General features: G+C 41.7%; 3 protein-coding genes and 4 pseudogenes across 3 annotated transcripts in view; 4 read left to right on the top strand and 3 right to left on the bottom strand.

Annotated features, from left to right (window-relative positions):
• Nucleotides 1-3,656, top strand: part of LOC107147940 (ras-related protein Rab-12) — a 12,057-nt gene extending 8,401 nt beyond the window's left edge. Inside the window, exons 2-3 of the mRNA XM_015492534.2 lie at nt 2,113-2,324; nt 2,520-3,656. Coding sequence (XP_015348020.1) covers nt 2,113-2,324; nt 2,520-2,967 — 660 coding nt within the window. The 3' untranslated portion in view covers nt 2,968-3,656. The remainder of the gene's footprint in view (nt 1-2,112; nt 2,325-2,519) is intronic.
• A 35,233-nt stretch (nt 3,657-38,889) lies between these two features.
• On the top strand, nt 38,890-40,622 carry LOC107148017 (telomere attrition and p53 response 1 protein-like). Its single transcript, XM_015492593.2, is given in 2 exon segments — nt 38,890-39,186; nt 39,189-40,622. Coding segments are annotated over 2 exon segments (825 nt in total). The 5' UTR covers nt 38,890-39,141; the 3' UTR covers nt 39,969-40,622.
• Nucleotides 40,623-55,437: 14,815 nt separating this feature from the next.
• On the bottom strand, nt 55,438-56,475 carry LOC107147939 (annotated as a pseudogene).
• Nucleotides 56,476-64,912: 8,437 nt separating this feature from the next.
• Nucleotides 64,913-65,875, top strand: LOC107148151 (olfactory receptor 2T29-like). Its single transcript, XM_015492790.2, has one exon. The coding sequence runs from the start codon at nt 64,913-64,915 to the stop codon at nt 65,873-65,875; it is 963 nt and encodes a 320-aa protein (XP_015348276.1).
• Nucleotides 65,876-68,711: 2,836 nt separating this feature from the next.
• LOC107147937 lies at nt 68,712-111,292 on the bottom strand (annotated as a pseudogene).
• Nucleotides 71,132-71,872, top strand: LOC107148015 (annotated as a pseudogene).
• On the bottom strand, nt 85,014-88,460 carry LOC125620329 (annotated as a pseudogene).
• Nucleotides 111,293-144,179: the final 32,887 nt, after the last annotated feature.

Raw genomic sequence — 144,179 nt, 5'->3', positions numbered from 1 at the left:
TCACTAGAAAAAAAATAATCAAACACAAAGGGCATCAATAAAGAAATGAATAAGAATGAAACGAGCTCCAAGACACATAGAAAACAACAACTGACAAGAAGAAGTCCTCCATCACTAACATCATTAAATGTAACTGGATTTGATTTTCCAATCAAAATGCACACATTAGCAAATTGGATTTTTTTTTTTTTTTGGTACCAGGGATTGAACTAAGGGGCACTCAACCATGAGTCACATCCCCAGCCCTATTTTGTATTTGATTTAGAGACAGGGTCTCAATGAGTTTCTTAGTGCCTCATTTTTGCGGAAGCTGGCTTTGGACTCTAGATGCTCCTGCCTCTGTCTCCTGAGCAGCTGAAATTACAGGTGAGTGTCACCGCACCTGGTGAGCAAATTATATTTTAAAAAATCATACAACATTTTTCTGTCTCCTAGAGTATTAACTCAGATTTTAGTACAAATATAGGCTAAAATCAAAAGGATGAAGAAATGCATTCCATATGAACAGCAACTGAAAGAGATGAGCATGCTATAACAATATTAGAATGCAAATTAATTCAAAGTCAAAAGCTTTTAAAAATACAATGGCCATTACATAATGATAAAAGATTATGCATATGTGGGATTAACAATCATTAGCACATTTTCACCAGATATCAGAGCTTCATAATAATTTTAGAAAAATAGCAAAAAAGAAAGGAAGAGACAGCTCTGAACTAGTATTTATATACTACAATACACAACTGTATTTACTATTACTATATACACAACTGTATTTACTACAATACACAACTGTATTTTACTATTTATTTAGTAGCTACAATAGAGAACAGATAAGAAAACAGAAAACTAAAACATCACTACATACCACCTGGACCAATAGACCTACTATATACATCACTCCACCAGTGATAGGAAAGGGATACACTTGAAGTACTCAGTGGGTCGCAACTCATGAAAAATACAGAATAAAAATGGTAAATACACAAACGTGTAAATTAACATTGTCTCATGAGAAAATAGGCAGTTAAGGAAGAAATTGCCATTGGTATCAGAAAATTTATTTATAAAAATGAAAATAAAAGCAGAACACACCAAAACTGAAGGGATGCAGTGAGTCCAGTGGAAAAGGAGAATTGTATTTGAAAATACTGACACTCAAAAAAAGAAAGACTTCACATCAATCATTTAATTTTACACATTGAAGACATAGAACAAGCAAAACAAATTAGAAGCAAAGTTAGCAGTGAATGGAGTAATTAGAGATAAAAGAAAAGGAAAACAAAATAAAAAATATAATAAAAAATCAAAGAAATGTAGATTTGATTCTTCAAAAGTTTAAAAGAATGACACCAAGCTCAGCAAAACAGCAAGACTTTATCTAAAAAAAAAGAAAGAAAATTAAAAACCTGAGGATGGATCTCAGTGATAAACTGCCTGGGTTCAAACCCAGTACCATAAAAAATAATAACTTTTACAAAACCCTTAAAGAATAAAAGATAGAAAATATATCCTAACTCATTTTTTGAGACTAGCGTTACTTCATACCAAAGCCAAAGATAAAAATAGAATATTAAACACAAAAACAGATATCCCTGGTGAGTATTTTTAAAATAATACTCCTTGGTATTGATCCAAAAGAAGTAAAATCAGCATACTACAGTGAAACAGGCTCATCAATGTTTACACTCTGGCCAGTCATGGTCTAGCCCAGAAGCCTGTCAGTAGATGATGGATTAAGAAAATACAGTACAAACACACAATGGGGTTTGACGCAGCCATAAAGAGGAATGAGATCATGGCCCTTTCAGGAAAATGGATGGAACTAGTGAACATCATGCTAAGTGAAGAAGACAGACTCAGAAATCAAGGGTTGAGTGCTTTCCTTCATGTGTGGCAGAGCAAAACTAGGAAAAAGGGAAGAAATCCCAACAACAAAGCAGGGAAATCTGTGGAATAGAGGAAGGGAACTGAGGAAAAGGGAAGAATGATGGGAGAAAAAGGAATGGTGGAATGAATTGATCAAATTCTTCTATCTACATATATGAGTATATCAGTGAATTCTAACTTTATGGGTATCTATGGAGATCAATTTAAAAGATACTTAAATAGGCTCACCTGGNGCGTCGGAGGAAACAGCCCCCCAGGCCGGCGGACTTCAAGCTGCAGGTCATCATCATCGGCTCCCGCGGCGTGGGAAAGACCAGCCTAATGGAGCGTTTCACCGACGACACCTTCTGCGAGGCCTGCAAGTCCACCGTGGGTGTTGACTTTAAAATCAAAACTGTAGAGCTAAGAGGAAAGAAAATTCGATTGCAGATCTGGTTACCCTCAGCTCTGACTGTCTGTCCACCATCTGTGTGTGTTTGCTTTCATCTTCGTTAATCGCTGCTTCATCTGTGGCATCGCCGGTCATCTAACGCTTGAATGTTAGTGCCATGTCTCCATCCTTCATCCATGTCCCTGTCTGGGGCACTGCTGGAGCTGAGCCAGCATTGGTCGCCTTCCGAGTATCTGAGGGACACAGCAGGTCAGGAGAGATTCAACAGCATTACCTCAACTTATTACAGAAGTGCCAAGGGGATCATATTAGTATATGATATCACTAAGAAGGAGACGTTTGATGATTTGCCAAAATGGATGAAGATGATTGATAAGTATGCTTCAGAAGACGCTGAACTTCTCTTAGTTGGAAATAAATTGGACTGTGAATCGGACAGAGAAATCACCAGACAGCAAGGTGAAAAGTTTGCACAGCAGATCACTGGGATGCGGTTCTGTGAAGCAAGTGCCAAGGACAACTTCAATGTGGACGAGATATTTCTGAAACTTGTTGACGATATTCTGAAAAAGATGCCTCTGGATATTTTAAGGAATGAGTTGTCCAATAGCATTCTCTCATTACAACCAGAACCTGAAATCCCACCAGAATGGCCTCCACCAAGACCGCAGGTCAGATGTTGTTGATTTGCTACTTTGAAACAAGGTGGAAATGATTCCTGAAAAGGGGAAAAAACATTCTATTCTGCACTACAATCATTTTGACAATTTCCTTTCGCACTTTGTATTCCAAGTCAGAGCTATACACTAACTTGTAAATGTGCAAATATGCAATCCTGGGTAAGTTTGGGTTATAAATTACATATTTCCCTCCAAATTATATTTCATTCATAGCCCCAGTGTCTAGTGTACATACACTGGGAAACATAGTACTTCTAATATGAAGAATGGGAGAGAAGAAAAGTATAATGTTTCTTAAATAATATAATTGTCCTTGTTAATTATACTATGAGGACAGAAGATATTCTGATAAGAAGAGAGAATGTGGTGCTTTGCTTACTGTTTTAAAGAAAATTTGTAAAACTAAAGACTTTTTGAGGAAAAAAAAAAAGCTACGTTAAGTGCTTTTTTCTTTATTTACAAGAAATTTCCCCAGCTGTAGCATCTTTGGAGTGTTTCTGCCACAAAGCAAAGCTCCACTCATAGCTGTTGTTGAAGGTTATTTATTAATGTTCTGTAATGATAGGATATTCCTAGCTAGAGGGTTGGATTTGACTTGGTCCTGAGGCCACAGAATCTCTCATGGTTTCCTGATAGATGTATCCTATGCTTTTAAGAAAGACAAAAATTCAATAAAGAAGTGTTTTGAAACTATAGAAAAAAAGATTTTAAAACAACGCTGCTGTCCTAAACAAATCCTGTTTAAAGGAATTTTAAAGAGATTCATTTTATTATATCAAAGAACATACATGTATTAGCCTAAACATCCTGTATCTTTGTAATGATAAAACTTTTCCCCTTTATGGTGAAGCCTATTCCTATTAAGCATAGACTGTATTCAATATTTGTTGGTTTTTGTTTGTTTGGTTGGTTTTTTTCAATTTTTTTTTCTTTGTCTGATAATGAATTTGTGAACTCTATCTTTGGTATATCTTTTATTAAACTGCACTGTTGTGTTTAGTCAAGGTAAATAAGTAAGTATGTATTTGAATAACTTGGCGTGTCCTGAGTGTTGTGGTATGAGAAGCATTGTGGTATTTCTACACTAATGAAGTGCAAATAAAATTTTGTATTTATGAAAAAAAGATACTTAAATAGAAGGAGCATCAGAAGAGGAGAGGAAGGGGAACTAGGGAGGGAGGAGAGGAGGGAAAGAGAAGGCACTGGGGACTGGGTTAGAGTAAATTATGTTCCATGCTTGTATGACTGTGTCGTAATAAACCCAAACATATGAATAACTAGATTGTACGAATAAAACATTGAAATGTACTGTCTAACAGAGTTTAACAGCACACTGAAAGTGTTATACAGCATAAATAACTGGTACTTATCCCAAAAAGCAAGAGAGTTTCAATGTACACACACAAACATAATCTATCATGTCAAATACATGCTAGCAGGAATAAGGGAGATAAATCACTGATGATCCTCTCCACTGGTAGAGAAGAGGCACTCTGTAAAACTCAGTATAGTTTCATGATAGGATATTAAACTGGAAATTGAAGGAAATGGGAATCCACTTAGGGAAACATTGGGAACAGGGAAAGAATTTGAATAGAATGAATAGTAAAAAGGAAACTACCTCTAAATAGTCAGAGTCTTACAGTAAATCTCAAGGCAAAGACAATGACCAATGATGAATGTCTGAAAGTTTCTTTCTAAGATCAGAACAAAAAAAAATTCCTGCTTTCACTACTTTTATTTAATGAAGTATTGTATGTCACAGCCAAAATAATGAATTAAATTTAAAAAAAATAAAAGACATCTGACAAGCTCAGTGGTAGAGTGCTTGCCTTGTACATGTGAGGCACTGTACAAGTACAGCACTACATAAAAAAAAAATGAGTAAATAAAATTAAGGTATTGTGTCCACCTACAACTAACAAAAAGTTTTACAAAAGACATCTGACAAAATAACTGACAAAGTAAAATTATCTCAATTTACCAATAGCATGATCTTATCTGTTTAAAAAAAATCATGAAGTTTCCCCAATAAACTGCTGTAATTAATAAATGAGTGCAGCTAAGATGCAGAATACAAAACCATAGAAAAAAGACAAGTGATTTCTATAACATAACCATGAGCAATTGGAAGAGATAAAGAAAAAATTCCATTGGTAGTAGCACCAAAAAGAATAAATATGATTGTCTTTTGCTCTGATTTCCTTCCAATGTGGATTTGAGGTCTCTCCCTTGATAGTGGCCAGAGGCCAAGGTGGGCACTCCCTGGAGGAGCTCTGACTGGGCAACATCAGGTTCAGGTGTGTCAGACAGAGGGAAGAGGAGGAAGCAAAAGCCCAGCGCACTACACAGAAGAAATGTACTGCTCTCCTACACTCACGTCCCAGAGGTGTCAGAGGTGACAACTGAGAGTTGGAGGTGACAGGGAGAAAGAGTTAAGTTTGGGGAGAGAAACCATGGGACTCTGCCTTCATCAAGGTCCATGGGTGTTATCTTTAGGCTTTCTCAGGGAACTGGCTAATGTAAAGAAAACTCAGCAAAGGGGGCACTTATATACCTCACTGTGGTGCTGGCCAGCAGCTGTGGGTGTTGGATTTGTGCTCAGTGAGATGGGAAACCAGCTGCTTCATCTCCACAGTGACATGAGAAAGGCTCGCTTCACTCAGGCCAAAGGCGGTGGGTACAGCTTGGCTTCAAACCACTTAGGTGGGGTCTGTAAATGGACCCTAAGGAAGCAACTCTATTAATAATCAAGAACATGACATTAAAACATTCAGGAATTAACTTGGACAAGGAGGTGACAGACTGGTGTACAGAAATCTACAAAACACTGCAGAAAGAAGTCACAGTAGGCACGGATGAATGGAAAGGTATTCCACACATAGACAGTTGAAGACTTGAGCATTCAGAAACCTGATAGAGATGTTCGAATAACTTAAAGACATTCCTGTAGGTGAGATACACAGAGGAATTATGCAGAGTTCAAATAATAATAAATGTTGGAGAGGAAGTGGGGAAAGAAACACTTTTACACTGTTGGTGGGACTGTAAATTAGTACAACAACTATGGGAGTCAGTATGGAGGTTCCATGAAAGACTGGGCATGGAGCCACCATTTGACCCAGCAATACCACTCCCCAGTATTTATAAAGAATTAAAGTCGTCAGACTACAGGGATACATGCAGACCCATGTTTATAGCAGCACAATTCAAAACAGCTTCCAACTATGAACCAGCTTAGGTGTTCATCGACGGATGAATGGATAAAGAAAATGTGTTGAATGTATACAATGAGGTTTCAGTTAGCCATGAAGAACAATGAAATTGTGTCATTTTCAGGAAAGTGAATGAAACTTGAGATCATTATGTTAAGTAAAATAAGTCAAACTCAGAAGGTCAAGTGTATAAGTGGAAGTAGACAGAGAAAAGAAAGAAAAGATAAGGAGTCTCCTAAAAGTAGAAATGAGATAAGTAAAATTTGAGGGGGAGGGAGGAGGTGAAGAAAAAGGGAAGTGCTGAGGAATGATATTGGACAATTATATTGTTATAGTGTGTGCATGTGTGAATATGTTACAATGAGTCCCACTAGTATGCAAAACTATAATGCACAAAAAAATGCACACACAAAAGAAGAAGAAATAATACATTATAAAGTCAAATACAAACCCAATTTATAAAAGGATATTTAAAATCCTTATGAAGAAAAAGATTACTATGTTATTTCAAAATATAAAATATTCTTTGGTATTATTAAAAAGAAGACATATGTAATAAGGAAATAGGTAAAGAGGACATCAGGGTTTCACAAGCCTAAAATGAATGAACATCAAAAACAATAACAGAATAATGTTACACATGTAGAAATATGTAAAAGGACACATTTTGTATTAACAGAGAGTGAAATGCATGACATCATTTAAAACCTTTTTTCAGGGGCTGAGGATATAGCTCAGTTGGTAGTGTTTGCCTCACATGCACAAGGCCCTGGGTTCAATCCCCACAACAACAACAATAAGTCTTTTGTTAAAATAATTCAGTTATAATACACACAAGTTCTGAGGTATTAGTATGAGCATCAACAGTTGTATATGGATGTTGGAATGACTTTCAGTTTACAGCTAGCAGCTAGCAGCTATGAGCAGCTCCGAGTGCTTGAAGAATCTATACTTGTTCAGGCCTGATAGGAACAGGATGGGATGTTCTGCTCCAGTGAGCCGTTAGTGAAACCACATCCTTAGCACTTGTGGTCAGTGTTGCCAAGCTGCCAGGCCAGGAAACTGATAGCCAGGGAGCTTCAACATGGAACTTCTAACTTAGAAACCCTCTCCCCTAGGGACAAAGACCCTTCCTGATGATAGGAATATTTAGAGCATCCTCATAGTGTGGTTACATTAGGCATAAAAGGATTGGCTTATGGATACTATCTTACTCATGTATGATTGATGGGCATGCCCACTCGAACCCTATAACATTCCAAAAATAACTGAGCTACTGGACGACGACCTAAGGTGGGTCTCCAGACAGTTCTCTCACCAGCTCCCAGAGTCTGTGTGTTGATTCCGCATCTCTACCCCCCACGACTAAGCAACTAGTTGACCAGAACCACAACAATTTGGCACCTCAATGTGTCTTCTCACACCCTTGCACCTCGGGACTGGCCATCCAGTTGATTTCAGGTAAGGTTTCAGGTAGGATTTCAGATAGTAAACCCCATTTGTGTTCTGTGTGTTGTCGGTTCCTTGAAGGTGAGCAAGGAACCCCCTCCTCTACCCCCTTTCCTTGTCCTTGTGGTACTGTTGGTACCCATAGTTGAGGCACACACAGTCATAAGGTTTGGCGTCACCTTATGACCCCTCCTTCCCCCTGGTTCACCCGGAAAATTCACACAAGGGACTGGTCCTCCCAAAATTCGGAACCTCGGTTTTCTCTGTTAAAGGGAACTCCACTCCGGAGACACCGTGTGGGCATACAACCTTGATCTGACAAGTCAAGGAAGTTCCCCACTAAGCACAACACATTGGACCCTAAACACACTCTTATTTGTCCTACTTAGGGACTTCCATGTCTGATCCGTTGCCCCTGCATGTGCACTGGGCCCCTACTTTGGGCATCTTCCTCCTTATTAGTGCTTGGCTTATTGGTGCTTGAGAGACTTCAGGAGGCCTCTGATAGGCCCACCAATCAGTCATGTGCAACCTTCTCCCCGTTCAACGAGTCCCACAATTAGCTGCACTGAAAGCACTGCTTTCTCAGCGTGGACTCAAAGTGAAACCTAAAGACATTGATCAATTCTGGCAGGAAGCTGTCCTTGTAACACCCTGGATTGGCCCTGAAAACATATGGGATCCACAAATTTGGATGAGAGTCTTATACTCTGCAAGAAAAAAGGAGGTCCATGAGGGACACATTCCCCCTGCCTCTTTCATCCCCATCCTTCTTGCCATCACTGCCAGCCTTCATGGCTCTTCTGCAGAAGATGTTGTCAAAAAGCATAATGAGTCTTTGGAGGGCAAAGCAATGACTCTTTAGGCCTCTGCCACAAGTGTCATTGTTTCAGATGAGGACAATAATTTGAATGAGGATGAGCCTGATGCTTCACAGCATCCTGCAGCTCCCTCTGCTCCCTTGTCTGACTCCCCTTCTCCTAAATATCCATGGGCAGACTTACGCCCTTATGCTGAGGAGGCACACCCTGTAAGACCCTCAGGTCCTTACCACCCCTCCACCGAGGAGGCACCACCTGTAAGGCCCTCTGCTCCTTGTCAACCCCCATGTTCTCCTCATAACCCTTTCCTCACCTTTCTAGTGAATTTTGCTTCTGATGCAGAAAGTAGACCCTAGCTGCCTACTCCCTTACCAGATCTGGCATTACTGAGGAAGGCTTCTCAGGAGTCTGGACCTGACTCTCCTTACTTTGAAGAGATATTAAGACAATGGTCCGGCTAATTACAAACCTCCTATGATTGGATGAACCTTCTCAAGACATGCTTAACTTGCCCACAATTTTTCCAATGGAAAGCTTCCTTCAAGGAGAAATCAGAGCAAATGGTGAGGAATAATCTCTCCTATGGCATTGCCATCACTTTAGATATGTTGCTGGGTCATGGTGCCTATGTGAGCCCGCAGGAACAATCAAAGATTGGCAATCTCATTTACTTTGACCGAGTTACAGACATTGCCATGAAGAGTCTTAAAAATATTACACCTCCAAAATATGATGAACTCTTCAGAAACCTGATCCAAAGCCCCCAGGAATGGTTCCCTGACTTTTTGTCCCGAGTTACTGAGGCAGTTGGGAAGTGTATCCAGCCTGGCCCCATCCAAGACTCGATGGTGAAGCAATTGGCATGGGAGGGAGCCAATGCTGAAACTAGGGCTGCAATTGCCCCAGTATGCAGTGAATCCATCTCTAAATGGATCATTGCTACAAAGGTGCTAGCTCCCTCTACAGGACCCATCCAGGCATTGACAGCTGTCATTCATACACCAGCAGTTAACAAAAATAATGGGCCTTCACGGCAAAGGTCTGATCTCATTTGCTTTGGCTGCAATCAACCAGGTCACATCAGAAGATTCTGTCCCGGGAATGATAGTCCTCCAGACCCTCTGCATCCCAAGACTCTTTGTCCTAGATGTAAGAAGGGTTATCACTGGGCAAGAGATTGCAGAGCCAGGTCTTTAAACTCCCATCAGGGCAACCCTCAGCCCCACCAGTAAGAGGGAAGAAACGTCCTCAAATCCATTGGACGCTGCCTATTTTGGACACCAAGCCCAGAATGACTCTTATGCTTGATGATGTCCCTGTTAAGGGCATAGTGGACACAGGGGCTGATGTTTCTATAATAGATTCCAACTCAGCATCCAAGATGATGAAGTGGAAGACAGTACCGGGTCCCCAAATTCAGGGTGTTGGTGAGTTACAACCACCAGGAGAGTCATCTCCCCTGTTATCTGGCAGGACACTGATGGAGAGAAAGGTGCCTTTTATCCTTTGATTGCAGAAGTCCCTAACAGCTTATGGGGAAGGGACATATTGGGGGAAATGGATGCTGTCATAACTACTGATGATAAAGCCCTTTATGATGAAATTATGATACCTGACAAAATAGGACTGTCGGGGAGACCAGTGCCTCCCCAATTCTAGGGGCTACTGTTCCACTGACCACTAAGCCAGATCCCATCCCCCTGGAATTGGACACTACAGATCACATCTGGGTGGAACAGTGGCCTATACTAGAACCCAAATTAACATTTTTTTTAAGGAGAGAGAGAGAGAGAGAGAGAGAGAGAGAGAGAGAGAATCTTTTTTGTAGATGAACACAACACAATGCCTTTATTTTTATGTGGTGCTGAGAATCAAACCCGGGTCCCACATGTGCTAGGTGAGCGCTCTACTGCTGAGCCACAATCCTAGCCCAACAATTCTTAAGTAACTAGTTCAGGAGCAATTAGATCTTGGGCATATTGAACCCTCCACCAGCCCTCACAACACACCTATCTTTGAAATCCCCAAGAAAAATGGGAAATATAGGATACTTCAAGATTTAAGGCCAATAAATAAACATATAAAAAGGATAGGTTCATTTCAATCAGGTATTCCTCATCCAGCCAGCATCCCAAGCAACTCTTTTATTGTTGCCATAGACCTCAAGGATTGCTTCTTTTCCATACCTATAGCACATCAGGACATATCCTTTTTTTGCATTTATGGTGTGGGAACCTAACACCATGATACCTGCCTGGAGATTTCACTGGATAATCCTCCCACAAGGGATGAAAAATAGCCCCCCAATAGTCAGCTCTTTGTTTCTCATATGACCAGGCCTCTTACACAGCATTGCCTGGTCATATATTATATTGATAACATTTTACTTGCTCATGCAGATTCTGATAAATTGCAAGTCTGCCTTAAGAAGTTGATGTCTAACCTTGACACTTTGGGCCTTCACATAACCACTGATAAAGTGCAACATTCTGCCCCACATGAGTTTTGGGCTACAGAATTGCTGCAAGAATACAACCCCTTAGAACTAATCTGACTATTAGACCTCAGTACTCACTTAATGAGTTGCCACAGTTATGTTGTCAAATCAACCGGCTCAAGCCTTTCCTTTGTTTGCCTCCAGATGCACTAATGCCTCTGTTTGACTTGCTTAAAAAAGTGAAGGATCCTTCCTCCAAGATAAGGCTCACTCCTCAAGAAGAGACAACTGTTCAAGTGATCAATGACAGTCTCTCAAGGTTAGAGACCCATAGATATGACCAGTCAAAACCCCTGTTAGGAATAATATGACTATTATGACTTCTGGAGCACCACTTGGCATTATATGGCAAGCCCAGGGACCTCTATACTGGGTGCATCTGGCCTGGAGTGAATGTCATAAAATCACAGGTAGGCTAGAAAGTATAATTCTTGTGGGGCTAAAAGTAAGATATTATTGTAACAAGATTTTTCACACAGAGCCAGACACCTTGGTGTTACCATTAACACACACAGAGGTCTCAACACTCCTACAGAATAATACTCTGTTTCAGACTTTACTGTCTGACTTTCCTGGACAAATTGATAATCACTTCCCTCCTGATAAGCTGCTCCAAACACTGCAAATGCTCGAGATTACAACTCCTATGCATGCATTCCCTGCATCTCAGCCCATACCTTTAGCACCAAGTGTGTTTACCGATGCAAACAAACACACCTTTGGTGTTATCCTGAAAATTCCCAATAAACATGACATCGCCCATATGGAGCACCACTCAGGATCAGTGCAACTGGGAGAACTTAGGGCAATAATACAGGCATTCCTTATGAGTGCAGACATTGCCATCAATATTTTTTCAGATAGTAAGTACTCTGTCCAGATGGCAAAAGCAATTCCCTGTGCAATTTTTAGACCCACAGGTAAGCCTATTGATCAGGCTCTCCAGACCCTTAAGGATATTACAGAAAACGGGAAACATCCATGGTTCATTTCACATGTGAGATCCCATACTGGATTGCCTGGATTCATTGCTACAGGCAACTCTCAAGTGGACAAACTTATCTCCAATGGGTCTAACGATGCTGTACTACAGGAAATGGACACATTTTTTTCCTGCTGTCCTGTGTCTTTGGACTTGCTGGAGCAAGCCCGCATCCTCCACACTAAGTTTCACATGTCTGCAAATAATTTGAAGGCCTTGTTTCCTGAACTTACTATGACACAATGCAAGCATCTAGTCCAGGCTTGCAAGAATTGTGCCCCTCTGGCACCACTTGGACCTCTGCAACCACAGGGAGTAAACCCTCGAGGCCTCTCCCCTAATAACCTTTGGCAATGGATATCACTCACACCCCCTCCTTTGTAAGTTCAAGTATGTCCATGTTATTGTGGACACTTACTCCAAATGTACACATGCTATGGCACAGTCAGGAGAGAAAGCTTCAACTGCCATAAAGGCAATGAAAGCAGCAATGTTAATGCTTGGGGTGCCTTGGTCTCTAAAAACAGACAATGGACCAGCCTATACCTCACAGGAGTTTCAAAATTTCCTGGTGTCCTGGAAGATTACTCACACAACAGGCATTCCTTATAACCCACAAGGGCAAGGTATCGTGGAAAGGACTAATCAGACACTTAAGGAAACATTTCAGAAACAAAAGAATGCTCATACATGTCTAGATCCTCACCTAGCATTGACACATGCTCTCTTTGCCCTCAATTTTCTTAACTTTGACTCAAATGGGATAAGCTTTGCATAAGCACTGGGGCTCCTTTCTTTCCCTGACTCCAGTCCCCCTGGTACGGTGGAAGGATCCACTCACTAATGCATGGAAAGGGCCACACCCTTTGATAACCCAGGGTAGAGGCTTCACCTGTGTTTTTCCAGAGGACACCTCTCACCCCGTATGGGTACCAGCAAGAAATGCCACACCAACCACGGACAGGCAGGCCTCGGAAACTGAGCCAAAAGGAGAAGAAGAGATCATCATGACCTCCCCACCAGAGGAATCACAAGATAACCTAGGGTGATATCAAAGCCCTACCAGATCAAGCTCAGACCATGTCACCTGCTGGATACCAGAGTCCTGGTGCTCTCTTCTTGCTTATGTGTGCAATTATAACCTGCAACTCACAAGTAAGTGCACAACAGGTAAGTATGAGGAAGAAAGGCCTCTGCCTAATGGCCTGAAAACTCAAGGCCCTATGCTGGCTTGTCCAAGCAAAACGGACACACTTCAAATTATGCCCCATGAGGGAAAAATTGCTTTGCAGATAGCTATCACTCATGAACAGCTGTCTGCGAGACAATTCTCCTCTAACAGGGAGCCTCTAGCACCATCTAGTGGCAAAAACCCTTCAGTGAGCAAAATACTCATGCCACTGCAATTAAAAAACCATGAGAGCAATCCACGCTCAATTAATCGTGATCAGAATGTTGTACATACTTCTCTCTCAAATCTTGCAGAATGTATCCCAAGGACAAAACTCAGGAGGACAACAGTAGCCCCCTGGATCAACATCATCATAAGGCTCGCTGTCCTCACAGCCACAACTGCAACTGCCACTCTCGTCACTCTCCTGCACCCGACCAGAAGGACCAAACCCAACCGATTGGAAACAACTTATGCTGTTGCTGGGACTTTAATTGGACTTTCCCTTCTTTTTCATCAAAGCAGAAAAGGACCCCCTTTATGCTTTTGTGCATCATTTTGTCATTCAGCCCGAAAGTACATGCTTGGTGGGTGGGAGCTCCGTCTCCCAGGATTCTTTTACCTGTTGGTTTGGATGATACTGAGAGAACTGGCTGGAGACCTGCCTCAGCCAGTTCTCTCACCAGCTCCTGGAGTCTGTGTGTTGATTCCGCGTCTCTACCCCCCACAACAAGGTAGCCGAGCAATTAGTTGACCAGAACCACAGCATAGGGACAAGCATATTTCCACATGCAGAATAGTATTAGTACTTCCCATCACATCCTATACATATCGACTCAACTGTATTAAAGACTTCAACATAAGGCTGGATAATGTAACACTAGAGCACAGCAAATTCCACTCTCATCACTTCTACCTCCCAGAGTACTGAAGTACCTACTTCACAAGAAAGAGGTATCAGAAAAGAAAAAGAAATAAAAGTTATTCCAATCAAAAAAGAAGACGTAAAATGATCTCTATTTGCAGATAACATAATTTATATGTCGAATACTTCAAAGGTATCACAAAAAATTTAGAAATAATAAATAAATTCAAGAAAGTTCATTATATAAAATCAACATACAATGGTGAAATGAGATGGACATCATTACCCTAGATATTTGCATGAAGACACAAATAGTGTGACTCTACTTTGTTTACAACCAGAGAAATGAAAAATCGTGCTCCATTTGTATACTATGAACTGAAAGGCATTCTGCTGTCATGCATAACAAATTAGAACAAATAATTAATTTTTAAAAACTAGGAAAAAATCAACATACAAAAGTCAGTAGTACTTGTCTGCACAAATAATTACCTAGGTGAAACAGAAATCAGGGGAATGATGGCATTTATGATTGCATAAAAATAACTGTAGAAATCAAATAAGCAAGGAAGTAAGAGATCTGTACACTCAAAACTGAGCATTGGTGAAAATAAATTAAAGAAGCAATTAATAAATAGAAATATACCATATGTTCATAGATGGGAAGAAATTATATGGTTAAGCCATAGCAATCTGGAGTATAACACTGGCACAAACTAGGAACATAAATAAATGGAACAGATAGCTAAGAAATCATTCAAATATATGTGGCCAGGTAGAAAGAATTTCAACAAGGGCACCAAGAAGACACATTGAGGAAAGAGGAGTCTCTTCCAGACATATTGCTGAGAAAAAAGGAATATCCACAAGTGAAATAATGAAACTGGCTCCTTTTCTTACATCACATGTATAATCATCTTGAAATGGATAAGTGACATAAAAGTAAGGCCTGAAACTATCAAACTTCTGGAGAGGAGCTTAAGGGAAAATATTTTCAACACTGGTCTTCATGGTGAGATTTTTGGATTCCAGCCCTGGAAAGTTGCAGACAGTCTGCACTCAGAGCAAGCACTTCTAACCCCCTCTGGGCATAGTTAGAGGGCCACACAGGACAGAGGCACAATAACAAGCAAAACATGGAAATAAGCAATGGCTGGAATAATGAGGGAAAGTTTTGGAATCTGGCAAAGGAAGTTTTTGAAGAATGGTCGTGGGATTCATTAAGCTAAGGAGATGACAGATAACCTCTGGGAGCTCATCTTCAGAGTTCTGCCTCCTGAGCATCCCTCTCACATGAACCCTGGTGCACCTAGTAGGCAACACCCAGAGGTATCTGATATAAGCCTCAGGTGTCTGATACAAGAGGGACCTTTGGGGAAATTAGGTGGCCAAAAGGACTGAGAAAATAACTGCCGCAATGCATTTTGCAACAGCAATATGCCAAGAAAGTAGAGAGAAGAGTGAAGATGATGGGTTAATTGTGTTGCCAGAGGGAGAACTTGGCTTCTGGCATAGAGAGGAAGCACTTCCCATGCTTCTTTAAGAGAATTTTGCTTACCTTAACATTATTTTTTTTCAAATAATGTGAAAATAAAACATTGATAGTTCAATTATTAGAAGGATGAATTTGATTGGCAAATCTTCACTTTGAAAAATTAAACTAGAGAACTGACTTACTAGATAATTCTTGCAAACATTTTAAGAGTTTACGGATCCAAACTTCATCCTGAGAGGCCAATCATTGACCTGAAACAGCAAGGAAGGATATAAAAAGAAAAGAAAACTAAAAAGCAATATCCCCAAGTGTCTAGTAATACAAAAATCCTGAGGGGGCAGATAAAACTACCAAATTGAATTGGATAACACATTAAAAAAATCATGCTACTGAGCAAGTGGGATTTATAAATGGGATGCAAGGATGGTTCAACTTATGTCAATCAATCAATGTAATACATCAAATTAACCAAATGAAGTAAAAAAATCATGATAATTACAATCAATGCAGAAAAAACAATTAACAAAACTGAACAAGATAAAAACACAATAAAGTAGAAACACAAGGTAACTAAGTCAACATAATAAAAGGCAGGTATAAAATGCCCACAGCTAACACCACAGTCAATGGAAAGACTGAAATCAGTGCATCTAAGATCAGGAATAAGGCAAGGTCCCCTCTCTCAGCACTAGTATTCAACAGAACACTAGGATGTTATGTTCTATCCAGAGGACAGAGATATGAAGAAAAAGACACATTAGCACATTTACCACTTCACATAGTTATAATTATTTTTTTTATGTCTGTGGTGAGAAAATTTAGGATCTGCCCTCTGCAACCATCAAGTATACAATGCCCTGGAATGTAGTCTTCATGCTGGGCAGTAGCTGACCAGAACTTATTGACCCCAGCCAAACTCACTCATTTCTGTCCCACATAATTATGTGGGCTCAAAATTTTCAGAGTTCACATTCTAAGAGCCTGATTATCATTTTGTATGTAGTACACAAATACCTCATATGTACCTGAAACATGTATATCTTGCATATGTATATATGACATATACATACTATATATATATATATATATATATATATATATATATCATACACTGTTGTTTCGTTAAACCTCTATGAAATGGAAATAGATACCACTCTGAATATTCTTTTTAATAAAACTTTTTTTCCCTTTTTTTTTCTTCTGCTGATTGAACCCAGGGGTGCCACACTCCTGAACTATGTTAACAACAATTTTAATTATTTTATCTTGAAACAGGGTCTTGCTACATTGCCCAGGATGGTCTAGAACTTGAGATTCTCCTGCCTTGGGTTCCCAAGTGACTGGTATCAGCACCACACCAGGTCTCAACTATACCCTCAAAAAGAGACAAACCATTTTTAACTCCTCACTGTTGCTATGTTCTCTAAAGTCACTGCAAATGCTGAATTAGTAAATACTGTGCCTTTGCTCTCATGAGAAATGCAGTTAGGCCCCAACAATCCTGATCAAAACTGATCACAGCCTTTTCGCCAACCACACAGACCCTGTTCTGGGAACAGAGCTATTGTTCAATGCATCCTGAGGGTTCATTCATCAGCACTGAGATCATCACCATCAATGCTGTGACGCAAGCCACTCAAAGCTCCTCACACACGTGTACTCCTCATAAGATATTTCAGAACCTAAGCATTCTCAGGGACACTGGACAGCACCTAACACCACACCTGGGTGGCATTCTGAACAGCAAAGCACGAAGAGCAGAATAATGACAGCAGTGAGACAGGACCTTGACAGAGAAGAGGACATTAGTGTATAAACTGAGAGCCAAACAAGAAAGCAGAGTCCTTCTCCATCCTTCCTAAACCAGGAGAGTGCATTGGGGGTAACTCAAATAGTGCACTGTTCTTGCATTTTAGGAGTGGTCCTTAAAGGCTGTAAGTACAGAGTCTGGGGTCACATTTGTGGGAAAATCACAATGAGCAAGCTCACAAACACAGAATCTGAGGAGAAGAAAATTCACCTGTATGTGGTCTGATATAAAGAAGTCTGATAAATAAAGTTATGAACCTATGACAAGAAATTGTCTCAAATGAACTAAAAAGATAAATTAGGGAAATTATATACACCACAAGTGTGCCATTAAAATTCATCTTTTTAATTTTAAAATAAATTAAATATACAGATTGAAATTAAAATATCTTTTTATAGAGAACATTATTTTGCATATAAAATACCCTAAAAATTCACCAAAAAAAGTCTGTTAGAACTAACAACTAATTCAAAGAATTTGGTGGATACAAAATAAACTCTTACATTTTAACATTTGCACTAAAAATGACCAATCAGGAAAAAAAAACTAAGAAAGTAGTTCCATTCAATTTTGTATCAAAAAGAATAAAATACGTTTAATGAAAACTTTAAAGATTCTTACATGAAATATAATGAAAGCATTGTCAAAATAAAGAATATGTATAAGTAAGATGAATGATGTTTCATGCCTGTGGATAAGAAGTCTTAATGTTATTAAAATATCTAATTCCTTAAATGCTCTGTAGCTTCAATACAATCATTATCAAAAAATTTTAGTCCTCTTTTCCTTTCAGAAATTAAAAAAAAAAGTATTATAAAATTCATGTAGAATGAAGCTGTCCTGAAAAGCCAAAATAGTCTTGAAAAGAATTGAGCAAAATTAAAGGCCTCACACTCTGGATTCCAAGCATGCAACAAAAGGAGATTAGTTAAGAGAGCACATGGCCATCCATGGTGCAGAGAAGGAGCAGAAGGTGGCGCCCCAGAGTTGCCCTTGTACACTGGGTGTTATGGTTAATCTGAATTGTCAACATGATTGGATTAAGAGATGAAGAGGATTGAGAGGTTAAATAAATCCTCCAGTTATAATTATACTTCCTGTTGATTTTGTTCCTCTAGAGAACTCTGACCAATAAAGAAATTGGTACCAGGAGTGGCTCTGGAGAATCAGAATTGTAAGGATGAATCTCCTTAGTTGGTTTTATGGGTTCTGGAGTTGGCTGAATTGTTTAGACCTAAAGTTACTAGCTCTCCTACTGGTACTATGGAGAGTACTGATAATACATGGTGTAAACTGTTTAAATAGATTTGTAAAGTAAACACATTTGATGCTCCCAATTTGCCTCTTGTAAAAATCAAGGCTATCAGTGACTCTGTATGTGGTATCTTTGAGCAGTTCTGAAAAACTAAGAAACATGATGATGTTTCTTAAGAAACATGATGATGATTGGTTGATTCTGACTTCACTGGACGAACTAAAAAGGAGAATTATCAGCTCAAAAATTCAGTTTCTCAGCTGCTGTTGTGCATAACTGATCTGAAAGCTACTAAGTGTGTTCTGAAGGAGACTTTCTATCCTGCAGTCATAGGGCTGAGGTTGCTGAAAACTAAACACAAACCCTAATCCTGCAATTGGCTGAATTAATACAGAAGTTTAACTCTCAGCCTTGGAAGGTGTCTGCAGTTAAAGTGAGGGCTCTGCTTAGAAAAGAATGGGATCCTGCAAATTGGGATGGTGATGTATGGGAGGAGGCTGAAGGGGCTGGGGTTACTCATCTCCCATATTCTGATGGATTTACTTTATCAGAAGTTGCTGAATCCCCACTTTAGCCATGACTGAGACATCCCTACCCCCACCCTGTGTGGCATTGGTTCTCCACCCTCCCTGGAGGGAACTAATCCTGCTTTGCTTATGGAAACAGTAAAAACCTTCTGTGATTCAGTTGCTCAGCATGAAGATGTTCATACTCCTTAGGACCCACCCTCACCACCCACTTTTGCCTCCTGACCTATAACTAGATCCAAATCTAAGCAGCCCCTAGAGATGAGGTACAGAGTATGAGCCCCAAGGAGGTACCCCACACTCTGAAGGAACTTCTTGAGTTTTCTAATTCATACAAGCAGAGGTCTGGGGAACATGTGTGGGAATGGATTATAAGGGTGTGGGATAATGGTGGGAGGAACATAAACTTAGGTCAGGCTGAATTTATTGATACTGGCCCATTAAGCAGAGATTCTAGATGTAATGTAGTAGCTTACAGTGCTAAAAAGGATACTAATAGTTTGGCTGATTGGCTGAACTATGAATCCAAAGATGGCCTACTATAAAACAACTGAAAATGCCTGACATCCCTTGGTTTACTGTTGATGAGGTAATTCAGAGGCTCAGAGAGATTGGGATGCTGGAGTGGATCTCTCATGTGTGACCTTCTCCTCTATATTTGGGGGGTCCAGAAGATGTGTGTTTCACCAAAATTGTAAGAAAAAAAAATTGTGAGGGAGCACCATCATCCTTGAAGGGCTCTGTCATTGCTCTACTTTGCATGCCAGACCTTACTGTGGGAGCTATGGTCAATCAGTTGGAAGACTTCAATGCGATGGGCATGATTAGATCTCAGGGACAAAGAGGCCAAGTGGCATCTCTCAATCCCCCAAAACAGAGTGGTTGTATTTACCATAATGGACAGCAAAGGGTAAGAAGTGGACATAATGTCCTGACTCGTGTAGATCTCTGGTGTTGGCTAATTAATCATGATGTTTCTAGAAGCCAAATAGATGGGAACTGTTAGGACAGCAGGCTTCTCTTCCCTCTGCCCTTTCATGGTGGCTATAGGCAGGGACTTTCCACCTGGCTGAGGAGACCTGAAGTGGCCAATCAGAAGCTGACATGGAAAAGGACCCCAACCATGATGGTTTCTGCTGACGGAAGCAATCTCCTTGTCAGTTCAATCAGCCCTGACCAACCCAGGACAAACACAATCTCCCTAAATTTGGCTTGGACAACCTGCTGTCGGTAGCTGCAATTTAGATGGCCTGGGCCCTCCTACCTCCAGTTTCCCTTATTAGCATTGTTCTGGCCTTTCCTGCCTGCCACTTCCCCGGCCTGGCCCTCACCCTTTCATGGACTGGTGAACCTCACCCAGGAATTCCCCCCAATAAACCTTTTTATGGTGCCTCATACTTGTTGGTGGTTCCTGACTTCACACGCCTGATTCTGCTTTACATTTGGTGCTGAAACCAAGGAGGGGTTCAAAGCTTCCCTTAGGGGTTGAGGCTGCTCTTCTCCACACCAGAACAAAAGGGGGTCTTTAGGCCACTCGCCCTCATTTGATCAGGCAGATGTGGGGTAAGTCCCTCTTTCTTTGATCTTTCAACTCCCTCCAAGTTGCGGGAACTCTGTCAATAAATCACAGCCTGTCCAGGCCGCAGCAGAGATGTCTCAGTCCCTGGCCAGGCCACACCATTCTCCCCAGAGAGCAGAGTAGGTAATTGGGACTGTCTTTTTCTTTCCTGCTCACCCAGGATGTCAAAACATCATGGGAAATGCAGAGTCAACTCTGAACCCCAAAACTCCCTTGGGGTATTTATACTTGAATTTTTCCAAATTGGGATTCTCTCAGGACTCAACCCTGTAAACAGCTCCTTTTCTATCCCACCATGGCCTGGCCACAGTACACTTTAGATAATGGCTCTAAATGGCCTCCTGAGGGGACTTTTGATTTTAAAATCCTCACTGATTTGGACCATTTCTGCTGATGGATGGAAGAGTGATTAGAAGTTCCTTATGTTCAGGCCTTTTGGGACTTGAACTCCCTCCCCTCTTTCTGCTCTATCTGCTCCACTTTCCAAGTCTTCCTTGCTAAGGAAACTCCTTCTTCCAAGTCCCCCTCTTCTCCTGACCCAAGCCTATGACTTTATTTGGCATGATGTCCATGTCATTCTCACCTCCACCCTTACCACGGATGAACACTCGAGTCTGAGTAGCTGCACAGGACCACGCTGGCCTGGTTCATACCCCCCAAGTCGAGGTACCAGGGAGGGACCAGCCAGGGGACAGTCATTCTTCCAGTGTCCCAGCTGCCTGCACCCCTCACATCCTCGTGGTGTCCGTCTTCCTCAGTTCTGGCACAGGTGTGTACCTGAGGTCCTCAGCAACCTCTGACACCCTCCAGGACATGGTTCTCTCTGCCTTTTACACCATGGTTCCTCCCTTCCTGAATCCTCTCATCTATAGTCTCAGGAACAAGCAGGTAAAGGACGCTATGGGGACAGTAATGCAAAGAGAGTTGTTCTCAGGGAAATGCTAAAGCTGCCTGTCAGCATTAGCCTAATTTCACTGATTGAGCTTTATAATTAGATACAACGTCTTCCTATGGACTTTACAGATTACACTGCCTGTACTAATATCACCTTATTAGAACCTGAGTTATTTTATTAAATTTTTTTATGATTTATCATATCATTTTCTTGGGTCCTTCATAAAATGTGTAATTTTATCAGTGCATTTTTAATGTGTATATATGATCCAATATATTTTCTGAAATCATTTGTGGTTATATATATATTAAAGATACATTAAATACATTGAAATACCAGTATCAAATACTGTCCTAGATAAAAACTTTACTAATCAAATCTGGAAATATCTTACACTCACATAACCTGCTTTTATTCAAAGAAGTGTCAAACAAATTTGAAAACACTGTGATAGATAATTGTGTCAATTTAATTACTTTGAGAATACACAAAAATCAAATCCTAAAGAAGTTATAACCAAAAAACATAAAGAGAATCATAGTATTTGTCACCATCTGGACCATGAAATGAGAAGAAACTCCCTGTCCATCAAGTAAACACAGGGCCATGGTTACCACACGCAGTGTCCCCATAGTCACATCTGTCCACTGGGGAAGAGCACCCTTACTTCCTTGGCCATGTTGGCTACCAGTGTTTTGTTATGACTCAGTGTCAGGGACCAAACCCTGAGGGTGAGTTGCAGGTCAGTTTTCTGATGGTTTTCTTCCCATGCATCTTAGTTCTGTAATATTTAAGAGATCTGTCATGCCTGATAATAATGTAGACCATAATTCCCTGGCCTAAGTGTCTCACCCATCTCAACTGTTAACTTTCTCTGGAGTTCCTGAAGGAAACTTCTATCTGTAGTTGTCCCCTATCACCTGTGGCAGTCTTTCATTCTCTCATACAGGTTATTTCTTTCCAAAAATCTTAGTGTTCTAACTGGCATGTGTTTTGTTAATTATTAATTGCGACTGACATATACTCACTGTTAACTTATCTATGAATTTTAGTATAACAAAATAAGGGGAAAAAAGATTTCATACAAATTATAAGCAATACCTCAAATTACTAAATCTAAAAATAGTTTTGTTTATCAGTTCACTAATAAGAAAACAGTAGACAAAAACATAAATGCATCTAATACCAGGAAAATATGAAATCCTAAATATACATGATTAATGAATAAAGGCATTTCTTAAATTTTGCAGCAAGGGAATGTTTGTAACAGGAATCAGTGAGCACCCAGCCCTGGCTGATGCAGGAAGCCTTGACTTGCTGTCACAGGATCCAACCAGAACAAAAGCCCTATCCACACACAGCGTCCCACGGCTTCTGGATCTCACTGTCCCAGTGTTCCCTGCTGGAGCAGAAGGACCTTCACAGAAACCCAGATGAATTCTACACACTCCACCTTTTCACACATTTCCTTTACAACTATAGGTGCACTAAAACCTAATGAGGGATATTAATTTTTTTTCATGTGATTAGATAGCAAGTAAATTAAGTTTAAATTTAACATATAAAGTTATAAATTAAATTGTGAACACCAGTCCTATTGAATGGTGTCCATCTTGATGAAAGATGTTGGATATTTATCTTGTGTTAATGTTTTAAACTGAAAAAGCTGGTGGCAAAGAAGTTGCAAAAACCTCAATTTTGGTACAAGGACTTTACAGAATCCTACATCTGCTGTCAAATAATGCAGAGTCCTAAAGGTAACTCCCCCAAAGACAAAGAAATTGAGCTTAAGTTAAAAACAGAGTATGGCAGCAACTATTGAGATATTGCTGGCTAGCCATATGGTGTGTGGTGATGCACGCCTGTAATCCCAGTGGCTCTTGAGGCTGAGGCAGGAGGATCATGAGTTCAAAGCTAATCTCAGCAACAATATGGTGCTAATCAGTTCATTAAGACCCTGTTTCTAAATAAAACTAAAGATAGGACTGGAGATGTAGCTCAGTATTTGAGTGCCCCTGAGTTCAATCCTTGGTGTCTCAAAAAAAAAAAAAAAAAAAAAAACGTATTTCTTTCACATATAAATTCTCTGCAGCATTGGACAGTATTACCCTCACACACATGGGTATGGAAGATTTTACTAAGAATATGAATTTGAGGGACATACAGTTAAATGTTTTAAAACATTAATGTCATTGTGATTTGGTGAAATTGATCAGGTGAAGGCTCACTCTGGGTTTTGCAGAGGCACAGGTCTTGAGTTTGTACTCTTGGATGCAAGGGGCAAGTCTCAGTAGCATGGCTTGATGAGCCAGTTCCTAGGATCAGGCTGACAGCAAATGAGCTCAATATGGGCCCCAACTTACTGGATCAAAAGAGTTTCCTGAGCCAATGACCAATGTTTTGGTTCTGCTTTCTGAGTAAGAACTTATAGGACCCCACTCTTTGTTAGTGCAGCTAGTGATGTGAAGCCAGAGTATCGAATAGGCCCAGGGATAGATGCAGCCAATTCAGATACGCACCACCATTTGCTGAATCATCTATGCAGATCAATATTTACATCAAGGTTGATTCAAAGTTTTAGATTTTCTTCTAATTTTTGTGATGTTATGGCTGACAACATAGTTGTTCAACACTTTAAAAAACAAAGACACACACCGACAGCAGAGAAGTAGAATCAGAGTCTGTGGTGCATTTTTACCTGGTCCAGCAGGCAATCATGCTCCAGTCCAAGAAAAAAGTTTTTTTTTCTCTAATGCACCAACAAAAGTAGATTTTCTTATGAGAAAAAATTGCTCCTACTTTGATTTCAAGATACTGGTTCCACCGCAGGACATAACTAGAGGATTCCCAGGAAGACAGCATGTTCTTGCATCCTAGAGTCTGGCATCATGTCCAGAATTAGTTCTGTCAAATGAACATGTGTCCACTAGGGGTTCTCATCAGGGTATAAGTTTTATGGTGCTGGGGGTATCAGTAGCACTTCTCTTTAATTTAAAAAGCCTATTTAAACTTGAAATCATATAGGATCTAGGATATAAAATGGAGTGCAGAACTTCCTTTCAGAAGTTAAACTGGGACTGAACTTTTTCTCCTCCCTAAGTCACATCTCTTATGATGAAAGTGGAAAATGCAAGGCCAGTATCAGACCTGGATGTTTTAAGGCTTGATGTGAATGTAAGAGGCAATCACTGGGAACTACCCCTGCCTGGCCTAGGAGCAGGAAGCAACATTTGCTCAGCAGATGGGACCAAATACCAGTCCCTGTGAGAATGCAAGTAATTTATTTTTGGAAAATACCTCCTTGGAATTGTCTCACAGCACAGTTTGGGCCTCACTTCTCAGAGCTGATGTTTTAGTAGGTGGAGAGACTTTAAATAGAAAGATCAGCAAGCCAAACTAAATATAAGCAGAAATTTTCAACTAATGAGTTTACTGTGAGGTTCCCAGATGTAAAATTTGAATTTTTGTACACTGACATCCACAGTCCTTCCCTAAGCTCCATTTTTGAGAAAATCTGGAGAAGTGGCTAAAGTCTACAAAAGGCCCATGTGTTATTTCAGCAGTCACCCTCCATTCTGGCTTTTACTTACTGGGCCTCATGGAATTGTAGTCACTTCCACTTGGGGTATTTTCATCTTAAACACTGTTTCATGTTTGAATATAGTCAGTTAGGAAAATAAATAAATCTTATTAACAAGTGGATCTTGGTGGCACTCAAAGAGAAATAAGACAAATACAACATTTGCTTTGCAGTTTTAGGCAAATCCTGAGTCAAATCAAACCGCATCTGTCTTTTTCATGGAGAAAGTAGGAACATTAAGAACAAGATGACAAGAGTGACAGGAAAGAAGAGCTCCAATTGGTAAAGACAAACACCATAATGCATCCAAAAGCAAAGAGCTCGGAACATGACAGACCACTCAGCCAAGGAACCGTGATCGGCAACTTCACCCAACTGGACAGGGACCCACCTGGTGTCTCAGGACCCTGGGAAGGCCTCCCTCTGCATGACAGTGAACACTGGCTCTGCAGTGGATCTCGATTGAGTTCTCCTGTTTGGACAGCCTTCAGTCATTGCCAGGATGACTGATTAGATTTAAATCTGAAGTCGGAGTCTACAGGGCACAGTTTTAGGATCCTGCTGACACTCTAACTAACAACAATTGGAGAAGGCCCTTTTCAGATGAACCCAAAGTTCACATGGCTTAGCAGCGTGTCCTGACAGTGTAGTCTCTTACTGGTGTGGAGCATTTGTCATTGTCAAGAAGATTTAAAACCATACATCTGAGCTCCTTACTGTCTAACACCCGTTCACTTGGTTTGTATCTCTTCTCTTTGGTGCTAATTACAAGCAAACAAAAAAAGAATGCATGCCATCTCAAACAGTGGATGCAGAAGTCTCCCTGGGAGGATCGCCTGTTTCATTTTCCATGACACTTCAGTAAAATATAGCCAAGCTCACGGCCACAGCAGGAGAAGCACCATCCACGCTCATGCCTTCATGCACTTGGATGGCAGCCTCATTGGCAGGTAGAAGATTGTCACCAAGCCCACCTTCACTCACACTCTGCACACAACACACCCTGACCTCAGAAACACTGACCTGTCTTGGGTTGGCTCCTGCTGTCCTTGTGTTAGTATCTTCCCATCAGTACCAACTCACAATCATGAGCCCTGACTGAGTGAACAAGTCTCAATGGAACTATGAAAACTGAGTCACAGCTTCCCAGCACATTCCTCACCTGAGCCAGGATGCAAACCTTAACCCCCACTGAATTGTAGGCTGGGTTCTGTGGGAAAGGCCATTGCTGCACTGCCAAAGATGTACATGAACTATTAACTTTTGCCCTGCCATTTGGGAAAGACCTACAGTTTTCTACCAGGGTGCCTCTGCACTATGGAAAATAAAATAAGCAGACTTTTTCAGGCTCTCTGGTATGGGCTCTGAACTCATGCCAATTCAGGAGACCCAAGTGAAATAAGAGACTATGAAAATTAGGTGATCAATTAATGTTTAGTTTACTGCATTCACAGATCTGGAATGAAGCACTGGCTTCACATGCCAGCAACTGGTGGAACTCCTTCCTGGATACTTGGCCTGTGGACAAAGGCTATGTGCTAGGAAATCCAAAATGTACCACTATAAATGCTTCCGCATGCACTCTAGTGAAAAAGGAGCAATGCCACACTCCCTGTCATCTGCAGTGGTCGGTGCCACCACCAAGGGAGTGAAGGACACGGTGTTCATACTCATCACATTCTCACTCAGCACTGCTTTCTGGGGAAGAAATCTGGAGAAATGCCTGTATATTCCCAGAAGCTAAACTGGGTGCAAGATATGAATCAGTGGCATCAATAAATAGCACTTTGCCTGGTGATTGGTGCTCAGCTCTTGACCCTGCAGTTGTTTTTTCCCAGTATAATTTAGTACTGGGAAAAAAGTACTAAATTATACTGGGAAAAAGCAGACTTCTTTCACCTGGTAATACCAAAAACACACCCTCAATGTGCTAACTCAGGTACATATCAACATTTCAGCCTTATATCATGATTTTTAACACAGACTTTGATCACCTGCATCCTTTTCAGGACTTTCAATGGGTCAGTTATGTGATACTGGTTAGACAAACCAAGCAAGAAGCAGGAACTGCTCTTGGCTGGCTGGCAATAATTTGTGTGTCAGAAACTGGGTAAAGCCCAATAAAAGCTCAGGGTCCTAACATATCAGGGAAACATCTGGGATATAGTGGTCTGGGTCGTAAGATTTTCCCTCTAACATGAAGAAAAAGTTGTTCCATCTGATCTCCTCTACAACCAAAAAGAGTCACGCTGGGCAGAGGTCTACTCTGAATTTTGAAGACATCATATTATTTACACGAGTTTGCTACTTCAGCCCATTTATCAGGTGGCCATGAAGCCTCTAGCTCTCAGTAGGGAGGAGAACAAGAGAAGGCTTTATAGCAAGTCCAAGCTGGCATGTAAACCTTGGTCACTTGAGCCCTAGACTCCAGCAGAACCAGATGTGTCTGAAGTAACAGTGGCTTCCAGTGACACTGCTCAGAGTCTTCACTAGGCCACTATAGATGAAGCACAGTACAGACACTTAGGATTTCAGAGCATATTCTTGCCATAGTCTGTGGATATACTTCTTCCTTTTTAATTGGTATATATTAATTAATTTAAAATGTAGCACAAAAAATGCAAGCAGAATTGCTTCTTTCTGCACCACCTGAATTTCTTACATTAAATTAGGAAGGAAAGACTTCATCTGTACTAAGCACCAAGGAAGCCCCACAGACTATTTCCATCACTTGGCTTATAAATAAGTCATGGTGGGATTCTAACTCCAGATTATTCAGCTCATGGTAATGATTTTTGTTAGCAATAACATACATTCCTCAAACTCAATCCTATTGGTACTACTCATGATAAATTTGAAAATTTATCATATGCCAAACACTGTTATTGCTTTGCACATGTCATTCAAAGGATGATGTATGAAATCATAGAGATAAACCATAAGATATAAATGATAGGGTATAGAGGTAAATCATAAGATATAAATGATAGGGTGTAGAGGTAACCATAAAATATAAATGATAGGGTGTGAATGAAAGTTACCTCTTTTGCAGAGACATTTGAGAGACTCCCTTTAGCAGACATGTGCATGTCATGACTAAACTTCCTTTTTGATTCAATTCTTCAACTATCTGCTTTTCCATGGGTTCACCCACTTTACCAGCAGCCTCAGTCAAGTGTCCTGTACCTCTTGATTCATTATACATATAAGAGGGTTCAAAAGGGCTGTAACCACAATGTAGAAGAAGGTGAAAAACTTACCATTCTGTGAAGAAAAGATGCTCTTTGGGTCAGTGTACAACAGTATGGCCACTGTCCCATGAAACATAAAGACCATGAGACAATGGGAGGAGCAGGTGGAAATGGCTTTCTTCCTTTCCTCCTCTGACTTCATGTTCCTAACAGCCTGAGCTATGCAGCCATAGAAAGCCAGGATCATCCCCACAGTCACCATATTCTCACTCAGCACTGCTTTCTGGGGAAATGACAACCATGATGGTCATCTGCCACTTACTGGTGGTGGTGTCTTCATAGGCCAGGTGTATGAGGACAGGCACTTCACACAGAAAGCCATCCAGGAGGTGATAGGAGATTGTGAAAGGCAGCTGGAAGATTATGGAAGATTGGAGCAGTGATGCTATCAGACCAGACATCCAGGCTAATAAACCAGCTTCCAACAGAGTGGATGGTTCATGAGGACAATATAGTACAGGGTCTGGCGGACAGCAACATAGTGGTCAAAGGTCATCTCCACCAGCAGCATGCCTTCCATGGCTCCAATGCAGAGGAACACACACCACTGGACGACATATCCTATGTAGGTGATGCACTTGTCTGTCCCCCACAGGTGGGACAATATCTTGGGCACAGAGGCTGAGATGAAGCACAGATCCAAGAAGAAAAGATTGTTAAGAAAGAAGTACATGGTGGTGTTGAGACTTGGGTCCATGAAAGACAGTAGGATGATACTAAGTTACCAAGGATGGTCATGGTGATCAAGAGGATCACAACCCAGAAGATAGTCCTTTCCAGCTGGGACAACTCAGAGATCCCTAGCAGGACGAAGCCAAGAGGGAAGCTCTGGTTCATCCTCCCTGTGGTTTTTGGCATTAGAGTTCCAACATAATGGTAAGCAAGATTTGATATACAAATGTTGTGGAAAGACTTTAGTGCCATTTATACGGAGAGGACAAGCATTGTTGGTTTGGCCAACAGGATACAATGGCTTTTCTATAAATGTTTGTTATTTAAACCAAAGGAGTTTCACAACAACCATTCTGATTGCTCTGTAAAATGTGCAGCCCCAGCATTCACAGTTGAAAAGTCATCTTAGTCCTTCCAGATTGTACACTCAGCAATGTTTATGTTCATGGAATTCAAGGTTGAAATAAAGTTTTATCTTTCATATTTCTACATATTTTCTTCCAAAAGAAGCAGATAGTACTTTGCATTATTTTGTAATATTAATAGCAATTCTTGGAATGGAGATTATCCCAGAACCAACAGTCATGTTCCTTCAGTGTAATCTTCAGTGAGTGAGATTTTGGACAGTATACCATTCTCTGAGTGACTAAAGCAGTACCTGGGCATAGAAGACATACCAATGGTTAAAGAGCACAAACTGGGTTGGACACTGCTTCTTTTGCCTTAAGTAATTTAAACTAAGTAAACAATCTTAGCAACTCCATCACTCTTACTTGATGAGTAGCTACAGCAACCACTGCCAGTGAGGATTCTGTTCCAAAAGAAAGGGGACTACAGGGTAGCAGTCCTGCAGTCTTCCAGCACCAAGCACTGACATTCCTAGAATTGATGGCACCAAAATCACTATAACTGCTACCTGATTTTACCCTATATATGTCCATCATTATAATCCTCAAAATCCAACTGGGCATAAAGAATATATATCAAGAAATTACCATCACTGAAAAATAGATATGTGCTGGGTGTGGTGCCACATGACAATAATCCCAGTGGCTCATGAGGCTGGTGAGTTCAAAGCAAGCCTAGCAACTTAGTGAGGTCCTAAGCAATTTAGTGAGTCCCTGTCTTTAAATAAAAGGTAAAAAAAAATGAGCTTAGAATGTATTCTGGTGGTTAAGTGTCCCTGGGTTCAATCACCAGTACAGAGAGAGAGAGAGGATCACAGGTGAGAAGTTTATGAAATTTGGTATTATTTAAACAATTGCTTCTTGGCATCCAAGATAGCAGAATAAAGGTTGTCTCATTTCTGTCTACTCTGTGGCATGAAACTAAGAAAGCAGACAGGGAGTTTCTCTGCAAGTTAGGTGAACAAAAAAAGGGGGGGCAACTTTGTTGGAAATTTAAACTGGACTTTCAAAGCAGACCAGGGACACAGCAGTCAAATATAATAATAATAATAAAAAAATCCCTAGTGGCACAGCAGCTGTCACAGCTAGGCCAGAAGCTCAGGCCAGAAGGTGCCCTTCATGAGCATAAGGAGGGGTAAGGAAATTAAAAGAAACAGGATTTTTGAAGGCCTAAGGCATGTCTGGGTATAGAACATCTAGAGACCAAGGACATTTCCAACAGACCTGAAGGATGTGCTGCACAATATCCATGTGTAAGGAAAGAAGCCACCATCTGTCCAGGCACCCTGTGAAAGACAAGGAAGGAATCATTTTGCAGCTGTGGCACAGGAGCCAGCAAAAGAGGAAGCCATACCCTGGCAAATCTAAGATTGGCCTGAAACACAGGCCTACTAAACATTTTGCATGGCATAGAGCGTGCTTAAGCGACCAGGAGAAAAACAAATGTGGAGAGAGGCTTATATAGGGGACAACTGGACTTGAAAACCCACCTTGCTCTACCCATCTTCCTCCAATCCAACAGCTTGCAGGACTGGCTGGGAGAGACATGACTGGCTGGGAACTTGGAAGGGCAGTGCAGGACAGATTTTTGGAGACTGAACCTGAGATCAGAAAATGTGGAGTCTACATATGATGTAGGGGACTAAGAATTGGCTTTCACAACTCATTAGTGAAGAGATTCCTGGTGTAAATTCTTCCAGCCTAAACCAGCAGGACTTGGGTGCTGGAGGTACACTGATTTAAAATCTCCAGACTGATTAGCAAGGACTCTGGAGCCCACCCAAGCCAATTTTGCCTATTGGAGTACCTCTCACTCCAGCAACCCAGAGGGTGGAGCATCACACTCCAGAAGACCTCACCTAAAAGTGCTGAGAAGATAAGCTGAGAATATTTTGAACTCAAACAGAAAGAATTCTTTAACTTTTGTCAATATTTTTTCTTTATTTTTTAAATGATTTTTCACTTTTTAATTGTGACCTTAAGGGTACATGGACATTTATACAGTTTCCTCTTTTTAATCTTCTCATTTCAAGCATTTTTGAAGCCTGTTATTTTAGATAGATTGGTTTTGGTGGACTAGCATGTTTGATTAGTATACTTTACTTTCGTTTTGTAGTCTTCTATTAACTTTTTGGCTCTATGTGTATCTTTTTCTACTATTTATTTTCCTAGATTCTCTCCTTTCTTCCTCTAACAGCCCATCTCTATTGTTCTATTTCACTCCTCCTTTAATATTTTATGTCTGTCTTCTCTACTCTTCACTCATAATTATGACATCCTATATCACTTCTGTTCTCTCCCTGTCCACCATTTGTTTGAATATGAAAAACCATTTGAAATTTTTCTGTTTTGATTATATACAATAACTGATCATATCACTTCTGCTTATTGTGATAATCAATATTGTAGATGTCATAATAAGAAATATTTTTAATACTGTAAATTATTTTCATTGATTGTTGTTATTATTTCTTTCTCACTAAACAGTAAATAACTGAAAACCTTCAGGGACACTGTAAGTCTATAAGGTAGAAACTCTACTGCCTCAGATCCATACTCTTATATGGGTAGACACACAAACAACCTGAAAAAGCAAGAGCAAATTTGCCTTCAGCAAACCAAGATAATTCAATAAAAAAAATCCATCAATACCAGAGTGGAAGAAATGTCAGAGAAGGCATTTAGTATGTACACTGATCTTTGAAATAAAGGATGATGTAAGAGAAAAACTACAGGTAGCAAAACATCCCTTCAGCAAAAAAAAAATAGAGATTCAGAAAAACAACAACAGAAATCCTTGAAATGAAGAAAAATAAACCAAATTTTAAAAAAATAAATGGAAAGCATCACCAATAGACTAGACCACTTGGAAGACAGAACCTCAGGCAATGAATACAAAATATATTGTCTTGAAAATAGTTGACCAAGGAGAGAAAATGTTACAAAACCATGGGCAGACACTGCTGCCATCCCCTAAGATCTCTTCTCTAGGCACAGCCTTGGCTACCTCAGAAGCTACTTCCAACACTACACAAGGTTGCTGCTGCTGACAAATGGGGGTCTCATCAATCAGCTGCTACCTGCACGGCTACCACCATCGCTGCAGCCTCTGATTCTGCTACTGCCATCCCAAGGTCACCTGGAGGTCTTCTGGGTGCTACTGCCCTTGCAGCTGCAACCACCTGCTTCTGCCACAGAAGACATGGCTGCCCTGGACACAACTGAAGCCACACTGCTACTGGCCCCCAGAGGTCACCTGGTGATGCTGCCTCCACAGCTATTACTGCAGCTGCTACTGACCCATTGCCTGCTGCCAACACCATTACTACTGCTACCACCACCTAGAGGACTGCTGCCAGGCAGACTCCAGGTTTGGCTGCACGTGGCTGCACCCATTTTTGGACACGATCCAGGACTTGGTGCCCAGGTGCCAGCAGATTTACCACCAGAACAGCTTCTGTCTGGGACTCCTGCTGCGTCCTGCATATACAGTGTGTGGGTACCTGCGGGTTTGAAAGCGCCTGTCCTGCCAAGAGTGCTGGTGGCCCTTGTCTTGCTGCTGCATCTCAGGGTTGCTCCTTTGGATAAGTGTACCTTTGTTGGTCTCTCTGCAAGAAGGAGCAGCATTGAAATCTTGGAACTACATGTGGCTGATCCTGAAGTATCTGAAGCCAGATGTGTGGCATATTGATGGGGTTTTCAAGGGCTAATCTGGGTTTGTTGATACTGAGAGACATCAGAGACAGGCCTGAGAAACTTTGGAACACTGGAAAATATAGTTTGACTTTCCATCAAGATTTATCTTATTTTATTTTATTTCTCGATTCACTAATATCTCTACCATATTTGGAATGGGGTGTTTTTTATGCATCAGTGTGTGGAGGGCAATAATATATGAATAGTGTTTGCATTTTTGTTGTATTATTATGGCTTTAATTTTTTTTTGTTTATATTCATGTTCCAACTTTTCTCCAACCAGCAGTCCATCTGTGTTGGCTCCTCTCCACCCTTCATGTGAATTTTTACTTCTAGCTTCTCTCTTCCTCCATCACAAATATAGCTTACTACACTACCTATGTTCTCTCATCCACCATTTGAAGTTGTACACCATTTTAACAAATTTTCTGTTTATACTATAGATAGTTATTGAACTCATCATTTTGGTTTAATGTGAGAAAGCAGTAGACACCTTAATGGGAGCTACTAGGGTTATTGAACTCATCATTTTGGTTTAATGTGAGAAAGCAGAAGACACTTTAGTGGGAGCTACTAGGGTTAAGGATATATATTGTTTACACTGGGTGCTATTGATATTGGTCTCACCATTAAAGGTGAGGTGCTGGAAACCTTTAGGGACACTATAGGTCTGCAGAGTAGAAATTGTGGTGCCTTAGATCCATACTGCTAGATGGAAAAAAACACACTAATAACATGAAAAAAAAAAAAAACAAGAGAATAAAGTGTCCCAAACAAACCAAGATGATTCAAAAACAGAAGCCACAGATAACACAGTACAAGAAATGTCCAAGAAGTAGTTCAGATTGTTCATAATTAAATTTATATGTGAAATAAAGAAGAGTATAATAAGTGAAATCAAAGATAAAATACAGAAAATAAAAGATCATTTTATTAAAGAGTTATAGATTGTGAAAAAAAAGCCAAACAGAAATCCTTGAAATGTTGGAATCAGTAAACCTAATTATAAATTCAACAGAAAGCATCACCAATAGACTAGACCACTTTGAAGACAGAACCTCAGACAACAAAGACAAACTATGTGATCTTGAAAGTACATTTGATCATGCAGAGAAGATGGTAGGAAACCATGAACAGAACATCTAAGAATTATGAGTTAACATGAAAAGAACAAATTTAAGAGTTATCAGAACAGATTAAGGAGCACAGAAACAAACCAAATGAATTCACAATCTTTACAATGATAAAATAGCAGAAAATTTTCCAAACCTAAAGATTGGAATGGAAAGTCAAACACAAGAGGCTTACAGGACCCCAAATGTACAAAATTACAGCAGGTCTACACCAAGAAACATTATAATGAGAATGACTAACTCAGAGAATAAACATAAAATCTTAAAGGCTGAGAGAAAAAAATAATAAATTACATATGGGGAGGAAACTGATTTGGATCTCAACTGATTTCTCAACCCAAACCCTCAAAGTTAGGAGGTCCTGGAATAATACATTTTAAGCTATGAAAGAAAATGGATACTGACCAAGAATTTTATATCCAGCAAAATTAAGTTTCAGATTTGAAGATGAAATTAAAACCTTATATAATAAACTAAAATATTAAAAGAATTCATAACTAGAAAGCCTACACTACAGAACAACCTCAACAAAATATTACATGAGGATGAAGTTAAAAAAAATATAAAGTGAAAACCGGCAAAGGGAAGATTTACACTAAAGGAACATGCAACCAAAGAAGAAAGTAAGGCAAATAAAAAAAAACAGAAATAAAAAAATAAATAAATAAAAATAAGCAGAAATAAATCAAAATGACAGCAAATACAAATCATATCTCAAGAATAACCTTGAGAGGTGATCCAAGATAGTGGGCCAGATGGAGGCAGCATTCTGTGTAGCTCCGTGACCTGGGACACAAGAAGTGAGAATACGGCTTCCATGCAAGCCATATATTCCTGCTTCTGCACAGAAATCATGGCCACCATGTCCATGCAGGGCTCCAGGCCTCAGTTTCAGAGTAGGTTTCCCAACTACTTGCCCACACAGGACTATCAGGTTCCCGAGCAAGACCACCACCGGGTGCTCAAGAAGAACTATCACCATCAGCACCCACGCAAAACTTTTGGCCACCCATCCAAGAAGAAATCCTGGATACAGCTCCCACGCAGGGTACCTGACAGCTATCCACATACAGGATCTCCAACTGCCACTCCTGTAAGTACCTCCATCAACCAAGGTGGGGCTCACCCAGTCACCTCCATCTTGGGACTCTGCAGCAACAGATAGTCCCCTATGCGCTGTAGTCTGCCTGAACCAGGGAAATTCGCACATGCTCTGAAGACAGCCATATCCACACACTACATGCCACAAATCCAGTCTCATCATCAAACACCATCACCTGGCTCCTCCCACCCGACCCAATACCCCATCACTGAAAGCAGATGCCTTCATCTTGGTTCACCTTTATCACCATCTTTAGTGAGGGCAACTCCCTGTTTGAAACTCCAGCTGGGCAGGTACCCAGATTCTAACTCCTCCCTCTCCCCAACAGTCCCTAACCCAACACAGTGACTGCCCAACAACAACAACAACAAAATAAACAGCTATCAATGGAGCAGGTGTGCAGCATGCCAAAAGCACCACACAAGAGCCCCAGAGAGAAAGGACCCTTATTATGGAGCATTAACGGAGAGGGTGTGTGTGATACAATTTAGAAACTAACAGAGACTAGGAACTGGGAGGTCTTCAAGCAAGATAAGGAGATAAGACCAGGCACTCACATCACAGGAACAGGCCCAAAAAGAGATCTCTGAGGTGCAGTCTCCCTTTGAAGATGGACAGGTGCCATGGCCCACTTCCAGTTGCCCTCCACCCAATAACAGCCCTCCCTCCCTGGTTACTTTCACCATTCTGAAGGCGAAGATAGCAGCTACCAACAGATGACCCCACCTATTGGATGAGAAGGGAAACAGAAAAGATACTGATCTCCATGCAAAACAATCCTTGTTTCTTCTTTTGAGATTTTTTTTTATTCTTTCTTCTCCCTCTCTATTCTCCCTCTCTCACATCCCCAACATACGTGAAACCAAGTACTTTGCATGAATTAGGATATTGAATTCTGAAACAACTGATTAGTATGTTATCCTTATGTTGTATACATTTTTTTCTTTTTCTTGTCTTTGTTTTTTCTGTTTTTCCCTCAATTTTTATTATTTTAACATTGTTGATTTTTTTTTCTTAATATCTGTGTTTGTTTTATGTACATTACTGTCTTTCCTCTTACTTCTCTACTCAAATTTACTTCCTCTGTATTCTCCTGCTATTAACCTTCTTTAGATTTCTACTTTACTCTTCCTAAGTTATAATAACTCTATATTCTCACCTCCTACATCCTCAACATATCTTCCTGCACCTCACCCTGGTTTTTGTACACCATCAGAAACTGTAAACCCTTTACAAACCTACTGATCATATTGTAGATAATAATTGAATTCACAATTTCTGTATATTATGAGCAAACTGTAAATGTCTGTTCACAACTAATTTTTTTTAAGGTGATATATTGTTTATATTGGGATCTGTTAACATTGTCCTACCACTCAATGGTGAGGTATTGGAACCTTACAGGAGCACTATAAGTCTGTAGGGTAAAAACAGTAACACCAAGAATTCACAGTGCTACAAGGGAAGACACATGAGCAACATGAAAAGATAAGGAAATAAAATGCCCCAAACAATTCAAAATACCACATTATTAAATCTATGACCATCACAGAAGATGAAATGACAAAGAAGGGGTTCAGTATGTACATAATTAAAATGATCTGTGAATTAAAGGATGATATAAGAGAGAAAATGCAGGCAGCAAAAGATCATTTCAACAAAGAGATAGATAAGCAAATACAAAAAGCAAAAGATTACTTCAATAGGGAGATAGAGGTTCTAAAGAAAAACTGAAGATAAATCCTTGAAATGAAAGTAACAATAAACCAAATGAAAAGTTCAATTGAAAGCATCACCAACAAATTAGACTACTTGGAAGACAGGACCTCTGACAATGAAGACAAATATATAATTTTGAAAAGTATCTAGACCACACAATGAAAATGGTAAGAAAAAAATGAGCAGAACATTTAAGAAATATGGGATAGCATGAAAAGGCAAAATTAAGAGTTATTGGGAGAGAGGAAGGCATAAAGTTCCAAACCAAATGAATGAACAATCTATTCAATAAAATAATATCAAAAAAATTCCCAAACATGAAGAACAAATTGGAAAACCAATTCAAGAGGCTTACAGGATGCCAAGTGTACAAAATCACAACAGCTCCACACTAAGTCACATTATAATGAAAATGCGTAGCATACAGAATAAGGAGAGAATATGAAAAGCTATGAGAGAAAGGAATCAGATTACATATAGGGGAAAAAAACAAGTGGGTTATGTGCTGATTCTTCAACCCAGATCCTGAAAGCTAGAAGATTCTGGAACAACATATACCACGCTCTGAAAGAAAATGGATGCCAACCAAAAATATTATAACCAGCAAACTTAAGCTTTAGATTTTCTGATGATATAAAAACCTTCCATGATAAACAAAAGTTAAAAGAATTTACAGTTAGAAAACCTGCACTGCAGAATATACTTGCAAAATATTCTACGGCAAAAAAAAAGAAAAACAACAATGAAACTCAGCAGAGGGAGGTATCATACTAAATAAAATATTAATCAAAGTACAAACCAAGTCAAGTTAAATACCAAAAGTAAACAAAATGGCTGGGAATACAAATGTCTTAATAATAACCCTGAATGTTGGTGGCTTAAACTCACCAGTCAAAAGACAGGCTATCTGATTGGATAAAAAAAAAGACTCAAAGATATGCTGCATCAAAGAGATTTATTTCATTTAAAAAAAAAAAGATATACACAGACTAAAGGTGAAAGATTGGGAAAACCATACCACTCACATGGACTGTGGAAGCAAGCAGGAGTTTCCATCCTCATATCAAACAAAGTAGACTTTAAGCTAAAGATAACAAAAAGGGATAAAGAAAGACATTTCATACTGCTCAAGGTAACTATACACCAACAAGACATAACAATTATAAATATATATGCTACAAACAATGGAACATCTATGTTCATCAAACAAACTCTTCTCAAGTTCAAGAGTCAAATTTACCACAATACACTAATTCTAGATGACTTTAAAACTCCTCTTTCACCACTGGATAGATCCTCCAAACAAAAGCAGAACAAAAAAACTATACAACTCAATAATACAATAAATAACTTAGACTTAACTGACATATATAGAATATTTCATCCTTCAACAAGCAAATACACTTTCTTCTCAGCAGAACATGGATCCTTCTCTAAAATAGACTATATATGATGCCACAAAGCAAATATTAAAAGTAAGTAGAGATACTACCCTGCATTCTATTAGGTAATAACAGAATGAAATTAGAAATCAATGATAAAATAAAAAATAAAAGCTACTCCAACACTTGGAGACTAAATAATATGCTACTGAATGAACAATGGATTGCAAAAGACACCAAGGAGAGATTAAAAAATTCTTAGAGGTAAATGAGAACACTGATACAACACTTCAAAAACTCTGGGACACTATGAAGGCATTACTAAGAGGAAACTTTCATTGCATAAAGTTCATTTCTTAAAAGAGTAAACAGTCAACAAATAAATGACCTAACATTACATCTCAAAGCCCTAGAAAAAGAAGAACAAATCGGGTAGGCGAGTGCGGCAGGCGAAGCGGGGCCCGTCAGCGGGCCCGGGGGCGGGGAGGCCCGGGGCGGGGGTAGTCCGGGCTGCGCGGGGCCGGGGGGCGGGGTCGCCGGCCGTCGGGTTGCAGGAGGCCTGGGCCGCCGCGAGGAGCAGCCGCCGGCCGCCGGGCCGCTAGACGACGACGCTCCCGCGGGGGCCCCCCCTGAGGAGGACGCGGCGGCCGCGGCTAGGCCGCGGGAGGCCGCGGAGGATGGAGGAGCGGAAGGAGGAGGGCGAGGCGGAGATCCAGGAGCACGGCCCGAGCACTGGTTCTCCAAGTGGGAGCGGCAGTGCCTGGCCGAGGCCGAGCAGGACGAGCAGCTGTCCCCTGAGCTGCAGGAGGAGGCAGCGGCCGCCGCGCAGCCCGAGCACAAGCAGCAGAAGCTGTGGCACCTCTTCCAGAACTCGGCCACCGCCGTGGCCCAGCTCTACAAAGACCGAGTGTGTCAGCAGCCAGGACTTTCTCTCTGGGTCCCCTTCCAAAACGCAGCCACCGCCGTCACCAACCTCTACAAAGAAAGTGTGGATACCCATCAGCGAAGTTTTGATATTGGAATTCAGATTGGCTATCAGCGACGCAATAAGGATGTGCTGGCTTGGGTTAAAAAACGCAGAAGAACTATTCGTAGAGAAGATTTGATCAGCTTCCTGTGTGGAAAGGTTCCTCCACTACGAAACTCTAGAGCTCCCCCAAGACTGACTGTAGTGTCCCCTAACCGAGCTACTTCAAAGGAAACTAGCTCATCTGTAGAGACTGATTTGCAACCCTTCCGGGAAGCCATAGCTCTGCATGGTCTTAGTGGTGCAATGGCTAGTATAAGCGTGCGTTCGAGTACCCCAGGCTCTCCTACACATGTAAGCAGTGGATCGAATGCTAGTCGAAGGAGAAATGGACTCCATGATGTCGATTTGAACACTTTCATATCAGAAGAAATGGCACTCCACTTGGACAATGGTGGAACTAGAAAGCGTACCTCAGCCCAGTGTGGCGATGTCATTACAGACTCACCAACCCATAAACGCAACAGAATGATCTAAACTGCAAACATTTTTCACACCCACCATGCTGCTTGAAAGACACTCGATCCTCAACATATACTATTATTGCAAAGGCAACATGAGGCCATCTTCCCTTGTTCACTGTTTAAGACAAGTGAATTCGATAGTGGTTGCCATAAAAGGAAGTTATAGGTATTTACAGTAGATGCCTCTTGTAATATGGCTTTCTCAAAAACTATAATCCTAGCAGAGGACATCAGATATCGTGTAGTCATTAGCAAGATCATCATAGGCAAACATATCGGTTCCAAGGCTAAAAGTGACCTTAACTATATTTATTCTCAAAGGGAAAGGAAATATCAGATGTTTATTTGGTTATAGAATTTTTTTTCCTCCCCTCCCCCAGTCCATTTCCTGCTGTGTTGAGTATTTTGCTTCAACAGTATTGCCAGGTTCCTAAAATTGTCTAAAAACACGATTTGGCTTCCTCGTCAGATCTGCAGGCTTCCATTTTTATAGCCGCACTGTACCATGCACCTGGTTTCTATATAGTAACAGTGTGCAACTTCTAATTATTGGACTGTGCCCTGTTTTTAGTTTTCAACACAGTTTCTAATTCTGGTGATTGTGTGATGTAAAGAGGTGCTATGATGGTCATGCAATTAATACTTAATATTGAATCAATACACAAAACTTTATTGGAAAAAAAAAGAAGAAGAACAAATCAACACCAAAAGCAATAGAAAACAGGAAATAATTAAAATCAGAGCTGAAATAAATGAAATTGAAACAAAGAAACAATTGAAAAAATTGACAAAACTAAAAGTTGGCTCTTTGAAAAAATAAATAAAATTGACAGACACTTAGCCATGCTAACAAAGAGAAGGAGAGAGAAGATTCAAATTACTAGCATCCATGATATAAAAGAAAACATCACAACACACACTACAGAAATACATAAGATAATTAGAAATTATATTGAAAACTTGTACTCCAATAAAATAGAAATATCAAAGACATTAAAAAATTTCTAGAGTTCTATGATTTGCCCAAATTGAATCAGGATGATATACACAAATTAAACAGATCAATTTTAAGCAATGAAATAAAAGAAGACACCAGAAGCCTACCAACTAAGAAAAGCCCAAGGCTAGATGAATACACATAAAGTTCCACAAGACCTTTAAGAAAGAAATAATACCAATACTCTTCAATTTATTTCAGAAAACAGAGGGAGCATTTCCAAACTCATTCTATGAAAACAATAATCTTGATTCCAAAACTAGGCAGAGATACATCAAAGAAAGAAAACTTCAAACCAATATCCTGGATAGATGCAAAAGTTCCCAATAAATTTCTGGCAAATCGATTAAAAAAACATATCAAAAAGATAGTGCATCACGATCAAGTGGGGTTCATCCCAGGGATGCAAGGTTTTTTCAACATTCAAAAATCAATAAATGTAATTTATCACATCAATAGACTTAAGGATAAGAATATATGATCATCTCAATAGATGCAGAAAAAGCATTCAACAAAATACATCACCCCTTCATGTTTAAAAGACTAGAAAAACTAGGGATAACAGTAACATAACTCAACATTGTAAAATCTATTTATTCTAAGCCCCAGACCTACATCATTCTAAATGGAGAAAAATTGAAAGCATTCCTTCTAAAATCTGGAAAAAGACAGAGATGCCTTCTTTCACCACTTCCATTTAACATAGTTCTTGAAACACTGCAAGAGCAATTAGACAGATGTAAGAAATTCAAGTGATACAAATAGGAAAAGAAGAACTCAAATTAGCACTATTTGCCAACCCAAAAAATCCCACCAGAAAACTTGTAGAACTAATAAATAAATTTAGCAAAGTAGCAGGATATAAAATCATCACCCATGTGTTTCTATACATCAGCAATGAATTCACCGAAAGAGAAATTAGGAAATCTACCCCATTCACAATAGCCTCAAAAAAAAAAAAAACTGTGACTCAATCTAACAAAAGAGGTAAAAGGCCTCTACAATGAGAACTACAGAACATTTAAAGAAAAAAATTGAAGAAAACCTCAAAAGATGGAAAGATCTCCCATACTCCTGCATAGAAAGAAATAAAATTGTCAAAATGGCAATACTACCAAAACATTATGCAGATTTTATGCAATTCCTTTTAAAATCCCAACGACATTCTTCATAGAAATAGAAAAAACAAAAACAAAAACAAGAAAAGCCCAAGGCTAGATGAATACACACCAAGTTCCACAAGATCTTTAAGAAAGACATAAAACCAATACTCTTCAATTTATTTCAGAAATTATTTTGGAAAAATAAGAGACCCAGATTAACTAAAGCAATCTTTAGCAAGAAAAGTGAAGCAGGAGGCATCACAACACCAAACCTTAAGCTACACTACAGAGGCATAGTAACAAAAGTGTCATTGTATCGGCACCAAAATAGACTTTAGACCAATGGTACAAAATAGAGGACACAGAGACAAACCCAAATAAATATGGTTATGTCATACTAGACAAAGGTGCCAAAAACATTCACTGAAGAAACGATATCCTATTCAATAAATGGTGCTGGCAAAATTGGAAATCCATATGTAGCAAAATGAAATTAAATCTCCATCTCTCACCCTGCACAAAAATCAATTCAAAGTGGATTAAAGACTTAGGCATTAGAACAGAGACCCTGCAGCTAATAGAAGAAAAAAAATAGGCCCAAATTTTTACCACATCAGCCTAGGATCTGACTTCCTTAACAAGACTCATAAAGCACAAGAACTAAAATCAAGAATCAATAAATTGGATGGATTCAAGTAAAAATCTTCTTTTCAGCAAAGAAAACAATCAATAACGTGAGGAGAGAGCTTATAGATTGAGAGAAAATCTTTACCACATGCAATTCTGATAAAGCATTAATCTCTAGGACATATAAATAACTCAAAAAAACTTAACACCTAATAATAATAACAACAACAACAACAACAACCCAGTCAAAAAAATGGGCTAAGGTACCTAACAGACACTTCACAGAAGAAGAAATAAAACTGAACAACAAATATATAAAAAAATCAACATCTCTAGCAATTAGAGACATGAAAATCAAAACTACACTAAAATTTTATCTCACTCCTGTCAGAATGGCAATCATCAAGAATACAGAAAACAATAAATGTTGACTAGGATGTGGGGAAAAAGATACACTCATACATTGTTGATGGGACTGCAAATTGGTGCAACCACTATGGAAAGCAGTATGGAGATTTTTCACAAGACTTGGAATGGAACCACAATTGGACCCATCTATCCTACTCCTCAGTTTATACCAAAAAGGACTTAAAATCAGCATAATACTTTAATACAGCCAAGTCAATGTTTATAGCAGCCCAATTCACAACAGCTAAACAATGGAACAAACTTAGGTGCCCCTTAATAGATTAATTGATTAAGAAAATGTGGTATATAAACATAATGGAATGTTACTCACCTTTAAAGAAGAATGAAATTATGGCATTCACCAGTAAATAGATGGAGTTGGAGAATATTATGCTAAGCAAAATAATTGAATCCCCAAAAAAGCAAAGGCCAAATATTTTCTCTAATATGCAGTTGCTAATTCACAATAAGGCATGGGCCACTAAAGAAGAATAGCATTACCTTAGATTAAGTAGAGGGAAGTGAAAAGAGTGAAGGGGTTGGGATGTGGGGATAGGAAAGATAGTAGAATGAAACAGATGTTATTACTCTTATATAAGTGACTACATGACCAAAATGATTGTACAACAATCATTATATCCCATCTATGTATGATATATCAAAGTGCATAAATGCATTCTACTGTCATGTATAACCAATTAAAACAAACAAAAAAAATTTTAAAAATAAACCATAAACAGAACTTCCCAGAATTATGGAATTTCATGAAAAAAAAAAGAAATTTAAGATTTATAAAGATAGAGGAAGGCATGGAGATACAAACCAAAGGTATTCACAATCTCTTCAATGAAATAATATCAGAAATTTCCCAAATTTAATGAGTGAAATGGAAAATCAAATGCAAAAGTCTTCTAAAACTCCAAATTTACAAAATTACAACAGATTCACATGAAGACATTATAATGATAATGTCTAGCATACAGAATAAGAATAGAATTTTAAGGCTATAAGAGAAAAACATCAGACTATATATCCGGGGAAACCAATATGGATCACAGCTTATTTCTCAACCCAGACCTTCAAATCTAGGAGGTCCTGGAATAGCATGCCAAGCTCTGAAAGAAAATGGATGCCAGCCAAGGATCTTAAATCCAGCAAAATTAAGCTTCAGATTTGAAGATGAAATAAAAACTTCCATGAAAATAAACAAATTAAACAGAATTCACAACCAGAAGTCTACACTTCAGAATATTCTCAAAAAAATCCATGTATATTAAATGGAAAAATGAAAAAAAAAGTGAAGAGAAGAACTAAACTAAAGAATTATTCTAGCAAAGAGTAACAAATTCAAATTAAAAACTAGAAGTCAACCAAAATGATTGGAAACACAAATCACATCTCATTAATATTCTTGAACACTATTGGCCTTTATCATCAATCAAAAGACATAGACTGACAGATTAGATTAAAATCAAGACCCAATATATGCTGTCTTCTAGAGACTCACCTCATAGTCAAAAACATTGACAGACTGAGGTGAAAGGATGGGGAAAAAAACATATCACTCACATGGACTGTATAATCAAGCAGGGGTTTCTATCCTCATATCAGATGAAATGGACTTCAGGTCAAAGTTAATCAGAGTGGAAAAAGATGGAAATTTCATACTACTTAAAGGAACTATACATCAAAAAGATATAACAATCATGAATCCCCTACCAATGTGCACCTATGTACATCAAACAAACCCTCTCAACTTTAAAATTCAAATAGATCACAACACAACAATACTGGGTGACTTTACCATGCCACTGTCACCACTGGATAGATCCTCTAAACAAAAACTAAATACAGAAACCATCAAACTAAAAAATATCATTAATAACATATACTTAACTGACATATATAGAATATTTCAGCCATCAAAGAGCAAATACACTTTCTTCTCAGCAGCACATGGATCTTTCTCTAAAATAGACCATATCTTATTCCATGAAGCAACCCCTATAAAATACAAAAAATAGAGAAATCAGGGATGGAATAAGAGAAAAAGGTATTTAAAGGTAAATGAAAATAGTGATACAACACATCAAAATCTCTAGGTCACCATAAAGGCAACACTACAAGGAAATTTCACTGCATTGTGTTCATTCATTAAAGAATATAAAGTCAAAAAAATAAATGATCTGACATTACATCTGAAAGCCCTAGAAAAAGAAGAATAAGTTAACACTAAAAACAGTAGAACACAGAAAATAATTAAAATAAGAGCTGAAATCAATAAAATTAAAAAAAAGAAAAAATTTTAAAAATTGGCAAAACAAAAACTTGGTTCTTTGAATAAATAAAATTGATAAACCCTTACCCACACTAACAAAAAGAAATGAAAGAAATAGAAAACTCACATAACTCAAATTCATAATGAAAAAGGAAATATCATGACAGATAATACTGAGATACAGAGGAATAATTAGAAAGTATTTTGAAAATTTATACCCCAATAAAATAGAAAATCTTGAAATTATCAACAAATTTCTAGACACATATGACTTACACACACACTAAACCAGGAGGACATACACAATTTGAACAGATCAATCTCAAGCAATAAAATAGAAGATGCCATCAAAAATCCTACCAAATAAAAAAAAAACCCTAAAACCAGACAGATTCTCAGTCTAGTTCTACAGGATCATCTATGAAAAATTAACAACAATGCTTCTCAAATTATAGAAACAGAAAATAAGGCAACACTTCCAATCTTGTTCTATGACACCAGTATCATTCTGAACTAAAACCAAACAAAGATCCATCAACAAAAGAAAACTTCAGACTAATATCCCTGATAAATATAGATGCAAAAATTCTCAATTAAATTCTGCCAAATTGCATACAAAAACATTAAAAAGAGAGTGCACCATGATCAAATGGGATTCATCCCAGAGATGCTAAGTTGTTTCAACATGTGGAAATCAATAAACATAATTCATCACATCAAAAGACTTAAAGAATCTCATGAAAATCCTAACAGATGCTCAGAGAGCATTCAACAAAATATAGCACCTCTTCATATTCAAATCACTAGAAAAATTAGGAATATTAGAAATATATCTCAACATTGTAAAAGTTATTTATGCTAAACCCAATGCCAAATTCATTCTAAATGGAGAAAATTTGAAAGCATTTTTTTCTAAGAATTGGATCAAGACAATATGCCCTCTTGATATACCTAGCCTAGTTCTCTCTTTAGATCAGAAGCCAGCTTGTCACAAGTTATGAAGGATTCATTTCTGTTTTCTGTAAAAATATTAGGATGTCTGTATAGCCTGGCCATTAGTTGATGTTGTAAAGCTGCTTGGAATGCCTGCCTGTGCCCTGAACTCACCCATGTCTGGTTTTCCCTGACCAGATAACAACCCTTTCCTAAACCTTAGTGATGCCTCATAAATTCTGGCCTTCCCTGGCCAGACAACAACCCTCTCTGAGGCTCTAAGACCTCCATAAATTCTGATGTCGGGGCCAGCAAAAATGTAAACTTGTGTTATGCTCCTCAGAGTGTTGTTATCTGTAACCCCCTTTGTGTAACTTTTTGGGCTATAAAACTGGGCTGCAAGGAAGCTTCAGCTGTCCTTGGCTCCCACGATTTTGATGGGAAAGGCAGCCCGGCTGGTCAAAATAATAAACTTGCTTTAATTTGATTTTAATTGGAGTCAGTGGTCTTTTCTTGCATCGTGGTCTAACACTCTTTCACCACTTTTATTCAACATTGTCCTTGAAACTCTAGCCAGAGCAATTATACAAGAGAAAGAAATTAATAGAATATGAATAGGAAAGGAATTCAAAATATCACTATTTGCCAATAACATAATTCTGTATTTAGAAGAACCCAAAAAATATTCCTCCAGAAACATTCTAGAACTCATAACTGAATTCAGCAAAGTAGCATGATATAAAATTAACACCCAAAAAATCAAATTTGTTTCTATAAATCAGTGATGAATCCACTGAAAGTAAAATTAGGAAAATGACCCCATTCACAATAGCCTCAAAAAAACAATAAAATATTTGGAAACCAATCTAACAAAAGAAGTTAAAGAACTCTATAATGAAATATATGAACACTAAAGAAAGAAATTGAAGAAGATCTTAGAGATGGAAAGAACTGGGCAGAGCCAAGATGGCGGAATAGAGGAGGTACTTTTTCTGGCTGCTCTGTGGCATGAAACCAAGAAAGCAGTCAGGCAGCTTCTCCACAAGGTTTCACCTAGATGGAATACAACATCTCAGAGTGGGCAAGAGGACCCCTATACCGTGGATTTTCGCAGAAACCACCAGCACTGCAATCACCTGTGCAGAAATCAGAGCCTCTGCATTCCAGTAAGACTCCAAACTCTGGACCCAAGCCTGCAGTTCTAGCGTGCACAGGGCTCTCAAGTGGTGCAGCAAAATCACCTAATCAGCACCTCTGCAGAACTTCAGACTGTGCTCTGCTCCCACGCAGGACACTGAGCTGCTATCTAGCCACAGCCCAAGGCCATCCCAGCTCCCTCCACCTCATCAGACACCCCAGCACTGGAAGCAGACCGACTCCATCTTGGAAAACTTTTTTCGCCATTTTTTGGTGGATGTGGCTATCAGCACTGATTGAACAGATACCAGGTTTACAACTCCCCTCCCCTACCCTCCTCAGCTGCAATAACTTGGCACAGTGTCTACCTAGCACAAACAGCTCTCAGTTGAACAGGAGCACAGTGCCGACTAGTGTCAGGCCACCCACATGGTGTGAGCCTAGGGGCGAGAGGTCTTGCAGTTGGGACCTGATAAGCGAGAGGGGAGGGGTCAAAAGCCTGGAGCAAAACAGAAGATCAGGATCTGGGAGCTCCAGGCAGGAGAGGGAGATGATGGATGGGGGCCTCAAATCTTATCATTCTGGTTACCTACACCACCCTGAGGGCAGAGACTCCAGCTTAAAATAGACAACTCCACCTACTGGAAGAGAAGAGAAGCAGGAAAGAAAAGGAATTCTAAGAGTATTTTTTTTTCTTCTTATTTTTCTTCTTTTTCCTCTACCCTTCTATTCTCTGGCCCTCACAACCTCAACATATGTGAAACCAAGAACTTTGCATGATATAGAACTTTGAGAACTGAGTCACCTGAATAATATAGAAGAATTGCATAAGCCCCTCCTTTTTTATTTTTCTTCTCTCTTTTTTCTTTCTTTCTTTCTTTCTTTCTTTCTTTCCTTTTTTCTTCTTTCTTCTTCTTTCACCCTCCAAATTTTACTACTTTTACATCCTGTAATTTTCTAAATACATATGTGTGTTTGTTTTTATGTACTCTGCTGTCCTCCCATGTACTTGTCTACCCTAAATTACTTTCTGTCTATTCCCCTGCTACTAACCCTCTTCATTAGAGTTCTCCTACAAATTTCCTAAGTTATATTAACCCCATATCCTTACATCTTTCCCCCTTAGCATATTGTCCTATGCCTGACCCCGAGTTCATTGTCTGCTGCCAGAAACTGTAAACCTTCTATGAAACTACTGATTATATTTTAAATAATAATTGAATCCAACATTTCTGGACATTGAGACTAAACTATAAATGTCTTAATAACAATAATTTGCTCATAGGTGATGTATGGTTGATATTGGGATCTGTTAACATTGTCCTTCCCTACAAAGGAGGGATCTTGGAACCATACAAGAACACTACAAATCTATAAGGTAAAAACAATAATACACCAGTCCCACAGAGCTAGAAAGAAAGAAATGCGAGCAACATGAAAAGACAAGGGAAGAAAGTACCACAAACAAATCAAGACAACACATCATTAGAAGAATTGACAGCTACAGCAAAAAAAAAAAAATGACAGAGAAAGATTTCAGGATATACATGGTTAAAATGTTCTATTATCTCAAAGAAGACATAAATGAACATATACAAGCAGTGAAAGATCACTTCAACAACGAGCTACATAAACAAATCCAAGAAGCAAAAGATCACCTCAACAGGGAGATAGAGGTTTTAAAATAATAATAATTAAAAAAACCCAGAAATCCTTGAAATGAAAGAAATATCAAGAGAGGAAATAGAAGAAGACATCAAAAGATTACCAACCAAGAAAAGCCCAGAACTGGATGGATACACAGCCAAGTTCTACAAGACCTTTAAAGAAGAACTAATACCAATACTCTTCAATTTATTTCAGGAAATAGAAAAAAAGGGAGCACTTCCAAACTCATTCTATGAGGCCAATATCACCCTAATTCCAAAACCAGAAAAAGACATCAAAGAAAGAAAACTTCAGACCAATATCTCTAATGAACATAGATGCAAAAATTCTCAATAAAATTCTGGCAAATTAAATACAAAAATATATTAAAAAGATTGTGCACCAAAATCAAGTGGGAATCATCCCAGGGATGTAAGGTTGGTTCAAAATATGGAAATCAATAAATGTAATTCATCACATCAATAGTCTTAAAGATAAGAATCATATGATCATCTCAATACACGCAGAAAAAGCATTTGACAAAATACAGCACTCTTTTATGTTCAAAACACTAGAAAAACGAGGGATAACAGGAACATATTTCAACATCCTAATGGCTATCTATGCTAAGCCTCAGGCCAACATCATTCTCAATGGAGAAAAATTGAAGGCATTCCCTCTAAAAAGAAACATGACAAGGATGCCCTCTCTCACCACTTTTATTCAACATAGTTCTTGAAACACTGGCCAGAGCAATTAAACAGATGAAAGAAATTAAAGAAATATGTACAGGAAAAGAACTTAAATTAGCTCTGTTTGCTGATGATATGATTCTATACCTAGAAGATCCAAAAAACTCCACAAGAAAACTTCTAGAACTAGTAAATGAATTCAACAAAGTAGCAGAATATAAAATCAACACCCATAAATCAAAGGAATTTCTGTATATCAGTGGTAAAGCCTCTGAGAAGGAAATGAGGAAAACTACCCCATTCACATTATCCTCAAAAAAAAAAAAAGATACTTGGGAATAAACTTAATGAAAGAGGAGAAATAAAATACAATGAAAATACAATGAAAACTACAGAATCCTAAAGAGAGAAATCAAAAAAGATCGTAGAACATGAAAAGATCTACCTTGCTCTTAGATAGGCAGAATTAATATTATCAAAATGACCATACTACCAAAAGCAGTATACAGATTTAATGCAATTCCAATCAAAATCTCAATGGCATTCCTCATAGAAATAGAAAAAGCAATCATGAAATTCCTCTGGAAAAATAAGAGACCCAGAATAGCTAAAGCAATCCTTAGCAGGAAGAATGAAGCAGGTGGCATCATTATACCAGACCTTAAACTATACTACAGAACAATAGTAACAAAAACAGCATGGTATTGGCACCAAAACAGGCTGGTAGACCAATGGTACAGAATGAAGGACACAGAGACTAACCCACAAAATTACAATTATCTCATATTATACAAAGGTGCCAAAAACATGCATTGGAGAAAAGATAGCATCTTCAACACATGGTGATGGGAAAACTGGAAATCCATATGCAACAAAATGAAATTAAACCCCTATCTCTCACCATGCACAAAACTTAATTCAAAATGGATCAAGGACCTAGTAATTAAACCAGAAACTCTTTGTCTAATAGAAGAAAAAGTAGGCCCTAATCTTCATCATGTGGGATTTGGCCCCAACTTCCTTAATAAGACTCCTATAGAGCAAGAATTAAAACCAAGAAACAATAAATGGGATGGAATCAAACTAAAAAGTTTCTTCTCAGCAAAAAAAAAAAAAAATCTGTGATGTGAATAGAGAGCCTACATACTGAGAGCAAATTTTTACCTCTCACACATCAGATAGAGCACTAATCTCTAGGGTATATAAAGAATTCAAAAAGCTAAACACCGAAAAAACAAATAACACAATCAACAAATGGGCCAAGGACCTGAACAGACACTTCTCAGAAGAGGATATACATTCAATCAATAAATATATGAAAAAAGTTCATCAACTCTAGCAATCAGAGAAATGCAAATAAAAACTACTCTAAGATATCATCTCACTCTAGTCAGAATGGCAGCTATTACGAATACAAACAACAATAAGTATTGGAGAGGATGTGGGGGAAAAGTACACTCATACATTGCTGGTGGGACTGCAGATTAGTACAGACAATATGGAAAGCAGTATGGAGATTCCTTGGAAATCTGGGAATGGAACCACCATTTGACCCAGCTATTCCTCACCTCAGTCTATACCCAAAGGACTTAAAGACAGCATACTACAGGGACACAGCCACATCAATATTTATAGCAGCACAATTAATAATAGCTAAACTGTGGAGGCAACCTAAATGCCCTTTAGTGGATGAATGGATAAAAAAATGTGGCATATATACACAATAGAATTTTACTCAGTATTAAAAAAGAACAAAATCATGGCATTTGTAAGTAAGTGGACGGCATTGGAGAAGATAATGCTAAGTGTAGTTAGCCAATCCCAAAAAACAAATGCCAAATGTTTCCTCTGATATAAGGAGGCTGACTCATAGTGGGGTAAGGAGGGGGAGCATGGGAGGATTAGATGAATTCTAGATAGGGCAGAGGGATGGGAGGGGGCAGGGGATTAGCAAGGATGGTAGAATGTGATGATCATCATTATACAAAGTACATGTATGAAGACTCGAATTGGGTGTCAACATTCTTTATACACAAACAGAGATTAAAAAATTGTGGTATATATGTGTATTAAGAATTATAATACAAAAAAACAAAGTACACGTATAAAGGTATGAATTGGCGTGAACATCTTTATATAGAGAGATATGAAAAATTGTGCTCTATATGTGTAATAAGAATTGTATGTATGATATGTTAAGATCATTGTACTGTCATGTGTAACTAATAAAAACAAAAGAATTGTAATGCATTCCACTGCTGTCATGTATTTTTAAAAAATAAAATTAATAAAAGAAAAAAAGAAAAAAAAAAAGAAGATGCAAAGAACTCCCATGCTCTTGGACAGGCAGAATTAACATTGTCAAAATGGCGGTACTACCAAAAGTGTTATACAGATTTAATTCAATTCCTATTAAAATCCCAATGACATTCTTCATAGAAATAGTAAAAGCAGTCATGAAATTCATTTGTAAAAATAAGAGAGCCAGAAGAGCCAAAGCAATCCTTAGCAAAAAATATGAAGCAGGAGGCATAATAATACCCGAACTTAAATTATACTACAGAGCCATAGTAACAAAAAGGACTATTTCTTTTTCTTACTGCTGTTTTCAGTTTAAGCAGGAAAGATTGGGGGATGTAGAGTACTTTCCATATTAAAATATCCTTCAGGTAACAAATGACCATGTGAATTATTATCATTTCAAATTTGATAACAGTGACATCCCTTTACCAGGAGCAAATATCATAGCTGAATACAAAGTGAGACTATGATCATAAAGGAAAGATCAGACAAGGAAAGTGGCCTAAATCAGAAATCAGGAGGAAAAGGTGTGCTACAATTCGCGCCCTGATAGAGCAGTGGGTGCCTGGATTTAAGCGCTTAGTGGATGTCAGCCTCAGTGTTGGCATGCATTAGGTGAGGTTGTGGCAGCAAAGGACTGCTCCTCAGAAGTGGAACTATGCATCACGACAGCCGGGCAAACCTTTGACTCAGAACCTAAAGTCCAGTGGAGCATTGATGGACAGTGAATGGATGGCCACCACAGGAAGACACTGGAGGTGGCCAACACAAAGCATGCCATGGAGCTGCTGGAGTGTCCACATGAGTGGAATGAAGATGGGTTCTGAAGGCTGGAGGAGATGGAAGTGGCCACCTGGGTGACAAGCTGTGGAATCCAGGGAGTGATGGCCATGGTCTCCAGTATTCACACAACAGGAATCAGAACCACTAAAGAGCAAGGGTGGTGCAACAGGAATCCACGCCAACAGTGTAGGTCAAATGCACCAAGAACGTGAGTGGGAAAGCAGAGTCTCTTCAACCAGTTGTGCTGGGAAAACCTCACAGCCAATGCAAAGAATGACAGATGCTTATCTCTCACCATGGTCAAAAAAATCAACCTGAAATTAATCAAAGACATAAGACCTGAAAGTATGGGTGAGGGTTTGGATCTTCCAGCATTTTGTATTTTTTAAGGCATAGATATCTGTTCAACATGAAATACATGACAGTGTTTCAAAACATGGAGATAAATTGAAATCTGAAAATCAGTCATGCCCTGCTGACTGCTGCAGAGTAGCATTGCATACCACAGAGGAAGTGATGTTGAAAGTCCAAGTTCTAATTGTTCCACGTTGTACTATCCACAGAGAATGAGGATGCAGAAGCAATCCTGGCACCTTCAGTGTGGGACGTGTTCAAGGACAGCTGAGTGAGGATGATGTAAATGCGCTTCAGAAGATGAAATATAACAGAAATCATGCTGCTAATCATGATTTTCCAGATAGAAATGGCAAGAGCCCCTGAAGAATTTACTTTACTATAAGAGCATGCAATAATCCATGTGTTTAAGGAACTGAACAGTTCACAGAAGAAGAATTACAATAGGTCACAAAATAATGAAAAAAAGTTACATCGCTAGCAATTAGAGCAATGCAAATTAAATCTACACTGAGATTTTGTCTCACTATAGTCAGAATTGCAATTATCAAGAATACAAGTAATAATAGATGTTGGTGAGGATGTGGGGAAAAGATTAACTGATACATCGATAATGGGATTGTAAATTAGGGTGAGCTTTCTGAAAAGCAGTAGGGAGATTCCTTAGAAAATTTAGAATGGAACCAACATTTGACCCAGTTATCCCATTATCCCACTCCTTAGTATATATTTTTATATCCAAAGGATTTAAAATCAGCACACTATAGTGAGACAGCGACATCAATGTTAATAGCAGCTCAATTCACAATAGCTAAGCTATGTAACCAACCTATATGCCTTTCAATAGATGAATGAATAAAGAAAATGTGGTATATATACACAATGGAGTATTACTCAACCATAAGTATGAATGACTTTCTGACATTTGCCAGCAAATAGATGGATCTGGAGACTATACTGCTAGGTGAAATAAACAATCCCCAAAAATCAAGGTTGAATGTTTTCTCTGGTATGTGGATACTAACACAACTCGAGTGGTGAGGGTAAGAGTAGAAGTTCAGTGGATTAGACAATGGGAAATGGGGGATAGGAAAAGGAAAGACAGTGGAATGAATGTGATGCAATTTACCCCTGTACCCATAGGAAAACAACACAGTGAATCCCATCATCTTGTACATCCACAAGAATGGTATCCTAACGAGAATAATATATATTCCATTCTTGTATAATAAAGTCAAAGTGGATTCTATTGTCAGGTATAACTAAAAAGAACCAACAAATTTTAAAATAAATAAATTAATTAAGATAACCTGGTACTTTGCTATCAATAGTTGGAAAAGGGAGACAGCATGAAAAGGAACTGCAACTGTAGTTTAATTCTGTCCCAGGGATGGAATTCTAAACTTTCTGAAAATACAACCATACAAAACAGTGGTGGAGAAGGGCAGAGTCGAGCTTCAGCCCTGAGACCACCCAGTGTCCTCCTTAACATCCACTTGGTATCTGGGGGTTTCAGTTGTTGTCTGAATACAGTGTTCTTTCTTCAAGAAAAAAAAAAAGGGAATCGGTGCTTAAAAAACCACTGAATTGAATAAATATTGATTATTGATTGTAGACAACAGATAATGAGAGACTAAGAAGGAATAGTAAGTAAAGGATCATGAAATGTTAAGGAAAAACCTGTGAGAACTGGAAATTCATGATATTTAGAGAGATAAAGATCAAAGACAATGCGTTCTACTCTTTGGATGTCTAAGCAGAGAATGGGCTGAATAGTTGCATCAGGAATGGTCAGGCAGTTTGGAATATAGGGGGGAAATCAGTAGATTTTAGAAATGTTAAAAATGTGTTCCTCCTGTTATATTCAGGGAAATGATGTCAAGAAAGAAAAAAAAAGGAAATTCATTATTAGGGGCCACAGCATGAGGGTGATGATAAAGATTTGAGAATACCATTCAAGAAAAACTCACAGAAAAAAAAAAAGAATTCTTACAGATGTACTAAATAGAAGAATTATTATTTAAAAATGATTTTTATGGTACAATATGAAGAAATCAATATTTGTATGTTTCTGTGGTGAAACTGTAATGTAAAACCACTGAAGTGAAAGAACTTCTAGGGAGAGAGGAGAAGCAGCAGGTGGTGGGTGGGGACGTCGGCAGGGGGAGACTCTGCAGGAGGGCAGGGGAGGGATGGAGGAGGTTGTCTGTACCCCCTGGGCATCAGACCTCTGGACCAAGGACAGCTGTGCAGCACCCAGCGCTCAGACTCCGCTGACAGCTCAGCCTCTGCAGCGCAACCTTCATGTCTGGGTTCCTCAGAGAGGAGATGACGGGGTTCAAGGAAGGGGTGAGGATGGAGTAAAAGACGGTGCCAGGCGACCCTGGGTGGGGGAGTCCTGAGAAGCAGACCTCAGGTAGGTGAAGCTTCCACTGCCGTAAAACAGGAGGACGGTGGTCAGGTGGGAGGAGCAGGTGGACAAGGCCTTCCAGCGGCCGTCCCCGGAAGGCATCCGTAGGAGGGTGGAGAGGATGCGGATGTAGGAGAGGACGGTGAGGGCGAAGGAGCTCAAGATGATGCAGCTGACCACGGCGAAGCCCATCTCCTCCCTGGGGTGGAAGTCAGCACAGGAGAGCCTCATGAGAGCAGGGATGTCGCAGAAGAAGTGCTCCACTATGTTGGGCCCACAGAGGACAGGGAGAAGGTGTTGACGGTGTGGAAGGCCGAGTAGAGGGCCCTGCCCTCGCAGGCCAGCACCACCCATGGTTCATGATAGTCCCATAGAGCAGGGGCCTGTAGATGGCCACCAACCGGTCATAAGCCATGGCCGTGAGCAGAAAGCACTCAGCTGAAGCAAGTGTGAAAAACATGTAAAGCTGAGCCACACACTCGAGGTAGAAAATGACCCCAGGGCCCCGTAGGGTGGTAGCCAGTGCCTTGGGGATGGTGACCGAGGTGTAGCTCAGGTCCAGAAAACACAAATTCTTCAGGAAGAAGTACATGGGTGTGAGCAGGCCGCTGTCTCTAAGCACAGCTGTGATGATGGACATGTTCCCTAGGAGGCCAAAGGTGTAGACCAACAGGAAAGAGACAATGACCACCGGCCTCCATTCTGGGATGTCTAGAAGCCCCTGAGGATGAAGTGAGTCACTCTGGTCTTATTGGACATTTTTCCCCCTCTGAAGTTGTGCTCAGATGCAGTGGCCACAGATAGCTAAGAGGAGGTCAGCTGGGAATATGTCCAGGGAGGTACTTTGTCTACAGAGGTTCATCTTCTCTCAATGGAAAAACATCCTAGAAGCAGCTTATATAAGAATCATAATCCAGGAAATTTGATTATTCTGAGGAATCACTCTGCACCTGTGCCCCAAGTCAACTGCTCTGATCACACTGCAGGAAAACAGTGTCTCGTGGAAGAGAGGAGAGGAGGGGAGAGAGGGAGAGAGCAAGGGGAGAGGAGAAGGGGAGGGGAGAGGGAGAATAAAGAGAAAGAGGGAAGGGTAGAATAGAGGGGAGAGGATGTCTGACAATTTTTCCTCCCATTCATTGTGGGGGCTTCAGGTAAGAGGTCTCATGTATTTACTTCACGCATTGACCCAGGTCACCACTTGGGGTGTCTCCACATTAACCCAATTGGTGATGCTTTAGTGAATGGAGAGATGGGTCTTTTTAACCCCTTCCTTCCTCATGGTGCACCTGCCATAGATTTCCCCAGCCCTCCTAGGTTTTTCCTGTTATCACCTTCTGTCCCAGCCTCCTTTACTGCTGTCAATTTATCTGTCCTTCCCTAAACTGTTAGTTTTCCTGGGGGCTTTTTATTTTTGTAAAGTTAACATTGATCAGGAAATATTTAGTTCATTAAAAACCAACAAGGACAACCCCAACTTCTAGCTAATAAGATCTAAAAACCACAATGAACAAAAGGAAAGGAGGAAGGAGGCACAGATCAGTAGGAGAAGTAGAAGAGGAGGGTTAGGACAGAGAACGAAATGCAGTCTCTCTGTGGCAAACCTTTTAGCAGAGTGACAGGAGAAGGACAGGAATGTGTTCCTGCCATTCGGGATTCTGTCTGTCTGTGAAGTGTGACTGGTTCTCTACATACTGCAGACATCATCCAAAAGGAGGTTGGAGGGGCTTCTTGTCTCTGAAAGAATAAAATAGAAGTCCACTCCTCAGAGCCCAGTCTGTGACCTGCAGAGGCAAAGCCTTCTGTTTTAGAAGATGCTTGTTCTTTGTGCCATGTGTAATTCGACAGCTGGGCTTGCAGCATGGAATAATACTTTGGAAAACACTAGCTATAATAGAAAACTAGGAATGGAACCCCGAAATGACACTGCTGTCCCACTCCTTTGTATTCATCCAAAAGAACTAAAATTGGCCTAGTATAGTGACACAGCCACATCCATCCACGTTTACAGCACAACTCCCAAGAGCCAAGATAGGGGACCAGGCCAGGAGCCTGTGAAGAGATGAATGGATCTAGAAGATGTGGAGTAATATGGCTGAGTTTGCTGAGCCACCAAGAAGAATGAAATGATGTCATTTACTGGTAGATGGATGGAGGTGGAGCAAAGGGATGGAGGTGGAGAACTTCTTGCTGAGTGAAATAAGCCAGAGTAAGTAAACCAAGGGTGGAATGTTTTCTCTCTTATGTGGGTTAGAACAAAATAAGGAATGGGGAAAAGAGTGGACCTCAAGAAGGGAAGACAGTGGAGTGGAAGGGTTGGGGTGGTGAGCAGGGATGGGGAGAGGAGGAGCTGAGAAATGAAATTCACCCAACTATGCTGTGCACATGTGTAAACCCCCAGGGAAGGCCGCCCTTATGTTTATCTGCACAGTGCTAATTTAGAAAACAACAAATAAATAGAAAGAAGGCCATTACAACAGGAAGGAGGTCAGGGAATAGGAAAGGGGAGGGGAAGGGGAAGGACAGGGGGCTGAAAGGTGGCAATTTAGTTTCATGCACATACTAATATTTTGAAATGAAACTACCATGTATAACTATAATGCACCAATAAAATCATTAAAATTATTTAGTAAAGAACAATTTCATATTATATTTCTTAAAGGAAAGTCTTAAATATGTACTTCATTAATTCAATTTGAAATATGAAATATTTAATATAATTCACAAAATATTATACACTGCACTTACTTCAGTACAATATATTTAATGAACATGAATACATTTTAGAAAAAGGAGAAGATCAAAACATGTATTAAGAAATCTAAGGTTCAAACACATTTTCAAACAGTTGCTCTTTGTGGGGACAAGTGCATGGAGTACTGCACACATGGCATATGTTAAGGGCTTCTGGTGGCAGGCCACTCCCCTTGTGCTAGACATGTGAACAGCAGGCCACATACCCCTGTAGGCACAGCCCTGGGCATGAGGCCATGTGTGGCAGTCCCTGCACTTACTCCAAAGCCACTCCTTGATTGGTGGCTGCAAGGACAGTTAGCAGACATTGCACTGGTGGCTGCCTGTAATCTGCTCAGCTACTGCCTGAGTATATGTACATGGTAACTGCTCAATAAAATCAGGCCTGCCTCCTGATTGGTCTCAGAGGTCTTGATTAGTGACTCTGCAGCCACACTCTCCTCTATCTTGTTCCGTGGACCTCCTTGCTGAAAGAGAGAGAACTCACACATCTTTTCTCTCCACAGATGTGTCCAGGGGTACCATAGTGACGTTCTGGCTCCTGACCCCTGTTGGGGATGCTGTCCCTCAAGCCTTATTTTTCAGACAGGACAAGACATTTGTTGTGACACAGCAGCAGGAAGGTGCTGGGGAGTGGCCACAGGTCATCTCCTTCTGCAGACCTATTCTCACTCCTCCCAAGTCCACATTCACATGATTGACACTCCTGACTCAAGGCTTGGCTTTTTCAGCCAGGCCCTTTGACAAAGCTCTGACAACTGCCCATCAGCAACATTTTCAATAGGGAATTCTTATTTATTTTGGAAAGTTGGTTAAAGTTGGGAAATTTAACTTTATCCTAACATCTGATATGATTAAATATGTCCATGCAAACTTTTCTCCACAGTTACCTGCTGTGGAGGAGTCCTAGAATTATTTAATAGCCTCAAACACATTGAAGTTAAGTTGAGCACATAACTGTCATATTGGAGTTAGAATACACAAAAGCAATTATGAGGGATCTTTTATAAAACAACTCTGCTAAGAACCAGGGAAACTGTCTTCTACTGAATGCATAAATTTAACGTAAGCCCTTGATTTCAGGTGTGCGCACCAAATCCCTGCTCCTAGTAGTCTGGTTAGTGTCAGTTTCCTACTTGTTGTCTTTTCCCTCTTCGGGCCTGATCCTGTAGAGCAGGACAGGGCCTCTTGCCCTATGTGCAGTTTGTGCTCAGTGGAGAGTAAAGGAGTTAGCAGCCTGATTGCAACCTGGTGGAAGTTGCCCTTCACACACTCGGCTTTAGACGTGGTTCTGCAGGAACTCACTCTAGCATTTCCAGCTGTGTGAGTGTGCAACCTCCTGCATAGGACAGTCAGGAACCCTGCAGACACTCACCAGAACCCCACTATGAAATATGCTTGAATATGCTTGTGATGGTTATTGAATACCATTGCATGGTAGAAGCTCATCTGCTGCTCTGAGCCCTTTCTTCCCCAATTTACCCAAAGTCCAGAGAAGACATTTCCTATTCATAGTAGAACCGGAGCACCAAGGCCACAGCCCTGTCTCTGATCCCCACAACCACTCTCTGTCTTCAACATTACTAAGAACTGAAAAAGGACAGGTGACCACAACTCTCCCCCATTGACTTCAGACCAATCAGTGGGCAGACAGAACTGGACTTGTAGGACACTAAAGAACATTATGTGCTAGAATTTGTCTTAGGACAGACATTTGTGTAATACCTCTCCAACATGAACAGAGGGGCTGAGTTTATGAAACCATCAAGCCCAATTAAGAGCTGCCTCCTGAAGACTCACCTTACTGTGAGGACAGATTGAAGCAAAGGGACAGGGAGGGTGTTGTATGTTATGAAGACCAAAGAGAGCAAGGGCAGCTGTGCACACCTCAGCCAGACTCTAAGGACAGGCAGAGGGGGATGTCCAGTAATGTCACGCCTTCGTTGCTCAAGAGGACTTAACACCAAGCACAGGTCACCTCACACACACCCACACAGGGAAACCATGTCAGGAATGGGAAGGCAGGAAGAATAGTTCCTTGGCAGAATGGGAACTGAGCACCTCAGTTTTGTGTCTCTGTTTTTATGAGAAGCCCTTGCTAGATGTCTATCTTGCTGATTGACTGGAAATGCCCACATCCTGCAGTGCTGCCAGAACTGCAACCTGCCTTCTGGGTGCAGGAGCCCAGAGCCCACAGGGTCCCTGTCACCTCCAGATGCCGCAGCTGCCAGGAACCATATCCAGAGAAAACACCCAGCTTGTTTATTCCACTCACATTGCAACAGCCCACAAGGCTGCATCTCACAGCTTTACAGGAAACCAGGAAACCAAGGAAGCAGGACAAGTCACCTGCAGGCTGATGCCCTACAGGTCAGGTGGCTGCAGGAGACAGCCAGACCAACAGACAGTGTGGTAGAGCAAGGCCATCACAAAACCTCCGCTCAGGGGAAATGACCAGTATGGCTCAGAATGTACACATGAGCAAAGTTAAGAGGGAATTGGTTACAAATTCCAGGATGGTGGGCCTGCTTCTGTCTTCCTATTTTATCCAAGCTGATACGACATGATGTACACTCAACAGATGTTTGAAACACTTGCACTTTTTAGGCAGGATAGGACTTCATCTCATTTTATTGCATTGAACTCAGGACTTCAGGCATGCTAGGCAGGAGCTCTACCACTGAGCTACACCTCCACTCTAGGGATTTAACATTTAAAGGACAATTTTAAATTTTTAAAAGGACAAACTTAAATTTTAAAATTTAAATTCTCATTGAACCAGTTTGTGCTCTGAGACTTTTCAATAATTTGCATGTCAGTAATAAAAATAAAAACAAAAAGATTAAAATTAAATTCTAAAGTAGAGCAACCTTGATGGCCATGAATGACAGGAAACAAGGAGAACATGCAGGGAGGTGAGAGAGTGGGGGGAAGATGTGGGGTGGATCCTCTGTCTAGATTCCCACAGCATTGACCAGAGTGATAGTTTTGATGCATTAGTTACACTCTGACCTTCAGGTTTTATCCCTATAATAATAGTGTCTCACAGAATCCACTTCATGGTCACATGAGTACACACACACACATAGACACACACACACACACACACAGGGTATGTTTGATAAACCAATCCAGACTAACTCCTCCTACATGTCACTGGTCAGGTGTTGTAGACAGTGTGAGAGTGGAGAGGATTGTTAACATTGGTGAAGCCTGGAGTTGAACAAAGAGGGAGACAGGACAGGATGAGGATGACCCAGAGCTGTGCCCCAGAGAGCTCTGCTGCTTCCTTAACTCTAACTGCAGTGTCCTCCGGGCCCCAGAGGAGGTGTGAACAAACATGTCTCATCCAGTCCCCTGTGAGCATCTTAAACCAGGGGTGACACCACCCTCCTCTTCCTGGTGACTTAGCCAGGCCACACTCCCTGGCCATCTGGGTGAGGCACAGCATGCTCTGAGGTGAGTTCAGCCAGGCAGGTGGCCCTGGAGCTCAGGGCCATGGCTGTGCTGGGCTTGCTGACCTGCTGTTTAGGTGGTCTGTTAGGTCCTCACGGCATTTCCTCATCTTTCTCTATCACCTGTTTTTCTGACAAATAGAAATGTGTTCTCATCTTCGAATTTTCATATAGAATTTATTTGCTGCAACATATTAAGGAGTGTATTTTTATTTGGGATTGTTTATGGGCATAGGAGTATATATTCCTTCTTATGCTTCAGATGGTTGATAGAAAGCTACATTAGTTGTCCCAAGACTGCAACATTGCAGAGGGAGAAGGGCTGTCCTTGCTTCACATGGAGGTGACTCCTAGGGTCACAGCAATGCTGGAAGCAAGTGTCCTGAGGATGTTCATTTTTCCCTGATGACACACGGTGAGTGGACAAGACCCAAGCTGTTCATGGCAGAGGGAGGACACTGTTTTCCAAGGACACTGAGGCAGTGAGGTTCTCTGCTTCACCCTGGGGTGGGACACGGCCCTGTCTTGAGTCACTTGTGTGATGTTAAGCAGAGACCCTGAGACCCTGGATTGTCAGTCTGTACTAGAAGGAAATAAGAAGAGTAGGACCTCAGAGGCTCTGTGAAAGGTGGAGCAAGGTCAGCAATTCCTGGGTGCTGCTGGCTAATAAGGTTTCTCTATCAAAATTGTCACCAATTAACCAAGTTAAAAGTGCATCAGGCTGTTCCCATGAAACGTATGCAGGTGCCTAGAGAAGAGTAAGAGAGCAGGTGGGACAGGCCCAGGATGTGGAGCAGACTGTCCCTGGTCTTGTGTGTTCTCGGGATTCTGGGCTCTGGAACAGTGGCAGAGCCTCTCCCTCACTGCCCCCTCTCTCCTCTGTCCTCTCAGAAAATTCTGCCCCTGTCTTCACTGCAGCTGTTTGTGTCCATTCCTTGCTCCACTTTGTCCACAGAGGTTGACAGGACAGAAGGTGTGATTTCAGTTCATGGGAAAGATCTCAAATTCTCCAAAGAGCTCAGCCTTCATCTGCCAACAGGTTAGGATTTCATGGACAGGAAGTCCATCTGTCTATCATGTCTTTCTCCTCTGTCTTGTCATCCACCTACTATCCCCTACCCACCTACCATCTCTGTCCCTGGGCCTGCACCTCTCCTGCTGTCCACCTCTGCAGTGGGTCTCATTCATGCTGGACCCTAGGGCTACAGCATCAGAAGCCGTGTATTGTGTCCACTGCTTCAGTGCCTTCCAGCAAGGGCTGTCAAAAGTGGACTATCACATCTGATTTAGGAAATACTACAAGGGAGAAAATGTGCTTCAACTTTCCTTTCTTAAAAAAATACCTTTGTATTCTAGCTACTGTTAGTCTTTCTAGAGAGAAGAGACATCAGACTCTCAGGCTGAGAGAGAATCAAATTTAACAGTTATGCTTTCAGAGGCAGAAGATTGGAAAGGTTTAATCTCTTTAATAGAAAACATGGAAGAAGCCACTATTGATTTCCTTAAGAAAGGTGCGGCACATTTTATGTTCATTGCCCTTTTTACTTATTTTGTCACTATATAAAAATCCTGCCTCAAATATTATGGATGCTGTTTTCCCTGTAGAGTCTGAAAATGACCTCTAGAAGTGCAGACAAGGTTAACAAGCCCTTGACCTGTATTCAGCATCTATACAGAGGTGGCTGAGCATCAAGAAAAAGCAGGCAACAGTGAGCTGCCCTGAGACCTCTCCGTGTGGTTCTGTTAACTCTCTGTCTCTCAGTGTCCATGAAAATTGATTGTGGCTGTAAATAAACCAGATGGTGTTGGAAAAACAGCCAAAGCCTTTCTGGTGAATAGCGGTGGTCCCCAAATGCTTGTTCTGCACCTGAGATTGAGTGCAAATGGCAGAGCTTGAAGATGGACCGGGAGGAGCCCTGGCTGGGCTGAATTTTCATAAGAGCTTTTCCAGGAAGCTGTGCTTAGTGAGGGTCATACCAATAACTATCTCGGACAGTTGTTCATATTTATATTTATTTATTCATTTTATATAAAATAAATAATGCAACATAAAAATTGTCAAATCCAAATACTTTCCTTAAAGTTGATTGTAAGCTTTATTTGCATGTCTTTTCTCATGTAATCCTGAAAACCAAATATTGGAGACATAAATAGTTACCCAAATTGGAGAAATGAAGGACGGTATCTCATAACAACAGCAGTGACAGCCAGGTCTAGGACAGGTTCTGAAGAGTGGGTAGTGCAGATGTCAATCAACAGCATGCCTGTTTCTCCATTTGTCAAAGTCAGAATTCAGGGAACTTTCATTTCTTTGCCTCACTTCATCCTCACCACTGGACTCAGATGTTATTCTCATCATCTCTCAGGCAGAGTGGACAAGGAAGGGGAGGTCAGGGGTAGCAAGAGTCAAGGTTGGAAACCAGCCATGACCTTGGATTTTTATAGATGGGTGCTCCTCAGGTCTCAAAAGGTTTGGTCCTGTGTGAAGACTGCAGTGTGCTGGAGAGAACAGCAGAGTCATTCCAGACTCACAGAACCTCCTGGCATGTCCTGGTCCTATAGGCTTAGGGGGTTCAAATGTTAAATATGCATTCCACAAATTATGTCTCAGCAACTTTTTAAACATTTTGAATATACCATATAGATCTGAGAGTCTTAGAATGCCAGCTAAAACCAGATTGTTAAACCAGAAATATTAACACTTATTTCACACTTGAATAACTTAAACTCAGGAATTAGTGATTCCCCTTGTTTGCAAATGTCCCCTACTTTTTTGAGCAACAATTCTGAATATACGCACTTGTCATTGACAAACTGCTTTCTTCAGGAAGTTCATGAACTTGAACTGTTGCAACCTCACTACAAGTTACCAACTCACTTCACCCACAGGTGAGCTTTTAGATACTTTTTTAAAAATATTGTTTACTACAGGTCATCTGAATTCCTAGGATCTACAGGCTCTGGAACGTCCTCTGGTTGCCACAATCAGGCTGGTGCACAGGTGTGTGGCAGCTCAAAAGTCACTTCAGCCCTCTGTACAACATTAACCCAAAGCTTTCTTGGTGGCCAAGTTAGAGCCTCATGGACATCACCACCTGGATGACCAACCACACAGGGTGGGCAGATTTCATGCTGGTGGGACTCTTCAGGCAATCCCAACACCCAGCTCTGCTTTGTGTGGTCATTTTTCTGGTTTTCCTGATGGCCTTGTCTGGAAATGCTGTCCTGATCATCCTGATACACTCCAGTGCCAAACTCCACACCCCCATGTACTTCTTCATCAGCCAGCTGTCCCTCATGGACATGATGTACATCTCCATCACTGTGCCCAAGATGCTCCTGGACCAGGTGCTAGGTGTGAGTACCATTTCTGTCCCTGAATGTGGGGTACAGATGTTCCTCTACTTGACACTAGTAGGTTCTGAGTTTTTCCTTCTGGCAGCCATGGCCTATGACCGCTACATGGCCATCTGCCATCCACTTCGCTATCCAGTCCTCATTAACCATAGAGTGTGTCTCCTCCTGGCATCTGGCTGCTGGTTCCTGGGATCAGTGGATGGCTTCATGCTGACTCCTGTCACCATGACCTTCCCATTCTGCAGATCCCGGGAGATCCAGCACTTCTTCTGTGAAGTCCCTGCTGTGATGAAGCTCTCCTGCTCAGACTCCTCGCTCTATGAGACACTCATGTACCTGTGCTGTGTCCTCATGCTCCTCATCCCTGTGACAGTCATTTCAGGCTCCTATTCCTGCATCCTCCTCACCATCCACAGGATGAACTCAGCAGAGGGCAGGAGGAAGGCCCTGGCCACCTGCTCCTCACACATGATGGTGGTCACACTCTTCTATGGTGCTGCCGTCTACACCTACATGCTCCCCAGCTCCTACCACACCCCTCAGAAGGACATGGTGGTGTCTGTGTTTTACACCATTCTCACCCCTGTGCTGAACCCCTTAATCTACAGTTTCAGGAACAAGGATGTCACTGGGGCTCTGAGGAAAATGTTGAGTGTGGGACCTGTCTTTCAGGAAACAGTAAAGTAGGGGATTTGAGTTCTATGGTTTCTCCTTCTCTCCACGTCAGATGATGAAGATCTCCTGGTGCCGTCTCCTGGGTTACTACTCCACAGTGCTGTACCCCTTTGCTCCTCTCAGGGATGAGCCTCCCCAGTCCCCTGCTTGTGCATTCACAGTCCTCATGCAGCTCCCCTGGATCCACCTTATATACCTAAGTTGACAAGGACTTTCTCCTTCTGGGGGAAAATATTCATATCATTACAAAATACATAGTGGATATTTAGACAAAGTGGACATAAAGTGTCCTATTGATAGGTGGAGAGAGCAAGGGATGGTGAAAAATATGTAGACAATTAATGGGTACACAGTAAACCATAGATGAGTCGAAGTTTAGGGTTCATGGGAGTTAGTTGTACTATTCTTGTTCATGCTAATATTCTGCAAGTTTCAAATCACATATAAGAGTTAAATAACAGGCTTTCCTTCCTTTATATAAAAAGGACATTTCTGCTTGTGGCAGTGTGACATAGTATCTAGGATAACATGCTCATATCATTGTGTCTAATTTTACTTAGACAGTGCAGCTCTTTCTTTGCCTTCCTTGAGGAACATTCTCAAGATTCAACCATGAGGGTATCCAGTGGTTGTTGCTCTCTGAAATCTTTAGGATCCTGTTATGTGAAAAAGATTCAAGACCACATGGATGACCATGGGGGAAATGCCAATTCTGGGTGGAAGGAGGGTTTCACGCAGGCTCCCTACCAGAGATGCATCTGAGGTAGTACTTGAAACATTAAGAGATGTGGTTTGGATGTGGTATGTTCACCAGAGCTCCTGTACCAATTCAGGGATATTCAGGAGGAAAATGACTAGATTATGGAACTATAACTTAATCATTCCATCTTTTTTTAATGGACTTTCTGGGAGTTAAGTGTAGGCAGGTGGGGTTTGTCTGGATTAGATGGGTCACTGCAGGTGAGCCCTGGAAAGGTGCTTCTTCTCTTTGGTTGAAATAACAGACATTTGTACAAGAGAGATTTCATCCTCATAGCCAAAGAAAAAGTTGTCCCCTCCAAGAAAATGGCATTAAAACCTTACTACAAAGTTTACACATAGAATCTTGCTTAGGATTACATTCAAATTCTAATTCCAAAAACAATAGGGAGGGCCATTGAGTTTCCCAGTAGACTCCATCCTGCTTAGAATCTCTGAGTGGCCCTAGCTACTAGGGACTTTTTTCTGCATTGTAATGCTCTTGCACACCTTGGTTATCCTTCCCAACTTCAACATTGTCCTGCTATCCTGCGTGGACTCCCGTTTCCACACCCCCATGTACTTCTTAGTAATTTTTCTTCTTAGATCCAGACTTAAACTTCACCCCATGCCCCAGATGCTGTTCCACCAGCAGAGTGTACCCCAAATAAATTATTGTTGTCTCGGAAGTAAATGTACTAAAAATAATAAAAAAATAAAAAATAACTCAACCTCATTTCTTAGAAATTTGAAGGAGGATATTTTAGAAGACACCAAAACATACTAAGATTTTCCCAGCACACAAACACTGAAAGGAATCATTAAATTTGTCAAATTAAACATAATGCTTCAGGAAATTCTGATGAAACTAATATAAAAATAACCAATGAAATTAAATGTTGTAGCCCATTTTACTGAGTTACTACTTTGAATACATAAGTATATCACTGTATATTTATGAAGAAAAGATTTCACTAAAAAATGTGCAAAGAACATAGTCATTCCATTAAGTGGTCGTTACATGGAGAAACATGAAAAATCATATAGATATATTAGTAAGCAAGAAATGCAAGTCAAATATGACTCTAATAAATTTACTAAGGTGGAAAAATACCATACTCCAGGCTGGTTTAGGCAGAGCTGGATGTTGTAGTATGATTTGGTGGTTAACAGAAAGCAACTTATTGCTATATATCAAAATGTTTGGATGACTATTCCCTGTATGGAATTACTTTACAAAACAAACTAACTGAGAGAGTGATTTCTGTATAAGCATTTTTATTTCAGCTCTGTTTATAATTGATGTTTTTTAGCATAGAACAACTGTGCACCTTTAGAAAGGGACTGTATTTCTGTTTAAATCACCTGATACATAGTAACCACATTAAATCATTTTTAATAAAAGGCAACACCACAAATTTCAAGCTGAAGAGACTTCATGCAAGGAGTTGGCTGCAAAGTGGCCATGACCTAAGTGAGGCTGGTGGAGCAGAAGGGAGCCTGTCAGCTAAGGACCCCATTCCTCCTTCTGCATCTGCTGTGCGCTCTCTACTGAGTGTGGAGAGTGTATGCCCAGCCACAGGCAGGACGCCATAGCGACCCAGGTGCTCACTTCCTGCAGTGCTGCTGGAACACAAAATGCCTTCTGGATGCTGGAGCCTGGAGCCAACAGGGTCCCTGTTGTGCCCAGGTGCTTCAGCTGCAACGGACCATCTCCAGCAGGGAGAAAAGTCCCAGTTTCTTAGTTTCTCCCACACTCGAGGGGACCCCAGGGCTGCATCCCACAGAGTTACAGGAAACCAGGGGGCAAGGACGCAGGATAAGCCATCTACAGACTGAAGCCCTGCAGGTCACAGGTAGGTACAGCTCAGGAGGCAGGCTGGCCAACAGTGTGTGTGTGTGGACCCAGGCTGTCACAAGACCTCCATGGCAGGGTAAATAATAAGCATTGTTTCAGATATAGATTTAAAAAAAGTTGAGAAGAATTTCACTGCAAATTTTGAGAGGGAACTGTTAAAAAACAGATGTTGAAGGATCTTGCTTCTGTCTTCCTCTATTTCATTGTAGCTGCCACAACAGGTGTACACTGAACAGATGTTTGAAACACTTGTAGTTTGTAGGCAGGATAGGATTTATTTCATTTTACTGCATAGCTAGTTATTGAACTCAGGGCTTCACGCATGCTCAGCAGGAGACATAATCCCTGAGTTACACCTCCACTCTTAACATTTAAAGCATGTTTTTATCTGGGTAAATATATTACAATAAACATTTAAATTTTCAATGAAACAGTTTGTGCTTTGAGACTTCTCAATAATTTGCATATCAGTAGTTGAAATAAAAACAAATACTTTAAAATTAAATTCTAAATTACAATGACCTAGATGGCCAATGAATGACAGGAAACAAGGAGCACAAGCAGGGACGTAAGAGAGTGAGGTGGACCTGTGAGGAAGACTCCTTCCAGGCTTCCAGGACACTGAGGAGGTGATGCTTTTCTTACACAACACACACACAAAGCACACACACACATGCACACACACACACACACACACAGGGTATGTTTGATGAACCAATCCAGACTAACTCCTCCTACATATCACTGGTCAGGTGTTGTAGACAGTGTGAGAGTGGAGAGGACTGTTAACATTGGTGAAGCCTGGAGTTGAACAAAGAGGGAGACAGGACAGGGTGAGGATGACCCAGAGCTGTGCCCCAGAGAGCTCTGCTGCTTCCTTAACTCTAACTGCAGTGTCCTCCAGGCCCCAGAGGATGTGTGAACAAACATGTCTCATCCAGTCCCCTGTGAGCATCCTAAACAGGGGTGATGGCACCCTCCTCTTCCTGGTGACTTAGCCAGGCCACACTCCCTGGCCATCTGGGTGAGGCGCAGCCTCCTCTGAGGTGAGTTCAGCCAGGCAGGTGGCCCTGGAGCTCAGGGCCATGGCTGTGCTGGGCTTGCTGTTCTGCTGTTGAGGTGGTCTGTTAGGTCCTCATGGCATTTCCTCATCTTTCTCTATCACCTGTTTTTCAGAAAAAAATAAAATAAAATTTCATCTTAAAACTTTCATATACATTTATTTACTGTAACATCTTAAATTTTGAGTTTTTATTTCTAATTATTTATGGACATATAATGTTATATATTCCTTCTTATGCTTCAGATGGTGGTAGGAAGCTGTACTAGTTGTCCTGAGACTGCAACTTTGCAGAGAGAGAAGGGCTGTCCTTGCTTCACATGGAGGTGACTCCTGAGATTGCAGCAATGCTGGGAAGCAAGTATCCTGAGCATGTTCATGTTCCTCTAAGCACATAGATGGTGAGTGGACCAGATCCGAGCTGTCCATGACAGAGGGAGGACACTGTTTTCCAAGGACACTGAGCAGTGAGGTGCTCTGCTGTACCCAGGGGCAGGATACAAACCCTCGCTTGAGTCACTTGTGTGATGTTAGGCAGAGGCCTGCGACCCTGGATTGTCAGTCTGTACTAGGAAGAACAAGATGTGAGGACCTCAGAGGCTCTGGGGAAGGTGAAGACAGTGATCCCTGGATGCTTTTGGTTTCTAGGGATGGCTGAGTATTTCTCTACCAGCACTGTTACCAGTTCCCTACTGAAGCATGCACCAGCTGTTCCTATGAAACTCCAGCAACTGCCTAGAGAAGAATGAGAGAGAGCATGCCAGGCCCTGTTTGTGGAGCAGACCATGTTCCCTGATCCCCTGGTGTCTTGGGGTCACTATGTGTTGCTCCAGGACAGTGGCAGAGATTCCCCCAGGAGCCTCCCTCCCCTCACGGCCTCCTCTCTCCCTCCATTCTCTCATCAAGTGCTGTCCACTTCTCCCACTGGCTGGTGGACTCTGGTCTTGCTCCACTTTGTCCACAGAGGTAGATAGGGCAGCCATTGTGATTCCTGTTCATTCTCCATAGATCTTGCCCTTCATCTATCGGCAGAGTAGGATAAGATGGAGAGGAAATCTGTCTATTCATCCACCTATCATCTCTGTGTCATCTAAATATCTTCTACCTTGTACCCACCCACTCACCTACCATTCCTTCCCCCTTCTATGCACCTCTCCTGTCTTCTGCCCTGGGTCTCAGTCATGCTGGACACTGAGCTACAGTATTAGGAGCACTGTGTTCTCTGCTTCAGCCCTTCCCAGCAAAGGCTGTCAAGAGTGAAGTGCCACAGCTGGTTTTAGGGACTGTTACCAGGGTTCAAACAAAAACTTTAATTTCTTAAAAGAACACCTCTGCATTACAGCTCATGCTAGTCTTTCTAAGGAGAGATGATAGAACCTTCCTGTAGATAGTGCATCAAATTTAACAATCTGTCAGAACCAGAGAGCTGGAAATGTTTACTGTCTTTGAGAGAAAATGGGAAAGAAGTCATTATTGATTTCCTTAAGAAAGGCCAGGTGTGTTTTCTGTCCACCCATATTCCTAACTTATTTTGTCACTATTTAAAAACTCCACCTCATCTCATTTAACTGGTGTTTTTCTTGCATAGACTGACAGTGACCTCTGAAGTTCAATGATGTCCCTCTCCATCACTGTGACCAAGGTGCTCCTGGATCAGGTGCTGGGTGTAAGTACCATCTCAGCCCCTGAATGTGGGATGCAGATGTTCCTCTGTGTGACACTCGCAGGTTCTAAGTTTTTCTTTTTAGGTGCCATGGCCTATGACTAAAGCATAGCCATCTGCCATCCTCTCCGTTACCCTATGCTCATGAACCACAGGGTGTGTCTCCTCCTGGCGTCTGGCTGCTGGTTCCTGGGATCAGTGGATGGCTTCATGCTGACTCCTGTCACCATGACCTTCCCATTCTGCAGATCCCGGGAGATCCAGCACTTCTTCTGTGAAGTCCCTGTTGTGATGAAGCTCTCCTGCTCAGACTCCTCGCTCTATGAGACACTCATGTACCTGTGCTGTGTCCTCATGCTCCTCATCCCTGTGACAGTCATTTCAGGCTCCTAGTCCTGCATCCTCCTCACCATCCACAGGATGAACTCAGCAGAGGGCAGGAGGAAGGCCCTGGCCACCTGCTCCTCACACATGATGGTGGTCACACTCTTCTATGGTGCTGCCGTCTACACCTACATGCTCCCCAGCTCCTACCACACCCCTCAGAAGGACATGGTGGTGTCTGTGTTTTACACCATTCTCACCCCTGTGCTGAACCCCTTAATCTACAGTTTCAGGAACAAGGATATCACCGGGGCTCTGAGGAAAATGTTGAGTGTGGGACCTGTCTTTCAGGAAACAGTAAAGTAGGGGATTTAAGTTCCATGGTTTCTCCTCTCCACTCAGATGAAGATCTCCTGGTGCCGTCTCCTGGGTTACTACTCCACAGTGCTGCACCACTTTGCTCCTCTCAGGGGTGAGCCTCCTCTGTCCCCTGCTTGTGCATTCAGGGTACTCATGCAGCTCCCCTGGATCCACCTTATATACCTAAGTTGACAAGGACTTTCTCCTTCTAGGGGGAAAATATTCATATCATTACAAAATACATAGTGGATATTTAGAGGAAATGGTCGTGAGGTGTTCTGGTTTAGTGGAGAGAGAAGATATGAACAAAACAGGTGCATGGTTAATCAGAGGTTAGTCTAGGTTTAGAGTTCATTGGAATTAGTTGTATTATTTTTTTCATGCTAATTTTCTGCGAATTTGAAATGATGTATGAATAAAGAGTTAAATAACAGGCTCTTTATAAAAAAGCAAATTTCTACTTTCTGCTTGGGGGCAGTGTGACATAGTACCTAGGTGACCATGCTCTTATCATTGTGTCTAATCTTTATTGAGACAGTGCAGCTGTTTCTCCACATTCCTTGGGGAATGTTCTCAAGGTCCAATCATGAAGGCATCCAGTGGATGATGCTGTCTGAGATCATTAGGATCGAGTTGTGTGATGAAGAATCAAGACCACATGGATGACCACGGGGGGAATGCCAGTCCTGGGTGGAAGGACGGTTTGGGGCAGGCTCCCTACCTGAGGTGCATCTGAGGTGGCTCTTAAAACATGGAGCTTAAAACATGGTTTGGATGTGAGTTGTCCTCAGACCTCCTGTGCCAATGCAGGGGTATTCAGGAGGGAAATGACTGGGCTATGGGTGGTATAACTCTGTCAGTCCATCTTACTGTGAATGGACTGACTGGGAGTTAAGTGTAGGCAAGTGGGGTTTCACTGGAGGAGGTGGTCACTGCAGATGAGCTCTGAAAGGGTGCATCTTCCCTTTGGTTTAAATAACAGACCACTTAGGCTCATGGCAAAATGTCTGCAGAACAGATGCTCAGTGCCAGGAGCTGAAGTCACTGTTGCTTGTCAGAGACCCTGTGTGGTAGAATTGGAATGTTAATCAGGACATATAAGAGGATAGCTAATGCAGCCACAGGCGTAATCAGTATCTAATCAACTATGCAGATTTGTGTCTTGCCCATAGAGACCAAGGTGGGTGCCCATTTGTCTACGGGACATTTGCCAAGTCCCTTAGGTTTTGGCATTGCAAGCTGCTCTCTCCTTCCTTAGCTCAGATTCATTTGTACTCACTCTCCCTTGACAGGAGAAGATGCAGCTGGACAGGAAAGTCCTGAGGACTCCCTGTGTCCTCCCAGATGTTACATATACTGTTCCTTCTCACACTTCCCACACCAAAGCAAGTTAGATGACTATTTCTAACATGGTGAGTGCAAAGCTTTGCAATATTCCCCTTTCGCCCTAAAACAGAACAGAGCCATCTCCTGAGGAGGCCTGGGACGTGGACAGAAGGTTGAGAGACCTGGTGAAGAAGCTTCCTGAAGTGGGAGGGGTGGATTCTATTTTCTTTGAGGAACCAGCTGGAGATCCTTTGGCAAAGCAGTTGTATAAAAGGTGTTTCTGGAGGAGGAACAACCACAGAAGTGATGCTCATGGTGCCGCGAGCTGACCACTGAAGTCGCAGACGTGCTTCCAGGATTTCTCCTGGAATGCGTCTGCTGCTCTTGTCCTCTGCTCCTGTTTCTCACTGTCCACTAGCCCTGTGGTCAGCACTGGGCAGTGTACTGTTGAGGAAGCTGGAGAGGGTGGTGTGGGAATAGCTGGCACTGTCTTCAGCTGCTGCTTTGGCACTGTTTGTACCCTCTGGCCCTTGGTGTGGTCTCCTTCCTCCTCCTCCATGCACAGGCACCCTCTCAGACCTCTTGATCACACAGGCCATTACTACTAAGTTCCAAACACACACTAAAGTGAATAATGACTCCCTTCATTTAAAATTCTACTAAAATATAAAATTTGTTCCTGTAAAACCATAATGTTAGTTCACATGAATAACATGAAGTTCACCCCCTTAATTCTTAGTGAACAGGCCAAGAAGGAGAATGTCACCCAGACTCCAAAGAGTCTCTCAAGTTCCCTTTCAGTAAATGACATAACCAGAAGCAGCCTTCTGACATGGCTCTGAGTGGTGGACGTCAGGACACTTTCCCCCACTAACGTTTTCCCCCCATCTGCTGCCTAAGCACGTGCTTAGAGCCTGCCTGGCCTTCCATGGCCCTCTGCCTGCTCATGTCCCCTGTAGCTCCTTGGCTGAGCACCAGTGGGGCAATCAGCTCCTTGGACCTTGTCCAGCTAGTCTAGTTCTCAGCTGAGTGAAAGCATCCAGTGGATGATGCTGTCTGAGATCATTAGGATCCAGTTTTGTGATGAAGTTTTGTGATGAAGGCAAATGGGTTCAAGTCAGAGGCAGTTCATTAGGTGGAAGCGGCTAGACATTAGCTTTACAAAATGATTTTAATCTTTGTAATTTTTTTGTGGGCATTGATCTTGTGTGGCCTAATATGTACTACCATATTTTGCTGGGGATGGTCACAAGATGTACTTTACATAGAATTTTCAGTAGTGTCAACTGTGGGTTTATAATTCACTTTTGTCCATGCTGTTTGTCTTTTTAAATGTTTTTAAACTGTTGTTTTGATATTGTGTGGTTTTGTTGTTGTTTCTGTGTGTGTGTGTGTGTAAGCATACACATGATCCAATATGGCTTCCTGTCACTGCACAAATCAGAGTCCTGCTCTTCATATACAGCCAGACTCTGAAAAGCACAACCTACATCCTCTTACAAACAATTGTGAATCAATAGTAAAAGCTAACCTATAATATTGAGGAAAACATTGACCTCATAACACAATAATGATAATGCAGGAAATGATTATTATCAAATTCATTTGGCAAAATAACCAATCAATATTCTTCAATATCTTTGAAGGTATCAAAGTCCACAACTAAATGCAGCGTGGGATCCTGAATGAGATCTTGGGACAAGATGGGGCCTTCGTGGAAGAAACAGTGAGCCGTGACTCCCAGGTCCTGGCGGGCGTGGCCTGGTGGCTGCAGTGAGGGTGGGAGAGGCTGGGAGAGGACCAGCAGCTCTGCTCAGATGGCCAGCTTTGCTGCAGGTCTTCTCTGCATGTAGCACAAGGCGCATCTGAAGGCTTTGCAGCACTGGCTGCCACGGGGAGGGGTGACCGAGGGGAAACCCTGATGCTGTGATATTCTGCTTCTCTGGTGGCCCTTCCTGGCAGTTCCATGTCTGTGTCCCTGTAACGGTCCCTAGCTGTCAGATTTGGTGCTTGTGCTTCTGTGTGTTCCAGCACATTTCAAAGCATAGAAAGGGTTAAAGTCATCCATGACATAATTGTCCAGGGAGCTTGCTATTTCCTCCCTCGATTAAGAGATAATCATCTTCCTAAAAGCCCCATAACACATTCTGGCCCCCAAGGGACCTCAGCAGTCACTTTAAGGGAAGGCTGAACACTTTTTCTGGTGAACTGAGTCTCAGTTAAGCTGTACCAGGTTCAGCTTGTCCTGAGCCCTTCCTGCAAGCCCAGGATCTGGATCCAGAAAAGCCAGAACACAGTTCCCACCAGGGACACAGCATCTCTGGCATGAGGGACACAAACCTGAGGGTTCCAGAGCTTACTTTTCTGATATCATGCTTGAGAAAAACTTATTAACCCTTGGCAGAGTGTCATATTTCAAAGTTTTGAATATTCATATGATAAGAAAAATCACAAGTGATAATTAAATAAGTTAGGCAATAGAATATTGAGCACCTTGTAACAAACTACAAAAGTTTTTAACAGATCTTAAATATACTGGTAGAATGGCAAATAAGGAAAAATAACATGAAGCATGGCAGGACAATTCTACAGAAAAAGCTGCATGTAAATATACTCAAAGAATTCCCCTGCTACACAGAAAAATATTCTTTCTTTGAGTTTTATGAAATGAAAGGATTCAAATTGACTAATGATATTGAAAGCAACAAAATTCTATTATGTTAATAAGTACAGAAATATGTTGAAAAAGGGAAAAAGAAGATTTTAGGCAGAGTAATATTTGGCAGAAAACTTTAAAAGCTCTATGCATTTGGTCAGCTGAGGGCCAGTAGGCAGAAGGGGAGGCAATAGAGACACAGCTTCCATCCCCGTGGATGCAAACCGGTTGTGGTGATGGTGGCAGTGGCAGAGAAATAAATGGGCCAGTGCCGGGTTTGCAGGGGCAGAGGAGACCAATGGCCCATGCTGCCTCAGGCCCGGGCAGCAATCTCCATAAAGGCAGAGCTGTCTGAAGGGTGCTTACTGTTGGGCCTACTGTCCACCTCCATTCTGTGTGGCCTTAAGAAAGGCATCACTAACTACCACACCCCCCACGGGACATGGCAAGGAATCCAACTGGATCTTACATGCCTGGCTATCTTAGTCTTCTAACCTAGAGAAAGCAGTTTAAATGCTGGTGGCACATCCCCAAGAGATAGGACAGGTCACCAACACCTGAATTGCAAGGACCTGAGCTTTCTGCTAACCACACTGATTGGTTAAGGATAAAGCAGAGCCAGTTTTTGCTGTAGGTGAAGTCCAAACTTTCCCTCCCCTCCAGGACTACACCCACACAGTTGCAGACCTCCCTATGGTAAGGTCCTGGCATCTCCCAGTTCCACACTCTGAGAGCAGAGGTGGGCCTGGGAGCCTGAACACATTGAGGCTTATTCCCAAATGCACACAGATATAAAGCAATTGTGAGCCATGGACACATTAATCAGTCCAAGAAGTATCTTATAAATTGGATGCTTCTAGGTACCCCAGTGGGTTTGGGTGGAGACCATGGCAGTGATAAGGTAATAAATGAGCTATTCCATTAGGATCAGGGTCACAGCTATGGAGGGGGGCAAAGACATGGTTCAGGGGTCTTAGAAAAGCTGAGTGCTATATAGCTGGTAGTACAAGTTGAGACCACCACTAAGACTATTGCCAGCAGTGTGAGCACACATCTGCTATCTTTAGATGGTTGCTGGATTCTTTCAAAAAGTCTAATTCTGGATCATCACCAACAGGCACAGCTGCCCAATGGTGAGTGTATTTACAGCAGGGAAACCACACCAACTTCCACCCCATTAAGTGCAAAGGTACATAGTATACCACACAGGTATACCAGTGCAAAAAAGGAGATGTTAGATGACATGCTGGAACTCACTCCTTACCCAAGGTAAGAGGAAAGAGAGATCACAACTTACCTGGTCTGTGGATGGGTCACCAGAGGAATGGCTCTGAATTGGATGGTGCTGGTGGTTTTCTACTGCCACCATGTGATTGGGTTTGAGAAGTGCATGGAGTAGTCCCCCTGTGTGTACCAAAGCCAGACAGGAAAGTAAGTCATCCTAGGCAGCTTGGCAAGGCCCTCAGCAATTTGGGATTATTATTATTATTATTTAGAGAATTTTAATTATACATACCAGTTGGTTTCATTTTGACAAAATTACACATGCAAGAAATTTGGTTTCAGTTCCCATTCCTTCCCCTCCCCACCTCTCCTCCTCTGCTCTACTGATTTCCTTTGGCTCTTTTACTTTCTTGTTTTTTACTGGTACTTTCTTCATATGCATAAAGATGAAATTCCACGTGGTGTGTTTACATATGCATGTAACGTGGTTTTATGAAATGCATTCTGTATCCTCCCCTTTCCAATCTCCCTCTGGTCTCCTCCTACTCCAATGATCTTCCCTACATTTTATATTTGATCCTCCACCATCTTCATTTATTTAATTGGCACTAGCTTCCACATATGAAAGAAATGATTGACAGACCCGCAGACACAAGCCAGAGCCCAGCCCCAGGCCTAGAACTATACAAAATCAAAAGTAGACAGAAGCAAGGTACAGAGGCAGAATGACCGAATGTCCAAGCTGCCAGATTTATTTAAATCAATAAGTTATATTAGGTCCCTGGCATCAGTAGTACATTATTGTTCATTGTGTCATTAGGCTGGTTATAGAGTTAGCAATATTATGCAGCTTATTCCTTGGTTACACCCTATAGTTGCAAGGTGCAATGTTAGAAGCTCTGTAAAGCTCTCAAGAAAGTCAAATGTTTAAAGTTACGGTTATGTGGACAGGTTCAGGTGCAGAGGAGCTTGGTGAAATTTTGTGGTTGTCTAACAAGTGAGTTTCTTTATTCCAAAGAGCTGTGGACCTGAGATCAAGGTCAAAGCTGATAAGGCTCTAATACAGAGCCTCCTCATGCAGGGCAAATTGCAACAGCAGGCAGGCATTCTGTGATTTGCACAGAAGTGTTCCTAGCAGCGAGACATTCTGTGCCTCTGCACAGTAACTTCCTACCACCAAGCATGCCAAAATCATGAAGCAATCAGAGACTTCAGAATCCTTACATAGAACTATCTCTGCCACTCAGAAGCCCAAGCCCATTACTTCTGCCAACCTGCTGACCCATGCCAGAGCCCATGCCCAGGCTAAGGACCATCCCGGCCACTCACAGGGGAGCCCAGACCCAATCAGGCACAGTACCATCCCTGCTGACATGTGTGAGAGCCCAGGCCCAGGACTGCCTCTGCACAGAGCAGAGGACCATGCTGGGGCTCCTCATTTACCAATGCATTGCTCCCCCAGCCTGCCTCCATCTTGGAACACTGCAGCCATTGCTATAGCCCTCCCCAAGTTGTAACCTCCACCTTTGGACAACAGACAGAGATTGGAGGCAGCTGCCTCCTGAAGCACAGCAGGCCAAGTGCTGTATCTCAGAACAGGCAGCCCAAAGCCATTGTATGGCCCCCCATTTTATCTCCATCTCTGAAAGTGGATGAATCCATCTTGGGACATCCCTATTGCTATACTGAGTTACCTCCACTACTGCCACCACCACCTTTACCTGCAGTAGTATCCATCTTGGAACACAAGCTCAACACCAAGGTGAGGGAGAGGTAATCTTCAGGGACACTACAAGATTATAGGGTAGAAACTGCAATACGTCAGATCCACATTATGAGAAAGGAAAATAGAGAGACAACATGAAAAAAGAAGGGAAGAAGTTGCCCCAAAGAAACCAAGATATTGCAATAATAGAAACAACAGCACAATTGATGAAATGTCATAGAAGGAGTTCAGAATGAACATAATTAAAATGATCTGTGAATTAAAGAATGATATAAGAGAGCAAATATAGGAAAAAATTGATCACTCCATCAAAGAGATAAGAGAGCAAATACAGGTAGCAAAAGATTACTTCAAGAAGGAGATAGAGATTCTGAAAAAAAAAAACAAAACAAAACAGAAATCCTTGAAATGAAGTAAACAATAAAACAAATAAACAACTCAATAGAAAGTATCACCAACAGACAGAACATCAGTTATGATGAAGACAAAATATACAATTTTGAAAATAAGTTGAGCACACAGTAAAGATTCTAAGAAATCATTAATAGAACTTCCAAGAATTATGGGATATCATCAAAAGACCAAATATAAGATTTATTGGGATAGAGGAAGGCACAGAAATTTAAATCAAAGAAGTATTCAATCTCTTTAGTTAAATAATATCAAAAAAATTCCCAGATATGAAGAATAAATTGGAAAATCCAAATACCAGAAGCTTACTGGACACCAAATGCACAAAATAACAACATATTTACACCAAAACACATTATAATGAAAATTCCTAGCATACATATTAAGGATAGAATCATAAAGGTCACAAGAGAGAGGAATCCAAATACATATAAGGGGAGACAAATTTGAATCTCTACAGATTTGTCAACCCAGACTCTCAAAGCCAGGAGATTCTGGAACAATATATAGCAAGCTCTTAATGAAAATGGATGCCAACAAAGAGTGTTACATCTAGCAAAATTAAGCTTCAGATTTGATGACAAAATGAAAACCTTTCATGATAAATAAGTTAAAAGAACTTGTAGGGAGAAAGCCTGAACTAGAGAACGTTCTTGGCAAAATATCCCAGGAGGAGATTAAAACAACAATGAACAGTGAGCAAAGGGAGGAACTACACTAAAGGAAAGGCCAATCAAAGGAGAAACCAAGTCAAGGTAAAAACCAAAAATAAACCAAAACGTCCAGGAATACAATTTATATTTCAATAATAACCTGAATGTGAATGGCCTAAACTCATCAATTAAAAGACATAGACTGACAGATTGGAATAAAAAAAAAATTTAAAAAGGCCCAACAATATGCTGCCTTCAAGAGGCTCATCTCACAGGAAAAGACATCCACAGACTGAAGGTGAAAGGTTTAGGAAAAAACATATTACTCACATGGACCATGTAAACAAGCAGGTCCTCATGTCAGATAAAGTAGACTTCAAACCAAAGCTAGTGAAAAGGGATAAAGAAGGATATTTCATGTTGCTTAAGGAATTTATACACCAAGAAGACATAACATTCACAAATATGCCACAAACAATTGGCTATCTATGTATATCAAATAAACTCTTCTCAACTACAATTAAATAGACCACAACACAATACTACTGGGTGACTTTAACACACCTCTCTCATCACTAGAAAGATCTTCCAAACAACAACCAAACAAAGACACTATAGAACTCAATAAAATAATCAATCATTTGGACTTAACAGATATATATATATATATATATATATATATATATATATATATATATATATATATATAGAATATCCCATCTATCAACAAGCAAATATACTTTTTTCTCAGCAGCACATGGATCCTTCTCCAAATAGACCATATGTTATGCCACAAACCAGGTTTTAGTNCAAACAACAACCAAACAAAGACACTATAGAACTCAATAAAATAATCAATCATTTGGACTTAACAGATATATATATATATATATATATATATATATATATATATATATATATAGAGAGAGAGAGAGAGAGAGAGAATATCCCATCCATCAACAAGCAAATATACTTTTTTCTCAGCAGCACATGGATCCTTCTCCAAATAGACCATATGTTATGCCACAAACCAGGTTTTAGTAAATACAAAAACTAGAGATACTATTCTGCGTTCTATCTGACCAAAATGAAGTAAAATTAGAAATCAAAGATAAAATAAAAAATATAGGCTACTCCAACACCTGGAGACTAAATAATATGTTATCGAATGACTCGAGGATAACAGAAGACATCAGGGAGGAGATTAAAAAAAAAATTCTTACAGATAGGTGAGAACTCCAATGTAACATATAAAACTCTCTGGGACACTATGAAGGGAATACAAAGAGGAAAACTTCATAACATTAAGTTCATTCATTATAAGAATAAAAAAATCAACAAATAAACCACCTGACATTACAACCTAAAGCCCTAGAAAAAGAAGAACAAACACCAAAACTAAAAGACAGAAAATAATTAATATCAGGGTGGAAATCAATAATATTGGAACAAAAGAAACAATTCAAAGAATTGACAAGACTGGTTTTGTGAAAAAAAAAATAAAACAAATAAAATTGATACATCATTAGTCACCCTAAAAAAGAGGAGAGAGAAAACTCAAATTAGTAAAATTTGTGATGAAAAAGGAAACATCATGACAGACACTATTGAAATACAGAAGACAATTAGAAAAAAAAATTTTTGATGGACACCCTGCTAAGTGAAATAAGGCAGCACAGAGAGCCATGCTGTCTGGTCTCACTCACAGGGTGAGCTACAAGGTGATTTTACAGAAAGTACACGAGTAGTCACCAGAGGGAGGAAGAGAGGGGAGGGAGGACAGGGTGGGCCTGAGGGAGGAGGCTGGGTATTAGGTACAAGAATACCTCAGGAGGGCCAGCAGTACTGCCCTCCAGCACAGGAGGTGACAGGGGTGCACAGCATGTCCCTGTGTATTTCATAATGAAGATGGGAGCAGTCCACAGACACCAAGAAATGATAAATGTTAACAGATGGAAGAGCTAATGCCCTGATCTGATGATGACACACTGGAACAGGTGTGCAACTGGCTCACTGCTCCTCATCAACATGTGCAACTTAAATGTGAATCAACACTAAAGAGGGAAATGTTTCCTTTGTAGGAAACAATCAGAGTGAAATGGCACCCCGAGGAACTGTAGAAAATACTTATGCATTGTGCATCTGGAGAGGTGTTGACACCTGGAAAAAATAAAGAAAAAGTGGCTGACAAATCTCAAGCCATCTTCATGACACAAACATACCTGGAAATAATGAAAATCCCTAATAGGCCACAGCTCTAAAAAACCTGAGCCTAACACGATAGTCAAGGATGAAGGACAAAGGGCTCCCTCCATCATGATAAAACCAAGTCAAGGATGCCTGCTGTCACCACTTCCAGACAACACAGCAAGAGGAGTGCTACCAGCCACTCCAGGAAGAAAATCCCTGTGTTCCAGACTCCAGCCAACCCACATAGCCCCAGACAGTGGGTCAAAATCACTGACTTCACCATTCAGATACAGGTGGGTGCAGGCGACTCACACTCAGACTCATCCACAGAGACAGCATCCACAGGCCCCAAGTAGGAGGAGACAGCGACACAGTGACCACAGACACGATGTGCATTTGACTTTTATTTCTAGCTTCCCGCTCCCTAGAGTCTCTACTGCAAAATAACAGGGGCATTTGATGGTGTTTCTTCACTGCTGCTCCTACAGAAAGCCTGCTCACAGGGGGAGATCAGAACCTGAGAAGTCATGGGGCTCCAGTACACCCACACATACACAGAGGCTTCACACAAACCTCCTCACAGGGCCATGACTGCTCAACTTTCACACGCTGAAATGATCAACCCTATCTCCTGTGTCACAGGATTGGCTCCTGGACCCCAAGCCATTTCCCAAAGTTGGGGTGACCCAAATGGGTTCACAATGTAGGTCTCAATGAAATGCTTTACATTAAAGTTTACAGCAGCAGGACAAATGATTTTCAACAGCTGGAAGCAAGCAATAGGAAGATGTGTGCCCAAGGTCAGGAGTGAAAAGTAATAGATGAAACTTGAATAATATCAATTAATAATCAAAAATCAACTTCTCTATATATGAAATGAAATACTGAAATGCAATTAAGAGAAAAGTTTATTTACAATTGAACACAAGGAAAAAAGTGAATAATAATAAAGAACAAGAATATATAATACATAATATATATGCTTAATATATACATAAAAATATATAAGACAGCAGCCTGAGTGTTATGGTTTGGATGTGAGGTGTCCCTCAAAGCTCAAACTAGAGACAATGAAAGAAGATTTTAAGGAGAAATGATTGTGAAATAGCTTTAACCTAATTGGTGACTTAATCTCTGATAGGATTAACTGGGTGGTAACTGGAGACAGCTGGGGTGTGGCTGGAAGAAGCGGTTTATTGGGGATGTGGCTATGGGGGATATACTGTAACTGGCACGTGGAGTCTCTCGCTCTACTTTCTGATCACCATGTGATCTGTTTCCCTGTGCCACAGTTTTCCACCATGATGTTCTGCCTCATCTGGAGCCCCAAGAAGTGGAACCAGCCTCCTGTGCACTAACACCTCTAAAACCATTAGCCTTCAAATAAACTTTTTCTCTACTACAATTGTTCTTGTTTGGTCCTTTATTCACAGTGGCAAAAAAGCTGACTGAAACACTGAGTGCCCAGTGTGGGTGTCTGGTCTCAGATTCCAGAAACAACAGAGGAAAGACTTACCTGTGAATTACTGCATTTGCACATCACAGTGGACATAGTGAGATCTGAGGTCTAAAAAAGCCTCTCACAGCTTTGCCTAATCAGATGACAATGGGTATAGAAAATTAGGGGGAATTGCTTAAACATGTTTTAAAGAAAAAAACCTGCACCTGGCTCCAGGTTTATATAAAAAAAGATGTGAAGTGTAACAGAAAAAAACAATAAAAACTAATCTCTGAAATTAGGGTATTCAGGCCATGCGTGAGGGCACATGGCTCCAATCCTAGTGATTTGGGAGGCTGATGTTGGAGTATCAAAAGTTCAAAGCTAGTTTTAGAACTTAGTTAGACCCTATGAAATTTAGTATGAACATGTCTCTAAAAATTGTTTAAAATGCTGGGAATGTGGCTTAGTGTTTAAGCACGACTATGTTCAATCCCTGGAAAGAAAGAAAGAGAGAGAGAGAGAGAGAGAGAGAGAGAAGGGAGGGAGGGAAGGAGGGAGGGAGGAAGGAAGAAAGAAATGAAGTATACAAGTGGTAATAGTGCATGGCTCAAATCCCAAAGGATTCCTCATACCCAGACCCTCCAGCTGCTCCCTTGAGATTCTACACCCCACACATCAGACTGCCCTCTAAAAGGAGCTGCCCCAGGGCCCAAAATTGTCTGCACCCTGCAAGAAACAAGGCAGTGAAGGACACACTTTCACAGCCACAGGAATGGACAGGAAAATGGCAGAGGACAGAGGACCCTCTGAAGAGCCAAGTGGAATTTCAACACAAACTTATGACATTATCTGTGCCTACGGAAGATAAATGAAGAGAGGCACAAAGTATTTTACCAGTAGAATTCCAGGTGGCTGATCTCTGCTTTCATCACATGGCAAATTCACAAACAGAAAACATCTTTGAAGCTGTGCCCACATGAATGTAGTGTGAGGAGCAAAGAGTTGATGATGCTGTGCACTGGATGGCAAGGTAGAGTCTGGAAATGTGAGGAGAGGGCTGATATATTAAGGATCAACTGATGACCCAGGCATGGGCTACTTTGGGGAAAGCAGGGTGACTCCTGGGCAGAAGAGGAACACAGACCCCCAAACCAGCATCTTCTACCCAGGAGCCCCACACCTGAAGCAGGATCCCATGAGACCTGCTGCCTTTACTTCACACTGAGAACCTAGGGCTGGGGTCCAGCTGGGCAGAGAGGGTTCTGCCAAAGTGGCTGCCAGACCTGGATCAACCCACACCATGGACTGAAGGAAGCAAGGGCTGAAATGAAGCAGCATCTGACTCAGGTACTCTTGGCTGACTATAGAGCTGACACTGGGAGGCCAGAGGCCAGCCACAGCTGGTTAACCACTTCTAACAAGCCTACCTCCCACCTGACCAGACCTGCCCCACACACTCACCATTTTCTGCATTCTGGGGAGTCCAGAATTCCTTCCTGTGGACCTCATAGCACCTGCAGGTCACAGAGAGACAAATGTGAGCCAAAGCCACTTGGGCCTCACACAGCAGAGAAGACACAGTCCTGGAGATGGATTCTGAGCTCCACAGGGTGAGAGAGACAGGCCTCTGACTGGCTAGGGCTCCACAAGACCCCTCTCTCACCCCAGCCCAAATATGCACACTCTGGGACCCTGACTGACAGGAGATGCATCACGCTCCTGGGTACATAGGCCAGGAAGACAAGGTATTGGCAAAAGCCCTTTTCAGGCAGGACTTCCTCCCAGCAAGGGGACCTGCCCCACCAGGGGGACATTTCCACTCATGCAGAGCTGAGCCTGGCTTTCCACAGCAGGCCCTGTTGGCTAGGAAGCTCTTCTGGGCACAGAGTCCCAGGCATATGTGAGGAATTACAGCCTTGGTTCCAAGGCAGCCTGACCTGATCTCAGAGAAGGTGTGTGCCGCCTGGTCAGGCCTGACTGGGAAGGAGGGAGCCAGGCATAAATCACTTGGGAAGAGGCCAGGGCTTCATGGGCAAGGCCTGCTCACACTTTTACTCTGTCAACTAATTTTCAGACAGAAAAATATAAAGACAATCAGGAAGTACAAGTATTAAGTGCATAAAAACTAATTGCATGACAATAATAAAAAGAACTCAGTGAAAGCAAAAGAAAACACTTGAACCAGGTGAGGAGCCTGCCTCACTCACAGTTCAGAATGAATACCCACACACAGAGGGGTCAACACATTCCCATATTGACAGCCACACTCTGACTGCTGAAATGTGACCCCAGGAGAGCTCATTCCCTGTGTCCAGGAGGGGATACCTAAGGATTTATCTCTCAAAACCCAATATGCCCCCTGTCTTATAGGTTTTCTTAATGATAAGATAAAGGAAATCCAAAAGAAGAGAGTGATACACTCAAATCTATTAAAAATGAGGCTCCTTCATGAAACTGCAACAGGGTGCAAGATGACTGCTCTACCTCAGGGCAAATGCCTGCAGTATTTACAAAGGAAAATAAATTCACACAAAGGGAATATTAAATGGAAAAAGAAATGTCCTCACAAATGAATAAACATGAGAAAATTACTGAAAACCTTTCCAAGAACATTGAAATACACAGAAAATTGCTCATGCAAATGATATTCAGTAAAAAGAAATATATGGTGATATGAAATAAACCAGGATAGACAGGTGTAAGACATAAATGCACATATATGAATAGTCAGAGCTCATCCAGATATTGCACTGGAATTTTCTAGTAATTTGAATTCATCCATAATCTATAACCTGACAATGTTTTTCCAAAGTCTACAACATTTGAAGTGTGTGCACTTGGGGGCCAAAATTTTAAAAAGAATGACATTATCAAGATTAAAAAGTTAAACTGGAAAGAAGTGAGGTTCTTACAAAAGGAGAGATCTGGAAGACCCACAGCCTGGGACAGCAATAGGAGTCTAGCCAACTGAGGCAGAGAATCCACACAATACAAGTTATAGCACCACAGAGATAGAGCACTAATGATAACATTGAGTTACTCAAAACTCAAATAAGACAAAACCAAGTAAAATTCTGCTTCTTCACTTATGGTTAAACTATAAGGAATGACAGAAAGAATTGGCACTGAGCTTATCTCCAGGCAGAGGTAGAGAAGAGCAGTGAGAGAGGGCAGCCAGCCCAGGGCTCACTGACCTTTATTTGGATGGGGACATATGGATGTTCAGATTCATACTAAACTGAGAATCTATAAAACAAATTATTTCAGTGGGACATAGTGAGTGTCTCATGCCTGTAATCCATAGTGGCTCAGGAGGCTAAGGCAGAAGGACTGAGACTTCAAAGCTAGCCCAGAAACTTAGAGATGCCCTAATTAACTTAAGGAGACCCTGTCTCTAAATAAAATATTAAAAACAACTGGGGATGTGTTGTAGTAGTTTAGTGCCCTTGGGTTCAGACCCCAGATTGGTCAAAGGGGAGTGAAAGGAATGGAGGGGACCTGGAAATAGGAAAGGCAGTGGAACAAGATGGGCAGCATTACCCTAGATACATGTATGGTTGCACAAATGGTTTGACTGTACTTCGTGCACAACCAGGGAAATGAAAATGTATGCTCCATTTGTGTACAATAAATTGAAATGCATTCTGCTGTCATATATAACTAATTAGAACAAATAATATTAAACAACCATGAGTGGATAATAAAGTGTGTAGAATCTTAAGATTTACAAACTATGTAAAACCTGGAATCACTGTTCAGAAACTAAACAGGTGGATCATGAGTGGCAGTGAGCAGATGAAAGGGATAAGAGATCAATCTGCATTGTTCCAATGGCTCCCCATGCCACCTCTCTCTGAGGAAAGGCTGAGCTTGATGCGATTCTGAGCCAGGATACTGCTGGCAGCAGATTCAGTGATGGTGAGCTGCTATCAGTAGATCTTCCACTGGGCTCACAATATTCACCTGTGCTCCAGATATCTGAAGGATCTCATTTGTTTTGGTGCCTTGACACCTGATTCTGCAGCCATTCAAGTTGTTTGGGACACTGAGTTTATGAGTAGCCTGACCAGGTGCATGCAAACCTGCTGGACAGCCTTTCACATCTGAAGAGCTGGAATCAATGTTGTTTAATCCCGTGTGATCATTGTGTCCCAGGACAATGAGAGTGTTGCATTGCCAATTGGTGCAACTTGGTCAAGGCTAGCTATGGAATGGCAGACTGTCCTTGAATGGCACAGGTCTCTAGAGGGGTTTCTCTATATCAGGATTGAGGCACATGGATGAGGTGATGTGGGAAAAGTGTGCACTGTTGCTGCTTGTGCTATACCTGCCCTGGATCCCTGAAAAGAGGACTGCAGAAGATGGCATCTTGGGCAGTATAGCATGAGCAACCCAGTGGGGGGACTCTAACATGACTATGCACATCTGTTTGACACACTCAGTGATGGATTGAGAAATGCCTGCAATAGCAAAGGCCCACCCAGCTGCATTAGGGAGAATGTCCTTGTCTCCTGGGATTGAGCCCCTGTGCTCTGTCAAATCTCCTTCATCTCATAAACATGTTTTCTAATGAGGGAGCCACACTGACTAGCAGGGACCACCAGGCTCATAGTGACTGGTGTCTACTGGCAGGTGTGCTATGGTTCACAGAGTTGCTGATGTTCTCTTCCAGTTTGTCAATAACAAAGCTCTGAAGTTGGCATTAGTGGGTCCAGCCAATGTGTCCATTCTCCCAGCACAATTCCCTCTACAACATTCATATGTGCAGCACTCTCCTCCCACATCTTAACTGATTCTCCTCTCAGAAAGATACTGCCATCTTCTTTATATGCATAAGTAGCTGAATGTTGTGACATTTAATCCTCCTTTAATCCCACTGGTGTCCATGTTGAACAAAATTATAGGAATTGGACTTTGAGTGTTCAAGACTTTGGTCACTAGTCGGGGTAACAGCCAAAATCTGCAGCTGTGAGGCCACTGAAGGAAAAAAAAAAAAAAAGATTGGGCAAAAAGAAGGAGGGGCTGGGAATGAAGAATAAAGGAGCACAAAGGAGAAGGGGGGTCGAGAAGGAAGAAGGGATGGGGAAGGAAGGAGCCAGGATTAGGAAAAAGATGGAGAAATAGGAAGGCAGGAAGAAAAAAGGGAGTGCAGAAAAAGGGAGTAGAGGAAGAGGGGTGGAGGAGGATGAAGGAGAAAAGAAAGCAGTGTACAAAAAAGAAGGGAGAGAAGGAAGGGGTGGAGGGATAAAGAAAGAAGAAGGAGGATGAGGGATGAAGGAAGAGAAAGGGGGTGGAAGAAAAAGGGAGCAGAGGAGGGGAAGAGTAGGAGATGGAGAATAAAGAATGGAGAAGGGGAGGAGGTAGAAGGAGGAGGTGGGAGAAGGAGGAAGGGAATGAAGTAGGGGCGCAGGAAGGGGTGGAGGCTTAGAATACGGTGGAGATGAAGGAGGGAGTATGGCTAAGAGACATAAATAAGGAGGAGGAGATGGAGGAAGATGGAGTGGAGGCAGAGGAGAAAATATAGGAGGAAGAAGAGGACATGAAAGTGGAGGAGGGAAAGAAAAGGGGATGGAGAAGGAGAAAGGGGGAGGAGGAAGGTGTTGGAGGGAGTAGAAGAGGGGAAGAGGAAGTGATGGAGGAGTAAGAAGAGGAAATAGAGGAGGAAGGATGTGGAGGAGGAGGTGGAGAAGAGAAGGAAATAGAGGTAGAGAAAGGGTGGAGAAGGAGGAAGACTGGACAAGGGATGAGGAGTACAGCAGGAAGAGAGAGGACGGAGGAAGAAGAGGGGGAGGAGGAAGAGGAGGGAAGGTGGAGGAGAAAGGGATTGAAGGAAGGGAGGAGGAGGGGTTGAGGTAGAGGAAGTAGTTTGGAGGAGTTAGAGGGGTGAAGGGAGAGGGGGAGGGGTTGGAGGAGAAGTTATAGGGGGAGGGGGTAAAGGCAGAGAAGGAGGAGATGGAGGAGTAGGCAGTGGAGGCAGAGAAGGAGGAGATAGAGAAGGAGGGGTAGGACAAGGAGAAAAGACCTGGGGCAGCAGAGATTCTCCTGGATGCCACTTTTGCTGCAAAGAAATATCCTAGGTGTGCTGGACACAGCAGCACACCGCTGTATTCCCAGCAGCTGAGGCAGGAGGATCAAGAGTTAAAGCCAGCCTAAGCAAAAAAGTGAGGCACTAAGCAATTTAGCAAGACCCTGTTTCAAAATAAAATACAAAATAGGGGCTGGGGATGTGGCTCCATGTTTGAGTGCCCCTGAATTCAACCCCTGGTGAAAGGAAAGTGACCATGGACAGTCATTTGGACCCTGGGTTCCAGCATGGTTATTGGATTTGTTGATACAGGAGTCTTGAGACCCCATCAATCATCGATGGCTAGCCCTACAAGAATATGGGGGCTAGGGTCAGGCCGTGCACCTCTTTGTGTACTGGGACAGTCTGAAGCCCAGTGGCCCATCGTAAAACATTTTAGAAAGAGTCTGGTAGGTGGCCTTAAATTGGAACATGCCTTGCTCCACTGAGGCTGACAAGATGATCAACACAGTCAGTACTCCATTATGTGTTCATGGGGGTTACACAGTCCTCTGAAGATGATCTGTGAGGTCTATGTAGAGAAAGAGAAATAATTTTGGACCCAGAGGTCAAATCTGAGGGAGGAGTCCCTAAGGACCACTGTGGTGGTCAAATCTGAGTTTTACCTTCTTCCCAGGTTTTGGCACCAAAATAAAAGGAACATGACCATGGCACTCAGAATGACCAAGAGATCTTTATTGTAGCAGTATCTGATCGACAGAAAAAGGAGGAGGGAGAGAGAGAGAGAGAAGAAAAAGAGAAAAGAAAGAGAGGGAGAAAGCAAAGGGGGAAGGCAAAGTGAGAAGAGGGGAGGGCCTGGCAGGAGAGAATTTTTATAGCCAAAATCTAATGGGATCTCTGGGTCTGCAAGCTGCCTTGTTGGCATAGTGATTGGATCATATGGCAGTTGCTAAGGGTGTCATCTTCTGCCCTCAGGCAGGGGCCCAATGTGGGTTTCCATTGCACCAGACAAGTGAGGGTTGAGTGTTCAGTTTTGAGTGGGTTTCAGTGTTCAGTCTTGAGGCAAATAAGCTATAAGGCACCAGAAGGGTGGGGGTTGAGTGTTCAGCCCACCTGCAGCTAACATTTGTTCAGCCGGCCCTGCAGCTAATACTGATATCAAAAGGAAAAAAAAAAGTGTGTGTGTGTGTGAAATATAATACACACACATAACACACACACACACACACACACACACACCACACACTAGGTTGGACACTGAATAGTCCCAAGCATCATTCTTTATGCTCCTCTTTGATAAGCCCAAATCATGTCAAAATATTTGGTGGACTTTTTTTTGTTTTGTTTTTATACTCCAGATAATAAATCAATCAATACTTTCTTTACATTCTTATAGAAGACCTTATGTAACCGGGGATACTGCCACACACATGTGCCACCAATTTTCACCACAGAATAAAATTACAGTCATTCTTCTATCCAGTTGTTTTATACCAAGGTGCATTAAAGAATCTTGTTGAAATTGTTCAGATAAACATACTGATTGGAATCATTGTCAATGTCATTGTAAGTGGAATTTAAAAAGTAGTGTTCTAGTTCACAGCCCACTCATCAATCACACTCCTTCACTCAGGAAGCAGTTCAGCATGGGATATGTCACTTTGACAGACACTCACAAAGCAAATTGCAGATGCATGCTTATAGGATTTTAGATCTGACATTAAATCATTGAAGTCATGATTTTAGTATAGGAAAGTGAGTGGCAATGGACAAAGGTCACAAGAAATAGTTTCAAATCTGAGAACATAGAGGGATGAATATATTGAGGTGAGGTTTGAAGTGTCATAGGGCAAGTCTTGGTGAGTCAACCCTTATTTTCAAAAGCTGATGGTTCAGATACAAAAGTGTGTCACCAGGAAAACTACTGGGTTTTCTCAAATGAAATTGTAAAGATGGTTTTTCTTTTTTCAGTATTAACTTTATCAGCATGAATTTACTGGGAGAAATGATGATTTTGAGGCAGTTATTCTCAGGACTGTGTATACTCCTCTGGCTATTGTCCATCCTAAGTTGAAGCATAGACCATTTCTGAAAATACATTGACTCAGACCTGTACCAGGGCTCATTGTATCACTATTGCCTCTCATACTTCATTTCCTCATTAATTTATCCTCACCAGTGTGAAGTGGAACAGCTCTGTTACTAACCAGCACAGGAGACTAAAGGACAGGCAGAAAATCATACATTCCCAGGGAAACCAGGACTTCCTCATTTTAAAAAGGTATCTCCAACCCTCTGTGGCCCAGGAAAGGGAGTGGTCATTTCCACCTTCCATCAATGTACCTATCTCACCAGGTGGGGCCTAGGAGAAAATGTTGCCTACATTCTTCTTTCAAGGCAGTGCCTGTCTCAAGTCTGCATCTTCTCTAGAAAAGTTCTGTCAAACTGAAACACAGTCTCTCACAACCACATAAGACATGCAAGTTACCAATATTGAGGAGAAAAACATGGGAAAACAAGTATTTCAGTTGCCCATAATCAGTGTCCTGAGATGTCCACAGGGTCTGCCTCTCTCCCCCTTTTCCACAGGAGCAGCCCCCAGAACTCAACCTTCTAAAGAAAAGAAGATGTGGCATGTCTGTCATTCTGTCATTGCTTCCCCACCCACCATCCTCGTGGAATCCTACACTTCCCTACTGACATGAGGCCTTCTTTTAGGTTCCAAAGTCAGCTCATGTTTTAAGTTAACCCTGGATTCTTTCAGCATGGTAATGGGAAAGGATGCTTCCATATCAGGGGAGGCCGTGAGGGCAGGTCACATGACATTCTGTGGAGATTACCAGCTTTTGTGTCTACTGGACTGTGATCTTGATTCTATATTAGAAAACCAAATTTCAAACCAGGTTAACTTAATTCCAAACCCCAATAAACCACCAAGGACTCCCTATACAATTATACTCTTAATTTGCCTTTCTTCTGGACACTCATAAGTGTTCTTTGTATAAGCCCTTGCTAGACCCCTGAATCAATAGCAGATTTCCTCTATTTGTGAATTGCTATTATTTCAAATAACCAGTGTTTGGGAAACATGGGGAGTCCCTAAACTCACTGATTTATCATTACATATTGGTAAATCCCAAAGGTGTCTCTCAGATCTTAGCTACAAATCTTTTTGAGTTCTTTATTTACATGAATATTTTAAAGTTCAGATTATGCCCAGTGTAAATTTGAGCTCAATGTCAGTCAGATTGGGACTGAGAGAAACTGGACTGTGAACAAAAGCAGGTTGATATATGTATATATGTATGTATGTATATATATATATATATATATATATATATATATATATATATATACACACACACACACACACACACACACACACACACACAAATCTCAACATATACAAATACATATGCATATATGTATACTTACACATACATCTATATGAATGCAAGAATTCTAAAACATCTCCACTGTGGAACCTGTGCATTTCCAGATAAAGGAATTGTTCCTTCTAAAGATCAAATATAATTATAGTGACAAGACTGGAGATGTTTGAATCTAAAAAAGTTTCTAAATCTGTAGAATAAATTGGAGAACATAAAAGAGAAAATAAATGCCTCCAAATCAATGAGGTGCATTTTTTTTTGTTTTAATAAAACACTAAATAAATGAAATGTCATGTCTCTAAAAAACTATTGACAAAGGTGAGAAGACTACTCCCCCACACACAAATCTTCTTGCTTTTAACATACATATATATTTATGACTGAGATGGCTATAGGGACTAAGAGAGCACCCTCATACATATTTATACCAAAATTGTAGGTTCCAACTTAAAAAATCCTGTTTTGAGAAATCACCAGAGCATTGTAAGATAAACCCTTCACTGTAAAGCTAGATTTCTGAAGGATCCACTTCTCAACTGGACTGCTCCCCTAATAAAGAGATCCTGAACCCTAGGACAATACAGAACAAAACTCTGAGTTAAGAGTATGTCTCTGGTTGGAGTTTCTAAAAAGTTCCAAATTCCCCTTTCCAAATTAATAAAAGTAATAGCTTATCATTTGCTACTTTCCCTATTCCACCAGAGTCCCCCTTCTCAAACCCCTGGTGACTGTGTGCTCTGCTAACTGATGAACACAGCCTAATTCCATCTTAAGATTGGGAGCCATCTTGTCACAGAGTCATGAAAAGTTAATTTCTGTTTTACTATAAATTCCTGAGATCTATCAACTTCTTTGGAATTCCTGCCTGTACCTTGAACTCACCCATGCCTGGCTTGCCCTGACCAGAACAACCCTCTCTGAAACCTCAGTGGTACCTCATAAATTCTGGCTTTCCCTGACAAGATAATAATCCTCTCTGAAACTCTAATAGTGCCTCATAAATTCTGATGTTGGGATTTATATTTACTCCCTAAGTGCTGAACCACTTAGACCTTTAACCTACTTGCCTTTGTATTATGCATTTCAAAATCCTGTTACCTGTAAGTTCTCAAGACACCCCCCTTGTTGCAACTTTTTGTGCTATAAAACTGAGCTCCTAGATAGTTGGAGTACTGTCTTCTATTCCCACATATTTCAGGAGAGGGATAGTCCCTGCTGGTCAGAATTACAAGCTTGCTTTAATTTGATTTAAATTGGAGTCAGTGGTCTTTTCTTTGCATCATGGTTTAACACTAACACTGTTGACCTCTTTCTTATTCTATTTCTGCTACACTACAAACTTCTTTTTGGGAAGAAGTTTGTATAAAAAAAATGAATCAGTATCTTATTGAAGGCAATATTTTAAATACCCATGTGGAGTCCAGGCATAGAAGTACTCAGAGGTAGAGCACTTGGCTCGTACGTATGAGGCATTGTATTTGATTCCCAGTGCCATATATAAATAAGCAAATTTAAGAAAAAAAAATGGTCCATCAAAAACAACAACAACAAAAATATTTTAACAAAAGGAGAAAGAGACTGCTGAGTTCACCATGTCTGTCCCATGTCTGTCGCCTCTTTTGCCTTCTGCCACTTCACCTTCTCCATGACACAAAAAGTTTGGCCAGTGGTGCACGGGATTGCTCTTTATTCTTCTACGTCCACACTTCACTTTTATTCTTGACACTTACAAGCAACAGGGGTGGGGAAGAATTGAGCTGGTTCAAGGCCAACTAAAGAACCATCCTGTACCTTGATACCAGGAGATCAGCATAATTGTTGGGATATTGGCATAGCAAGAAGCATTGAAGGGTCTTGGTGACCAATGTCATTTGTTAGTAGGTTTCTAGAACTGCCCACTACACAAAACTACTACTCTCTACATAAATTTCCTCTGAAAAATTTGGGGTACTCATGCAAACTTGCACTTTACACAGGTAATATATTCCTCTGACCCCAGTAGTGCTCATGGTTTGTGTGGTACTGAAAGATTTTAGCTGCCCAATAACCTACAATGGAAGTCACCACCTCAATCTTAAAGAAATGTGATTCATTCTTATTAGGGTTAGTACAAAATGCATAGTGATTTTGCCTAAGACCATCAAACCTTCTTATATGACTTTTGGAATGCTGTTAGTGTGCTAAGAACAGCCCACACACTGACTAGGGATTTTGCCCTCAGAATACTTGAGGTAGCCTCTCCCATGCTTTATTAGAAGCTAGCATGATGGTTTCCTCTTCTTTTTGTACCTGGACCTGGACCATGAGGCATCAAGATGTGAACCACATCACAAGTGCACACTAGAGTATCAAGGGAAGCAGAAACACTAAAATAGAAAGGCCACATCTATAGTCTGCAAAACAAAACTTGTTAGGCAACCAATGATGTACTTAACTCATTCTCTGTCTCCCTCTCTCTCCCTCCTTCCGAGCCCATGAGGTAAATAGTCTCTCTTTCCCTACATCACTCCATATTATGTTTTGCTTCACCTCAGGCCTAAAGCAAGGTGGTCAGTCTGTGATACACTGAAAAAGTTATATGACCATGAGCCAAAATAAATCTTCCCTCCCATAGGTCGAATTTTCCAATATTTCTGTCAGTACAATGGAAATGTGACGCATAAATCAAACTGAAACTTGTAAAGGCTCTATCAGATTTCTGGTTCAGAGTTTCTCAACCTGTACAATTTTTTTTTTTTCTGTTCTTCAAAGGAACTGTAAAAATTAGACTCTTTCACACATTACTTTTTTCCATTACCTTTCATGTATAAGAAGTAAATATCACACATTTAGAGGGTTTCTCTTCCACTGTCAGTGAAATGGCTTTGAAAGCAACAGGGAAAAATGATTTATCACTTCTTTAATGTTCAGAGTTTTTGTAGTGTGAATCCTTTCATATTTGAAAATGAACAGGAAAACTGAATTATTTCCCAGAACTTTTGCATTGAAATAGCATTTCTTTTTCTTTTATATTTATTGAGTTGTAGATGAAAACATAGTATCTTTTTATGTGGTGCTGAGGATTGAACCCAGTGCCTCACACATGCAAGGCAAGCGCTTTACCACTGAGCTATAGCCCCAGTCCCTGAAATAGCATTTCTAATTATCATTTTTTTAATGCTTATTAGGGGAACTGCACCAAAGGGAAGTGTTTACATTAATATAGCTTTGTTCTGATTGTTTATATTAATATAGCTTTGTTTCAGTAGAAGAAGTTATTTTATGTTTTTAAATGTCACTGCAACAAATGACTTACTACATTGTTTATGCACAAAGAACTTCTCACCAGTATGTTTGTTCTTGTATTTGAAGGTAGGAAGATCAATTGAAAGCTTTTGCACATTGTTGACATTCATAAGGCTTCTATCCGGTATGAATTTGTTTGTGATTTGAAGCTAATAATAAGACAGGTTAGGGATTGTGGCTCAGGGGTAGAGCATTTGCCTACCACGGGTGAGACACTAGATTAGATCCTCAGCACCACATAAAAATAAATAAGTAAAATAAAGATATTCTGTCCAACTACAACTAAAAAGAAAAAAAAATTACACAATACACAATCAAAATTTTTCTCTGTGATATGAGTGTGCTATGCAATTGAAGGAGAATGGAAGTCCTGAAAGCTTTTTCACATTGTTTTCATACAGTCTTTTTTTGGTATGAGTTTTCAAATTGAATTGGAATTAGCAAAGGTTGTACCACATTATTTACTTTCAAGAGGCCTCTCTCCAGTATAAGTTCCTTCATGTATATGAAAATAAGCATAACTAGTCAAATCTTCACCAGACTGTTTACATTTTTAAAGTATTTGAAGGTAAGCCAAACTACTGAAGGCTTTACCAGACCATTTAATCTCACAGGGCCTTTCTCCACTGAGATTGTTCATGCATTTGTAGGAAAAGAGAAAAAGAAAAAAAAAATGATGTTTTTTTTTTCAATTTTTTGGATATTGATGAACCTTTGTTTTATTTATTTTTCTATATGTGGTGCTGAGAATCAAACCCAGTGCCTCACACATGCTAAGCAAAGGCTCTACCACTGAGCTGCAACCCCACCATGAAGGTTTAACACATTGTTTACATTCATAGAGCTGCTCTCCAGCATGAGCCTGTTCATGCACATGAAGACAAGTGGAAGGACTAAAGGTTTTACCTCAATGTTTACATACCCAGGTAACATTCTTTCCAGTATGAGTATTTTCTTGGGAGTGAAGTTCACCAGTTGAAGCAAAGGCTTTCCACATTGTTTACATTCATAAGGCTTCTTTCCTGTATGATTTTGTTCATGTGAGCAAAAGTAATCAAGGAAAAGCTTTCCCACAGTGTTCACACTAATAATTTTCTCCAGAATGATTTTGATTAAGCCTTTTAAGGCTAGACAACGTAGTGAAGACTTTTCAACATTGTTTACATTTATAGGGCTTCTCTCTACCATGAATTCCTTCATGTGTGTGAAATAGAATGGACTGAGTGATGGCTTTGACTCACTGCTTAGTCATAGGGCTTCCCTCCCATATGGGTTTGTTCATGTGAGTAAAGGCTAGAGGACTGTGTGAAGGTTTTGCCACACTGCTTACATTTATAGGGCTTCTTTCCAGTATGAATTCCTTTATGTATTTGAAAGAAAGAGAATACAATGAAGGTTTTCCCACATTCTTTGCATTCATAGGGCATCTCTCCAGTATGAATTTATGTGTGTATTCAAAGGTTAAACAAACTAGTGAAGGCTTTAAAACATTTTGTACATCCACAAGGTTTCTACTCAGTATTAGTTTGATTATGCGTTTGAAGGTAAGAGAAGGCAGTGAAGGCTTTTCCACATTTTTTGCATTCATAGGGCTTCTCCCCAGTATGAGTTCTTTCATGTGAGTGAAGACTAGAGGACTGATTGAAGGCTTTGCCGCACTGCTTACATTCATAGGGCTTCTCCCTAGTATGAATTTGTTTTATATTTTCGAAGGTAAGCTAATACAGTGAAGGCTTTTCCACATTCTTTGCATTTACAGGGCTTCTCTCCATTATGAGTTTGTTCATGTGAGCAAAGAGTAGAGGAATGAGTGAAGGCTTTGCCACATTGTTGACATTCATAGGGTTTCTCTCCAATATGAGTTCGTTCATGTGAGTGAAGGCTAGAGGAATAATTGAAGGCTTTGCCACACTGCTTACATTCATAGGGCTTCTCTGCAATATGCGTTTGTTCATGAACCTGAAGTTCAGAGGAACAAGTGAAGACTTTACCACATTGTTTCATTCATAGGGCTTCTCTCCAGCATGAGTTCGTTCATGTGAGTGAAGGTAAGATGACCGAGTAAAGGCTTTACCACACTGTTGACATTCATAGGGCCTCTCTCCAGTATGAATTCGTTCATGTGAGCGAAGGCTAGAGGAATAATTGAAGGCTTTGCCACACTGCTTACATTCATAGGGCTTCTCTCCATTATGAATCCTTTCATGTGAGCTAAGGCTAGAGGAATAAATGAAGCCTTTGCCACACCGCTTACATTCATAAGCCTTCTCTCCATTATGAGCTCTTTCGTGTAAGCGAAAGCTAGAGGAATGTCTGAAGGCTCTGCCACATTGCTTACATTCATAGGGCTTCTCTCCAGTATGAATTCGTTCATGTGAGTGAAGGTAAGGTAACCGAGTGAAGGCTTTACCACATTGTTGACATTCATAGGGCTTCGTATGAGTTCGTTCATGTGAATGAAGGCTAGAGGAATGAATGAAGGCTTTGCCACACTGCTCACATTCATAGGGCTTCTCTCCATTATGAGCTCTTTCATGTGAGTAAAAGGTAGAGAAATGAGTGAAGGTTTTGCCACACTGCTTACATTCATAGGGCTTTTCTCCAGTATGAGTTCGTTCATGTGCATGAAGATAAGATAACCGAGTGAAGGCTTTACCACATTGTTGACATTCATAGGGCTTCTCTCCAGTATGAGTTCTTTCATGTGAGCGAAGGGCAGAGGATCGAATGAAGGCTTTCCCACACTGCTTACATTCATAGGGCTTCTCTCCTGTATGAATTCGTTCATGTATTTGAAGGGCAGTGGAAGAAATAAAGGCTTTCCCACATTGTTTACATTCATAAGGCTTCTCTCCAGTATGAGTTCTTCCATGTATTTGAAGGTTACCAGATGTAGCGAAGGCTTTCCCACACTGTTTACATTCATAGGGCTTCTCTCCAGTATGAGTTTTTTCATGTGAGTGAAGGTGAGAAATCCGAGCATAAGCCTTGCCACACTGCTTACATTCATACGGCTTTTCTCCTGTGTGAGTTCGTTCATGTATTTGAAGTTCAGAGTAACATGTGCAGACTTTACCACATTCTTTACATTCATAGCACTTTTCCCCAGTGTGAATTCTTTCATGCTTACGAAGTTTACTGGATGAAGGAAAGGCTTTACCACATTGTTTACATTCATAGGGCTTCTCTCCAGTATGAGTTCGTTTATGTATTCGAAGGTAAGAGAATTTAATGAAGGCTTTACCACATTCTTTACATTCATGGCGCTTCTTACTTGTATGAGTTCGTTTATGTTTTTGAAGAGAATATGAATGAATGAAGGCTTTCCCACACTGTTTACATCTGTAAGTCGTCTCTCCAGGAGGAGTTTGTTCGTGCATTTGAAGGTTATTTGAAATAGTAATGGCACCTCCACATTGCTTACATCCAGGTGGCTGCTCTCCAGTATGAGATGGTTGATATTTTTTAAAACACCTGGAACAACTGAACTCTCTTCCACATGTCAGACCTCCATTAGGTCCATTTACAGTGTGCTCTGACACCTGGCATTGAACACTTGTGAGAGAAATGGAGGATTTTCTCTTCTCTCTACATTCATATAGCTTTCCGCCACACTCCTCCTTCTCATATGGTTGGTTTGCAGAGTGAGATATGATGGGCCTATTAAGGAAAACGTGACATGTGAAGACCTGTCCACACATATTGCTTTCACATGAACTGACTAGCAGGAATGTTTTTTTAAGACTAAGATGTGGAATCTCCCTGAGGTTTTTCCACACTGAGTACCTTTTCAAAGTCTTCCAGAGCCTACCATATGACTTCTGTAAAAACATAATAATAATAATTACAAGTACAATTTATGTTTGGATCATTAATACTTTTACATTTATTAATAGGCTTTGGACTTATACTATTACCAATATCATGGAAAGTACTGGTGTTTTGTCATATCTATACTGTATGCTCTTTGAAAATCAATGTAACAATTACTTTATAAACTGCTTCTCCACAGCTGCTACTAAAGCAGTGCCATCATAAATGAAGCTTGTTAACACTGTCAAAAATTCAATAGTTTTTGAAAACAGTAAACAACTATCTTACATTAAAGTCCATATTTGGTGAAAAAAGAATAAGTATAATTCATCTCATGCTTGTTTCTGTTGCTTATTTGTGGAACTATAGGATGTGCTAGAATTCCCTCAAGGCACTCGGTTTCCTCATATGAGTACAAATTACCTTACGTCTCTCTTGGTATTTGTGTTCTGATATTCCATGTTCTGGTCCTCCCATGTGTCTCCTGAAATGTAGTCCCAGAAAAGTCATTATGCATCATCATGATTTCAGAATGCATTATGGGATTTACAATTTGGACAACTATACTGCGCCCATTAAAAAGATGGTAAAGGCAGGGAGGAGACAGGATTATGGTATTTATGTTGCAGAGTGCAATGACATTAGGCCCATATTATTCCCTAAAGTACTCCCTTTCTCACACTCCAAATTCATGAGGGGGGGGGGGGAAACTCCCAGGTGCTTTGTCTTTGATTATGTAATGAAACGTCATCCTTACCTATAGAAGCCAGGTTTCTAAGGACTTCCCGCATCACATCTATGTAGAGATTCTTCTGGGAAGGTTCCAGCAAAGCCCACTCTTCCTGGGTGAAGTTCACAGCCACATCCTCAAAGGCCACTGAGGTCTAAAATATCCCACAAAAGTATAGGGTATACCAGCAGAGATTGACAGCATGAGAGTTCTATTCTCTATATGTGAGAATAGATGATTCTACATGATTCTGCGATCTCCAAATATTCAGTGTCTGATTTGGTTGTTAAACTTGTACTCTGTCTGCACTCACTTCCCCAAATGGGCATTCCAATATAAGAATGAACTATCAGGAAAGCATCAGCAGAGAAAAAAAAAATACCCTTCTCAATTTTAATCAAGAAAGTAAGGTATGCTCTCAGGTCACCCCTAAGATCTTCTCAAGGTGAATAACTAATACATGGAATGAAGAAGCCCTACGACCTCATGTGCAGAGGAGAGCTAATATTAGTCTTTTTGTCAACACCTATCCTGAGAAATATCTGTTGACAAAGTTGTAGTTTAGCTGGTAGAAGGTGGTAAAGATTTGGATAGGATCTCACCAAACTAAGCATTTACACTGAGTCACAGTGCTTGACAGTGTAGGTAAGCAGCACAGGATGTGCAGAATGATAATGTTTATTTCAGAAATCATGTTATTTTGTCCCACTCATACAATAGAACTTCCAGGATCAATGAATCCCAACACCTCAAAAGAAAAAAAAAGAACAAGAATTGTACAAAACATCTGCGTATCATGTATCTGGAGAAGTGTTGATACCTAGAAAGAATGAAGCACCAGCAGCTGACAAAAAGCAAACCCAATTTTGTGACATGAACACGCACATACCTGGAAATGAATAAAACACCCTAAAAAGCCATGGGGATCTACAAAACCTGAGGCTATACTGAAGAACAAAACCAGGTCTCCATGCTCTCACCATTTCTAGAAAACACACCAAGAGGGGGGCTACTAGGGAAGCCAGGAACAAAATCACACCATTCCAGACCTCAGGGCCTACTCTCACAGCACCAGACACTGAGGCAAAATCAAGAATTCCACCACAAAGATAGAGGTAGGAACAGGTAACACATTTGCCTTGTATTTCTGGCTTCCTGCTCTCTATAGTCTCTACTACAAGTGGACAAGGACATCTGACAGGGTTTCTTCATTGCTGAACCTACCAGAAAGCCTGCGACATGCGGGGAGATCCATACCTGAGAAGTCCCAGGGCTCTAACACACAGAGGCCTCACACAAACCTCCTCACAGGCCCACAGCCACTCAACTGTCACAGGCTGAAGTGATCAACCCTATCTCATGTGTCAGAGCGGTGGCTCCTGGACCTCAAGCCATTTCGCAAAGTTGAGGTAACCCAAATGAGTTCACAACGTAGGTCCACACAAAATCCTGTACTGCAAAGTTCAGAGCACCAGCACTCATGATTTTCAAAGCCTGGAAGTACCCAAGAGGAAGATGTGTTCCCAAGGTCAGGGGTGAAAATATTAGTAAACAAAACTCAATAAAAATCAATTAATAATCAAAAATCAGCTTTGCCCTTATAAAATTCTGAAATGCAATTCTTAAAAATTCATTTATAATGACACTCCAAGAATAAATATAGAAGAATAAATAATATAATAATAATATATGCTACATACATACACAATAGAAACTATAAAACTTATTTTCTAAACTGTAACACTTCTTGGAAGAAGCTCAAGATCCAAATAAATGAGAAACTATTTCATGCTCATGGAACAAAGGTTTAACATTATTAAGGTGGTAATACTCCCAAAGAATCTACCAATTATATTTAAACCCATCAGAATCCCGGGTGATGATTCCTTTTTAGAAATGCAAAACATCATTCAACACTACAAGGGACCCAAAATACCACAGGACTTTGAAAAAGAGCATTTTGACTAGCAATGAAATTAGTACAAAACTTGCTTCAAGTCAACAGTCACCAAAGGTGGCACTAATGGTACCTTTAACACCACGTAGATGAGAAATGAAAACACCTCCAGGGAGCAGAAGGTCAGCCAAATAGCAGTGGAGCTGCTCCACACATAAACACAGAAAAAGAAGCAGAACAAATGTGACCCTGGAATAGCCTCAAATTTCACATAACTTCATGATGCACCTCAGTCCTTACTGCAAACCCTGGGACTCAGCACCATCCTGCAGGGAGCAGCCTGAGCGCCCTGTGCAACATCAACATGCTACAGTGATAAAGTCACACCACAGTTCCCCATATCCAAGGCCAGCCCAGGACGTCACCAAGAGAAAAAAGAATAAAGAAAATGAGGTACACATACACAATGGGATTTTGCTCAGTCATAAAGAATGAAAGTATGTCATCAGGATGAAAATGGGTAGAACTGGAAGACAACATGCTAAGTGAAATAAGTGAGAGCCAGACCTCAGATGCTGAATGTTTTCTTTCCCATATGTGGAAGCTAAAGGAAAATCAGGACAAAAAGTGGGGTAGGCAGGATCCCGTGAAAACAGAACAGAGATCAGTACAGAAGAGGACGGAGACTGAGAATTAGGGAGGAAGGAAAAGAAAAGAGAGAACACTGGAATGAAGTTGGACAAATTATGCTATGTGCATAGATGACATATCATAATGAATTTCACCATTATGTTTATCTATAAAGCATTAATTAAAAAAGAAAACTGTAGATAAACAGAAGGAAGTCTAGTAGAGTAGCAGTATGGAAACAGAAAGAGAGTAGGAGAGAGAAAAGGGAGTTACTGGGGACTGAAGTAGAGCAACTTACACCCTATGCTTGCATACTATATAAAAAATAAAAACCCAATATTAGCCAGGCAAGGAGGTACACACCTGTAATACTAGCAACCCGTGAGCCGGAGGCAGGGGATGCAAGTTTGAGGCCAGCTTCAGCAATGTAGCAAGGCCCTAAACAAGTTAGTGAGACAGTCTAAAAATAAATAAATAAAAAGAGCTGGGGATGTGGCTCAGCGGTAAAGTGCCACTGAGTTCAATTCTTGACAACAAAAAGATACATAAATAAAACAAACTCTAATATTATGTATAACTAATATAGTAATACAAGTGGAAAGAAAAAAAAGGGGGTGCAATTTGAGAAAATCTGGGAAGCACTGCCCTGGGTTTTATACTCAGCACCACAAAAGAAATAAACAAACAAAAAACATAGCCTATTTTTTTTTTCTTAAAGCCCTAAAACATTTCCAATAAAAACAATGATCAAATAGAAAAAATTAAAAAAAAAAAACAAAAAAAACTTTTTTTCACCTTGCTCATCTCTGAATAAATATATTTCACATTTAAGGAAACCCAGGTCTGCAATAAGTGAGCAGATCATTTTAAAGTGATAAACACAGAAAGGGCTGGAGCTAAGGGAGCAGATGTGTAAGGATCAAGGGGCTGGTAAGGTCCCTGCCAGCCGGACATCTCCCACCTGGTCCTGTTCAAAGGAACACTCCATGATCACCCTCCCAGGAGACCTGGACCATGACTCCAGTCTAGGAGACTTTCAGGTTTGCACAGCACTGCACTGGGGGTGGTCCTTATGCTCTGGGAGAGTTTTCCTCCTTCACAACTGTGAGAGAATGCAAGGGCAGGAATCACTGCTGACCTGGCCCCTCAGCACCAACATCCACAGGCTCACTGTCCACCTGTCTCCAAGGAATTGGATCAGGGCTTGGGGGAGACGATGTCCCAAGGAGGTAGCTCTCTAGATGAGGCCTGTTCCAGGACATTCCTCAGCCCCAGGGCCTCCAGCTGCTCCCCTCACAAGCTGAATGACACACCTTATAATGTCCTTTAGAAGGAGCTGACCCAGGGCCTAAAATTGCCTGCTTCCTGTAGGACACAGGGCAGCCTAAAGGACTTGAGGCAGCCCCAAGTGGGGCTGAAAACATGGGACCCTGTGAGGGGTCCAAAGGAAACCTCTCCACTATTTGATAAGGTATCAATTCCTGGGGAAGGAAAAAAAAAAAGAGAGAGAGAGAGAGAGAGAGAGAGAGAGAGAGAGACACAAGTTCTCTTAACAGTGAAGTTCCAGGTGACTGTTCTCTCCTTTCATCATATGGGAAATTCACAAAAAGAAATGAAAATGCTGTGAACTTGGAGGGAGAGTCAGATCTGTAAATATGAGAAAAGGACAGGAATATTAAGAATGTACCAAAAGCCCTGGTAGGGCATAGGAGGGGGAAAGGAGGGTGACTCCTTAAGAAGAAGAAATACAGACCCCTCAGACTAGCATCTTCTACCCAGGAGCCCCACACCTAAGGCAGGATCCCCTGAGACCCGCTACCTTCACTTCACACTGAGAACCTAGGGCTGGGGTCCAGCTGGGCAGAGAGGGTTCTGCCAAAGTGGCTACAGACCAGGCAGCACACTGGGAATCCACCTGCACCAGCCTACACCATGGCCATCAAGGGCTGTGCTGAAGCAGCATCTGACTCAGGTACTCTTGGCTGACTATAGAGCTGACAGTGGGAGGCCAGAGGCCAGCCACAGCTGGTTCACCACTTGTAACAAGCCTACTTCCCACCTGACCAGACCTGCCCCACACACTCACCATTTTCCGCCTTCTGGGGAGACCTGACATCCTTTCTGTGGACCTCATAGCACCTGCAGGTCACAGGGAGACAAATGTGAGCCAGAGCCACTTGGGCCTCACACAGCAGAGAAGACACAGTCCTGGAGATGGATTCTGAGCTCCACAGGGTGAGAGATACCGGCCTCTGAGGCTGTGGAAGGCCACCCCCTCCCACCAGCTGCCTGCTGACTGCCAGGGCTCCACAAGACCCCTCTCTCACCCCAGCCCAAATATGCACACTCTGAGGCCCTGACTGACAGGAGATGCATCACGCTCCTGAGTACATAGGCCAGGAAGACAAGGTATTGGCAAAAGCCCTTTTCAGGCAGGACTTCCTCCCAGCAAGGGGACCTGCCCCAACAGGGGGACATTTCCACTCATGCAGAGCTGAGCCTGGCTTTCCAAAGAAGGCCCTGTTGGCTAGGAAGCTGTTCTGGGCACAGAGTCCCAGGCATATGTGAGGAATTACAGCCTTAGTTCCAAGGCAGCCTGACCTGACCTCAGAGAAGGTGTGTGCCGCCTGGTCAGGCCTGACTGGGAAGGAGGGAGCCAGGCATAAATCACTTGGGAAGAGGCCAGGGCTTCATGGGCAAGGCCTGCTCACACTTTTACTCTGTCAACTAATTTTCAGACAGAAAAATATAAAGACAATTAGGAAGTACAAGTATTAAGTGAATGAAAAACTAATTACATGACAATAATAAAAAAAAAAAGAAAAAGAAAAAGAAAGAAAAAACTCAGTGAAAGCAAAAGAAAACACTTGAGCCAGCTCAGATGAGGAGCCTGCCTCACTCACAGTTCAGAATGAATACCCACACACAGTGGGGTAAACACATTCCCATGTTGGCAGCCACACTCTGCTGAAATTTGGCCCAAGGGGACTCATTCCCTGTGTCCAGGAGGGGACACCTAAGGATTTATCTCTTGAAATGCACCATGCCCCCTGTCCGGTAGGTTTTCTTTATAAGATAAATTCAAAAGAAGAGAGTGATACACTCACATTTATTAAAAAGGGGTTTCTTCCATCAAACTGCAATAGGGTGCAAGAAGGCTACCCTACCTCAGGGCAGATGTCTGCAGTCTTTACAAGAAAAAAAGAATTCAAGTGCAGAGAATAATAAAAGTAAAAGATATAACATCAAAAATAAATTCAAAATGAGAAAATGACTGAAAACCATTTCAAAGAACATGGATATAAACTGAAATTTGCTCATGCTAATGGTATTCAGTGAAAAGCAATATATAGCCACATGGAAGTATAAAAGGATAGACAGGTAAGAGGGTAAACACACAAGGATGAACAGTGAGAGAGCTGCTCCACATACTACAGTGCAGTTTATCCATAATCAATAATCTGAGAATTTCCCTATGTGTACAAAATTATAAAGGGTACACACTTGGGGACCAAATTTAAAAATAGAATGAAATTGTCAAAAACATAAAAATGAAACTGGAAACAAGTGAGGTTCCTGAAGCAGGAACAGGGAAGAAAACTGGGAGACCCAAAGACTCAGACAGCACAGGAGTCTAACCAACTGAGGCAGAGAAACTACACATTGCACATTATAGAACTCCAGTGATAGAGCACTAATGGTAACATTAAAGTACTGAAAACTCAATAAGACAGAACTAAGAAAAATTCTGCTTCCTCACAGCTGGTTAAACTAGAAGGAAAGACAGAATTAGCACTGCACTCACCTCCAGGCAGAGGTTGGAGAGAGCAGGGAGAGAGGCAGCCTGCCCAGGGCCAACCCATCCCTATTTGGACAGGAATATATGGGTGAATTGATTCATATCAAATTGAGCATTAAAAAATTGTTTCAAAAACTCTGTTCTTTGTTACATCAAATTACTGTATCCAAATAAATGTTCATCCATAATATAAAAATCTTCCATTAAAGAAGGAATGAAATTCTTGGGCGGGTGAGGTGATACATGCCTGTTATCCCACTGGCTTGTGATCGGGAGGCAGAAGGATCATGAGATCAAAGCCAGGCTCACAACAGGGAGGCATAAGCAATGCAGTGAGACAACGGCTATTTAAAAAAAGAAAAAAAAAATTACACAAAAAGGGCCAGGGATGAGGCTCATTGGTTGAGTGCCCCTGAGTTCAATCCCCACTACCAAAGGAAAAAAAGAAAGAAAGAAAAATGAACTTGCTACATTCTTGGGACAAACTAGAATTGTATGGCAGCAAAACTTGATAAAGGAAGCAACAGAAACCAGCTCAGGGAAGCACCCTCTGATCCAGGAATCTCCGCTTGGGGACCACTCTCACAGAAGATGCAGCTCATGTGGCTTCTCCTAGGGAATGAGGAAAACATGAGCAGCTGGGACATTTGGTTCTGGAAGGTCACTGTGCTCTCCTCTCCCCAGAGTGGAATGTTCCCTCCTGCAGGACCTCAGTTGTCACTGGCACCCAAGCACCCACCAGGAGGCACATGAAGGTCCTGGCCTGTGAGGCCTCTTTCCTGAAACCACTTCTGACACCACATGTGAGTTTGATGAACACCAATCTGTTCTCCAAAATCACAAGTCACTCAAAAGTTCAATTCTGACACCACCAGTCAGCACAAACCCTAGTTCAGGGTCAGCTCAACACTGCCCCACTGTAGATGCCAGCTGCAGGGCAGGAGGGCCAGTCCTGCTGAGAGCAAAGAACTACAAACTGGGGACTCCCATCACCCCTCCTCAACTTCACTGATTTGATTTTAGCAAAGCACATCACTTGGTTCAGTTTAAAGGACTCAACTTAGGATTGGCCAAAATAAAAAGATATATAAGAAAAAGAAAGTGTCAAAGAGAATTCTGCAAAATATCTTTGATTCAATAACCCCAACTCTGCATTCTGCCAGAGCAATTCCTGCACAGAAACCCCTTCCCATTATGACTTAAAAGATGTTCACTTTTTAACCCACGGCACATACACACTGATCCTGAAAATCCCTCCCCTCTTTTTTTCCCCTCATAAGTGATGAGGGAACCAATTTTGTTTTCAGGGATCAGAAAAATACTTCTTAAACAAAACTGACTCAAATTTCTCTCCTTGAACCAGGACCCTGAACTCCTACCCACTGACAGCAAGAACCAATATATACCCTTCTTTCTGAGAACAGGATGACTTCTGGTGAAACATTCTGGTGAACATTCTGGTGAAACATACCCCTGAGAACAGGATGACTTCTGGTGAAACATTCTCTGACCTGGGATCTGACTCTCCCCTGTCCCTGCGCCCTCCCCTCCAAAATACAAGAGGTCATGATTCGGTGAATCTTTATAATGAACCAATTAGTCTGTCACATGTATTGGGGAAACATACTCACTTTCTGTGACCACAATGGAACAAAACCTTTCCTATTTCTTTTCCCAGGTAGCATTTCCAAAGCCAAGTTGTAGAATTCAATTTTAAACCCCTCTCCCACCCCTGCTCCCCCAAAAAGAACACATCTGAAAGGAGAAAAAGGTACATAAGAATTTTTAACTAGACAGGTGCAGTAGTGCAGGCCTACAATCCCAGTGACTTCAGAGGATGACACAGAACAAACACCACTTCAAAACCAGCCTCAGCAAGTTAGCAAAGCCCTCACTAACTTAGTGAGGTTGAATTTTTGTAATAAAGAAACACACTTCTGGACTGGGGATCTATCTCATTTGGTAGAGTGCCTGCCTTGAATGCTCAAACCCATGGATTCAATCCCCAGCGCACACACACACACACATACACACACCAAAAAAAAAAAGAAGAAGAAGAAGAAGCGGGCTGGGGTTGTGGCTCAGTGATAGAGCATTCACCTAGCATGTGCAAGGCCCTGGGTTCGATCCTCAGCACCACATATAAATAAATGCAATAAAGGTATTGTGTCCAACTACAACTGAAAAACAAATATTAAAAAAAAAAAGAAGAAGAAACCAAGTTCTCTACCACACTGTCTTCTGTGAATACATTCATATCTGCAGCCACACTGAAACAGGTTTTCCCTTTTTCTATTCCCAGGTAGCATTCCCAAAGCAAAGCCCTGGAATTATATTTTAAATTAGCAACACCCCCCACCCTGCAAAAAAGACATCTGAGAGACTCGGTAAACTCACTCTGGGGAACAAAACCAGTACATAAGAATTTTTAACTAAGGAAATATAAGACCAAGTATTTCTTTTCTGTTTCTAGCCTTCTTTCCCTACTGAATTATATCTCTATCTTACTCTTTAGGAATATTTTCTGATCAGCTCTACTAATAAACTACATTATACAATTAATAAAAAAAACTGACACTAAAATACCTGAGCCAGTCTTTCCAAGACAACAAATCCAGGCAGCTGCAGCACCACTGGACACTGACCTGTCAGACTCCAGCTTCAGGTCAGGCCATCTGTCACCAGGCACATCTTCCCACCCACCTCCTGCTGATGAAGAGCTTTGTAGGGTTTTGCTCCACCTTACTAGGGTTAGTTTCCCCTGCTCTTTAGGATAACTGTTCTTCCTTCAAAGCTCTGAATGCATCCTGAGGGCAGGAACCATGTGTGTCATGTTCCCTCAACACCAGTATCTCACTGCCTGACCTGAGTATCTCCAGCTGCTCCTGAGAGGCTGCTTCCTATACCTCAGGCTGTCCTCTAGGAGGAGCTGATGCAGAGCTTGAAATTACCTACACCCTTCAAGGCACAGCACACCTGTGGGCACCCTGCTGCAGCCCCAGGAAAGGACAGATGGGCTGAGGACACAGGACCCTGTGTGGTACTGAAAAAATACCTCTGCCCAAAGATTCTGCACAGGTGTCTGTTCCTGGGCATGATGAAGAGATGCATCAGGACTTTATGAGGACTTTCTAGGTAATTCCTCTCTGCTTTCCACTCCTGAGAAAACTTTGCCCACATTAAAAAAATAATAATAAAATAAAATAAAACGTTTTTTAGAAGTGCAATTAATGAATAGATGAAACTATCAAAATTAAAACACCATCTGGTCAGGTGTGGTGGCCCATGCATGAAATTCCAGTGCCTTGGGAGGTGGAGGTAGGAGGATCCTAAGTTCAAAGCCAGCCTCAGCAACCGCAAGGCACTAAGTAACTCAATGAGATCCTGTATCTAAATAAAATACAAAATAGAGCTGGGGTCTGTAGGGGTCTGCTGCCAGCCCTAGGAGCAGCAAAGTCCCAATGGGAAATGGATTTCACACCTAGCTTCCTGCACATTTAGGAGTATGTGCTGTAGGGTGCACAGGTTAATTCTGTGGAGAAAACAGGGACAGACGGGGACCCCAAGGGCCAACTGTCACTGACAGAACACACCTGAGTCCGGATTCCATGTCACCCTCCCCTGCTCACTGCACACTCTGGGAGCGTCAGGCTGCATGAGCTGCCTAGATAATAACCCAGAGAGGTCGCCAACAGGGAGCGGAAGAGGACAGGGACCTGCTGCCCTGCCCAGCCCAGCCCAGCCCAGAGACAGACACCCAGGACGACTAGCCAGAGAAGACTCGGTCACCCTCTGCAGCTGAACTCGGGGACCTGCCACCCAGCCCACCCCGCGGGATCAGGGGGATAAGGTCCAAGGTCAACCGCCAGCAGGGACTCGTAACACACTATACAGCCGACTTCGTGGACCCGCCACCAAGCATTCCCCACCCCGCGGGATAAGGGACAGGGTCCAGGCCACCCGCATTGGGGACTCCGCCCCACGCTCCGCAGCTCACAGTGACTCGCGTGGCCAAGGCAGGTGCTCACCGGGTCCGGCCAGTACTAGCCGCACATTCATCGTTTTGGGGGGCTCCAGTGACCCGCCGTCCTTCCTAGGGACGTCCGGTATCCGAGCTCCGCGGGTCCCCAGGATATGCAGAGTCCCTTGGGAATCCAGCGAAGTGGCAAAAGCGCAATGGAGGAAAGAGCAAGTTTGCGAGAGCCCTCCCTTCCCCTCCGTCTGCGCACCTGATTGGACAGTTCCTCCCCAGCGCCTAATTGTCCGCCTCACAGTCTTGAGTGACAGCTATTCTAACCAGTGGGTGGCTGAAACAGGCCAGAGTGACAGGCTCTTGGCCCAGCCCTTTTCAGGCAGGGCTTCCTTGGCGAGAGGGTACCTGAGCCTAGCGGGAAACGTTTGTACTCATCCTGGTGAGGAAGGCAACAACCAAAGAGGACTAACGAATGTCAGCCATATGTACAAATAACTGTGCTGTTCACGATTGGGAGTAACTTGAGAATTTTATTACGATTTCAAATTGCATGACCTTCCTCACCTGTGTTCTTTTAGACGGCTCAGCCCCAGCTATGGAAAGGAAGGCCCTGTTTAATTGAAATAAAATGTGTCATGTATTTTAAAATTTTCGGAAAGCCACCTAAAAAACGATAAAGAAACAGGTAAAATAGCTCAGGCATACCTCAGTGGTAGAGTGATTGTCTAGCAAAAAAAAAAAAAAAAAAAAAATCCTAAAAACAAGAGAGTCAGTTACAGGTGAAATTGGTTGTGAGTTCTTTAATGTAATATACATAAAATATCATTGTTTTTCTATGCAACCGATGCAGTGAGGTATTACTGTATGCGCATGGCCCACAATCCACCAAGGCAGGAGAAGGGAAGCAAACCTCAGGTCACCAACTTTCCTTTATTCTTCAGGGAAGTCAATCCATCAGGCATAGGAAGTTTCATTTTCTGGGTATGGAAATACATTACCCCCCACCCCACCGTGATACAGGAGTTTGGAGACTGTAGACATGCAGTTTGGACAGTCAGGAACCTAGTACTGCAAGTTAAAATTTTAACTCAGGAAGGCAGCTGTAAAAAGTTTTAAACTTATTGTCACTGGGAAAAGCTCACAACTAGGTGTTCCCTGCTTATCTCTGGGACCCATTGTTACCTAGAGCCTCACTATTTGCTTTTCTCCTTCCAGGAATCATCTGCTATGGGAAAGGGTAAAAAATTCAGGACCCAGCCTTTCAGTGTTTGCCTCCCTCCTTCAGGACTCACTGTTGTTGTGAGAAACTGATATGACTCCATTTTTTTGAGAAACCAGCTTCTACCTCAAGGCCTGTCCAGAGGGAGGGGGCATGACCTTTGTCCTTGGAAAAACCCATGGAGCCTCCTAGGCACATACCCACCCTGCTGAGTTGTTCTTAAATAAGAGGAGAGATCTGTAGCTCCAGGTGTCCCTGACTCAGTTTGGCTAGGTAAGGACCCATAGCAACCCCCTAGCAACCACCAATCAGCATGAGACAGGGAAAATACCTGAAATGCCAGGTGACCCTCCCAGTAGTTTTGCGGATTGATAACAGGATTAGGCAACCCTACAGTTTAGCATATACACCCTTGCAACCCCTCACGGCCTACACCAATCAGTTCAAAGGTATCCACCACTTGAACTAACCAATCACCCTTACCCAACTTGTTCCGCCAGTGAATGTGTTAATCAATGTTAAGAGTTGTTGTTTGTTTTTCCCACAGTATGAAATGATTTGCTGTGTGATGTTGTGACACATAGAGTATCCCCCCAAAACCTATAAATCCTCACTGAACCAAGGGCCAGGACTCACTCCTCAGGACCCCTGCATCGGAAATGGTTGTGAGTCCAGGCTTGAGCTTGCAATAAAGACTCTTGTGTGATTGCATCGAATTTGGCTCCTGGAGGTCTATTGGGGTCCCACAAATCGAATCTGGCATTTCAGTTGGGCAGGAGTAAATGTTTGCTTTTGGTAGATTTGCTGGGGAAGAACCCAAAAAGGGATGAAATTTTGCTTTTTCCCTCAGTGTCCATTGTTAATGTATGGTTAATTTTCCCTCCCTCCTCTCAAACCACACTGTCTTTTCATTTTTCTTGGTGAGCTGTCTTGTAGGAATGTTATTTTCCATAAACCTTCAATTACTATTAATTAACTACTTGTCTTTATAGTACTATTTCTTTAAAATTTATGGTGTTCTCTCAGTAGCTCAGTGCAGACCAGCCACATTCCATGTGGTCAGGAGTCCAACCTAATCTTTGTGGCTGCCACATAACAGGTGCATCTCTGAGGTTTGTGACCCCCTGATGTCTGTCAGCAACATTCACCCACTTTTATGCTACAATGAGGATACATCTCTTCCCTGCTAGTAGCTCTCCTGCTTTCCAAACAATAGAGCCCCAGGAGAGAACTGGAGATGCAGGCAAAAAATCTCCACAGGTTGACCACACCTCCCCACCTGTTGCTTGGTGGTGGCCCATCTCCTTCCAGAAATCAGATAACAAAACAACAACAATAAAAAATTTATAATAATAAATTTGAAAAAAAAAAGTGAGGAGAACCCTAAGTCTTCAGCTGTGTCCACAGCTCACCTCTACAGTTTAGATGTGCAGGTAGCAGATTAAAGATATACTTCCTGACGAATATGCAGAATAAGTCCAAGGCCATTTCCCCCTATGTGCAGCTGTTTCCTCACCCACCTTGTCTGGGGTAAAATTGAAGCTTCTGTCTTTGAAAAGTCCAGGCCTCAGCTAGAGGGAGGAGTACATAAGGAATGCCTGGCACCTGACCTCCAAACCTAACCACAATACAATAAGCCCCCTATCCACACTCCTGTCCCAACCTAATGAATCAGCCTATAAAATCCACCCTTGCTTTAGCCCATTACTATCCCCCCAAAATGAGTCATATCAGATGTCTGACCTATTGACTCCAACCACAGGTAATAAAGCAGAGCTTGGTAATCTGAGGCTTGCTTCCCAGCTCCCACTCTCACTCGTGCACGATTTTCACTTGTACTTACTTTGTAGTTGGACCTTGACTCTAATCTTCAGGCCGTGACTGTTTCCTCTTCACATGTGTGGACTGCTCTGTGACTACCAATCACACGTACAGATGTTCATATGCATACCTGTGTAACTCAACACCATCTAATAGGAAACTCAACCTTGAACAAGGGGAGGATAACTCAGTGCCTGTTGGCTTCCTGTTGTTGGCCAGTAACTCCAGTGAATGTGTTGTTGAACCCTGGCCTCCCATCTGCACTGGGTCTATGTGTCAGGTGGCTCTGACTGTAGAACAAATCACTCCACAACTTACCAGCTCAAGGATGAGCTGGTCAGCACTCTGGGCACAGCGGGGCCCACGCAGACATGTGTTCTACATGTTGACCAGGCAGCTCTGTTTCTGGGGGGAACTGGCTGTTGGCTGGGGCACCTTGGTTCTCCTCCCCATGGTATCTCCTTCTCCATCAGCAACACAGTCTTTGCTCTCATGGAAAAAGAGGGTTCTACTAGGAAGACAAGAAGCACTCAAGACCTTTGGATCCAAGATGCACAATGATACACTATCATATTTGTTGTATTCTGTTGGATGCAGTAAATAAGGAATAACATGATCTTAACACTGTTGAGTTTTGTTGTGCTTGAATATTAGCTACTTCCCATTTTAGCTCTTTCTCAATTACTTTCAACTTTCTGTCTTACCTTTCTGGTCAATAGGTCTTAACCTTCTTCTGTTCTAAGATTTATTTCCAAGTATTTTTTTTCATACAATTTTGAATAGAACTGCTTCTTGTTTTCATTTTGAGATTGTTCATTTCCAGTGTAAAAATCTTCTGTTTCTGTGTGTATTTGTCTAGTCATCTGCAACATTGCTGAGCTAATTGAGTTTGGTGTTGTGTGTGCTCATGTTTATGTGAATGCCTTAGAAATTTTCACATATGCTTCCAATATAGCTTCTCATTAGTTTCTCTTTGTTGTTCAATATCCAAACAGTTAAATGTGAAATACAAATAGCAAACTCAGACACACTTTTTTGGGGGAGGGGGTACCAGGTATTAAACTCAGGGGCACTGGACCACTGAGCCACATTCCCAGCCCTATTTTAAATGCTATTTAGAGACAGGATTTCACTGAGTTGCTTAGTGCCTTGCTTTAGCTGAGGCTGCCTTTGAACTCTTGTATTGTTTGAATTTATATGGCTCCTTTCCACCCTCCTCAGTCTCCTATGCTTTCTTTCCAGAGTGAAATATGGTGTGCCCATTAAGGAATGAATAACATGTGAAGAAATGTCACATATACTTCATTTATATGAATTTATACTAATAAGTATTTTCTTTTTACAGATTTAAAATTTGGAATTTTACTGAAGATTTCTCACTGACTTCCTTTTTTTAATACTTTTTATAGTTGTAGATGGACAGCATGCCTTTATTTTATTAGTGTATTTTTATGTGGTGCTGAGGATTGAACCCAGTGCCTCATGCATGCAAGTCAAGCGTTCTGCCATTGAGCTACAGCCCCAAAGCCCCAAGCCCTGACTTCCTTTTTAATTGTACAATTCCTCTACTACATGACTGCTATTAAAAATAACAAGGACATTATTGTGTTTTTCTTATTAATAATTTTTCTTTAACTAATAGGTCTTGGGTTTACATACTATCAATATGAGCAAAAATTTAAGGGCTTTTTTTTTTTTTTGGTACCAGGGATTGAACTCAGGGACACTCGACCACTGAACCATATCCTCAGCCCTTCTTGTATTTTCTTTAGAGACAGGGTTTCACTGAGTTGCTTTCCACCTCATTTTTGCTGAAGCTGGCTTTGAACTTGTTATCCTCCTGCCTCAGTCTCCTGAGCCAATGAGATTATTTGCATGTGCCATGCTGCCCAGCCTAGGTTTGTAATATGTGTAAATTAGTAAAAAGCAAATGTATTTATTAATTTGTAACATGGCTTCCCAATAGCTATTATTAAAACAGTGATATTTGGGCTGGGGTTGTAGCTCAGTGGTAGAGCACTTGCCTCACATGTAACACATTAGATTCAATACTGAGTATGACATAAAAATAAATGAACAAGCAGGCTGTGGTTGTGGTTCAGTGGTAGAGCATTGGCCTAGCATGTGTGAGGCACTGGGTTTGATTCTCAGCAATGCATATAAATAAATGAATAAAATAAAGGTTCATCAACATCTAAACAACATATTAAAAAATAAATGAATTAATATGTTGTGTCCATCGACAAGTAAAAATATATTTTAAAAACACAGTGATATTTGTGAATGTAGTTACTTAGCAGTGCTTAAAATTCAATTATTTTGTAAACTCTGGAACATCTGTGTTGTATGATGTATATGACACTCATGAAAAATACAAAGAATAAATATATTTAAAGTTCTGATCATTTGCTTTATATGTCTTACAATTTACATGAAAAGGATATGTAGGTTAATGATAAAAATGTTTGCATACTCTCCTCAAGGTCCAGGGTTCAATTGAAATGGCTCACACCCCCCTCAAAAAAAAAAAATCCATATCATGCTATGATTCCCTGAAGGGTCACTCCATGCTGAATGACCCTTTGAAAAATTACCTTTGATTTCTCCCAGAATTTTTGTTCTCCTCATCAATGTTCTGGTATTTGCATTTGCAGCCTAAAAGGCAGACCCAGTAAAATCATTTGAATTACAGTGAGTTACAAAAATTCTACTGTACTTCTATTGTACTGTGTTATAGTCTGATTCAAATCAATACAAGTAATAGGTTATAGGTTATTGATTAGGAAATATAGATTAATGAAAGAGTATGAATAAGAAAATTATAAGATTATAACAGGATTATAAGTTATAAAATTAGTAATGTTAAGTTACCTTAGTTTGCCCTAGTTATAAGATAGAAGAAGTAACAGTAAGATAGAAGAAGTACTACATCTTTATAGTTTCTCTGTGAAACTATTTTATGAGCTATTTTAAAGATGATAAAAACGTGTATTTTTGCACTTTGTGCACCCACTTGCACTTTGTATGCCTGCAACTGTAAAGTCCCCAAGAAGTGGTTCTGCTGTGTTCTCAGCCCCTGTACTCTTGAGTGCTTGCAATTTGCAAAATTCCATATGATGTAGTTGTCTTCTGTAAATATTGGAACCACAGACAGCCTGGCATGTTTCTCTCAGAGAGCTACTTAGGCTATGTCAGAAACAACCCTGGCCAGGATAAGATAGGTCAAATAAAATTTCTTTAATTTGTTTCAAATTCTGACTTTGTGTGTTTTCTTAGTGTTTCCCCATAACATACTATACACTGGATCATGTCTCCTTTGCTTACTATACTATTTTATTTACATATCTCAAATCTAAGACCTCACAATAATTAAAAGCAAAAGCCCACATGTTCTCTATTGGATTAAGTAAAGAAATCATGGAGACTTCTTACATCATATTTCTGTGGAGATTCTTGTTGAATGGATCCAGCAAAGCCCACTTCTCCTGGGTGAAGTTCATAGCCACATTCTCAAAGGCAACTGAGTTATAAAATATCCCACAAATGTGTAGTTGAGGGCTGGTGAGATTAGCAGTACTAGGAACCTGCACTTAACATGACAGTGTTCACATGATTCTGTGCTCTCCAAATACTTATTCTGTGATTTGGTCACCAAAACTCAGAATCCGTCTGGACTCATTTCCTCAAATGCAGACATTCCTACACTAGGATTAAGTTATGCAGAAAAGCAGTAGCAGAGCAAGAATAGCCTTGTCACTGGAGAGTTCTGGGAGAAAGATATTATCCTGGGCCATCATAATTTCCCTTTGCAGACTGAACCTCAAACATGCATCTAAAAACAAATTCCAACTACCTGCTTGCTAAGAAGGGATTCTTCTCATTAGGACTCCTGAACTCTTATATCTTTAGAAATGTCTGCACACAAAGTTGGAACTTTGCTGATACATGGGAAATCTGGATTTGGATAGATTATACCTCCCTAATGGTGAAGCATGGCTCATTATTCCTAATGAATTTATATAAGCCAGATAGTATTTACTGGATTTCTTTTTTCCTTCCCAAACTCTACCATCTTGTCCCACTCTTACACCAGTGCTGAGGACATGAGCAGCTTCCCCGCTAGCCCATGCTCCAGGCAGAGTCTCTAACCAGCTGCCCAGAAGATCATATTTCAGAGAAGCTGTCACTATTTGTAGAAATCATCTCAAACTATTTGATTAGTAATAAACAAAAACATTTCAAAGGTAGCAATTGGTTTACTCCAGATAACATTTTGCCAAGTAGTAAATAAGAGTAATATTCAACAAACAGAACAACATGAAGCTGTCTATATAAACTAAAGTTAAAGCAGTGTGGGATAAGAGAAAACATAGCATGGATTTAGAAACAACTAATATCAACAAGATGACACCTTCCAAGGGACACCCCTAGAAAGTTTCATAAATCTCCAAAACACATTCTGTTAGTCTAGTCTACAGAAACGACTTTTCCAATGCTAATGTGAAAACAAATGTTAACAACTGCCAGTCTTCTGAGCAGACTGCAGTCTGGCTTTGGCTAGGCAAGCACATTACACTGAGCTGCAGCTGTACCTTTCAGTGAGCTACACACTTTTTATATTTTTACTTTGAAATCTCACTACATTGTCCAGGCTGGCCTCAGCCCCTTGAGGAACTGAGATAACAAGTGAGTGCCACCATGCCCAATGGCAAATTATCTACTGAAGAAAAAGAGTAACAAAGAGTAACAAATTCAAATACACTAAAATTAAGGAAACTAATAAATGAACTCAGCAATGATGCAGAGCATAAAACTCAATCTGCAAAACTAAGGTGCATTAATATACACTAATAATGAGTAATCTGAAAAGGAAAGAAAAAAATACTATGAATAGAAGTTGGGAAATAACTTAGCCAAGAAGATTAAAGGCTTATACACCTAGAACTATAAAATGATCCTGAAAGAAATGAAAGCATATACAAATAAAGGGAAAGACAGCTAGTATTCACATTTCTAAGGACATAATATAATCAAAACTATCCAAAACTTACCTACAAAGTTAATGAAATCCTATCAAAAATCCCAATGATATTTTCATGCAAAGTAAAGGAAAAAAGAATCAATCTAAAATTTATATAGGCAATCTCCAATAACTCTGTGCTCTGACCTGCATAGACCTTAGTTCAAAAACCAGTGAGGGATGATGGGGGATTAGGAAAGACACACATTTAGAGAGAAATCTGGCATCAGGTGAAGCACTCATCTCTAATGGAGAAGAAGTGACCCACAGCAGGCACAACACATGTATTATATAGTGTCTCATAATCAGGAAGTTAAAGACTGTAGAGGCATTGTTCTTTGTGCATTAAAAAGTTACAAGACTAGAAACATTCTTGTAACTATTCTACTGTTGTAAACCTAGGGGCATCCTGTTAACACCCAGGAAGCCCTTTTCCAGAGTTTCTGATAAGTGTGCAGGTGTAGAAGTCACAGCATGGGTGAAACATTGTGGCTTTGTCATACTCAGAATTTTCCATTGCTGGGAAGTGGTGTGTGATCTCAAGGTCAAGACTGATGTGACTCTGTGTCTCTTCACAGAGCCTCTTCAGGCAGGGTGTCACTAGAGCAACTGGGCAACTTGACTTTTACACAGGAATTTCCCAGGGCAAGTGCATCACATCCAAGAGGCAATCAGAGAACCTGATCCATGTCACCTCTTTCCACATCTCCCCATTTTTTATTTTTAAGCACAAATGATTTGTTATTATTTGGAGCTGTCAGATTTCTCCACAGAAGATCCTATTGTTATAACACAAATGAAAATTAGTAGCAAACACACAATTCCAAGAATGTACCATATTGTATGTTTTAACATATTCCAAAGATTAAAACCATTGAAGTCATCAAGTATTCCTTTAACAAGCCATGTGTATTACTAAGATCATTTCGGATCCCCTGAATCTGCTGGATGTGGTGATAGAACAACATAAGGCTGGACTATCATATTTTTTTTTCTGCCAAATGCCCATTAGATGGATTTTAAGTTTTTCCTAATCCCCACACTCAAAAAATAAAGTGGACTCATTACATAAAGGACATCCTTGCTATGATTTTTTTAAAATAAATTCTGAAAGACACATCAAGTGTCATGACTTGTTTACACCTACAATGTGCATATGCCAGCAGTTTTGACTCTTACTGCCTCCTGCCCATTGAGGAACAATCCAACATTCTACATCCAGAAAAAACTCTTATTGTACCACACAACAGTCTTATTTAAAAAATTGTATTCAACAATTTCAATTTTCCCAACAAAAGCACACTCAAAGTTAATTCCTCCCTACCTCTTGCCTACTTACGGCTTCCCTCCTGCTTTCCTTTTTCTGTTTTCCTCTCTTATTTTTTAGGTTAAGAATTTTCATCAAACACTGTTAATGTTTAGCTACGTGTCCCCCAAAAGCTCATATGTGAGACAATGTAAGAAAGTTGGGGTGAAACGATTGAGTTATGAGAGCCATAGTCCAAGCAGAGCATCGACCCACTTGAGTGGATGAACTCTTGGTGACTGCATGCATGTGGGTGTGGCTGGGGGAGCTGGGTGGGGTGGGGGAGTTCCTGCAGGATTTACATTTATTTTTGGTTAGCAGAGCTCTATTTCTGCTTTCTGGTTGCCATGTCTGGAGCTGCTTTCTTCCATCATCCATTCTGCTAGATGTTCTACTTCACCTTGGTCCCAGGGCAATGGACAGGACATCTATAAACTGAGACCTCTGAAACCTGCCTGGGACAAACAGTCCCCCCTCCGCATTGTTTTTGACAGGTCTTTTAGTCACAGCTGACAAAAACCTGACTAAAACAAGGCCCAATCAACCATGCTGGCCCCAGGCCAATGCACCCTATAGCCACCCATAAGCTTCTCATGTCTTAACCTCTTGTGTTTTGCCTTCCTTTTCATCTTTTCCAAGATGCAAGAAGTTCAGCCACTCACTTCTTGGGCTTTGTCTTCAATCTCCATCACACAAATTATATTTGCCCTTTTTTTTTTTTTTCTTTTTTTGGTACTGAGGATTGAACCCAGGGGTGCCTAACAATTGAACCACATCCCCAGGCCTTTTTTTCTTTTTCTTTTTTTTTTTTTTTTTAAGTTTTTATTTTGGGACAGGATCTTGTTGAATTGATAGCTGCGCCCCCGGTGTTGGAGTGACCGGAGAGCTGAGGCTGCCCAGCGCCTGTCCTGTAGAGCAGCCCGGCTGAATGCAGCAGGCAGGGGCTCCTCTCCTGCTCCCTGCCCAGGTGACTCTGTGCGGAGCCACTGGGCTGGGTGGGAGGGCAATGCTGAAGCTCTGCCCCTTGTCTGCCCAGTGACTTCTGGGGGACCATCACCTCCCCTGTAGCCCAGGGCCCCGGCCAGCTGGGTCCAGCGTCACCACTTCCCCAAACCTCCAGGCCTAACAGGTCACTGGCTCTGGGATCCGGAGCTCTGCCAGATTCTCAGCCTCCCTGGCTGGAGACAGGCTGCCCGCACCAGCGCAGGGGGCCAGCCTGATTGCAGAGCCTGCTCTTCCTGTGCTCTGGGGAGCAGCAGCCACTTCCATAGGGACACAGCCTGCTGAGTGACACACACACCCTGGCTCAGCCTCGCCCTTTGCTCCTAGGACCCTCCTGCCTTCTTATCAGGGGCTGTGTGTAGCCCCGGGGCTCAGGAGGCTGATCACCACTACCACCTGGGAAGAGGCCAACACCCTACTCCTGAGTTTAGTTTCTTTTTTTTAGGTTTATGCTAAAAATGTGATGTTGAAGTCAGTGCAAAAATATGTCACCAATTGTACAAATTAAAGGACAAGGTGACCACACACACACACACACAAGTGTGTCTGAATTCATGTCAGCCAGTGGTCAATTGCCACACAAAATATTTGATAAAATAATGATATAAAACCACTATGATTTTATATGAAAATATTCACATAACAGCAAAACTTAAAGAAAACTCAAAGCCCATAGACATCACAGCTCTTTTATTACACCACTAGCTGCTAAAGGTGAAAAATCACAATTCTTTTTTCTTTCTGATTTCACAGCCCCTTGCTCTGTCTCCAGCTGAGCAGTTACAACTCAGTGACTCCCAGGAACACCCTTCCCTTGGGTCCTGTCTCAATGTTGGATTCTACCTGGAGTTTCTTCAGGTAGAAATAAAACAATGTTAGAAAGGGGAAATTACATATCTCTTCCATTGACCGTTGAGAAAATTCTGAAACAAAACAGAGCACATAAGCATTAAAAAAAAAAGTGGCTAAACTATGAAATATGTGTCTGAGGTGAGAACAGCTAAGAAGCTAAGAAGCTCCAGCTCTGGCACACTCTCCAGGACCTGGGGCCACACCAGCTTCAGGGCTCACCGTGCACGTGGCTGAGTTTGCTACAACCTCACCACACTTAGGGGATTCTTCAGGTGACCTGACCATGAGGGCATCAGTGCACCAGGAGTAAACAGCCAGGACACAACCCTGAGGTTGCTGAGCAAGACCTGAAGTCCCTTAGAGAAGAGGGCTCCTTACCACCCTGCACCTGAGCTCTCTGGAATAGCAACCCCTCCACATCCAGGGTCTGGGAAGCCATGAGAGATCCAGGTCTATGAGACACCTGCACTGGGGTTCAGCACCAGACCCCACCCAGAGACTTTGTGCTCCATTCTCAACAGGCATTACCCAGGCAACCCCAGGGCTGAGGCGAGTCAGAGGCAGATTCAGGAGACAGCTGATCTGGTGGGAAAGACACCTTGACAGCAGAGCAAGATGGCTGGGAGTCAAGCACTCAAAGCCCAAAGACATCACAGCTCTTTTATTGCACCATTAGCTGCTGAAGGTGAAAAGTCACATTTCTTTTTTCTTTCTGATTTCACAGCCTCTTGCTCTGTCTCCAGCTGAGCAGTTATACTTCAGTGACTCCCAGGAATGCCTTTTCCTTGAGTCCTGTCTCATTGTTGGAATCTACCTGGAGTTTTTTCATGGTCACTACTGGAATCATATCTTCTATTGACAGAGGAGCCTTTAGAGACACAGTGGGAAGTCGTTAGCTGTCCACACTGTCCACATCTTGCCCTGCTCCTCCCCTGGCTTCTCAGAATTCACCTGGGCTCTGTGTGGTCAGAGATTCAGCAGTCAAGGCTCACATCTGCAAAACCTCACAACTCAAGGTGACACTCTCACATGCCTAGGATCATTGCAGCCCTCAGAGCCAGTCCTGTGAGCTGCAGCTGCAGCTGCAATGGACACACTGTGTTCATGACTCCAAGGAAGGGACCCAGGCCAGGCCCAGACCTCTGCCCACCAGACAGTTCTGAGAAGGTGGGAGTTTCCTCTGCATGGGAACAGCACTTTTTTTGTTCACATTTTGGGACCCTGGACTGAGTTTAGTGTTCGGAAGGACTGGGATGGTTACTTTGCTTCATGGTAATTAATGGAAATTCAGCAGCGCATCTGGCTCATGTCCATCACTCAGGGGAGGGCTCCTCTGGAGATGACACTTAAGAAAGAAGGGGCCTCTCCTCCTCTGGTTCCTTACAGGTATTTATCAATAGCCTGCATGTGCAGAATGCTTTCTTTTCCAAGAAGCAATTTAGCTGCAGCCCTGCCTGACCTAAGTGGAGAGGATATGTCACATTCCTTAGCAAACTACCTGTTCACTGCAGGAGAAATGCAGGCCCAAAATAATGTTGATAAGAGGAGCCCAAGTTACCCTGAAGGAGATGAATTCTGTGACCAGATCCCCACACTCCGGGAGATGAGGCCAATTCCTCCCAAACTGCTGACCTGACCTGCATCCCCTGCCTCTGCCAGTGGCCCTGAGGGGAGGAGCAGGAAGCAAGCTCCAGCCTCCAGGCTTCAAGGGAGACTTGCACAAGTGCTCACAGCAGACACAGGGCTGCCCCAGCTCCCTGTGCCTAGGGAGGGACACAGTGTCCAGGCACACTTAGGGCTGGGGCAGGCCATGCTGTGCTCATCTCCTCCTCTTAGCACAGGGAACCCCCCTCCCCTCCCAGGTCAGGTGTCCTGCTGTCTTCCTGCTGCCCCTAGAAATCCTCCCTCTGCAGCCCAAGGCCAGGGGCTGCCTGCAGGTGCCCTCATTTACATGTCAATCCCACACAGCAGGGCCCCCCTCTGTGCCCCTAGGATCCAGAGGAAAAGGACATCCAGGGAAGTGTGGCCATGAGAAGGGAGCTGCAGATCTGGGCCAACAGAAGGCATTTCCCAGTCCAGTGGTCTCAGCTTGTGCTGACCCCTGCAGACCATCAGGTGCTAATTACTATAATGTATTCCCCAGGAATTGGCAATGCAAAGGGAAAAATCAAACCTGAGTCCATTTATATTTACATTTACCTGAAACACCCACAGTCCTTTGTTCAGTCCTTCAGAAGAGCCCAGGATGCGCTTCCCTAGGGAGGCTGGAAAGGGATACTGGGGAGTGTCCTGTCACAGGCTGAGGTCACCCTCCCTCCTACACAGAGCCTGCCTTTCCTTTCCTCCTCCCAGGCAGGAGGCCATGTCCCACCCTGACCCTCAGCCCCTGAAGGAGGCCTCTCTCCTCTGCTGGCCACAGTGTTTCTGGAACCACACAGACACCACGGTGGGTGCCAGACATGAGAGAAAGATTGTCCACATGCGGTGACATTTTCTGTTTGGGGCAACATGAAGAGTCACAGCTCAGGTGGGGAGGCCTGGAGTGAGCCTCCCAAGGCCTCCTCAGGCTCCTCCTCTCTCAGGTCCCCACCAGGGCTGGGTGGCAGGTGCTGCCCTGGGTCTAGCTGCAGAAGGAAGGAGCCCTGCCCAGCTCTCCAGGTGTTCAAGACCAGGTCAGGGCATTCTGATCCCTCCTGCAAAACCACATTCAGGGAAAAAGGGAAGGGACAGGTGTGAAGCCCCAGGGGACCCCACCACTGGATGCCACATTATATGGAAGAGCAAGAACATGGGATCCTGCAGACTCAGTCCTGGTCCATGCCCCACATGGGGGGCCAGGCCACAGGGGTAAACATCCTAATGGGTGCTGAGCCCACAGCAGAGGTTAAAGTCTTCCCAGGAAGATGGTTGTGTCAGAGTGTGTGGGTCTTGGAGGTGAGAACCTGCCTGCAGCACAGTTCCTCACGTCCTGTGGGCAGCAGGGTCCTCCAGCTCTCCTGGCCTATGCTGTACCCTCTGAAGTAAAGCCTGATGTGGTGGCATACAGTGAACTCATGATTTGAGTGTGAACTGTGTGTATTGAAGTATGAAAGTAATCTGAAGTATGAAGTTAATTTGAAGTTTACACACTCACTACACCCACATTGTAATCAGGAAATCAGGATGTGGGATTTGCTTGTTTTACTTCAGGAGTAGAGTCTACCAATTTTGCTGTTATAGGAAATCTGAGCCTAGAGCACGTGCTGCTCAGGAGACACCACACAGATCCACCAGTGGAAATGGCAGGCAAACCCACATGCCTGAGGACTAATGGTCTGTTCAAAGGGGCCCAAGGTTCCTCACCCACAAGGTGAGTTTTGTCCCCACATCTCAAGCCCTCCCCAGCTACAGCAAGCAGGAGGGAGGCTCCCAGGCCAGAGCCAGCAGGAAAGCCCACCTTTCTCCTCACCTAGGGCTTCCCTCAGTGAGGATGGTTCCAGATCCTTCTTGTTTACAGTTGATCCTGAGACCAAGGCAGTTACAGGAAACACTGAGACTTAGGGGAGGCTGGGCACGGTGGGCCTAGGCCTGAGTTCTCCTGTCCAGTGAAAGGCCCCAAGGCAGGTGCAGTGCCCCTAAAGAAAGTCAGGGATGTCACTCTTTCTCATGTGTCTTGATGGAAAATTACAAGCCTCTTGATCCAGGAGGAAGATGGGGGCTCAGGACACGTCCCTCCCACATAGCTGACAGGCTGGTGCTGCCATTGGCATGCCCCCTTGGCCCAGTGTCACATGATGAGAGAGGCAGTCCACCCCACCAAGGAAACCTCCATGTCATCTGTCATGTGTGATGTCAGATTTCCATACGAGTTCATTTGAAAATAAGATAAACCAGCAATTTCCCATCTTACCTAGGCATTAGACGGGCCTCTTCCTATAGCAGGGCCCCAGGAGGCCAGGAGGACACAGAGTACCTGTCAGCAAGCACATTGGTGGGGCTGCTCATGAATTCCTCAAGGAGTTGGCTCCTTGTGGACACAGGTCCAGAGTGGATGGAGGAGTTTGCTTCACCAGCCTGGACGGAGCTGCTGCTGGGCCACCATCCTGGGCGGAAGAAGCCTGGAGAGGGAGGAGAGGACAGGAATAGGGCTCAGGTCCTAGCTGTGCAGCTGATGGACACTCAAGTCAGCCTGAAATGTTGAGTCCACAGATGGCGCTGGCCTGTGAGCTGTGCTTTCCTGGATGCTCATGGCTCCCATTCCTCCTGGTGGCCCATACAAAGTTCCTAGTCCAGGGTGGAATTGTTGCTGAGATTGAGAGTTCAAATTCAGATGCCAGTGTTTACTGGTGCCCCATAGAGCCTCCTGAGTCAGAGTGGGGTTTCAGGGAGGTCGTGGAGAGGGCCCTTAGCACACCTGCAGATGGGGTGGGTAGGAACTGTGTTCCTGTAGATGAGCCAGTGCAGAGCCAGAAGAAGAGCAGAGGGCCTGAGCACCTGGGTGCTGGTGCAGAGGGCCTGGGCTCAGACCAGCCTGGAGCTGTGGACCTGGGTAAGTCATGCAATCCTGTGTCCTGGGTCCTCTGCTCTGTCATTTGAGCACTGAAATGTGCCTCCTTATTTGTATCATGAGGCTGAATGTAACCAGATGCAGGTGAAGCTTTAGCATAAAATGGCTGGCTCAGCATAAACATGCATGGCCTTTCAATTTTAAATATCTGGGAGGAAAAGTCACACACTAGCTAGTGGCTGCCTCCAGGAGGGAGTTGGTGGTTAAAGGCAGGGGAGGAGGAAGGGCTCCTCTCCTCCACTGTTGGGTGAGGTGATCTGCAGCTTCTGGGAGCTTTTACATCATGGCTTATGATCCCCAAGTCGACCTGTGACATGGTCTGAGTAGAAATGCTGACACCTGCCTTATAGTTAAGGACAGTGATATTTAGAGGAAAGAAGTGACATGGTAGAGTAACAATATTAATAAGCAATGGATCTGAGACAGTTAAGTTTTTGCTTCTCTGGCGTGAGAGACCCCCAAACCTGAGACTCCTTTTGTCTTGCCATCTACTTTTGTCTTGCCCCCTACTCACTCAAACATTGTGACCAAAGATTTTTGCAGGGACAACAGCTGACACCTTAGAAGAGAGGGCTAAGCCATTAGGGCTCAGGTCCTTGACCAGCCTCTGTATCTATTTTGAGTCCCTGATCCAAATGGGATGTACTTTTTATCAAAGGAAGCTCCTCTGAGGACAGGATGAAATTTAGATGGGTGTCACTGTTCAGCAAGTTCACAGTGCCAGCAGCATCACGATGGACCTTCCTGGAGATGAGGGCAGCACTAGGGATACCTTTGTCCACTAAGCTCCAAATGAATCAGAACACAGGACATTCCAAACCAACTGTCACTGCCAAGAGTCACTTCCCTTCAACTGACAAGGCTGGGCAAGCAGTTCCTTGTGACCCCTCTATAAGTGTCACTGGGCTGGTGTTTCTGTGGCTACTGAAATAGGTCTGAGGTCCTCACTGTGTCACTCAACCTGGATTGAGAGATGTCTGTGCAGCCTGGACCAAGTCCTGCTGTTGATGGAAACGGGCTGTGGCTGCTCTGAGTGTGCCCTGTTCACTTCTTCCTCACCATGGGTGTGCCTGCACACTCTCATCCCTCCTGAGACCCCTCAGTGGCAGGAGACATAGCCCAATCTTCTCCTGGAGGAACCTCTTAGCAGCCTTAGCCTGAGACCTCACCCCAGGACAGGTTCTGGGGACCACCCTGTTCTTCCCTTCCTTTGTCTCCAAAGGTTCACTTAACTGGGAAGCACTGTCCCTTCTCTCTAATGGAAGCATCCTGGTCTCAAATAGTGGTGATCCTGTCCTTACAAATGTGTGGCGTTCCCATGATAAAAAACATTCCATGTATGTATTATATGTCAAAATTCATTTGGCTGTCATGTATGACTAAAAATAAATAAATAAATAATTAATTAAAAAAACATAGTTTTTAAATTTTAGTCTGTGTTTCATGATCATGCCTGTTTGGAACTGGACTTTGGCTACATCCTTTAGAGGAGTTTAGGTTTCAGTTACCATTTCTTCATCATGTTTGGTACCCAGTGGAGCAGTGCAAATGTGTGTCCTCTGTATCAAATCCCTGGAGCATCTACATGCCAGAGAAACATACTTTACATTTACAATATTTGGTGGAATATGAGTGAGGGGTTGGATATCAACATGATTATACTCTGAATATTTGTGTTATTCTCATTTTCTAGTTCATTACATGAGACTTAGAATACATATTTTAATGAGAGTTTGCTGTCTTCTTATAAATATAAGCTTTGTACATTTCTATAAACGTGTAAGTGAGCACAGACAAGAGAGATGATGGTAGGTTACTTAATTTTCAGTTTAAAAACACTATGAATTTCCTTAATGAGAAGACAGTTATTAGATTTTCTTATTTAAATATTATAATTTATTCATTTTTTAAAAAGTTATAAATTTATATAAATCTGTATAAAATCAGCATTCAGAATGGCAAAACAAAATAGAACAGTAAAGACATAGACATATATAATATATGGCATTATTGGAAGCCAAATATTTTGACTATTTCAGGTTCTGGTTGGGTCAGTGTACCTAGAGCAGGAAGGTGGGAAGAGGCCACCAGGCTGATGGTGCCTTGTGGTCTCGTGACAGTATGAATGGGGTGGCTCTGCTCTTTTCACAGAAGACTCAGTAGGTTCATTTTGGTTCCCAGGGTCCAGATACTGCCCAGGACAAGAGCCTCTTCTCCCAGCTCAGCACCACACCACTGAGGCTGGCCATAGCAACCACAGTGTCTGGAACTCTGTGGAGGTGTTTTGAGGCACATGTCCAACACTGAGAATGACCCTAGATCATAGGTGACATTATCACAGCCACGTGATAGGTGGAAAATGTGCCCCGGGGGGTTAAGAATCTGCACTGTCTTGGAACTTATTAGATATGGAGACATAATTTAAACCTGTATACTCTGACACCATAATTCATGTAAAAAGAAAAAAAGAGCCTAACTATCACTTACTTCTCTCGCTCTGAGTGAGTGTAAATGAAAGAGTGAGTGAATGAATAAAGAGTTGAAATTAAAAGAAAACTCAGGTCCCACATAAGTTCTCCTTGTACTGCAATTATTTGTGTTATTCTCATTTTCTGGTTCATTACTAGATACCATTTTTCATTACTAGATACCAAACTATTAGATTTCTAAAAATAATAAGAATAAATGTATTGAGATTTTGAAGATGAAACACCAAATGCTACATTATTATTTGTTGACTCTTTAGAGTTGTTTATTTAGATGAGACCACGTCCCAAATTGGGTTCCTTCTCTTTTCTTTAAGATTATAGCTGTTCAACATCTAATTTGTTCTCGACACACAGAAACATTATGTTTAGAATTCAATATCTACTTGTGATAACCCATTCATGTGAGAACTTCAATGATTTGCTCATTTTCAAAGACAATGAAATATACCAATTCTTGGGCATATCCCCTTATGGACAGTAGGTGCTGTTTCTAGCCACTGCCCTCCTTACAGCCAGGCCTGGGTCTCTTTAGTGAGATCACCTGGCCAGCAGGTCACCTGGCTCACCTGACCTCCTCACAGCCTGCCCTGGGTCTCTCCAGCCAGATCACCTCGCTCACCTGCCTTCCTTACAGCCTGTACTGGGTCTCTGCAGCCAGGTCACTTGCCTCACCTATTCTCCTCAAACCCTGCCCTGAGTCTCTGCAGTGAGATCACCTGGCTAACCAGTCCTCCCCAAAGCCTGCCCTGGGACTCTGCAGTGAGATCCCCTGGCTCAACTGTCCTCCCCAAAGCCTTCCTGGGGTTCTGCAGTCAGATCACATGGCTCACCTATCCTCCTCAAAGCCTGCCCAAGGTCTCTGCAGTTAGATCATGTGGCTCACCTGCCTTCCTCACAGTCTGCCATGGGTCTCTGAGCCAGGTAANCTTCACAGCCTGCTCTGGTCTCTGCAGTCAGGTCACATGGCTCACTTGTCCTCCTCAAGCCTTGTCTGGGTTTGTGCAGTGATATCACCATGCTCACCTTTCCTCCTCATATCCTGCCCTGGGTCTCTGAAGTGGGATCAACTAGCTCACCTGTGCTCTTCACAGCCTACCCTGGGTCTCTGCAATCAGATCACCTGAGTCACCTGTGCTCCTGACAGCCTGCCCTGGGACTCTACAATCAGATCAAATGGCTCATCTGTTCTCCTCACAATCTACCCTGGGTCTCTACAGTGAGATCACCTGGCTCACCTGTCCTCCTCACAGCCTGCACTGGGTCTGTGCAGTGAGATCACCTGTCTCACCTATCCTACAGCCTGCCCTGGGTCTCTGCAGCCAGATCACCTGGCTCACCTGTCGTCTTCACAGACAGCCCTGGGTCTCTGCAATGAGATGACCTAAGCTCACTTGTCCTCCTCATAGCCTGTCCTTGGTCTCTGCAGCCAGATCACCTGGCTCACCTGTACTCCTCACAGACTGCCCTGGGTCTCTGAAGTCAGAAACCCTTGCTCACCTATCCTCCACACAGCCTGCACTGGGTCTCTACAGTGAGATCACCTGGCTCACCTGTCCTCCCCAAAGCCTGCCTGGGGTTCTGTAGCCAGATCACCTGGCTCACCTGTCCTCCTCACAGCCTCCCCTGTGTCTCTGCAGTGAGATCTTCTGGCTTACCTGTCATTCTCACAGCCTGCCCTGGGTCTCTGCAGTCAGAACTCCTTGCTCATCTATCCTCCTCACAGCCTGCCCTGGGTCTCTGCAGTGAGATCACCTAGCTCACTTGACCTCCTCACAGCCTGCATAGGTCTCTGCAGTGAGATCCCCTGGCTCACCTGTCCACCCTAAAGCCTGCTTGGAGCTCTGCTGTCAGATCACTTGGCTCATCTGTCTTCCTCACAGCCTGCTCTGGGTCTCGGCAGTCAGATAACCTGGCTCAGTTATCATACTCACAGCCCACCAGGGGTCTCTGCAGTGAGTACCCCTTGCTCAGCTGTCCTCCTCACAGCCTGCCCTGGGCCTCTGAAGTGAGATCCCCTGGCTGACCTGTCCTCCTCACAACCTGTCCTGGTACTCTGCAGTCAGTTCACCTGGCTCATCTTTTCTCCTCACAGTCTGCCCTGGGTATCTGCAGTGAGAAAACCTGGCTCACCTCTCCTCCTCACAGCCTGCCCTGGGTCTCTACAGTGAAATCACCTGGCTCACCTGTCCTCCTCACAGTCTGCCCTGGGTCTCTGCAGTGAGATCACCTGGCTCACCTGTCCTCCTCACAGTCTGCCTTGGGTCTCTGCAATGAGATCACCTCGCTCACCTGTCCTTCTCACAGCCTGCCATGGGTCTCTGCAGCAGGATCCCTTGGCCACTTCTGGTCTGCACTGGAAGAATCATGGGCTCTTCCATACCATGCTTCAGTTCATGTGCTATTCCCCTTTCTTGGTCTACACCTAACAAATTTCACCGTCCTACACATGCTTATATGTATTTTGTTGAAATATGGAAGAAAGATATTGTGGTTGTCTTAAGTACTATTTTAGGTCATTTAGTGTGTCTGCACATTTTGGCTTTCTTCCCATAATAAAAAAAACATCAAGTGTGGAATATTCAAATATTCCACAATTTATGAGTCAAATGGAGCTGTCACTGTTCTTATCTGTTTTCTCTGTACAAAGCAACAAAACACACAAAAACATGCTATGTTAGAAAGGGTCCTTGGCTCCTATTCTCAGATAATCTACCTCAGCCAGTGGCATGAAGTACAGGTCAATAGGAGACCAGTGAACATAAAGGAATGATCATGAACCCTGAAGTTCTGTTAAGTTCAGATGTTGTAAGACATGTTAGCCCTGGACCAAGAAATTTAAAAGAGCTCAAGTCTCCTTGGTATTCTCCTTGGTGTTCTGAAAAATAAAGAGCAAATAAAAGCAAACACAGCACATGCTGCAGAGAAGGCCACTCTTCCTACAGCTGAGGGCTGTGCACCAGGCACCCTGAGCAGGGTGCTCACTGGGACTCACAGGAAGAGGAGAGGCATCCCACCTTCCACAGTTGCAGAGCTGCATGCAGTGGAAGTCCAGTGTCCACACAGCTCAGGGCCTGGAGGACACTCAGACCCCTCCCTTAGCTAGAAAGTGCCAGCATCATGGGGGAGCAGAGTGCACTTGGAAATGACCACAAAAGGGCATCTCCTGGGAAAGAGGACAAGTAGCAAGTGCAAAGTCCTGGAGGGCACTGGCTCACTAGCAAACATCCCCTGGAAGAACAAGGTTGAGAGACATCAAAAACCAAGCAAAACAAAGGCGAGTGCAAAGAAAAAAAAAAGTCCCTGAATACAGAGAAACTGTCAAAGTTATGCATGTCTTAGTGTCTTAGTACAAGAATTCAACATGTTCTGCCAAGAAACGAGAGATCATTGGAGAAGTGAAATGCTGCCTGGGTATGTGGGTTGACAACTTGTCACATAACACAACACCAGTTATGGTTAAATATCATAAAATAGCAATGAAGAGTTAGAAGAGAAATGTGAAAATTAATCAAATTATAGAGTTAGTTTATAAACAGAAGAAATGGTAGAACAAAAACTCATATACAGAATTGTCATTCACTCATGAAAATAAAACAAAAAACATATTAAAATTAATAAGAATTTTGAAAATAAAAACACATTTGCAAACCTGATAAAAGTCAGAACAAATGTGTCTCACTGTAACTAATTTAAAAAGGAAAAAGTTGTACAGTGTATAATTGATTATACTAAATATACAATGTACGCACAGCTCAGGCCCCCAAGGACAAATATGAATTTTAACTGATTAGTAATTATATATAGACTAGTTTAGAATATTAATCGTTTATTCTATGGAAATCAATCAAGAACATAATTTTTAGTAGATCAAATATATTTTTCTATGACATTTGTCACCAAAATGAAAACAAACGCCACTCACCTCTTCATTTTTCAACAATTCTATAAAATAAAAACAAAAACAAAAACAAAAAATGATAAATAATATGCAAAAATACATGCATATCTTATAAAATCTGTTTGGAGAAATTATCAAGTAAGCTTTTCTGCCTAATATCTTCCAAGCTGTCTCAGTAAAATACTAGCCACTCATTATAGATAGGGACAAGGGCCCACCCAGGAGTTAGGTGCTGGGGTTGATCCCAGTGTCCCTAAAGCCCACGTGTAGAACTTTTGTTGCCAGCCTGGAACTATGTGGCGCATGGTGGTGGTACCTTAAGAGGTGGGACCAGAGAGGTCCTCAGGCCCCCGGGGTGTGCCCCAATGTGGAGTGTGTGACAGGTCCATCCCCTCCTCCATCACATGCTGGCCACCAGGTAGGCAGTCTCGTTTCCCATGCACTCTTGCCATGACGTGCTGCTTTGCCACAGGCCAACACAAAGGCAGATTATTATTATTTCCTTTGCAAGAACACCACTAAGACTATTGCCAGCAGTGTGAGCACACATCTGCTACCTTTAGATGGTTGCTGGATTCTTTCAAAAAGTCTAATTCTGGATCACCACCAACAGGCCCACCTGCCCAATGGTGAGTGTATTTAAGCAGGGAAACCACACCAATTTCCAGCCCTGTAAGTGCAAAGGTACATAGTATACCACGCAGGTATACCAGTGCAAAAAAGGAGTTGTTAGATGACATACTGGAACACACCCATCTACCCAAGGTAAGAGGAAAGAGAGACCAGAACTTACCTGGTCTGTGGATGGTCCTGCCAGAGGAATGGCTCTGAATTGGATGGCGCTGGTGGTTTTCTACTGCCACCGTGTGGTTAGATTTGAAAAGTGCATGGAGTAGTCCCCCTGTGTGTAACAAAGCCAGACAGGAAAGTAAGTCATCCTGGGCAGCTTGTCCAGGCCCTCAGCAATTTGGGATTATTATTATTATTATTATTATTATTATTATTATTATTATTATTACTATTATTATTATTATTATTTAGAGAACTATAATTATACATATCAGTTGGTTTCATTTTGACAAAATCACACATGCAAGTAATTTTGTTTCAGTCCCCATTTCCTCCCTCCCCACCTCACCTCCCTCCTCTGCTCTACCAATTTCCTTTGGCTCTTTTACTTACTTGTTTTTTACTGGTACTTTCTGCATATGCATAAAGATGAAATTCCACATGATGCGTTTACATATTCATGTAACATGGTTTTATTAAATGCATTCTGTATCCTCCCCTTTCCAATCTCCTCCTACTCCAATCACTTTCCCTACATTTTATATTTGATCCTCTACCATCTTAATTTCTTTATTTTGCTCTAACTTCCACATATGAAAGAAATGATTGGAAGACCAGCAATGAAAGCCAGAGCCCAACCCCAGGCCTACAACTGTAAGAAATCAAAAGAAGACAGAAGCAAAGTACAGAGGCAGAATGATCAAATGGCCAAGCTGCCAGCTTTATTTATATCAACATGTTACATTAGGTCCCTGGCATCAGTAGTACATTATTGTGCACTGAGTCATTAGGCAGGTTACAGATTTAGCAACATTATGCAGCTTCTTCCTTAGTTACACACTATAGTTGCTAGGAGCTCTGTGAAGCTCTCAAGAAAGTTGATTGTTTAAAATTACTGTTATGTAGAGAGGTTCAGGCACAACGGAGCTTGGTAAAACATTGTGGTTGTCTAACAAGGGAGTTTCTTTTCTTTTCTTTCCTGTTATTTTTGTTTGTTTGTTTGTTTTACAAGGGAGTTTCTTTATTTCCAAGAGCTGTGGGCCTGAGATCAAGGTCAAGGCTGATAAAACTCTGATACAGAGCCTCCTCATGCAGGGCATTGCTACAGTAGCCAGGCATTTCATATCTTTGCGCAGAAGTTTTCCGAGCAGACAGGTATTCTGGGCCTTTGTACAGAAACTTCCTAGCCACTAAGCATGCCAAAGCCATGAAGCTATCAGAGACCCCATAACCCTTACATAGAACTGACCCTACCACCCAGAAACCTAGGTCCAGGTCAGGCCCAGAATGTGCCCGCCAACCTGCTGACCTATGACAGAGCCTGGGTCCAGGTGTAGGACTGCCCCAGCCACCAATGGGGAGCCCAGGACCAGGCCAATTATAGTACCATCCCTGCTGACATGTGTGAGAACCCAGACCCAGGTCCACCTCTGCACAGAGCAGAGGACCATGCTGGGTCTCTCCATTTACCAACACATTGCTCCCCCAGCTTGCCTCCATCTTGGAACACTGCAGCAATTGCTATAGCCTTCCCCATGTAGTACCCTCCACCTTTGGACAAGAAACAGGACCTGTACCAGCTGCCTACTGCAGCACAGCAGGCCAAGTGCTGCATCTCAGAACAGACATCCCAAAGCTATTGTAAGGCCAGCCCTTTTAGCTGCATTTCTGTAAGTGGTTGAATCCATCTTGGGACACCCCTACTGCTATACTGAGTTACCTCTGCTACTGCCACCACCACATTTACTTGTGGTAGTATCCATCTTGGGACACAAGCCTAACACCAAGGTGAGGTAGAGATAATCTTCAGGGACACTACAAGATTATAGGGTGCAATATGAAATACATCAGATCTGCATTGTAGGAAAGGAAGACATATTTACAACAGAAAAACAAAGAAAGAAAGTGCCCCAAACAAACCAAAATACTACAATAATAGAATCAATTAACAGCAAAATTGATGAAATGTCAGAGAAGGAGTTCAGAATGTACATAATTAAAATGATCTGTGAATTAAAGAATGATATAAGAGAGCAACTACAGGCAAAAAAAAATGATCACTGAATCAAAGAGATAAGAGAGAAAATATAGGTAGCAAAGGATTACTTCAAGAAGGAGACAGAGATTTTGAAAACAAAACAAAACAAAATAAAATCAGAAATCCTTGAAATGAAGAAAAAAATAAACCAAATAAAAAACTCAATAGAAAGTATCACCAACAGACTAGATCACTTGGAAGACAGAACATCAGATAATGAACACAAAATATACAATCTTGAAAATAAAGTTAACCACACAGAGAAGATGGTAGGAAATCCAAGAATTATGGGATAGCATCAAAAGACCAAATCTAAGATTTTTTGAGATAGAGGAAAGCCCAAAGATTAAAACCAAAGAAATGTACAATCACATTCAATTAAGTAATATCAGAAAATTTTCCACATATGAAGAAAGAATTGGAAAATCAAATACAAGAGGCTTACCGAACACCAAATATACAAAATTAAACAGATTTACACCAAGGCAAATAATAATGAGAATATCTAGCATTAAGATTTAGGATAGAATCTTAAAGGCCACAGAGAGAAGAATCAGATTATATATAAGGGGAGAGAAATTTGAATCTCGGCAGATTTTTCAAACCAGACCCTCAAAGCCAGGAGATCCTGGAACTATATATAGCAAGCTCTGCAAGAAAATGAATGCCAACAAATAATCTTACATCCAGCAAAATTTAAGCTTCAGATTTGAGAATGAAATTAAAACCTTTCATAATAAACAAAAGTTAAAAGAATTTGTAGTGGAAAGCCCAAACTATAGAGCATTCTTGGCAAAATATCTTAGGAGGAGGAGATAAAAAAAAAAAAAAAACAATAAACATCAGCAAAAGGAGAAACTACACTAAAGGAAAGGCCAATCAAAGGAGAAACCAAGTCAAGGTAAAAACCAAAAATAAACCAAAATATCCAGGAATACAATTTATATTTCAAATAATAACCCTGAATGCGAATGGCCTAAACTCATCAATTAAAAGACATAGACTGACAGATTATATTTTTTTAAAAAAAGGCCCAACAATATGCCGCCTTCAAGAAACTCATCTCATAGGAAAAGACATCCACAAACTGAAGGTGAAAAGTTAGGAAAAAACATATCACTCACATGGACCATGTAAACAGTAGGTCCTCATATCAGATAAAGTGGACCTCACACCAAAGCTAGTGAAAAGGGATAAAGAAGGATATTTCATGTTGCTTAAGGAATTTATACACCAATAAGACATAACATTCACAAATATGCCACAAACAATTGGATATCTATGTATATCAAATAAAGCCTTCTCAACTAAAATTAAATAGACCACAACACAATAGTACTGGGTGACTTTAACAAACCTCTCTCACCACTGGACAGATCTTCCAAACTAAAACCAAATAAAGACACTATAGAACTCAACAAAATAATCAATCATTTGGACTTAACAGACATATATAGAATACTCCATCCATCAATGAGCAAATACACTTTCTTTTCAGCAGCACATGGATCCTTCTTCAAACAGACTATATGTTATGCCACAAAGCAAGTCTTAGCAAATACAAAAACTAGAGATACTATCCTGCATTCTATCTGAACAAAATGAAGTAAAATTAGAAATCAATGATAAAATGAAAAATAGAAGCTACTCTAATACCTGGAGATTAAATAATGTATTATTGAATGACACATGGATAATGGAAGACATCAGGGAGAAGATAAAAAAAAATCTAACAGGTAAGTGAGGACTCCAATACAAAATATATAAATGTCTGGGATGCTATGAAGGGAATATGAAGAGGAAAGTTCATAGCATTAAGCTCATTCATTATAAGAATAAAAAGTCAACAAATAAACCACCTGATATTACAACCCAAAGCCCTAGAAAAAGAACAAATACCAATGTAGAAGACAGGAAATAATTAAAATCAGGGTGGAAATCAATAAAATTGAAACAAAAGAAACAATTCAAATAATTGACAAAACTCGTTTTATGAAAAAAAACAAATAAAATTTATACATCATTAGTCACCCTAATGAAGAAGAGAGAGAAATCTCAAATTACTAAAATTCATCATGAAAAAAGTGTCATGACAGACACTATTGAAATACAGAAGACAACTAGAAACTATTTTGATAGACACCCTGCTGAGTGAAATAAGGCAGGCACTGAAAGACATACTGTCTGGTCTTATTCACAGGGTGAATTCAAAGTTGATTTCACAGAAAGTACAAGAGTAGTCACCAAAGGGAGAAAGAGAGGGGAGGGAGGACAGGGTGGGCCTGAGGGAGGAGGCTGGGAATCAAGTACCAGAATACACTCAGGAGTGGCCAGCAGTACTGCCCTCCAGCACAGGAGGTGACAGGGTGCACAGCATGTCCCTGTGTATTTAATAATGAAGCTGAGAGCAGTCTACAGACACCAAGAAATGATAAATGTTAACAGATGTAAGAGCTAATGCCCTGATCTGATCATGACACACTGGAACAGGTGTGCAACTAGCTCACTGCTCCTCATCAACATGTGCAACTTAAATGTGAATCAACTCTAAAAATGAAAATGTTGTCCTTTGTAGGTCACAATCAGAGTGAAGTGGCCCCCAAGGAACTGTAGAAAACACCTGCTCATTGAGCATCTGGAAAGGTGAAAACACATGGAAAGAATGAAAAAAAAAAAGCAGTTGACAAAGTTCAAGCCATCAGCACAACACAAACATGCACATACCTGGAAAGAATGAAAATCCCTAATGGGCCATAGGTCTACAATACATGAGCCTAACATGATAATTGAGGCTGAAGGAAAAAAGGCTGTCCCTATGACAACAAAACCAAGTCAAGGATGCCTGTTGTCACCACTTCCAGACAACACAGCAAGAGGAGTGCTACCAGGGAAAACAGGAGGAAAATCCCTGTGTTCCAGACTTCAGCCAAGTCATATTGCCCCAGACAGTGGGACAAAATCAAGGACTTCACCAAGCAGATAGAGGTGGGTGCAGGCAACTCAGACTCAGAGTCACCCTCAGAGACAGCATCCACAGGCCCCAAGATGGGGGGAGACAGCGAAGGCTCTACACCCATCACCACCTCTCCCCATCATCCACAGCGACCACCTCACACAGTGTGCATTTGACCTATTTCTGGCTTCCTGCTCCCTAGAGTCTCTACTGCAAAAGAACAGGGACATTTAATAGTGTTTCTTCACTGCTGCTCCTACCAGAAAGCCTGCTCATAGGGGGAGATCAGAACCTGAGAAGTTGTGGGGCTCCAGTACACCCACACATACACAGAGGCCTCACACAAACCTCCTCACAGGGCCATGACTGCTACACTTTCAAAGGCTGAAGTGATCAACCACATCTCATGTGTCATAGCGGTGGCTCCTGGACCTTAAGCCATTTTTCAAAGTTGAGACAACCAAAATTGGTTCACAATGTGGGACCACATGAAATGCTGTACTATTAAATTTATAGCAACAGGACAAATGATTTTCAGAACCTGGAAGCAAGCAATAGGAAGATGTGTTCCCAAGGGCAATGGTGAAAAAGTAATACACAAAATTCAATAAAAGATCAATTAATAATCAAAAATCAATTTCTATATATATGAAATGAAATACTGAAATGCAATTAAGAGAAAAGTTCACTTATAATTGAACACCAGAAACAAATAGAGAAGAATAAAAAAGAACAAAAATATATAATATATATGCTTAATACATACTATATATATATATACATGAAAGCAGCTTGAGTGTTATTGCTTGGATGTGAGGTGTCCTTTAAAGCTCAAGTGTGAGACAATGCAAGAAGGTTTGGAGGAGAAATTGTGTTATACCTTAACCTAATTGGTGAATTAGTCCCTGATGGGATTAACTGGATGGTAGCTGGGGTGTGGCTGGATAAAGGGGTTCATTGGGGACGTTGCTATGGGGGGATATATTATATCTGGTGAGTGGAAACCTCTCTCTCTGCTTCCTGATCACCATGTGAGCTGCTTTGCTCTGCCACACTCTCCCCCCATGAGATTCTGCCACACCTTGAGCTCCGAGAAATGGAGCCAGCCTCCTGTGCACCAAGACCTCTGAAACCATGGTCCTCAAATAAACTTTTCCTCCTCTACAATTGTTCTGGTTGGGTCATTTAGTCACAGTGGCAAAAAAGCTGGCTGAAACACTGAGTGCCTGATGTGGAGCCCTGGTCACAGACTCCAGAAGAAACAGGGAAGGACTCACCTGTGAATTACTGCATTTGCACATCACGGTGGACCTAGTGTGATCTGAGGTCTGAAAACAGCCTCTCACAGCTTTGCCTAATCAGAAAACACCTGGTGTAGAATATTTGTGGGAATGGCTTAAACATGTTATAAGGAAAAAAAAATCCTACATCTGGCTGCAGGTTTATACAAAAAATCACAATGTGAAGTGTGAGAGAAAAAGGTATAATAAAAACTAACCTCAGAAATTAGAGTATTCAGGCCATGCATGGGGGCACATGGCTCCAATCTCAGTGATTTGGGAGGCTGGTGTAGGAGAATCACAATTTCAAAGCCAGTTTTAGAACTTAGCTAGGCTCTAAGCAACTTAGCAAAAACCTGTCTCTAAAACAATAAAAAAGAGCTGGGGATATGGCTTAGTGGTTAAGCAAAACCAGGTTCAATCCCTGGTATCAAAAAAGAAAAAGAAGAGAAATGGAGAATTCAGGTGGGCACAGTAGTGAATGGCTCAAGTCCCAGGAAGTTAGGAGGCTGAGGTGGGAGGATCATACTTCTACCCTAGGATATATGGTGAGAACCTGCCTCAAAATAAAAAAACAAAAAACAAATAATAAATAAAAAGACCTAGGGATGTAGCTCAATGGTGGAGAGCCCCTGCGTTCAATCCCTACTATGGGGGGGGGACAAAAAAGGGGACTTCACTAGCACCCTGGTGTACCAAGGAACTGAGGAAACCCACACAGGCCAAGAGAAATCCTTCAAAGAGGACCAAGACCCACATGCTCAGCACTCACTGCCCTAAAGGCTTAGATCTGCAGGGAACTGAGGCTGAAAGAGTTAAACAGCACGACCATGTGTTAAAGCAGCAGCCCCAGCTCCACTATCCACAGGCCCTGGAGGAGCTGAGCTCTTGCTGTTTCTTCTGTTTTCTTTCTAGCTATTTCCTCATGGAACTCCATCAAAACTCAGGCTGAATACAATCTAAGAGACCCTCTGAGTACATTGAGCAACTAAGCTACTGACTCCAAATATACTTTGGAAAGCAACTACATATAAACATGGTGAAATCTGGTGATGGAGGAGACAGCAGCAATTGTCTAACAGTGAGTGACAGATGGAGCACTCATGATGACAGTCTGGCTCAATAGCACACCCACCACAGGTATGTCATGTATATGTCTAGGGCATTTCAACCAAGAGCAGTAGAGCACATAACCTTTTTAACATCATAGGAAATTCATCAAGAGCAGCCACATTCAGCCACAACAGGCATTAGTGTGGAAGGCTAGCAAATTCCAATGTGGGCACCAGGAATATCGGAATTACCACAGACGTCATTAACAGAAACACAGCTGGGCGACCTCCAGATAACTGCAGGTCAAATCCCAAAGTTCTAAACAGCACATGGGTCAAGGTGTCTCAGGATCAGTCTGAATATTTCAAAGAAAAAGAACTGAAACTGCATCTTAGGGAACTTTGTGGAACAGAGCACAGGCAGGGCTTAGGGGGAATTAGAGGTGCTGAAGGCTTACATTACAAAAGAACTAAAATCAACCTTCATCCTTCCACTTCAGGAACTAAAGAACGAATAGCAATAAGAACCTACATCTGATGCTAGCATATAATTAAAAACATCAATGAAACTGTGAGGAGGAAATCAATAGAGAATCAACTCAAAAGCAGGTTCATCATGGATAACCTTGTAATGGCACAACACAACTAAGTTAAGAAAAAAGACAAAAATTTACTCAGTAGAAATGAAACACACCATTATCAATCCTACAGACAGCAAAAGAACCATAAAGGAATATTATTAAGAACCATGTGGCCACAATTTGTGAACTCAGATGAACCGGACCAACTCTTGGAGACAAACAATCTACCACAACTCACACACACAAGGAAGAACACACAACATGGACAGGCTGAGGAAGTGATAATGACCATCATCAGAGGAAAGGCCTGGCCCAGTGGTGTCAAGGTAAATTCTGCACCAAACTAAAGAGGAAATGAAAACTACCCTTAATCCCCTCTAAAAGGCAGTAGGTAACACTTCCAATTCATTCCTTGAGGTGTGGCCTATATGATATGCTGTGATGGAAACAGTTTCTGGCAGCCATAGCCAGGGAAACTGCCTGGACCACAGATGGCTGAATTTGGCACCCTGGGTACAAAGGAAATAAGAAACCATGAGAAAAGGAGAAATGAATTGCATGCACTTTGATCAAATTGTGGAGAAGCAGCTCTATTGTTTCTCTAGCTTTTTTTCTTAAATTCTGTGAAATTACATGAGTATTGCTTTGCTGAGAAAATTCAGACAACTACATCTACAAGTGGAAAGAGTAGACAGATATCTAAGTGTGGCCAAAATGTCCAGGAATCCAGCAGCTTATAGAGAACATCATCAAATAGAATTATAGACTGAAGGGCCATGTAAACCCCACAATTTACAAGGTACAATGTGAACTCCCAGTGGGATGATATTAGGAGGGGGTATCTGGGGGGTAACTGGAATTAGATGAGATCATGAAAGATGCTCATGAATTTCATAAAAACCTGTTCTGTTCAGACAACAGAGATGTTATTTAATAACAACTTACATGATATTGAATCAATTTGTAAAAAAATCATATTTCAGGCAATTGCCATATTTTCCCAATACAATTTATTGTTAATCTTTCAAATTCATAAAGCAGGAACAAAAACAGATTTACCAAGTGTCAGGAGTTCTTCACTGTACGAAGGAACTAATATTCTTATGAATCCTTGTAGTTCAAATTTACCTACCATAACTTTTTTGGATATGTAATCACTTTATTTAACAGCAGCAGGTTTTTTTTAACCTCTTTTCTCTAGAAGCATTCTTGAGACTAGAACCTATAATTCCATTTGAGATTCAATTGTAAAAAAGAGTGAGGTCTCAGAAATTTTGTACATAGGCTCAGAGAAAGCAGAAAGGTAAATAAAAATTTGTATCAAATAGAAAAAAAAAACTAGGTATTATCTTGAAATTTTTTTACCTCTTCAGAATATTTTGCTTGGCTCAGTTCTGAATACATACATTTCACATTTTAGGAAAACCTGGGTCTCTAGTAAGTGAGCACATAATTTCAAAGTGAGAAACACAAAAAAGATTAGTGCTGAGGGAACACAGATTTTTCTGCTGAAAGGGCAGAGAACATCCCAGCCAGCTGGACATCTTTCCAATTGGTCTTGCTCAATAAAATATTCCATGATCACCCTCTCAGGAGACCTGGACCATGACTCCAGTCTTTTCAGGATTGAAGAGTACTTCACTGAACTGGGTGCTTCTTATGCTCTGGGAGATTTTTTTTTCTCTTGCACAACTGTGATGGAATGCCAGGGGAAGGTATCAGATCTAACCTGACCCCTCAACACCAGCATCTAGAGGCTGCCTATCCACCTGGCTCCAAGAAATGGGGAAAGGGCTTGGGGAGATAATGTTTCAAGAAGGGAGTTGTCTAGATGAGGCCTATTTAAAAATATTCCTCAGGCCCAGGCCCTCCAGCGGCTCTCTTGAGACTTTATGCCCCTCACATCAGGCTGTCCTCTAAGAAGAGCTGCCCCAGGGCCTAAAATCGTTTGCACTCTGCAGGAAACAGGGCAGCTCTAGACACACTTTGGCAGCCCAGGAAAGGACAGGGAAATGGCAGAGGACACAGGACCCTGGGAAGAGAGAAACAGAATTTAAAACCAAAGTTATTACATTATCTGTGCCTGGGGAAGACAAACAAAGAAAGGCACAAAGTATTTTACCGGTGGCATTCCAGGTGGCTGTTCTCTGGTTTTATCACATAGCAAATTCACAAACAGAAAACAAATCTTTGATGCTGTGCCCACTTGAATGCATTGTGAGGAGCAAAAAAATGATAATACTGTGCACTGGATGGGGAGGTGAAGTCTGGAAATGTGAGGACAGACAAAAATTTT

This window comes from Marmota marmota, unplaced genomic scaffold (assembly GCF_001458135.2).
Source record: "Marmota marmota marmota unplaced genomic scaffold, marMar, whole genome shotgun sequence".
Taxonomy (NCBI): domain Eukaryota; kingdom Metazoa; phylum Chordata; class Mammalia; order Rodentia; family Sciuridae; genus Marmota; species Marmota marmota.
Note: the sequence above shows the minus strand (reverse complement) of the source record. Positions and strands in the feature narration are given on the sequence as shown.

Bases quoted from the DNA above. Each gene is read 5' to 3' on its own strand.
- LOC107148151 (XM_015492790.2), top strand. From the start codon at position 64,913: ATGGACATCACCACCTGGATGACCAACCACACAGGGTGGGCAGATTTC.